Here is a 124,648-nt window from a genome sequence, read left to right on the forward strand (position 1 = left end):
TCTGGTTTAATAGAACATAGCTTGTATATTTGACTACCAAGCCCTTTAAGAGCAATAATAAACAAAAATATATCATGTTTTTCGTCTTTTGCTTTTCAACCACACTAGGTTTAATAAACTTAAAGCTATGGGAGCATTTTCTCTCTCCACTCTTGAAAACTTTCACTTACTTTTTCATTGTTTAGACTAAATACCATATTCTCCAGTATGGACTTGCAAGCTGACTGCCATGGAGTTCAGCATTGACTCCGAAGATGAATGGTTCTCCGACTGATATGGACAGATGCTAAACTCTATGCCTTGACAGCATTTGACATTGTCATAAAGAACAATCATGTTGCTCTCGTCAGCAGTTCCAAGGTAGCATCACGTTGACCTACATCTAACCTGGTGGGAGAGCTTGGAGACTGCTGGAGTAGTGGCATCTCTCACTTTGGAAGGCACAAAAAGCTGATGCTGAAGAAGGACTGGATAATTGTTATCCAGAGGTCTTGGCTCAGTAGGAATTACAGTTCTCTGTTGCCCGTTGTGGGCTGAATGTGATCTTGCAAATGACTTTGGCACAAAAAGCATGGGCAACATTCCTTCGTTCTGCTTTAAGTTATCTTGAAGGGCTCTACACTTGCTTGTTGACCAATGAATATAGCTACTACCTTTGTCCTAATTGCCTAGTATTCACAGAAAAAGTCAGCGTGTCTGCTCACTTCCACATGATACCACTTGTCTCAGTCATGGATGTCTGTTATTTGCTCACCTGTGTTTTCTGCAGATGGTACGGTTACAACCTCTTAGCTGGAACTTTGAGCTTTCCAGTTCAGCCAACCCTGTAGAAACTGTCTCACATAGCTGGGGTTTTGTCTTCCTGCATTTTGCCCTGGTTGACGTGCTCAGTAGGTCTGTAGTGACACAGTTTGTGTTAGGCGATAATGCAACTTTGCTGCTTCAGAGCCAAACTTTCATTAGGGAAGGTAAGGCCTTCCCAGGCCTGCTCACATAGGCCATCACTACCCGGTAACAGGTCCCTCTGGCATTGATGAAACCAACAGAAGGGAGCTGGAACAAGGTCTTTACTAACACTTGGAGTAATTAGCAAGGAGGGCTCACTGTACATCTGATAATTTCTAAAGGTGGTGTTCCTGTCTGGGACTACCCCAAAAAACTGGTTTTGCTTTGTGTACATTTTGATTAAAGAAATGTGGGGTTGGAGGCTTTTAATTGAAGGCAGATAATATTCACATATTTTGGCATCTTGGAGAAGTATGTGCTAAGAAGTCTATGGCCAAAATTGGACAGATCTCACCCAAGTGTTTCATTCAGATGCTGGAGACCAATGCAGATAAAAGTGAAAAATCCATTCCTAGATTTCCTTTGAAAATTGGATGTGGTGGTGTAGCTCACAGCGTCTCCTGGATACACTTTAAGTCACTTGGTGTGAAGTCATCTGCTGCAAGCCAGGAACTACTACACATTCTGATTTATTCCTGGGGAAAGAAGCCCATCCCCATAATGGCAATGCTGAATTTATACATTGGCCAGGTTCTTCACAGCTACTTGTTTCCACAACTCTGAATGTTCTGGTCCATAATGGGCTGCCAGCACTGAGTGAAGCCAGGATTTGAAGCAGGTGGCAGCAGGTGAGAGCTGCAAGGCTCATTGCTGAAGGCAGCAGGGACACCAACAGGTCTGGCCAAATTCTTGCCCTGAGAAAATGGAGCCATTGCCAAGAGTTTTGCAAACCAGAGAGAATCATGTATGTGGGCAGCAAACTGACTCCAATATGAATGTGAAACTTCCCTGTGACAACTTAAAAGGTAACCCTTAAAATACTCATGTGATCAGGGTTGGAATTTGTTTCAAGGGCTTGTTACAGATGGCAACTCTTGTTCTTGCCACACTTCCCCCTATTTATCTTGAAGACTAGCTTGATTGTTTCCGCAATCTCTGCATCAAGGTCCTTGCAGATTGTTGGTTGTGTATTTTTTACCTGCTGTGGTTTTGAGGGAGAACTTTCTGGAAGTCAGTGTTAGAGAGTCCGCACCCCATTTGATGGCCACCAGCAAATGTCATCAAAATATTTCATACTTTGCAATTGGGAAGACAGTGGATTGGCATCTGTAAGACAAACATGTCACGTCTCTTATCCTGTGCCCCTCTGGGTCTATGGAAAGCTGCCTGTATTTCTTAAAATGTTCTACCTGTAGTTACAAGCCAGTCTTGGGACTTTGAAACTGTGAAGAAAGTTAATTTGTGCACTCTCACTGTTCAGAGTACTTGAGTGCAACTGATTGTCATTTCTGAAAAGCTTTACATTAGCAGAAGCAGCATTTTATCTTTTTAAAAGGAAATGTATTTTTAAAATAGACACTTTACCAGAAACCAGACTTTAATGGTTCTATAACCTAAATTGGAAGTATTCTTTAGTATGGGGACTACCACTACCAGTGTGTAGTCATACACATTTTATTTCTTTTTTCATTTTGACCAGTGTGCATTTTCAAGGAAAACACACAGCTTTACCAGTCGCACTAAAACCTAATTTACAGAGGGAGGAAGAGTGGGCACTAGAGGCTAATCAGAAATTAATTACTTTTTCCCCAAGGGGTGAACTGGTTCTAGAGGCCTCCTTTGTTTATGTGCATGTGCATCTGTGCAGAGAGCCAAGCAGCGTCCCCTCGTGTTATTTTGCTTCAGCTTTGCCAGAGCTGTACCTTATGACAAGGGAATGCTGCTGCCTGAATGCCAGGCAGCCACCGTCAGCTGACGTGTCGCTTGCTCCTAAAGATCACCAGCAGTAATGTAGCTTTAATGAAAACCTTCTCTCCGAGAAAACTCGCCCTCCTTAACCTGACTGATTTGTTACAAACCTGTCAAACGTAGCCAAATCTAATGCGTAATAACACTGTACACAGGGTATGCATTTACTGGGCATGTGTATATATTTTTGTACGTTTTTACGATTATTTCCTACACTTGATTTTATGATGTTCAGAAGAGATGCATCTGAATCTGGTTAAAAACAAGAAGCTATTCAGAAAAACCCAAACCTGTCACCTACTGTAGTTTCTACTAAGATCTGTGCCCAAACAAATACGCAGATTTATAGTGCTATGCAAATACTACTTTGTAAGTTGTCTCTTAAATTTTGCTGAAGTAGTTCACGCTGTTTTTACTGGGCTTTCAGAGAAAGATTAATGCAAAAGACTCACCTTGTGAAATAAAATAGCTTTGGCTGTGTGAAAGTGCTGTATATTAGAATCTCATTCACGCTTTCAGTTGCTCATTTTAACTGTATTGGATTTTGTATGTAATATGCTGGCATAGAGGGTTTTTTAATGGTGCCTGAATAAGAAAGGGTGACTGCCCAGCATCTGGGTGTTTTGCACTGTTACCAATTATGTGCTGTAACTGGGAGATCTGCATCCTTTTCCTGTTTGACATTCTGGTCTTTGTAACTAAACATGCACTAAGGGCTGTTGTCTTTTTGCTTTTGTTTCCATTTATGCTTTTTGGTCTGTCCTGCAAACTGATCTGTGTGAGGGGCACATCTGCAGCAATAATCTGGATGGGCTGTTCTGTGGGGGCTGCAAGTAAAGAACAAGCTGAACCCCATGTCCATTCCCAGTCATTGAGCCACTTACTGAGAGCTGCAGAGGGATGGTACGTTGCCATACCGTTTGTAGAAGTTTCACATAGCTCCTCCAAATGACCGTGGATGGTGGGGAGGGATGTTCCTTTCTGGAAGAGTCCTCTGAAGTAAACCCAAAGCTGTATGGTCTGAAATGTTGAGACTCCAGCAGGGTAAGCTGGTTGTATGGGTTATTAAACTGTAGATTAAACCACTTTTCAAAATCTGACATCTTTTAAGCTTCTGTTATTCACTGGAAGATGAACACCTTGCCCCTTCCTCAGCTGTATGCCAACATCATGCACTCCTACCTACTAGAGCAAAACAAGACATACTGGAAGTTCATTTAGCATTTTTGCTCCCTTCCCCATACCTTTATGAGAAGGCTGCCCAGCAGAAGTGGATCTCTACAGTTCCTACCCCTAGTATAACCCTGGCCTGCCTCTGTGCCTGCTTGGTCCCCTAAGACATCAGCTCTGCTTTGGGACGTTTGTGCCTGTAACAAGTGACGGACATGTGATAACACTATGTTCCTGTCATCTTTTTGCTAGAGTGCAAGCACTGAGTTCTTAGTTTCTCCTGTAGGTTTTTCTGTGATCCTTTGCTCCTTTGAATATTCCATGTTGTGCTGAAGCACCTTAAAGACCTTTTTGTGGAGAGGGTGGGCTCCAATTTCAAGAGTATGCACGCAGAAGGTTCCTTTCTGTGACTTTGCACAAACACGGCTTTTCTTCTCCCTATGCCACCGCTGAGACTCCTCAGACTCACTTCATTTTTAAAGGATGAAGATTTTGACCTGGAATTTTTAATGCTTTGTTCCAGGACTACTATTTAAGCTTTAAAGTGAGAAATATGAGTCAAAGTTTTTACTAGTACAGAATATGAAGAATTAATTTTATTAAGATGGTATGATCCTTAGTACATGCATGCAGAAGCCAAGCCATGAAAAGCAAAGCCACAGCTGGTGCTGGAGCAATGTGCTGTCTTGCCATGCACTGCTAAAAAAACATCACTGTTGTCAGTTCTTGTCCCCAGAAGTACCTATTTTCTCTCACTGCCTATCCACTCTGCCCTTCTGCAAGTCCTCTTTCCTGAGCTGCTTTGTCTTGGTGAACCAGCCAGTGATAGACATCACAACCCCACATACTGGAGGAGCAGAAGCGGTCATCAGTAGGAGGTAGAGGCAAGGGTAGGTGAACGGGGCAGCATGTCACCACAGTATTTGATGGCCAGCACTGTGAGGTAGCTGTGGAAATGAAAATGCTTGCCAGCTGGATGAAGGCGCAAGGAATGTTGTTGGGTGGTTGGTTTCTGTACAAAGCAATCCATATAGCTGTGACCTTTAAGTTGTGGGAGCTTCTTATACAACTTCTCTTTAAACTGCAGACACAGTAGGAAGTTCACTGTGGTGGTGGTGGCACTTTGTAGGGGTAGCTCTTCTGGATTCCTTAATCTCACTTAGTCCACCCTTTTGCAATAGAAGTTCCAATACTGCATTAATACATTTGGGAAGACAGCCTGTACATCTAAAACTGTAATCTGTTCCCGAGAGGCTTGTTAGACTGAATGCATCTTTGAAACAAAACTTTATGTAAATATAACAGATTTTTTTTTATAGGTAAATATAAGCTTAATAACACTGTTACGAGTTAATTAAATACCCTTTTGCTACTCTATGGATTCACATCCATGAACATACATATATATATATGTGTGTGTGTGTCTGTCTATGTCAGAGTCCAATACGCTTTGACTGGGTTGTTTTAGATACCCACATGTGGAGGGTGTAATGTTTAATTCCCACTATGGTGGTCTGCCTAACTCTGGAAGATGTTTACACCATGGGTTGATCCACTCAACTGTTGATAGTTCTTCATCTAAAACAAAGGTCACCCTTCAATTCTGTTTCTGTTGAGCTGAAGTCAGCTTGCTTTGCAACAGCTGTGGTCAGTCAGTATTCAATGAGCTCCATAGGCATGCCCCCCTTACCAATCTCCACCCAGCTGCCTTCCCTTCAAAGGGGTTTATTGGTCAGCTACGATAACATCATCTCAATATACGATATATGGTATGATAACAATATATTACATTATCTATATATAAAAATCCCCATAATGCTGAGACAAGGGGAAGCACAAAATTACAAAATGGAATACATAAACCTTTAGAATCAGTTTTAAGTAATGTTAATTTTGATGGCTTTGTAACAGTAGCAATGGAAAATTACTGAGGTGCATAATACACAGAAAAAAAAGTAGAGTACAGCTAGAGAGCATACTGAGAATTCTTGTACAAGATAAACTGTTGTAGTTGACATAGTTTTAAGAAAAACAGTCTAGAAGAACAGGACACAGGGATAAGGAGTTATCTGCAATGGCAGGTGTCCAGGATGGGCTGCAGTTAAACCAGCTCATAAGTAGGAGGACAGGAGGATTATTATGTCTCTGGTGCTAACAAACCAGTTAAGCTAGTATGAGCATCTACTGCGTGCTTCAAAGGCTGCCAGAAGTGATGAAGATTGTTGGAAGAAGTCAATGATCCTCAGAGACCACCATCACAATTCTGTACACATGCGGGGAACCCTCTGGAAAACGATGTAATCCATACGTAGCCTCATGAATATGTATGTATGCCCAGTGGCTATATAAGGGCAGCTTGTGTAGCAATACACAGTATTGCTACTGTTACAAACACGTTAGGAGGAGCTATTCCCCCTGTCTCCCGGCGCTGCATTAAAGAATACCTGCTTGTCAGCTTGAAAACTCTGTTGGCAAGTTTGTTCCTGGAGTTTTCTCCGAATCAATGCCAACATTGTTGTGTTCCTGCTGTGATGAAGGCATGTGCCAAAGGGGCAGGATTGGTGAGCTGGCTTGAGCTGCGCCACCTGAGGCAGCATGGCTGGAGCAGACATTCCTGCTCACTGCCTGAAAGGCAAAGCACGTTGCTCCCCAAGGCATTTGCTAGAAAGCAAACTACCAAGAGGAGATACCAGGTTGTTGTCTGTAGTAAATGCCTCTGCACAGACACTGACGCATAACTGGAAGGATATAATGTGCAGGTTTCCAGGGGACTGACTGCGAAGAACACGGTACAGAGCACATTTGACTCTGATGACAGGTTATTTCTTTTTTTTTCTTCACTGGCACTTACGATGTGAATTGCCTTTATTTTCATCTTGCTGATGTAGGTCAACTTTTGCAAAAGCTGAATTCAGCAGTGGCCTAGTTGTGACATCTCTTTTATTTATTTCTCCAATGAATTTATAAGTGGCTATGAACTAGTGGCTGCTTCATTTATGAGGAAAATCAGTGTAACAAAGTAGGGTTTAAGAACATGTATAAATCTTCCACCTTGGCTGCAATGAATTACAAACTACAGGTGTTTTCAGGAAAATGTTATTTCTTCTGTGCTTCCCAACAGCTCAAAGCTCCTTGTCAAAGGTAAGAGAGTGCTACACGCTCCTTTTTTCCTATCTTTTAAATCACCTGTAGCAATATTGTATGTCAAGATTAGGGCTGGAAGATCATCTTTCAATTGTAGACCTTTACCATGCAAAACCACCCAACTACACTGTTGCAGGCTGCTTCTCTCAGTCCATGAAGGCTCTCATGGCAGTGGTTTGGGCTCTCCCCTGGCATTTGTGTTTCCCCATCACTCTGGGAAGTGTGAGCTCTTTCATGGTGGTTTCTAGAAAGAAGAACAATGCTGCACTTTATTCCATCTGACCAAAGCTCTCCACTTTATAATCGAGCCAGGCACTGCTCATGAAGCAGAATGGAGCCCTGCAGCTTGTTTGTCATCGGACATTTTCATTTATGTGGTGACATTTAAGACAATGAGTTTACTTAAGGAGGAAATTCTTTCCTGTTAGGGTGGTGAGGCACTGGAATGGGTTGCCCAGGGAGGTTGTGAATGCTCCATCCCTGGCAGTGTCCAAGGCCAGGTTGGACAAAGCCTTGGGTGAGATGGTTTAGTGTGAGGTGTCCCTGCCCATGGCAGGGGGGTTGGAACTAGATGGTCTTAAGGTCCTTTCCAACCCCAACTATTCTATGATTCTACTTGACCTTAAGCCTGTTCAGACCATTGCGGTGACTGGGGTGTGTATTTGTGCATTGCTTACTCCCGTTGCTAGCAGGGAGGTTCACAGCAAGACTCACTGAGTGAACATGATCCAAGAGTTTGCCTGGCAAATCCTGTATTTCTTATCTGATTAATTTAATGGTTCACTAAAAGACCTTCTCAAACTGCTAAGAAATGCTTCCTTGAAAGGGCTTTTGAATAACCTGCATCTGTGAGGGGCTGACAAGACATAACCATGTGGTGCAGAATGGAACCCAGTATTTTTGAGGAGGGAAATTTGCTCAGACCAGGGTTAGTTCCTTGTCAGATGGGAATGAACAAGTATCATTCTCACCACTGCCCCCAGCCCAGAACCGCAGCAACCTGAAAACTTGTTACTTCCTGAGCCTATGCACTCTTTTGCTGGCAGCCATACAAGAAAGCAGTTGGCCTATCTAAATTAAGTGCCACGCATAATGGAATATCAATCACTGCTGTTAACTCCAAAGCGATAACGTGGTTAGGGAGAACAAATTGCACTGAGGTAATTTTTTTTTTTTTTTTTTTTTTTTACTCTCAAAGCAATCTCTCAGTGCAGCAACCTCTGGAGCTAATATTAGGTCTGGGAATTTCACAGGCACTAATAGGATTAGGTACAACTTCCTTTTCAGTGTGATGGGAGTCAAGTGTTTAATTCCCTTGGGCTTCTCTGAGATTTCAGCACAGATTCAGAAGTGGCACCCAAACCATCAGTACACCCAGACCTCCTCTTGACTGTCCCCCAGGCAAGGATAGAATTGCTAATCCACCATCAGAAGGGTAAATGGCCTTTCCAAGGAAAAGCACTTGGTGTGCAACCTGTGACAAAACAGTTCATGCTCCAACTCAAAATGTAAAACAAAATACCATAACTTCATATAGTACCTTTTCAGAATATGAAATAATAGAATTGTGCTCTTTCACTCACAAGAGGAAACCTGTTCTTATTTACCAACAACTCATTTGGGGCATGGGATGGGGGATGTCAAGTTAAGTCCTACTCAGCTTCAGTTTGGTGTTTATGGCAAGGTTCATGATGCCTTTCCATCTTCAGGAACAGCTGAGAAATACTAATGGAGTGTTAAAAGTAGTGAAGACCTGCTTGCAGTGCTGCTAGAGGGCTCTGGATGTAAGTAGCATCATCTGTTAGAAATATTTACTGTTAATTATTTGAGGGGCAGTGCTGGTCAGAGCAAGAATTGATGAGAGATCTCATTGTCCCTTCTCTCCTATCTGTCAATGGTATCTTTTGTTTTACAGCTGCCTTAGCTTTATTACTAAGAGGGTCAATGTCTAATAGGATCAAATCCTGAAATAGAAACCTGTGACAGAAGAAGCCTGTGCTGCCTGGATGCCTTTATGATAAAACATACTGTTATGTCGCTGGTTGCTTAGTCCTCCTTCTCTGTGAAATCACATATGCACTGAAAGTAAGAGGTGTCAGTTGCCAGTTTAACCCTCTGTGAGGATCACTGCTATCATGGCATTTAGGGTACAAGGCTTTCAAAAATGAAGGCTAGTGCTAACAGAGCATCTTACCATTTGATGGTGGTGTAAGAAAAAAAGTCTCCTCCTAATGGGACTCACTCTCCACACTCCACCCCTGCTACTATGCATAAAAGCATCTGACATCTTCATAACAACATCCCAGTGCATGCATAAAAGCTGTCCTCTCTATCCAAACTCAAGATGATGAGTTTGGTTATACCTGTCATGTCACTGCAGAATGCAAGAAAAGAAATAGGACTCTAAAGTGGAGGATTCTTATCTGAATATTTACTTCTAGGCTTATGATGGCTTTCTGAGCCTCCTCTTCAGATTTCATTATTCCTGTAGTATTTCCATTTGTCACCCAGGGACAACCTGCGTAAGGTAAGCTTGCAAGGGAATCTCATTTCTAATTAATATGGTATTTTACTTAATAACTAATAGCTTTTGACATGGTAATTTTGAAATGAGCTTTCCCTTGATGAATTCAGAGAAGAGTATTTAAATAATGGTTCCCTCCTCTCCTCTTCCCATCAATTTTTAATTAAACCTTGGATGTGTGAGCTCTTCCCCAGGCTGGTACAATGGACAAGCAGAGATCTTTATTGCCTAAAAAATCAAATTATAAACTTTATGGTCTAGCCCTTACCAATTTCACTCATGCTCTTCAGAAGCTAGTCCTAAGCAGGAGCATAAATGAAGAGAAGGAACAGCCCAGAACTACTCTGTTACAATATGTCTGTAAACCTATGCAAAACCATAATTAGCTGGTTAAGTTTATTTTATTAATGTTTCCCACAATGTGTTTTCTAAAGGGACTTCTAGAAATGACCACGCATGTGTACTTATAAAGTGTATGAAGTGAAAATGAATAGAGTCGTGAATATATGCTGAAGGAAAGGGTTGTCTTTTGCCTGGTCTGTACAGCCTCCAGCTAAGGGTATACAAGTGCATGAACTGCAGTGTGTGGCTGCTAAAGCAACTTAAGTAACAGTGATTTTCCTCCTGAGCTATGAACTCAGTTGGCTGTGATATGGGTTAAATAAATCCTGGTCTATCTATGCACTCATGGCAGGTCAGAACAGGTTGCACATTTCTAGCAATGCAGTCACCTTCCTGGTGGGATGGTATCAATGCCCCTCTACTTGAGTTGATTGTGGAAACATCTCATGATAGTGTCTTACCTCCCCCTTTCCCAGAATACAGGCAGTGTTCAACTTTTCATCTTTCTGTGCTTCTAGCTCCTCTCAGGATAGTATAACCTTCCAGATAAACAAGAAATAAGCCCTTTTCTTCTAAGGTCTTCAGGGTCAAGAAGAAGTTCAAAACTACACTGGACTCTCTCCCACTCAAACTCAGTGTAAATGAGAATGAAACTCCACATACAAGCCTGCTTTCTTTTGAGTTAGGATAAGTGCTTTCAATTTCCATGCAGTAAAAGCTGACTGTCTCGCAGTAGGTACTGTGGCTGCATACTCAGCAGGGCTGGATGCTATGAAAAGGGAGCTGCCAAGGGAGCGGGTTCAGCAGTGGGTGACGCAGAGAAGCAGCATCCATGACCTGCTGGAGAGAGTGCTAGATGCTGTTGGTTTGGATCTTGATGTTGAAGACCAGCTAATCAGACCTAGTGCTTCTCTGCTGGCAGTTGAAGTGGTCCTATTTTACTGTTCTGGTCCACGATTGACATCCTGAGAATACTCCAGAGCTTCAGGAGCTCCAGGAGCCTTCTCTATCTGCTGGAAGTTGTTTGGATTTTTGCAGAGCTGTAAAAGGCTCTAGGATCACTTCATTATTACTAGTTAGTTTCTAAATAGGCTTGAGTGACTCAGGAAATGGATATAAATGACCTGCTAGGGGAGAAGAAAAGGAGGCAAGTACAGTGGTGTTTCAGCTGCAAACATGACGGGGTTGAATTACTCTGGTCTTCAGAACTAGCTTGGAGTTAAGAGCCCTTGTGTCTACTTTTCCCTCTTCCTCCTTGTATTTTGTTCATGTGGCATAGGAGGAGAAAGAAAAGTTGTTTGCACCATTAGATATATAACACTATCATCCTGATAATGATGTTCATACTTTCATACTCAAAGTTCACACTCAAAATTTCATACTTTGAACTTCTTTACCAAGGTGGATAAGAGCACCTGTAACATTCCCATCTGTGAATTCAAATGCCTTTTTCCTCAGGCCTGCAAGGTGAAGCTGCCTCTGATAGCTTAAACAAGCTGCCTTTTGGTAGCATTTTCACTGGATTAGTAGGGGTTTTGAGAGCTGTAATACCATAGCATCATGCTTGACAGTAAAAACTAAGGCAGATGGTTTTGGTTCCCAAGATGGCTGCTGTTCAGAGCCTGGCTAGGCACTGGTCTGCTTGCAGAAGGTGCTAGTTCCTTTGCTTCATTTTTCTTTCTTTCCTTTGCCTATTAAACTGTCTTTATCTCAACCCATGTATTTTCTCACTTTAATTCTTCTTCTTTTCTTCCCCTGCTCCACTGGGAATGGAGGAGTGAGAGAGCAGTTGTACGGCTGCTGGCCAGGGCCAGCCCACTATGTGAAACAGAAAAAAATATTATGATAATGATATGTTTATTATGATAATGATACATTTTTTTAATGAAGAATCTTTGTTTGGAGGTCACCAAATAGGAACAGTGGGATATATGGATTAGAGGTGTGAGTTACATCAGAGCGATTTGTGTCAGCAACTCAGGGGTCCTAGTGATCTTTGCACTTTGCGTGGAGATGGAATCCCTTGTGATCATTGTGCAATGTGCAAAGGGTATGGTAAGTGTCCCTGTCAATACGACAGTGAGGAGGAAGAAGAAACAAGGGAATAATTCCCCTGGGTCAACCGCAATATTGTGCAAAGAAATGTTTTGTTCATTGTTTAAATTGCATGAATGTTCTTAGAAAATGGGGGGGTAGGAAACTTAGAGATACGTCCTGTTACAGAACATTGTGAAATCTGTGCGCTGAACAAATAAACACATAAGGAGTGGAATTTATGGGGGCTAAGATGGCGGTCAGACTTGTGATAGACATAATATTTCTTCACCTGGAGACAAGACCCCAGCAACAGGTGAAGAAGGCCGGGAAAAGAAGGCAACAGGATTGGCTGAAACCCAAGAAGCCTGGGAAACCAAAAAGTGTAAGAGACTATCCCCTGAAGTTCCCCGTGTGCGTCTTGGGTGGAGAGGAAACTCCCAGGCGCACCGAGCGCTGCTTGCTTATTGTCTCTCGATATTAATTATAATAAAAATCAATTAAACAGATTGGCTAGATTTTTATAACGGAAGGCACAAGGAATTTTACATAAATGACTGTTACTGCTAGCAAATCCTGGGATCCTAGGATCTACCGTGATACTCTGGGGCCTCCATTATCTTAAGGGCTACCAGGCAGTCAGGCAAAACTGGACAGAAGGAATCAAATTACACTGGTGACACTGCTAGTTTTATCTTTGTCCTGATCAAAATCTGGCATAGGCATTTTTGTTTTCTTCCAATCACACCCTTGCCTAGTGGGAATCATTTCACTTCCTCAACACTATTATCTTTCTGTCTTCTCTCTCTGCCTCCCCAAAAGAGGATGGATGGTTCATACCGTCTTCAGACTCAGCAGGAAGATTTTCAAACGTCAATGTTTCCATTCCAGCAAAACATAAGGCAATTAGGGATACAGTTTAACTGCTTTCCTTCCTTCTTCCTGCTGCTTAAGTATTTGAAAGAATTTCAACACAGGCTGTCCCAGTAGGGACCTGAAGACTGACAGCGTATTTTAGGATATAGTGTTATAACAATGAGCCAGGGTTTAATTAACCTTCCAGCTCTTTGGGAGACCTGAGAGAGAGGATCCAGTGCCTCCCCAAACCACTGCTGCTTCTCTTGCAGTTACTGAACACTTTAATGTCTCTGATCCTGTACTTAGAACTACAGCTATATTTTATTATGGTCAAGTTAAAGTGATAAATATTTTACAGAGATAATGAAATTCTTTATCCTGCCTTGCAGAGAATATAATTTAAACAAACCAGTAATAGAAGAGCTGGGGGAAAAATAAGGAAATTCAGGAGCAAAGATGGGGTATGCTGACTTCCCCTTTTGCTTGATACCTGTGAAATGTGGGTTTGTGCTTCACAACACATAAAATATGACAGAAGGGGACAATAAGAAATTTAACCTTTTGTTTACATTAACCGATATATGTGTACAATATACACATATGGCAGATCTGAAACCGTTTCTTTCTCTGGAACAATTCCCACCTTTCAAGTCAGACTTCATTCCTGGTCTAGGAGGGGGAGTTCCCAAAACCCACAGAAACTGCCCATGAAATTAGCCTAACCCAAAACAAGCCATGTAACATGATTCCTCCAGAGGAGGCCACAGAGGTGATGAGATGGCTGGAGCATCTGTCCAATGGAGACGGGCTGAGACAGCTGGGCTTGTTCAGCCCTGGAGAAGGCTCAGGGGAGACCACAGAGCAGCTTCCAGTGCCTAAAGTGGGTCTACAAGAAAGCTGGAGAGGGACTTCTTACAAGGTCATGTAGTGATAGGACAAGGGGGAATGGTTTATAAATTTAAGGTGGATTTAGATTACATTTGGGAAAAAAATTCTTTACTATGAGGGTTAAGAGGCACTAGCACAGGCTGCTCAGGTAAGTTGTGGCTGCACCATCTCTGGCAGTGTTCAAGGCCAGGCTAGACAGGGCTTGGAGTAACCTGGTCTAGCAGAAGGTGTCCCTGCCCATAGCAGGGAGATTGTAACTAAATGATCTTTAAGGTCTCTTCCAACCCAAACTGCTCCATGATTCTATGATTCATGTTATCCTGACAGGACTGCATGACGACAATGACTATTGGGTGTATAAATCTCTAAGTCATGAGCAAAAAGAAACATCACAGCAGAACAACTGTAACTGCAAAATTTTGATGGTGAAAATCTTAAATTCTCTATGATATCTTTCAAATCCTGTTGCAGAGAGAAGTGGTGAAATGAGCGCAAGTCCTGTGGCTGCAAGATTAGAGTGCATATACAAAGTAAAAGTTGGTAGACATCAGCTGTTGAAACAGTTAGTAAGGTGCAGTTAAAATTAGCCAGAAGAGTTGAGTCTACATTTTCAAGTGTAACAAGAGAATTTGTGCACGTTGTTTCAGATGAGGGACCATTTTTTCTGAGGTTGCTTTTCCTGCTAGTAGTGTGTTCTCACACACCCAGATCCCTGTTCCTGTACGCATCCACTTAAGGAAGTCAACGGCATGTGCTATGGCCATGTTCAGCCAGCATGCCTCTGATGGCTTTGTGCAGAAGCCAGACTGTGCAGTACTGTTGAAAGATTGTTGTGCACTTCTGTCCACATCAACCTGAAATTCAGAGGAAGCTGAGATGCATGCAGACTCGGAATACTCTTCCTGTCTAATAACATCTATGCAGTCTTTCCATCCAGTCACATAGATGCCTCCTACATTAATCAGTTCCTTCCCTTTACTGCACTTCGAAGTCAAGATCTATCCCAGTGGTGATCTACTTGGGCACTGAGCCTACTGCTGTAATAGAAATGACAATGCTGATACTCAGGAGAAGCATTTGTCCAGGCTCTGTCTGGCTATAAACTACCTCCAGTTCAGCTCCTCCTCTCTCATTGATTCATCATTTAAAGTGCAGGTATAATTCTCCTCTGCTAATGTGATTAGGGAAAAGCTTCAGGCACCTGATACCCAACAAAATGAAATGATGAAGACAATTTGCTAATTGCTTTGCTGAAGAGAATGTTGTATGCATGAATGTGATTTTATCTCACTAAGCATGTTGAAAAACTGGAGAGAATGGTAGCACCAAGGTGGCCTTGTGTCTATGATTGGGTCTTGTGGGTAAAAAAATTAAGACATGTTCACTTAAGACATGTATGATTTCAGTAGAGACAAAGAACATTTTAGACGTTGGTGTAAAGAGGAACATTCTAACTGCAATTCAAGTGATCCCTTTTTCCCTTTCCCACAGTTTCCCCAAATTTCCTCCATTCACTGCAAAATGCAAGGTAAAAGTACGAATTGTCAAAGTCCTGATTTCCAAGTGCTTTATTTTTTTTCTGTATAGTTTGCTACAACAGATCTACTTCTCTGCTTCCATCAGAGACCAGTTAGTTTCAGTTCCCAAATCAAATTCACTTTCAAGTGTTTTTGGCAATTAAACACCTGAGAACACAGGGAAAAGTTGTCCTTAGTATTCTAGATCTTCTTGCCTATGTTAATGCTTTTGTTTTTTTTTTTTTTTGTGGTTGTGGGTAAGATGGTTTTGGAATAAACCCCAAATGCAGATGTATTTGCTTCACTTCCTATAAAAACAGCTAGCAAGGCTAGGACTTTATTTAACAAAAGCAGCTATGCTGCAGAGCTACACTGCAATGCTACAGCTATGCTACAACAGCTAGTGAGAGGTGATTAAAACTTTAATCCCAATGAACTACTGACCTTAGCTCTAATCTTTGAGAAAGGGGACAAGAACTCTATAGTAAAGGAAGATCACTGGAAGAGATTCCTGCTTATTTGACTTGGGTTTGCCTGTTTTCCTTCCTTGTGTTGTTTAGGACTTTGCAGGACAGACGCATGACATGAGTTACCTTGGAGCTTACTGGAAGGAATTTATCATTTTCTGCACATGCACACAACAGTGTTTTCTGTTTCAGTAAATCACATATTTGCCACTCAGTTATTACTTATACTGTAAAATGATGTATAATGGTGTCATTTTTTTTTAAACAAAATTGTGCCATGACACAACTTGATTCATAGCACTAAAAAAAAAAAAAGTAATGAAAAAGTCTTAGTGTCCAGCTGCTCACCTAATCCTGAAAAATCAGATACAACATTTTATTGTGCTGTATAAGATTCCTAGTTTTGGCCTTGTAAGCAATTTTGTATTTGTGCCAAAGAAACAAGACTTATTATAACCAAGGTGAGAGAGAAGTTCTGCGTAAATGCTGAAGAAAATATTCAGAGAATTGGAAACAACCATTAATCCCCAAAGCAAAATAGTAGAGATAAAACAGGAATATTCATCTGCAGCACGGAATGAAACATGTTACAAGGATGCTGTAATTATTTTTGAAACATTTTAAGCCCAGCAAATAAAGGAACCAGGTTTCCCTTACCAGGAAAACCCAGGTTAGGTTTTGCTGAAAGAAAAATCTAAACAAACCGAGTTCTTGAAATACTTGAACGCAACACCCAAACCACCTCAGCACAATGTCACTGTGCAATGAACAGTCATGAATGCACAGATTATTTATAGTCCTATCTTAGACTACATTTGGTTTTACACGTGTATGCAGTGTTGTTTTCTTTTACCCATTGCGGTAGACTACTTTCAGTATACTCTTCTGTATCTTCTTTACTTCTATTTGAGATAGTAAATTTAAATCATCTAAGTTTAGGACTCTTGATTGTAAAGAAACCGCAGATTACCAAAGTAAACAGTAGATTTATTAAAACCAATGGAATAGGATCTCAGTGTACAGCAAAACAAGGGTCAATTTTATGAGAACTGAAGCCTAATGCAACTAGTAAGTGCCAACAGAAATGCAGTATCTTACTATGTCTATGCATTTTAAAACCACACAGTATAAACCCTTGAACTTTAAGGGCCTTATTCACCGATGTACTCAAACTGCTATGCATTGTTCTGGCATGGAAATACACTTACGGTTGTGCCTCTTTTGCATGAGCCAGTTTTGCACTTGCGCCTTATTCACCGCCACTTACCCACTGGCACATGCTGTGTGCTCTTTTCTGTTCCCTATAATCCGCCAGGGTCATGCTCCATACACACAACTCATTGTCCTTTCTTGTTCATGGTTTCCACACTCCAAGAATGTAACTAGTGAATTATAAGGTCAGCCATCTGTTACCTGACTCCCTGTGATCTGTAAAAGACATTTTGAAGATGGCCTGCAACAAAACTGCTTAAAGTATTTGAGGTCAGTGGAAAATATGACCCCTAATGCACTTACTCCCACTGACCCAGCTGAGCTGTAGGCTCTACCAGCCATAGGAATGACCTAGGCTCTGAAGCATGTGCTACAGAGTCATGGAATCATAGAACAGTTTGTTTTGGAAAGGACCTTAAAGAGAATCTAGCTCCAACTCCCTTGCCATGGGGGGTTTCTTTACCTAGGCCGAAAAGAAGAAAATAGCTCTCAGTGCTGCCACAGGGATTATTTAAAGGTGGTAAAGAGAGGCCTAAATCCGCCTGTGAAAACTGGTAATGCATCTGTCGCACAAACCCGTTTCTTCAGGGACCAGAGCAACCACCACAACCTGTCTGTCGTAGAGCATTGGCACTGTCGGTCACGGTACAGCCAGGCCCCCTCCCTGCACTTACAGGCCATGGGCCACTGCCCACCACAACCTCACGGGAGTCCTGTAACAGGTTTAGAGATTCCCGCCGGGTATCAGCGAACCAGGGGGCTCTATCCCGCAGTCTCTTCAGGGCACCGGCAGCCTCCCTCCCAGTCCCCTCGGGTTCCCTCCGGCCACCTGTAGCTTCGCGATCGCCAGCAGGCCCCACAACCCCGCCCGGGAATGGCTGCCCCAAGCTCAAAGCGGGGCGGAACGGGCCGGCGGCGCCTCAACGACCGCCCCTTCCCTATCCCTGTGGAGAAAAGAGCGGGGCTGCACCTCACCCACACCGAGCAGCCACGCCCGGCGCCCCTGGTCCCGCGTTTCCCCTTTATTTCACCCGTTTTTCGGGTTAACCCCGGGCGGCCGCGCCGGACTCCGGCGGCTGCGCTCCCCGGAAGCGGTAATGCTCAGCCGGTGATACAGGAAGCGGATGAGCTCGTCCGCCTTCCCCTCCGGAGCGGAGCGGCGCTGCGGGAACGCGGGGAAGGGGGTGGGGGGAGGCGGGGGGGGGGGGCACCAGCAGGCCGCGAGGCGGAGTGGCCCGTCCCAGCCCCCCCCCAGCACAGGGGGAGCTGCGGCGGCGTTTCCATGGCGCCGGGCGGGCGTGGGAGCCGGGGCTGAGGACCCCGCCTGCTCATGGACCCCGCCGCGGCGGCGGCCGCCGAGGAGGAGGGCAGGGAGAAGCCGCCGGTGATCTACACCATGGAGAACAAGCCCATCGTTACCTGTGAGTGCGCCCCGCACCACTAGACAGGGGTTAACAGTCACAGCCTTGGGGGTGGAGGCAGCAATGGTTCTCCGGAGCAGTGCGGGGTGGCCCTGGCCGGTGCCCCTCTCTGGGCCCGGGTGGAAGGCGGCCCGGGGCGGTGTCCGGCCGCGGGCGGGCCCGCAGGGGCTGTGCAGGTGGCTGGCACGGCGGGGAGGCGGCAGCTGGGCGAGGCTGGGAGCGGCCGTGTTGGAGGGGTGCCGGCACTCGGGGCTGAGGGACACGGAGCCTGCAAGGGACTCTGATGTCCGGTTTTGCCTCTTTACCGATAGTGTACCCCCCACCCCCTTTAATGGCAGTGGAGTGTACCCCCCACCCCCTTTAATGGCAGTGGAGTGTACCCCCCACCCCCTTTAATGGCAGTGGATAAACTTGGTTTTCTGTCACTGTGTTTCGGGGCTATAGTAGAGAGCAAAACGGAATGACATGCTTACAGGTGCTTAAGGGAAGAGATTCAAATGTGACAATAAATCTTAAACCCCAAACTTCTTGCCAGTGAGCTTTTTGTAGTTTTGATCTGGGTTGGAGAAGTCACGAGGAGTAAGATATCCTCTGTGGTGAGGAGAAATTCCCAATGATGAATTCCTACTGACATTATAATTTAATCTTTACTGTGCTTTAGTTTCATTGCTGAGACAGTTTATTTAACAAACCGGATTGTGTGTTTCCAGTGGTGACTTATTTCTTTTAGGTGTCAGAGGCAGGCAGCTGGGATGTGTGCATGCTGGTCCTGGTGTAAAATATGAGCTCCTTACACGTATGGAGAGTTGATTGCACACAAAGTCCACTTAAGCAGGTGAACTAGCCTGGACATGAGGTAGCATTTCTTTACCAAGAGGCTGTTTAGACACTAGAACAGGATTCCTAGAGAGGTGGTCGATGCACCAAGCTTGTCAGTGTTGAAGAGGGATTTGGAGAATGCCGTTAACACCATACTTTAGCTTTCGGACAGCCCTGAATTGGACAGGCAGTTGGATGAGATGATCGCTGTAGGTTCTTTCCAACTGAAATTGTCTGTTCTATTCTAAGTACATCTGTAATGTTCTCAATAAAGAAGTAAGGTGAATGAGATCAGTGTAGAGAATTCTACTTTGTTTTTTAACAAAAAGCATCCCATGACTGCTCATTCTTAGTCAGAAGTATCTCTGTCGATGACATAACAAACTGTATTTGCACTTTATCACTAAAATGCTGGGAATGCTTTATGGGCCTGTGAAATAGAAACTGTTACACAGGTGTGTGTTGTCTTACACTGAAGTCAGCAATTTTTGAGGATTAAGGTCTTAGACTGAGTTGATATTTAGAAAATATATCTAACTAACCTTGTAACTATGTAGTTATGGAACTTGATGTGTTTATGTATTTTCTCCAGGCTATTTTATAAATGTGCTTTTAAAAGTCTTCCTTAGACTTTTTCTTTTTTTTATACAGTTCACAAACTGAAGTCAGTGATATTTGTATTGAATCTTCTGTACTCACCTACTCCAAGACTTTTGAAATCCATTTCACTACAGATTAAAAGTCAGAAAAATATACATATTGGAAACATCTAGAGGATATCGTTGCCTTCCTTGTTGTTATGCTACTGTTCAGGCTGTGGTGGCCTGCTTTTTAGATTTGCTGACTCTATCCTGTGTTCAGAATTGGAGAGTCTCTGTGTGTAGGGTGGTGGTGGTGGTGCATGTCAGTCCTTACTGTTCTGTATGATTTGAATGAGGAGCGTATGTTTCAGTCTGTTGAAGTACATGCAGTTTTACCTCAGGCTTGCTTTTTTCTTGATAAATGCAGAAAACAACTGTGGTATCTTTATGCAAGGAAATTTTGAAAATTGTGAACATTAAATTTCATCAGATTTCAGTCAAGCCCAATTATCTGATACTGAAAATAATATTTCATACAGTGAGTGTAATTCATGGTTGCAAAATGTTTCGGACTTATCACTGTACAATATGGTAGCAGCATATTTACAAATGAGATATGAGATGAACCTTGTGTACTGGTTGTATGCATTGCTCCTGTACTGAAGGAATAATTTCTGGTGCTGTGAACAAGCATAACAGTAGTATATTTACTAGAATGGCTTGATCTGAGATAAACTAATTCAGGAAATAAGGCAAAAGTGCTCAGAGATGACCTCTCTGGTAAATGTAGTAAGGGCAACTTGCTACCATTTTTAAACTGTAACATTTGCTTTAATGGGGAATGCGTTTTGCTTTAGCAGTTTTAGTTTCCTTTTTTTCTGTTCAGAGAAGTGAAGCACTTAAGAAACCCTAGTATTTCGAACAAATGCATTCAACAAAAATCACTTACTTTAAGGAAAGCTCTTCTAAGTATTACATTGCCAGTGATTTATGAGGAGGTGAAGCTTGGTCTTCCAGGGAAAGAATCGTTGGCTTGGTATTGGTCTGCTGGAATACACATTCAAAGTCATGATATTAGAAGCTGTTCAACAAATACAGTTTATCTTTCGTTTAGTGGTTCTGATTTCAGACAGTTGGAGATGTCTGGGATAACTGCCCCACCTAGCAGGTGCACATGAGGGGAAAACAGATCTGCAAGGGGGTGCCTAGTTTTTGATTATATGAAGGAAGAGTGAAGGTTAAGTGACTCTGTGTCTCGGAACATAAGGATTTCCTTTTTGCCGCAAGATTTAGATTAATTTCTGTCAGGTAAATATTTGTGTTGTGAAATACTCCTGTTAACTCTTAGGGTTTATTCTTAATGAGGGAGAACCCAAGAGAGAGTTTTGTTTGGAATAAAACTTACTTTGAACACTGTGCATACCAGAGATGTTTTGTAAACAAATGACTTGAAATAAACTTGACAGTATTCTGAAAGGAATGCTTTTCTGGTAAAGACATTTATGCTTTCAGATTTGTGAGTTAGTCTGTATTGTAGCAGTAGTTATTTTCTATTTTGGTATAACCCTGAATTCAGCACTCTCTATGTAGGTACAGACTTTGGCCTATGGAATAAAAATGGTAGATACTATGTAGCTTGTATATTTGATGCCAATTGCAAATACAGTTTTTGTCACTACTCTTCTCATGTTGGTACTGCAACTTAATTGTCCTCATGATTTTTATGTAGATGCATTAGCCTTGTATTTATGGTATTTGTATTACTGGCAAAGCCATACAGTTTTAACAGAGTTTAGGTTAATAGTTTTCTGAGCTGAATTCTATCTAACCAAAAACTTCTAGAGACATTTTCTCTAGGCAAACAGACAACTGTATGTTGTAAGTGTGGAAAAAATCATGTATTCACAGAAAGATGGTTTTCCTGTATGTTTTTTCCCTTTTCTCAAGGTGGCAGCATCCCATGTAGTATTAAATAATTTTTGTTAATTAGGACTGACCGCCATGATGATTCCTTTCCAAATTAGTTTGAATGGTGTCTTAGGCAGTTGGTCTTACATAGTTATGAGTAGCAGCAGCATATTCTTGTTAGGGTTAAACCTTTATTTTACATATTTAGTAGTGGAGCAGTAAGTAAAGATGTAAAGTTTTAGAAAAAAGATTTTCATCTGCAGGCTACCAGTGAATCAGCTAAGATTTTTATATAGCAATTAAGCTGTCTTGTGTTTTGAACTTAGACCTCTTTTGAACATGAGTCTGGATTGAGGGGGGAAGGAGAAACATTTAAAAGAAACAAATACAATACACCCACCAGCATTCCAAAACTTCAGATAGATCCACGTATAATAGGCTAGGGAATTATGAAAAAGGTTCATAGCAGAAATTTTTACCAGTGCAAACAGAAGCGTGATTAGAAAGGTTAGAAGTTACTGGTGTTTGGGGTCACAAACAAAACAAAACCACACCAAAATGTAGTTTTAGCACTGAGCTTTTTTTAAAGGTATTTGGAGCCTTTTATCTCAGTTGACTGGGTTTGTCATTGGTATCAAAGGAAAATATTTCTCTGCTTTAGTCAGCTGGCCTCAGGAGTTTTCTTTTTCACTGCCTGCCTAGTTAGTGAGTTATAATGCAGTGACAAAGCCTGTAAGTTTTCAGGGAGTTTGGAAACTATTAGAAAAAAAAAAATCAGTTCTTGGGGATTTTAGCATTTTTTAGGCAGGCATCAAACAACAGCAGCAACAAGAAGTCAGTATTTTATGATTCTTTTGTATCAAACAGCTACTGCAAAGAGTACATGTTTCTCTTGGGAGTCTTTGTAAGGTGGTCATTCTGGTTCTCATATCGTTCCTGAATGAATTTTCAAGTGTCCCAGACGGGTAAAGGAGGATGGCTGCATTGACTTGATCTACCAGAATGTCAGGGAGAAAGACAAAGAGGAAGGAAACATAGAATTGTTTGGGTTGGAAGGGATCTTACTAGTTCCAACCCATCTGCCATGGGCAGGGACACCTTCCACTAGACCAGGTTGCTCATAGCCCTGTCCAACCTGGCCTAGAGCACTTGCAGGGATGAAGCAGCCACAGCTTCTCTGGGCAACCTATTCCAGTGTCTCATGACCCTCACAGTGAAGAATTTCTGCCTTAGATCTAATCTAAATCTACCTTCTTTCAGTTTAAAGCCATTATCTCTTGTCCTATCATTACATACCCTTGTAAAAAGTCCCTCTCCAGATATCTTGTAGCCCTGTTTAGGTACTGGAAGGCTGCTATGAGGTCTCCCCAGAGACTTCTCCAGGCTGAACAACCCCAGCTCTTTTAGCCTGTCTTCATAGGTCCATCTGTAAAATCCATGTCTCCACAGTTTAGAGACAAAGATGTTGTGCAGGACAATGTCAAATGCTTTACACAGGTTTGGTTGTGAGGATATCAGTTGCTCTTCCCTTATCCACCAGTGCTGTCATCCTGTTGTAGAAGGCCACCAAATTTGTCAGACACAATTTGCACTTATGAAGCCATGTTGGCTGTCACCAGTCACCTCCTTAGTTTCCATGTGCCTTAGCATAATTTCCAGGAGGATCTGCTCCATGATCTTGCTGGGCACTGAGGTGAGATTGACTGGCCTGTAGTTCCCTGGGTCTTCCTTTTTTCTCTTTTTACAAATGGGGAAGTAGGGGGAAAGGGAAAATGTAGGACCAATAGCATAAATTTTTTAAAATTAGTAGTTTGAACATTTGTGTGGTCTTCTGGAGCCGTACTTTCTAGGATGCACAGTCACCTCTGCATTAATCTACAACTTAAATGAGATATGTTTTGGCATTAGATGCCAGCTTCAGTTCTTGCGTAATGTAGTTTTCAGAATTTCTCCCCAGGTTTAGGTTTAAGCCTATGAGGTGCTCTATAGAAATGCAGCCTGTCCTTGAACAAAAGAGGTGGATAGTTTTTACTTCTTTTACATGGTGGGATTTTACAGCCAGGTTCACAATCAAGACTCATTTGAGTAAGTTTTGTTTCTCTTTCACTTGACCTGGCCATCTTAGTATTTTGGATGTCAATTTGGTAGATATCAAGTCTTTGAAGGTCATAGAATTGTTTTTAACCTGGCCTGTCTGATTTAGGCTTATCATAAAACCCTCTTTAAGGTTCTATTGCATTCCTTGCATTTGATTTCTGAACAGCTACCTGTTTGTCTGAATTTGTTTGCCAAATGTTTCGATAAGTGGCAAAGGTCATACCTTCTGAACTTTATAATGTGGAAAGAAAGGAAATGTGCTCTCTCATTTCTTGCTTTTCTCCAGAAGTCTTTCTTTTTAATGTATATAATTTGAACACTACCGCTTTCTGTTATTTTCTGGAATAGCAGGGTGCTTGAACATTATCATTTTTAGTTCCTCTGTATTCTGGAGTAGCCCTTTTTACTTGAAATGTTGAATTCTGAAACCTTTTTTTTGCATACATTGGAGAAGTGGTGAATGCTTCATCCCTGGCAGTGTTCAAGGCCAGGTTGGACAGAGCCCTGAGTGCCATGGTCTAGGGTGAGGCATCCCTGCCCATTAAGTTGGAAGTTAATGATCTTAAGGTCCTTTACAACCCTAACTATTCTATAATTATATGACTTTTAGGTACAGTACAGAAAGTGCACTTTGCTATGCTCCCAAGGTAAAATACAGGGTTCATTCTTTCAGTCAGGCTCCAAGCTTTATGAGTTACCATTCTATTGTGGTGCTCATGTTGCTAAATCGCTAAGCCATGTTTCACTCTCTATGGACAGTAATGAGTTTCAAATCAATAGACTGTTTTCTGTGGCCTAGCTTATAGAGAGCTTGTTATATCAAGTTATAACGTAACTTGATATAAGACAGCATTAACAGTATGGTTAACACTTGCTGCAATATTCGTTTTAGACTTTGTTTATAGTCTTAATAAGATTTGGCATGCTACACTTAGTTCACACCGCAGGATGAAAGTGAAGAGTCAAGAGCAAACTGCTTTCTGGAGACTTAAGGCTAAAGCACTAATAGTAGACTGGGGTTTTGTTTGTATTTTGTTTTTTAACTATTCTAGAAAATTGTATCATAGAATAGTAGCTATTGTGGTCAGACATCAGAAGAGCCGGTTTTGCTTGTTCTGACAGACTATCAGACTTTTAAGGTTGGTATTTTAATGATGTGGTGGTAGAATTATGCTAGTGGCTAGTAATCAAATAACACATATCGGAAAATTGGGAAAAAGTGAGTGGACTAGAAAAGGGTTTCCAAGATAAACTAAAGCATGCTAAGCTACTGTGGAGGTAATGCCAGGCTGTGTGCCAGGAGATGAGACTGCATGGTGGAAGGGAGACGAAAGGGTGTTAGGTGCTTCTCCAGCCATAGCTCCCTGAAGATCTTTCTGTTCAGGTTGGGCTGTACAATGCCAGATTGTAAACAGAAAACAGGTGGAAAACTGTGAGGAAATAGCAGAATTGTCTATATGCCTCTTAAAGTCTTAAGTGGAAAATGATCCTGGGGAAGGGTGGGGTGGAGGGAGGAGGGGAAAGAGTAGAATCTCCACAGGAGGAAATAAAGGGCTTAGAATTAAATTGCAGTCTTCAATAGAAAGAGAGTACAGCCAGTGAATGATGTGGCAGTAAGGAAGAAGTGCAGGGAAGGGAGCAATAGCTGTAGTATGTCAGGGCAACATGTGGATGAGACATTTAATAAGTGATACCATTAAACTAGTGTGGGCTAGCTCATTCTCCCAGATTTACAGAGTGCACATGACATAACAGATTTTAGAATTATGATCAAATGCAGTGGTAAGTATGTTTTTGACCTTACTCCCTTCTCATTTGGATATGTCTGTTTGCCACATGTCAGATGCCTAGCCTTTGCCAGTACGGTTGACTGGTCCATTTGTGTTCGAGCATGTCTGACAAAGTACCTTACTCCAGAGTTTACTATCTCTTTGCTCAAAGATGCTGGTAACCATCAGAAGCTGGAAGAACTTACTTTTAAGCCTGTGTTTTCCTTGTCCTCTCTGTAGCCAAAGGAAAAGAACAGAATTTAAGAATTAATGTTAATAGGCTACTGATAATACATTTTTCCATATGGCAGACCTTACATTTTGTTCCATTTTGTATACAAGTAGCTACTACAGTGGTGTTGCATTTAATGTAGTTGTTCAAAGCCCAAGTGATGAAAGCTAAACCACAGATGTGTGATTCTGTATGGTGCCAGCTCCAGGAGACCCGCACCATGTTAGCAGACCTGATTTTTCTGAAGGCAGCAAGAACATGGTGGTCAGGGAGCTGCTTCATATTAACAGCAGCCCCATAATGATGGGAAGAGAGGAATCAAACCCAGTAAAGCACAGAACTACGCTAATGCTAATTTTCTCATGGCAGTCCCAGCTACAGAAGGGATGTGAACCACTCTAAATAGTTGTCAGGCTAAATTCTTGAGGGTTTTAATACATGTTGTTTAACCAATGACTCTGGCTAAGGAGTTGCTTGTTTAGTTAGAGTTGGACCAGCTGTTTGAATGATACTCTCTTTGGTATATGGATTATGTATCTGTGTGGAAAATTGTAATATGAAGCTGTAGCAGTCTATGTGGTATGTGCCTTGTCAAAGTGTTGTATTAGATTGTGGGAGCATGAGACTTAAGTCTAGTTCAGCGCTAGACTCCAGTTTCCATATAGCAAAGTTACATCTTTTTATTGAAACAACGAATATTAATAGTATATCTTATTAATCTCTTTTCTATAATTTGCACAGGATGATAGATTCATGTTTCTCGCTTTTAGGTGCTGGAGATCAGAATTTATTTACTTCCTTATATCCTACACTTTCACAGCAGCTTCCTAGAGAACCCATGGAATGGAGGAGGTAAATTTGCATTTTATTCTGTGATGTTATTTCATTGTGTGTTTTTAGACTTGGGTATGTATTCGCTGAGCTCTGAGAAGCTCTTAAAGCAACCGACTAGAGGAAAAGAGAACTTGGGTAAGCAAGGTAAATGTTGTGCACATCAGGATGATCATTTCCACACTTCAGCTATAGGGAACTTCACCTAAAAAAAAAAAGATAGTAATGCTGTGTTTCTCTTTTCGCTTGTGTGTTTTTTGGGTTTGTCTTGGTGTATGCTTTGATGTGCTTTGGCAGCTTTGTTCTGAGAGTGATAAGCTTTCCTCTTAATGATGATATAGGTGGAACTTACCTGAAACTAGATATGCTTTCCTGCAGAAAGTTTGGTATGGCCACTGTTTTCTGATTGGAAAAAAAAATGGTAGATTTTCTTATTTGGAATTTTCTACTTGTAATGGTCCTGGAGATGCAGGAAGTCTTTTAGTGAAAGCTGAAAAGCTTCTAGCTCTTGTTCTTGCAGAAAGGAGCATCTTTCTCATTGCATGTGATACTAAACTTTAGTTAACTAAAACTAAACTGCAATAAGGGTAGTTTGTGCTAAAGTGTTTCAGTTTATTCCTCATTCTCAAAATACATGTTCATTTTTGTCTTCTGCTATGTACGTGTCATCTGTTAATTTCAGTTTTTAAACTTTGTAGGTCTTATGGCCGTGCTCCGAAGATGATTCATCTAGAATCTAACTTTGTTCAGTTTAAAGAGGAGCTACTACCCAAAGAGGGAAATAAGGCTCTTCTGACTTTTCCCTTTCTTCATATTTATTGGACAGAATGTTGTGTGAGTATTAAGAAAACACCATGAAAAACTGAGTACTCAGATTGAAAAATGAAATGGTTTTGATTTTCTGCTTGTGTTCTCTGGTACTTTTCATTTGATTTTTGTGCTTGTTAGAACAATTAAGTCTGCACTGCATAAACATGAATACCCAATAGTATTGGAACCAAAACTTGGTCAGCTTGAGTACTTTTTGCAGCATTTCTTTGCAATGTTCTTTGACACTAAGAGGATAGGCCTTTGAATAACCTGTTTTCAGTACTTTGTCGTGACAAAACCCAGGATCTAACTGTTACTGCAGAAGCACAGCACGCTTGTTTCTTAATACAAAAATGGCCAGGTTATTTTAGTTATGATTTATTCATGAGTTTTAATTGTAAGATAAGTATTTTTTCTTTACTGCATCTTTGATATGTGTCAGTTACTAGTATATATCAGCAGTCTAAACTGGGCAAGATTTGGAATTTCTTAATCCTGTTTATCTACAGTTCACTGATTTTGCTTGGTCTTTTGTTACAAATTAGTTATCCAGTTGACAGAGAAAGGTGACATCTGATCTGTGACCAATCAAAAGGTATCCAAAAAAAGCCTTAAACGTTGTCTGAATTGATCTGTTAAAAACCAACCCAGAAGCCAGAAAAGTACCAAATGATGCTTTTGGGGTTTTTAAAATTTTATTTTTATGAAAAAGCTTTTAAACAGATTAAGATCTGAGCAGTGTTAGAAGGCACAAATATCACACTTCTGTTACTATGTGAGAATAAAACAGTTCAGTTTCGTAGTTAGAAACATGTTTTTGTTGTAAAGTTCAAGAATGTGTAAAATAATAAATTATTATTGAAAGAATGATAGGAGACCAAATGCTAAGATGTATTTACTGTTAAACAAAATACTAGAAATAAATTAAATTCAAAGACCAAACCCTTACTATACTTTCTTATTTGATTTCTTTCAGTAAGTGAACTTAATCGCTATTAATTCTGTTTGATGTGTCTTTTTGTTTGTGCTCTGTTGGAAAAAAAAAGTCGCCTTTTGAAATTGTTGAGAATATCTGTTTGATTTGATGATTCACTATTTCTCATCCCAGGACACGGAAGTGTACAAAACTACAGTCAAGGATGACATCACCAAGTGGCAGAATGTTCTCAAAGCTCACAACTCGTTGGACTGGCTAATTGTAGTAGTTGAGAGTGATGCCAAGAAAAAGAACAAAACAAATATCCTTCCCCGAACCTCTATAGTAGATAAAATAAGAAACGACTTCTGTAACAAACAAAGTGACAGGTAAGCTTTCTTATACTTGCAAATATTTTAACCTTTTGACTGGTGTGATAATTTAAAAACTTTCTATGTAACAGGTTCCTTATTCGTTTAAGGATTTTTCTTTGATGTCCAGCATTCTAACTGCTGGTACTGTAAGACCTGTACTTTGAAGAAGACTGACACAAATGATAAAGGGAGAAGTTTTATTTTCAGTTCTTCCTGGATTTGCAGTGGCTTTGAAAGTGTTTTAAAAAACTTTCAAGTATCTCTTCATGGCTAAGAGAGGTTTAAGAGGAACAGTGTGGTAGTAATGAGGTTTTAGAACTTGAGGGGATTTTGTTTGCTTAGGTGCTTGCAAAAACATTAGCAGAATAACAGGTAACAGGAGTGAGGTGAGCGGGGAATATGAAGCCAATAAAATAATAAGGAAAAATAATAATGAATATATGAAACTGTTTCTGCTTTTAGTAAGGTCAATATAAGACACAAATGCTAATTTGAAACCAACTTTAATATATGCTCTCTTCCTTATTTTGAAACAGTTCACTGAGTCTATTATATACTACATTTTTTTATTTTAGCCTTAAGAGTTAACTTCAAACAGGATAAACATTTGAAATTGAAAAGAGTAGATGGCAGCACTCATGGTGTGAGCTGATGGTGATTGGCAGGTCAGCATGTTAAAAGATCCTGTGCATTGGCAGCACTTTCTTTGTACTTAGTGTTTGATATATTACAGGATTACTTGGGCAAATGCTTGGAACAACTCTGATTCAATTTGGTTTTGGTTTCTAACTGATTGATTGTCTTGGTTTAATCATTTTGCCTCAAGATAAGATGACTTTTCTAAACACAAATGGTGTTTTGTTTGGATGAGAGATTTTCCTGCCTTTAGAGGTACTGGTTGCTTTTTGAATGTTACTAAAAAAATTGTGATAGAAAAAATTGAGGAAAGAAGTTGGTCTAAAAAAGGCTGATTTATTTGTGGATTAATGTGACTTGTTTATTTCTTTTCTGAGAAAAGCAGAATATAGCATATAGGATGTGTAAAACCAAATTGACATACTGTAAGAATATATTATGGAGGATTATGTCAGGTGATTTTAGAAAAACTGACGATACGTGATCTAATGGATCTTGATTTGTATCTTGCATAATCCTTGCCAGGAGTAACTATAATTACTGTTCTGCTGGTTTGTATTGCTAAGCACACTTTTTTCTTGGATAGCTACAGCATTACTTATGTTTAAGTAATCAGAATAATGTATCTGTCATTTGCTTAAAAAAACCAAACAAAAAAGTAAAGCTTGATATATTATTTTGTGGAAAACACATAACAAAATCAAAATCCCAACATACTGCCCCCAAAGAAACAAACATAACCCTCAACTTTGGTGTTTTCCTCAGTGTTGAATGAAAACCTAAATTGTGTTCAGTCTCAATCTGTTAAGTATGCACAATATTCAGCTGTGCATTTATATATGAACCTTGTTTTTATCCATCTCCTTTTCAGATGTGTGGTACTTTCTGACCCTTTGAAAGACTCTTCCCGTTCTCAGGAATCTTGGAATGCCTTCCTGACCAAACTCAGGACGTTGCTTCTCATGTCTTTTACCAAAAATTTAGGCAAGTTTGAAGATGACATGAGAACTTTGAGAGAGAAAAGGACTGAGCCAGGGTGGAGCTTCTGCGAGTATTTCATGGTCCAGGTAAGATTCTCTTTTTATTGAGAAGAGTACTTGAGTCCTAATTATAATAAAGGCTTTGTTGTTGTTGTAGTTGGTTTTCTGGTACTTTGAATGTTCTGCTCATTCTTTGCGGGTTGGGGCAGGAAATATGAAGACTTGTGCAAAAGCAGCATTCTTAGATCTTGTTCGCAGCAGGTTTGTGTTACATTGTCATACAGTGCTATTACAAAAGCAGAATCAAAGTTTTATGGACCTCCACTGAAGCAAAAAAAAATTGCATCTAGAAAGGGTTTTAGTAGTTGCTCTTGAATTTTTTATAATTGTCCCAGTACTGTGCCTGCAGTACCTATACTGATACTGCAATTGATGCATTCACAGTGTAAACAGAGGAGGAAAAAATATTATGGGAGATGAGTCTTCAGTTTCTGGGTTTTGGTTGTTTTGTTGGTTTCTTTTGTTTTTTTTTTGAAACATCAACTTTTTAATTGATGTATGAACAATATCTTGTAGTGGGTCTGGATTCACATCAGAATTTACTGGCAAAGCTGTATGACTTAATCTTCTTTTGTGGACCTCCCTGTGTTAAGAAGAAATGGTACATCTGCTACAATGGCAGGTTTCCCTACATGTATGAATATTGCAAGGGGAAGAATATTTGGAAAAATAATTCCCAGAGCTCTCTATATGGATGGGGGCAGGCTGTAATACCAGACATGACTAATATCAGTAATGTGATCCTTTTATTGCTTGTGTGTCAAAAGGAAGAACTGGCCTTCGTCTTTGAGATGCTGCAGCAATTTGAAGATGCACTAGTACAGTATGATGAACTGGATGCCTTGTTTTCTCAGTATGTTGTCAACTTTGGGGCTGGTGGTAAGTGTCCTCAAGTGTTAATAAATGTTAAATAAGTGTTAATAAATGTTAAGTGTATTAATTGCTTCAATATGCTTCTGCTAAACAACGCAGTGCTTTGGGTACCTTATGTGTACATGGGAGAAAAAGATGGCACATTGTAGTGAAGATGCGCGAAGCAGTTTGTGCTCTTGTTTTATGCTGTATGCAACCTCAAGTGTACATCAGTTATTCTCTCATTAAGTTTTGTTTTTCATCTGACGCGTAGAAGCAATTTTAAATGAAAAGCTGTGTTTTGCTCTTACTAGGTGATAGTTACAAAGGGAGACCTGAAACTCTGTAATTACTTAAGTATTGATCTGACTGAGATACAGTTATTCTTTTCCCAGCTCACTGTTAAATCACTCAATAAAGAGCTTCCAGAAGAAATGTGCTCAGTTTTGCCTGAAATTACATGAGACATTTGCTATTCACTGCAAAACTAAATAGAAGTATGTGTTTAATCTGCACTACAGAAGGTTTAACTTTTTTCCAAGAAAAAATACTGTGCAAAAAGTATCAAATAACTTTAAATTGTTTTAATGAGCTAAAGCACATGATGTTACGTAACAGCTTTAATCAGGTATGTGTTATGAATCTGGTAAAAATACAGTGCAGGAGTAATTGCAGTGACATGTATTTGTCCTGACTGAACCTGATGCTATACCTGAAAGTGGGGTTTCATCTGTTCATGATGGCTGAGTAAGAAATACTTAAGTAGATAAAGCTTATTTGTTTTAAACTTCAGGTAGGCTTAATTGCTATATCACAAACTGATGCCACTAGGCTAATAACAAATATGCAACGCAACATGCTATGGGATTTCAGCCTGCTGAAGTTCAGTTATCTGTTTAACTGTGGAAGTTTTGCTGGTTTTTGTTTTTTTGTTCTGTTTTTGAAGTTAAGACATTAAGTCATTTATCCATATGATAAACTTTAGAAAGAATAAGCCAGTTTACAGCCTCTGGAGGGCAGGAAGAAGAGGCTTTAGTAGAAAGCAGTGGTTGATTCTTGGACATTAACTTTATTTACTTAGATGGTGCAAACTGGCTGACATTTTTTTGCCAGCCAGTGCGGAGCTGGAATGGTTTAATACTGCGAAAACCGATAGACATGGAGAAGAGAGAACTCATTCAGAATCAAGAAGCCACTCTACTGGACTTGCGTAGTTACCTGTTTTCTCGCCAGTGCACGTTATTAATCTTCCTGCAGAGGCCGTGGGAGGTTTCCCAGCGAGCTTTGGAGCTTCTTCACAACTGTGTGCAAGAACTCAAACTATTAGAAGTGAGTCAGTGTAATATATTTCATTATATGAACGATTTTATTCAATGATGATCTAACAAGATTTTTGAAGTTTAGATATTGGCGACCAGAATATAGTAAACACTGTGAGTTATCAAAATGATGCCTTAATAAAAGATTGTAAGACTGCTACCATTGAACGCTTCATCATGAGGATGTCTTTGGAAACAAATTTGGAAACAGTCCTTTGTTTAGTTAAAGTATTCTAGTCTCCACCTGGAAAGTTGATTTCTTAAGCTGGTAGGTAATTTGTCTGCTTTTTCCTGGATTATTACCAGTCTCTTGAACTATAGTTCCCATCATTTAAATCTGAAGCAGTGTTGTACTGAAGAATATAAGGCAGAGTGGTTAGTATGCTGATATACAGGCTAGAAGTCTGTAACAAAAAGCAGTTCTGAATTATAAACAGTACCCGCAGTAGGGCTTCTTACTGCCATATGAATTGGATGCTGCTTTGATCGCCTTTTTTGGTTCTTTGTGATTCTTTTATGTGCCTAGTAATGCTCTTTGGTGTTATGCATGTATCTCTGCCTATCTCATCCAGTGACAGAAGAAAGAGATAGAAACAAGTGATAGCTCTCAAAGGTTTTCATCATGTTGCATGCCTCCATGCTTTGCCCCTCTTCCTTCCATACTTTATTTTCTGCTGGTGTTTTTTAGTCCTCTGAGGAGGCTTTTATCAGGGATGTTGCACACTGATCACCCTCCATGTATGACCACAGATGTCTATGAATTGAAAGACATCTTTAAGAACAGCACAGTGTGCATAAGAATATTTCTGGATTTCACTTTGTGACTCATCCATGTCCTTAATCCTGTGGGTTCTCTGTTAGTTTTATCTCTGCTGTTATAACAGTAGCTCCTAACGTTTGCCTGTCTGGCGCTGTGGTAGTAAGTTCCATCTCTTTATCCATATTTAAAAATGGAGAATCTACTTCAGATGCATTGTTGACACCTTCATGTATTCTAAAACTAACATGTAATTCTCATATATATATATATATATTATGGTTTGTGTGTGTGTTTTGTAGCTGTGGGGGTGGGTGTTTTTAGTTTCCAGACTAAATAGATGCAGCCTTCTAAATCTCTGAAGGTGCTTACTGCAGTTCCCCTTTTTGCTCCACCCCAAGTCTGTCCTGTGCCCCCAGTGCTTGGGGCTCTTTCCTGCACTGTTATTTCTGCTGTTTCTGTCTTCATGTGGTGATCCAGACTGAATGCAGGTGTTCAGGCTGTGAGACAGTGACACTTACTTGTGCACAGCATGTAGTTCTCCCTGCTGTGATCCTTTTTCTTAATACAGGCAAATCTCTTAATGTGGCTTGACACCATTTAGCGGAAATCTAAACTACACTGTTCTCATGACCTTTCTCTTCCTGAAAATTATTTCAGAATCCAGATTTTTATTTTTTGTTTCAAATACATTGGGCTTGTATGTTGAACTTTCACATTAGTCAACTCCCTAGTTCATTATGGGTTTCAAGACTTCCGTAGTCTTTCTAAAAGGAATATTTTTGCTTATGAACGGGATTTTGCGACACCATTATTGTGATTGTATTCCAGATCTTTAGTTATGCTCATCTTTATCTTGATTCGTGATATTTTCTTTATCAAACTCTACTGTCTTTCTTTATCATGTCCTGACTAATAACCCCCTCTTTATATTTTTTTGTGTAGTTGTTTGGTTTTACCTTCATTCTTTAACCTATTGTCCATGACAGATGTCTTATCCTTTCATTAACAAACTTACTCTTGAAACTTAGACTAATTTTTTTTCCCCGTTTTTTTAACCTTCTTAGTGTACTTTAAACTTCAGTCTCAGTTAGATCTGATGTCTTCTTAGGAAAATAGTAGTATATTCACAGAAGTTTTTCCTAACTCTGCTTTCCTTAGGCTTTGTTTCCAAATTTGGGGAATTTTCCCAAGGACTAGTATCTGTTAGTCCTCTTTTCATTCTCTTCCATCTTGGTGAATGTATCAAATCTAGTTAATGTAATAATCACTGTTTAGTTGCTTAGCTGTTCTTGTTTCATGAGCTAATATATATAAAGTATTCAGGAGGTAGTGAGAGTTGGACTGGTGGGGTTTTTTGTGTATTCTTAGAATAAGCTCTTCTAAGAGACTCTGCTATGTTGTATCAATAAAAATATTTTGCTGAAATGTTTTTCTCATCTGACTAATGCTTATTTCCCAGCTAATTCTTTCTGTTCATTTTCAGGTCTCTGTTCCTCCTGGAGCTTTGGACTGTTGGGTATTTTTGAGTTGTTTGGAAGTCTTACAAAGAATAGAAGGCTGCTGTGATAGGGCTCAAATAGATGCAAATGTTTCCCACACAGTTGGCTTATGGAGCTATGCCACTGAGAAGGTAAGCAAATTATGTGTTGTATTTGTGCTATTACAGTTTTGAAGTGGACCGACCATTTGTTTCTGTGGAACAGGTTTTTCACTTTCTATTACAGAATTTGATATGGGGTTCTGTTTCTTGTTCTTCCCATCCTTCTTACGTGTTTCTACGAAAGGTGCGTACCTAAGTTGGAAATGTTCCTCCCATTCATAGTACTTCTTACACAAAGGGTAAAGGACAAAGTTGTAGAATAACAAGTAGCAGTAAGGTGGAACTGAAATTTAGCAGAAAAAAACAAACTTAGCAACTAGTGACGAAATTAAGAAGAATTTAACAACAACAACAAAGTTAATGGCCATCCCCATTTTATGTGGTGTAATGTGACAAGCTGAGACCTTTTTTCTTTTGTGGGCTTACGTTGGTGGTTGACTTATTCTAAGAGAATTAACCAAAAGACCAGCACAACTGAACTTCTTTAAGATAGCATCCTGTGCTGACTCTGGGTATCAAGCATACCCACTGCTGTTTAGAAGCGGTTTTACAGTAGTGTGGTATTGGTTTAGCACTGTTAGAATGATAGAATTGTTTAGGTTGGAAAAGTCCTTTAAGATCTTTGAGTCCAGCTGTTCACCCAGCACTGCCAAGTCCACCTCTAAACCGTGTCCCTAAGCGACACATCTGTATGTCTTTTAAATGCTTCTAAGGATGGTGACTCCACCACTTCAATGGGCAGCCTGTTCCAATGCTTGACAACCCTTTTGCTTAATAAATTTTTTCTAATATCCAGTCTAAACCTCCCCTGCACAACTTGGAGCCATTGCCTCTTGTTCTATCACTTGTTGCTTGGGAGAAGAGACCAGCACCCCTGTGCTACAACCACCTTTCAGGCAGTTGCAGGGAGTGATAAGGTCTCCCCTGAGCCTCCTTTTCTTCAGACTAAACAGCCCCAGTTCCCTCAGCTGCTTCCCATGAAACTTGTTCTCTAGGCCCTTCACCAGCTTGGTTGCCCTTCCTTGGACATGCTCCAGCACCTCAGTGTCTTTCTTGTTGTGAGGGCCCAAAACTGAACACAGTATTCAGTGTGCAGCTTCATCAGTGCTGAGTCCTGCTGGCCACACGATTTCTGATACAAGCCAGGATGCTGTTGGCCTTCCTGGCCACCTGGGCACACTGCTGGCTCATGTTCAGCTGGCCCAGGTCTGTTTCTGAGCAGCTTTCCAACCATTCTTCCCCCAGCCTGCAGCATTACTTATGGTAATCATCTCTTTTCAACACTTTGGGTAAATTTGCAAGCTTGTCTAATTAGTGTACTGGAGGCTGCCTGCATTTCTTGAGCATATCTTTTCCAAAATATAGACACAGTTATTAGAAATTATCTTTGGTTATAATTGTCAAACATCTCGGGCATTGTCCATGTTTGTATGCAAAACCAGAAGGATTTATTCTGATTGTTATGCATGTAGGGACAAATGTGTATGTACCTGCATTCCAATGTTATTTGAGTCAGTAATTATATGCAATTTTATTCATAATAAAATTGATTTCTACTCTGAGAAACAGTTACTTTTGAAAGGTTCTCTACTTTTTTCCCATGCAACCTTAATACAGATTTTATAAGCAGTAGATTTTGACAGCAGTGGAAATGCATTGTAGGAATGATGCAACAGAATAAAAGGAGTTTTATATTGATTTTTGTAGCCTATTTAAAAGAAGCATCTGTTCTTTCTTACAGTTAAAATCCCTGGGTTACCTGTGTGGACTAGTGTCAGAGAAGGGACCAAATTCAGAAGACCTTAACAGAACTGTCGATCTGTTAGCTGGATTGGGAGCAGAACGCCCTGAAACAGGTATTACCAGGAATGTATTCATTCTTTCTAATAGCTGACATTTGTCTTAAATATCTAGTATGTAAAATACATTAATAATAATAATTTCCAAATATCCATATATATGAACATTGATAGAGCTGTTATTTCTTATGAGATCTTTTCATGTGTGTCTAGTACTTTATCAATGCATCTCGTTACTGTTGCAAGTATAGGCTTTTCTATTAATGCTCCATTTATCAGCATTTAGGTAAATAGCTTTGAACAGTACTGGTTTTGAATAAAGTTTTTCATACTTGCAGACAAGTATTAGAAATAAAATTATTTGAAAAAGAAATGAAGTATCCTCGATCTGATGCAAATAGATAACCTGCAGCTGGAGCTACAAAGTGGTATTATTTGAGTTGAACTGCTATTATTTGTGTGTCTGAACAATCAAATTTATTTACTCCTTGTGGATTTTACCACAAGGATATTTCTGAAGGTATTTCTGAAAGAAGAAGCTTTGAGAAGTTAAATATGCTAGAACAGTTATTGTCTTTGAAGCACTAGCTGATAGGCTGATGTTTCACTTGTTCTTGCAGGTATGCCGATAATTCTTAATTCAATGCTATGGTGCCTGTTGTATTCATTTAAATGAAACTAAATGAGGGTTTTTTTTCCTTCAAGAAATACTGACATGTATTTGGTCTGGCAAAGATTTATAAATTGAGCAAACTACTTCAGAAAAAAACTTGGTCTTGCTAACCATTTTCTTCTGAATTACATTGTTTAAAGTAGTAAAATGTTTTTAAATTACAGTACACTCCTGTCATGCTGATTTATAAATCCAGCAGTGGGGAGTTGTGAGAATATCAGTCTTGGCACAACATGGTATTTAAATACAATTGTGTGTGTTTCTAAGTTGAATAAATGTTAAGAAGTTAGTACAGTATAACTGCTGCTTGCCTTTACCCTGCTACTCTGAACATCGTTCACATGTGCATGCACATACACAGAGTTGTGAAACAGCCTTTCTTGATCTTATTTTGGAGCCTGGGGAAGAAACTCATGATCTGTCTCTAAGTGGTAGTGATGTTTACCACATAAATTAGTCTCAAGTTTTCCCTCTGCTTTCTATTGAAGGAAAAAGCAGGCTGGGGGGGGGTGTGTGTGTGTTATTAAAATAGGAGTGTATTTGTAAGTGACACCTCTTGTTCTGCTTTTTCCTAAAGCCAATGCATCCCAGAGCCCTTATAAGAAACTTAAAGAGGCCTTATCATCTGTAGAAGCTTTTGAAAAACACTACTTGGTAAGTAGGGCTTGTTTGCTTATATTAGTTTTGTGTGTTTACATTATAGGTTGAAGAGGGACAAAATTTTCAAACCTGAGAAGGTAACACTGAGAACTTAAATCTATATTTCTATGTTTTGATATCAATATTGCTTACATACTGAACACAAGAGGGTTGATTTGTTTTACAGTTGGAACCTTGTATGCTCCCCAAGTTTCAAATATTTGAATAATTTTAATGTTTACAGTTGAAACAAGGGGGCACAAAATCAGAAAATGGAATATAGAAACCTTTAGAATTAGATTTAAGTAATGTTAATTTTGATGGCTTTGTAACAGTAGCAATGGAAAATTACTGAGGTGCATGACACATAGAAAAAAAATAGAGTACAGCGAGAGAACATACTGAGAATTCTCACAAGATAAATCGTTATAGTTGTGACATAGTTTAAGAAAAACAGTCTAGAAGAACAGGACACAGGGATAAGGAGTATCTGGGAACCGCAGGTGTCCAGGATGGGCTACAGTTAAACTAACTGGTAAGTAGGAGGACAGGAGGATTATTATGTCTCTGGTGCTAACAAACCAATTAAACTGGTATGAGCATCTACTGTGCATGCTTCAAAGGCTGCCAGAAGTGATGAAGATTGTTGGAAGAAGTCAACGACCCTCAGAGACCACCACCACAATTCTGTACGCATGCGGGGAACTTTCTGGAAAATGATGTAATCCATACGTAGCCTCATGAATATGTATGTATGCCCAGTAGCTATAGAAGGACGGCTTGTGTGGCAGTGGGGAGACACACGTTAGGAGGAGCTATCCCCTGTGTCTCCCAGTGCTGCAATAAAGAATACCTGCTTGTCAGCTTGAAAACTTTGTTGGCAAGTTTGTTCCTGGAGTTTTCTCCGTATCACAGTTGAGTTGAAGGTTATTATCTGTAAGTATGTACACTTAGTTATTAAAATAGCCAATGCCATGGCTATTGTATTCTGCCATCTCAGGTGCAGAATTGAGTCTTCCCCAGAAAAATATTGAGGTGTGAGATCAGCTTCCTCTTGAATGATTTAGACTCGCATCATGCAAGAGTGTAACATGGTTTATGTTATACTGTTGATTTATTTTATTTTTATATGTACATATATATATATACACACACTGTGGGATGTCTCTGGATAACAGTGTTGGAGCTGGCATAGACTGAAACAATGAGAATTCTTACTGTGCTTTAATTTGCATGTTTTATTCCCTGACAGCTCCCTTATTGAGTGAGTAGCTATGTAATGATGATCTGTTGGTTTTGTTTGTTTGTTTGGTTGGTTGGTTGTTTTTTTTAATGAAAGATTGTTAAATAAAAAAACCACTGTCACAAGAGTGTGGGGGGTTTTGGGGTATTTTGTTTGGTTGGTTTTTGTTTTCCTTAGATAATCTTCCTCTGAAACTTCTTATATTTGATTACTGCTGTTGGGGAAAAGTTGGAGGAAAGCTGAGCTGTTTTTTTTAATCTGAGAACTAGGTAGTACTTAGAGTTACAAAGTTTTATTGGATGAAAAAGTCTGAAAAGATTTTGTCTGAAGATACCAGGTTTCATTTTAATGCTTCATTTCTTTGTAAGACTGGTTGGATAGCTGGATCAAAGCTAAAATCTTCAGATTTTTTTAGGTGCTCTTACATCTTCAGTTCTAACTTGCACCAAAATATCTCTGCTAAATTCTGCAGTATCTGCCTAAATTTAAGAAACTAAGTGGGATCTGCAGACTTTGCCAAAGAAATAATTTCCATTCCTGTTTGTATTTCTCTGACTGTGCTTTTATGCAACAGAAATTCAGATATCACTATAAATGATTGTTTTCTATGTAGCTGTCACATTAATATATATGATTTATATATATCCGTATTTTATCCATATATTTGGTGCAGAAGAGCATAGAATTAGTTAAAACTTTCAGATACAGCGAAGATCATTTACTTGCATTTCAATTTTTAATTAGTCTGGAATGTAAAATGCAGCTTTTCAGACACGTTAAAAGCAGGAAGTGATGAGCTTTTATTACCAAAAAAAACCACTTTGTTCTCATTCTGTGGCTAGTCTCATGCAACAACTTCAGAATCTTTTGTGAGACTGTCAGGTCTTCTATAAGCATGTTGGCATGCCCCTTAATTTGGGGGGAATATGGCTTTTTGTTTGTAGGTGTAGCTGGTCTCTAAGACCCCTCTGGATCTGTTAAGGAGTGATTGAGTGATCACTTAGTTTATTGTAGGATACTGTTGAGAGTTCTTAAAGAAAGAAGTAATTTTTCTAGGGTCTCCATAAGAAACATCGAAAATGGCCTAAGAAAGGTTTTGGGAGCTCATTTTAGGTCATTTTCCTGCTCCACAGGAATAGATGCTTTCTGACATACTCTGCAAAATATTTAGGCAATTGGAAGTGTTTTGAAGTGTAGTTCTTAGTACACAAAGTGAGGGAGAATGAGCTTCTGTGGAAGATTGCTGACAGTCAGAAGAGGCTGCGGGTTTTTAAGATGTGAAATGGTTTTATGTTGGTGGCCAAAGATTGAGAACTTGAGGAGAAACGTTTGGTGGTGGTATATAGTGTGTGTTGTAACTGCTGATGTTGTGAGAAAGATTTGTTGCTGTTACTACAGGTGTAATAAAGGGCAAAGCAAGGAAGTGTGGCTGCATTGGAAACCATCTTAAAGATGGCTGAGGAACTTCAGTGTGGGATTGCATAGCTTCCCGCGAAATTCATTTAAGGCACTCTTGCGAAAATACTCCGATTGTAACTTAGCGTTTTGTGTTTAATTGTATGTTTACATACTGCAGACTTTCACTAAAGCTGCATGTAATGCCATTAAGTGCATGAAAGAATCCTGTACCATTTTCTGTGTGTAGTTGATTTGGTTTTGAAGTACTAGTTGTGAGTCTCTGGGGCAAGCTCTAATATTGTTTTAAATATGTTACACTATGGTATGTCCTGTAATGATATACTATGCGATCCCGCAATGATAATCTAATGGTATATAGTCACTGAGAAATAGGTGTTTTCAAAAAAAGACAGGAGAATTTAAGTGTAAAAAAGTGCTTGAAACTGCATCTGATCTATTATTTTGGTGGGTTTGGGTTGCCTTATTTAATTGTTAATAGACTTTTTCTTCTGCCGTTTGTAACGCAGATATGGGATAATGACCAACTGCTGAAAAAGTAAAAATGACCTGTTACAAACTGCTCTGTATTGTGTGCTGGGGCCAGGGGAAATCTGAAAAGTGATTCATTCTGGTCATTTTGTTGTAGTAACTTAGTTACTGGCTATGAGTTTGTGTGAAATACTGTGTAATTACTAAAAATACATAAAACTCATAATAGTTTGTTGTTTTCTTTTAAACAGGATCTGTCCCATGCCACCATTGAAATGTACACAAATATTGGAAGAATTCGCTCAGCTAAGCTTGTGGGAAAGGACTTGGCAGAGTTTTATATGTAAATGAATGTTTAAAATGTCTCAGATGCATTAGCTTTGGAAATTCTGAATATAATCCTTGAGGAAAATATGTTGTATTTAAACCAGGAATTTTAAAAAAAAATTTGAAATGTAGATATACCCAAAGTTTCAGGCTGTGTTTCAGAAAAAAGAAAAATTAAAAAGAAGGCTGGCAATCTCTTCATATCAAACCCTAATTCTTTAATAACCAAACATGAGTACTCATGTTTTAGTACTCTTGCCTTCAACTGTCTTGTGTTCTTTAACTTGGTCATTTCTTCTCCTTGGGGAAAAAAAGGGCAGTGGGGTAGGGGGAGAAAAAGACATATCTTTGCATTTACTGTAGCCTGCTTTGTAACAACTTGTTTCAAAGCTTATCTTATCTACATATGTGTCTATATATACCTAAGAAAAGCCAGAAAACATGGTATTTGGAGAGTAATGTTTCATATGGAAAGCTGTTTCCCCACTGTGAAACTCAACAGTGATTTTATTTCTAACTTCCAGATATAGAATCATAGAATAGTTTGGGTTGGAAAGGACCTTAAGATCATCTAGTTCCAACCCCCCTGCCATGGCCAGGGACACCTCACACTAAACCATGTTATCCAAGGATCTGTCCAATTTAGCCTTGAACACCACCAGGGATGGAGCATTCACAGCTTCCCTGGGCAGCCCATTCCAGTGCCTCACCACCCTTACAGTAAAGAACTTCCTCCTTATATCCAGTCTAAACTTCCCCTGTTTTAAGTTTGAACCTGTTACCCCTTGTCCTGTCACTACAATCTCTAATGAATAGTCCCTCCTGAGCATCCCTATACGCCCCAAATATATTTTTTTGTGTTTATCCCTGCTGTTAAATTCCACTAAGGGAACTTTGTGCATTGCTTTTCTATTTCATTTCATTTTTCTTGGAAGAAATCTGGAGTCTCAAGTGGTTTATTTGGGAAAACATGTTTGGGCATGTTTCTCACCTGTGTTTGCTAAAGCAGTCTTCTAGCCGCAACACAGTCTCCTAAATTAACTTATTCACCTGAGGGATTAATGTTAGGTTTAAAGACTACCATTGAACTACTACTGTGTAGAGATAAAATGGTTTACAGCATCTTGTTCTGCATTTATATGCAGTGTTCCTCTCCCATCACCCCTCTTTGAAAATGTGTAGAGTTTTCATGGCTGCAGAGGTTCTTATATCACTCTGTACTCATCTCTTTATTTTTTTTTAAAGGAGGAAGAAAGGTCCACAGAAGGCAGAAGTCTATCTGCAAGGAGCACTGAAAATTTACCTTGCTGAGGGCTGGGCATTGCTCGTCACACATACAAGAAAACAGTTAGCTGAATGTCAGAAACAGCTTGGGCAAATAGAAAAGTATCCTTTAAAAGGCAGAGGCAAAAAAATCAAGATTGGAGAAAATGATACTTCTGATTTATTTTTCTGACATATCTCTAACTTTTACTTAACAGTTGACATTGTCAGACATCAGCTGAGTTACTTCTTGTTTCCATTGTTGCTGTTCAGTTGGAGAGGGTTGGGTTAGTTATTTTTTCATTTCTATTTTGTCATGGTTTAAGCCCAGCTGGTAACTCAGAACCACACAGCCGCTCGCTCACTCCTCCCCCTTCCTCCCCCTGCTCCCAGAGGGATGGGGAGGAGAATAGAAAGAATGTAACTCCCGTGGGTTGAGATAAAAACAGTCCACTACCTAAGGTATAACACAAAACCAATACTGCTACCACCAATGATAATAAGGGAAATAACAAGAGAAGAGAATACAACCACTCACCACCCACCAACCGATACCCGGCCCAACCCGTGCAGTGATCTCGCTCTTCCGGGTAACTGCCCTGAGTTTATATATACTGGGCATGACATGCTGTGGTATGGAATACCTCTTTGGCTAGTTTGGGTCAAGTGTCCTGTCTCTACTTCCTCCCAGCTTCCCCTCCTCCCTGGCAGAGCATGAGACTCAGAAAGTCTATGGTCAGACTAAACATTACTTAGCAACAACTAAAAACATTGGTGTTACCAGTGCTGTTCCCAGGCTGAAAGTCCAAAACACAGCACTGTACCAGCTACTAAGAAGGAGAAAAATGACTGCTACTGCTGAACCCAGGACATACTTTTTTCATTTTTATTTTTTTAACATCTGGTTCACTTAAAACTTCTTGTGTATGGTTTCTGCTGTTTTAAATATGTGTCGGCTCTAGAGAGTGGTGCAATGTAAATAGTGTGAAGTTTGTCATTAGTTCAGCAGATACCATAGAGGTTTTTTATGATTCTGTTTGTATTTCATTATTATGGAAGTTTTTGTGTGGTACTGGTTTTTCATTTGGTAAATATGGCAGTATAGTGACTTCTTATAATAAGGAGCTTAATTTCTGGGCTTGCTTTCTGTACTGCTGCTACCTTTATCCTGTATCTGACCTGGCAAAGACTCTTCTGGTATTTGTAATGGTGACTTTTTCTACAAGTTACACAGAGGCTTGGAAGATGAAAATCTTGTGACTTTGGTTGCTGTTCTAATGTTTTGGGGTTTGGGTTTTTTTTGTTATTTATTTTTTATTTCTGTCTCTGCTTCAGAAGCGGAGTGGGAGTTGTTTGCTTTTACCTTGAGTAAAAGCTCAGTCTACAGTGTGTGAATGAAATCTCTAAACGCTGCATGAATGCAAAGTAATACTTTGAGAGAATGATTTGGCTCAATCCTAATGTTTGACAGGCTTCAAATTCTTCACTGATACTCTCTGCATTATTTTCATGCACCAACTCTATGAGCTACAGTTGTATTTGTGATGCTGTACTCTTGCTACTTTCAAGATAAGACATGTCGGGAGGGAGCAAAGTCTGCTGACTGGCCTTGGGTGTTTTGTTGTATTCTTTTTGGCATCAGAAACAGCACAATTACATATTATAGCAAAATTGCAGATTTTCATTGTTTTTTGGTGGTTTTGGGGAAGGGTACTGCTTTCGTTGGTGCTAGAGTTATAAATAGAATTCCTGTAGGTTTTCCAAACTGGCATGGTCACAGAGTTTTCTAGCTTTTTGTAAAGTTGTTGGGTTTTGTTGTTGTCAGTTGTTTTTCCATGTCCAAGAAGCTCGTATTTTAGTCTCTAAGTGACAGAAATACTAGAAATCTACTAGAAATCTAGAAATACAGAAATTCTAGAAAATAACTACAAATCTTACTATAGCTGAAAATCACTTTTTAGCTGAAAATCAACTAAGTTTGTAGTATATTTTGGGGTTTGTTGTTCTTTGCTGCTTTTTGTTTCACTAGGTTTTTCTAGAACTAGACTTGGAGACTGTGAATGTCTGCCGCCTTTGAAAATTCTTACATCACTTTTAAACACTCTAAAATTTTTCTGCTTCAGTGCAAATGCTTTTAAAGAATCTGAGCCAGTAGTATTGCATTCGTAGCTAAATACTTAAGCAAGCATTTGTATCCCCAGCACCCAAAAGTATAAAGAATATCTTATGACTTAATGTAAGTGATGCTGTAACAACTAGCAGATTCTCAGCCAAGTAAACTGTAATATAATCAAATACTCAAGTTACTTAGTTCTAAATGTTGGGCAGTGTAATGCAACACCCTAGGTCTTTAACTTGCATGCTGCATTTATCTATTGTCAAATGAATTTTCTATGCTCACAACTCTTTTTAGATGGAGGAAGATTGCACAGATTAATAATATGGATCATATCTTAGTAGGTCTGCAAAAAATAGAGATTCTGCAATATTCTCAGATGGTAATAAATCTTCCGTTGTTTCTTTTCTAATGGAAGAGTATGGCGATGATAAAAGCAGGTCTTGTATTTAAAGATCAGAAAAGCAAGTACTTGAACTGTATTGTTCTCAGTCAAATTTCTGAATATTGTAGGTTTCTACCTCATGTTTCCTTAACTTTGTTAGTTATCTTCAAACAAGCAGTCTTTTAGCTGGTGATAATCACTTAACAGAAAATGAACGCAAAAGCTTTTGCCAAGAAATACTAGATTTTGCCAATCAGCAAGAAGAGAACCAAGGTAAGTCTTGTGCTTAAATACTTAATATGCTCTAATCTGATCTTTCCCTAGAAGTGGATTGGAAAGTTTTTTCCGATTGGTTTAATTACCTTGTGTATAACTTCAGAACCAACATGGTTCTTTTCTTGTTGTCTCCAGAATTTTTAAAAAACTTCTGCAATAATTAAGAACAGTCAAAGATAAGAGAGTAATTAACATTTATATTGAATACTGGAAAGGCTTTGTTTTCCTTCACTTTGTTTTTCTGCTTTGACAGCTCATGATTTATCTTGTGTTAGTTTTATTCCAGTTCCTAACTTCCCTTTGTCTCTGCATTACTGGCACACAGATGGCAGCTCTGTGATGATACTCCTTTGGTTTTGATGTTAGATTCTGTACCCATCCACTTGCAGCTTATTATTTTAACCATTTTACGTCTTCTCTTTATTCTTCCTGCTGCTTCAGTAATACCTTGCTCTCAGATATTAATCATTGTTTAAATCCATATAGAATACTTCCTGTAAATCTGAAGACTTCATTTTTATGCAGAAGTTTTTCCTAATGAATGGATGTAGCATAAGTAATACATTATTTTAGACTTGCCTCTTAATTCAGTTTTGGTACTGCCTCACTGTTGGTTTTTGGAATCTAAAAGGAGAATGAAAACACTTTGTTTGGTAAAGCTTATGCCTCAAGGTACCAGTCCAGTCATTAGTTCCTTACACTTGTACTTGCTCTTGATTTATGTGCTCTGGGAAGTTTGGCACTTTATGCTACTGTGTTCATCTAGGACACTTTATGTAGTAGTGAAACGAGAAACTTCGCCTTAGATGTGCTTAGTTTAGTCATCTTTAATAGCCTGAGTACTAAAATTGCAGTAGATGTAAGAAAACAAATCTCAGCATCTTTAAGCCTCAATTCTACTCAAGATAAAATATGAAAGTATTGATTTATTGTGAAAGGATTCATTGTGAAAAGTTGTTGATCAGTTTATTACTAGGTGTTAAATTTTTAAGAGAAAAGATTTGCTTATCTTCAGCAGCACTGGACAAGAATAAAATCCCTGTTTTTATCTTTCCAGGTCAGAAGGTTGTATTGCCTATGCAGTGCTTTGCGCAGTTGAAAACCCTGCATTTTGACCCTCCAAATGCTGTTGTCCATGTGGGTGGAAAGTTGTTGATTGAGTTGACTTTGCTGAGCCAAATGCCCATCCCTGTCCAAGTGGATCAGATTGCTATCCATGTTCACTTCAACATTGAAAAAAATAGTTACAGAAAAACAGCTGAGTGGCTCACTAAACACAAAACTTCCAATGGTGTTATCAGCTTTCCAAATGAAATTACAGGCATTCCTTTGTCAAGAAACAACTTGCCAGCACTGGAGCTGTACGAAATGTATGAACGGAGTCCCTCAGATAACTCTTTGAACACAGCAGGAATAATCTGCAAAAATGTGCACATGCTACTACGAAGGCAAGAGAGCAGCAGTTCACTGGATATGCCCTCAGGGGTGACTTTAGAAGATGGGGCTCATGTGTTGAAATGCAGCAACTTAATACTGGAACCAGGGGTCAATAAAATCACATTCAATACTCAGGTATGTTTTTATAGTTGAACAAATGTAAGAACAACTAAAGCACTGGCTGAGGAAGAACCTAGTGCTGGCAAGTGGCACCTGTATTGCTTCCTCTTGAAGCTTGAGTGATGCCATTACCCTTTTGGCTTTCATTTTGCTGTTCTAGACTTTAATTTCCCTTGAAAGAGGGCTGTTGTGTTTGTGCCAAAATGTACAGGTGAGTCCTATTTGCAAAGATTTGAGTTGGCCTTCCAAACCTTAAACATTGATTATTGCTGCCAAAAATGAAACTGATAAATTCACATACAAGATAATATAGCACTCATGAAGTCTGCCTTTGCTGTTGAGCTCATTCAGAATAATGTTGAAAATATTGATGGGAGTGCATTTTCTAGCACTTAGCAAGTAATTATGTGGTTAGACTTGTTTGATAGCCTGTTCTTCACTGTGGAGGGTAGTAGAATAATTTTTCACTTGGTGGATGTAGTAAACCTACCTGTAAGAAGTATGACAAAGCTCATCGTTTTAGATGTCAGAATTAAAATTGCCCCCATTATTCATCTTAATCATATAAGGAATGAGAAGACAACATAAGGATTGTGTGCTACAGGAATACTAAATATGCATGAGCAAACACCCATGAAGATAAGTTTCGCCATCTAAATGCCATCCTCAGAAAATGGCGTTAGAGCCATTACAGCCCTGCTTCTGCCATATAGTAGTGTATATGAAATTCTCTCAATTCCTGGCTTACGCATTCACTCTAAGTCAGCTTAATAATTGGAGTAATATTTTTTTCCTTCCATTCTTCCACCACCAAGCAAAGTACTCACAGTAATTGCTGAAATATTTAAGGACTGAAGTGCTTATGACTTCCGTTTATATTGCGTTACCACTAGATGCATAGTAACTAGAAATCAGCAGGCCTTGAGTACCAGACCTGTTGGTTGTGGTGTTGGTTTGTTTTAACTGCTACTCATTCTGTGGTCTTGTACTTTGCTGGTCTGTGGTTTGTTCACTTAGTTTAATGAAATGAGGAAAGGTATTTACCTGATGACAGTCCTAGGAATTGAAATGTCAGACATTTTCAAAAACAAGACTTCGCCATCTGTCTAGCGTTCCAGGAGTAGGAGCTTCTGGCCTCAATTATCATGCTGTTCTGTTCTTTGGGTTTCTTTAAATAGTTTCTATATATGTCCTCACCTCTGTAACCCTTCATAGGGAAGTATTTATCAGAGTTCAATGCTACAGTAATGAACATAAGTATAGGGAAAATTTAAGTGAGAAAATGCTGAGAAATTCAGTGTAACAGCAGAATGATTAATAAGGGATAAGGTAGCATTATGAGGACTGCAACAAATACTTCATAGCTGCTTCATTTTAGGAGCATTATCCACCCTCTCTATTGGAAAGGGTATGGTGACCAGCAGGTGGAAGGAGGTGATCCTGCCCCTCTACTCTGCTCTTCTGAGACCTCACTTGGAGTATTGTGTACAGTTCTGGTGCACTCAACATAAAAAGGACATGGAACTGTTGGAACAAGTCCAGAGAAGGGCCACGAGGATGATCAGGGGACTGGAGCACCTCCCGTATGAAGATAGGCTGAGAAAGTTGGGGCTGTTCAGCCTGGAGAAGAGAAGGCTGCGTGGAGACCTCATAGCAGCCTTCCAGTATCTGAAGGGGGACTACAGGAATGCTGGGGATGGACTATTCATTAGGGACTGTAGTGACAGTTCAAAGGGTAACGGGTTAAAACTTAAACAGGGGAAGTTTAGATGGGATATAAGGAAGAAGTTCTTTACTGTAAGGGTGGTGCACTGGAATGGGTTGCCCAAGGAAGTTGTGAATGCTCCATCCCTGGCATAACATGCTGAAAGCTTCAGTAGATTTGAGTTCCAGTATTTACAGAATCGATTATCACTGTAGTAGTACACTGTGTCACTTCTACTGGGTTGCATAGCCAGCCAGAGGAGAGAAACTGCTGACAACTTGTTTTCTAATTTTTCTTACAGTAATGCTTAATTGCACTACTTCTGTAGTGAGAGCAGTGACTGCTTCTAAGATGCAGAGGGAGTTTGGTTCTCTCTGGGGATCTTAGGCTGATTATTTATGCTGATAGCAATCTTCCAATGTACTTTTTAAAGCTTTAATAGAGATCAGAAAGCATTCTCTAAATTCTTCAGACTGATTCCTATCCCATGTTGAGGTTTGAAGTATGTGTATATACAAAAGAGTTGCTTTTCTGTTTATAATGTATTCAAGGGTTCAGATTCAGTATTTAATGTAAAAATGCATAATACTGAATTTCAGTCAGGATTTGCTTTGTAAATAACTGTGAGATTTGAACGCTAAGTTGTTAGAGCTTTTCTCCACAACTTATCTTATTCTTTACATGTAGTTATATCCAGCATCAGTATGATTACACTTGGTAAAATGGCACATGGAAAAATAAAACATTTCCTATTCCCCAGCAGTAGTAGCTAAGAGCAAATAGAATCAAGAATAAATATACTAGCAGATGTTACAGATTTGCTTTTTATGTTATCAAAAACCATCCAGAATCCTGTTATTCAGGGTAAGGTAAGAATTTGAAATTCAATATGTATGTATAACTTCTCTGTAAGCATTCAGTGTGTGGGCTGGGGAGTGTGTGAAATTGTTAGCTTGAATTAAAAGCTGTGCTTCATAGAACATAGGATTTTATGAATGTTAGCCAAATGAGTACTTCTGTGCTTGCTAAATACCATTTCAGTATTTAATAAATATAATAATATTTTAATGTATATGGCATTTGGAGGGGGAGGGAAGCAATCAACAAACAAGATGAAAAGCACCCCAAAATAACAATTTGACAGCATAACTGCTCTAGGAGTTACGCTGGCTATTGGTACTTGTTACTTATTGTTTTTTTTCTTGAATTAGCCAGCACTCTAGAGCTTCTCTTTTGATGGGGTGAAAGGGGATCCTTTGTGAAAATCTTTTCACTTATTCAGAAAAGTAGTCTGTCATTTTAATTTACGAATGCAAAGCATCTGATAAAAATGAGCTGGAAACATGCTGTTGTTTAGTAGAGGGTTTGTTTCAGAGCCTTTTCCTAAATTAAAAAACCTATTCAAATTTTTTTTTTCAAAGGCCAAAGAACCTGGGACGTACACACTCAGGCAACTGTGCATTTCAGTGGGAAAAGTACAGTTTGTCCTTCTTCATATTTACCCAATTGCGCAGTATGATGTATATTCTCAGGAGCCCCAGCTAAAAGTGGAACCTATGACTGGTAGGTACAGTTGCTAAGCTGAAGTTGTTTTGATGATTTCTGTTGTATTCTCATGGGACTAAAGTGTTTTCTGTCTTGAAAATTACTCAGAATTTTTCTGCCTTACTTTTAATTTTGAGTCTTAAATTCTCACTTTTCAAATTATCCATCAAGTATGCCCTGTCAGTGATGGCTAGTTTTCAATAATTCCAGGGGTTGGTGCTGGAACATCTAGTGTCACATTTGAATATGAATTTGAACATGTATTGTCACTTAAATATCAAGTATAGTTTGAGCTGCCATACTGGTTAGAAGTGACTACTTAAATTTGCAAATGACGGAGCTTCTTATTGTTTAATTCTGCAATGCTGCAGTCTCTTTGGTATTTACAGGAAACTGGGATTGTGTATGAGAGGTGACAATACTAATTTATTAAAATTTAATACTGAATACGTGCATTGATTTCACAGAGAGGTGAGCATTACTTAGATTCATAGAATAGTTAGGGTTGGAAAGGACCTTAAGATCATCTAGTTCCAACCCCCGCTGCCATGGGCAGCGACACCTCACACTAAACCATGTCACTCAAGGCTCTGTCCAACCTGGCCTTGAACAGCACCAGGGATGGAGCATTCACAGCTTCCTTCGGCAACCCATTCTAGTGCCTCGCCACCTTCACAGTAAAGAATTTCCTCCTTATATCCAATCTAAACTTCCCCTGTTTAAGTTTTAACCCATTAACCCTTGTCCTATCACTACAGTCCCTCAACAAAAATTCAGATCATTGTGCTTCATGGATAGCATCTGCACAGTAATGACATCAAATTGTTACAGAGTTTATTAAAGTTTATAAGTAGAAGTGAGCAGTGATTTTGTTTTCAGGCTATTAACTGAAGCAGTTGAGTTAATATGCATTTTGTACTATCATTCTAGTTACAGTGGTTGCAGCATGTGGTGAAGGAAGGACAGGCATATTGGGCATTAATCAGATTAGCTACCCCTATGAAGTTGATGGTTGTGATTCAGATATTTGAGAGTCTGTGTACATACCGGCATTCTGTTGATTATATAAATACAGCATGTGGATATGACTGGCATTGTAGGTGCAAAAATATAAAGCTGTCTACAACCTGAAGAGCTTAACAAAAAGAATAGTAAGATTTGGGATTACTGTATTTGACTGGGTTCTGTGTTGCTAAAGCTACACAGGATGTGAGCCAGCTAATCCAAGCCATCCAAGGAACAGGGGGTTTGTTCACTAAATTTGAAACAACTGGTTTCTTCACACCGTTGTATCTGAGCTAGGTTTAATGTGTTGCATAGCACCAAACCCCCACACTTTCAAGTTACCCAAACATATGTGACAAATTGTCTGGGAATATTGCTAACAAGCCTTAGCAGTGCATGGTAACCATCTGCTGGTGAGTACTGGAACCTGTTAACAATATTTTCTTTCTTCTTCAGATAGCCTTTTGGCTGGCATTCCCCAGAAGGTGAAATTCACAGTGACTACTGGTCACTACACCATGAAGAATGGGGACACTTTGCAGCTCAGTAATGCAGATGCCATGCCTATTCTGTACCATCCAGAGAGCAAGGCAGTGATCTATTCCAACACCAGGGGTAAGCAAGAAAGTAAAAATTAATAATCTTTAAATGGCTGAAAATTCAGTAATCTTGAAGTAAACCTGTACTTATATTAAGGTTAAGAACACTGATGCTGTCTTTTGCAATAGTTGTTATTAAGAGCAATTCTGGTGACTTGCAGCTGAATACTTCAGTGCAGGAAAGGTCTTAAACTTTGACCCTCAAAGTAGTAGTGTGAACTTTGCAGCAAACATAACTGGACAGCTTTTACTTTCATTGGGGTAATTTGGTAGGCATGGTGAAACTGCTGCCAAGGTATCTGTCATGATTTCCAAGAGAATCATGGCTATCTTTTATTACTATGTGGGCTCTATCTTAACTAGACCATTTTAATTGTTAAGTAGTTGTAAGTAGGTTTCTTAGGTTGTGCCTTATGTAAATAAATAGAGCATTTCCTTTGGCCAGTGTTTCATTTAAACAGATGACATCCCAGTTCCCTTTTTTCTGAGCCTAAGTACTCTATAGTCTCCTTAGTTGCTCAAACGTGAGCAACTTTTACATAAATGGGAAGAACTGTCTTAAAAGAAATGAAGATTAAAATAGACTATGCAGAGGCACCCCATGTATAATACTTTAAAGATAGATGATTAATGATGTGTATGTGTGTATTTTTGGTCATGCACATGTGTGTTCAATAAGTTGTAAGTTTTTTTTTCATTATTTTTTTAACATTATGAGACTAAGGAGGTGCATGATGAAAAAACTTCAGTAGATGTCATGATGGACTAATGTAGCTCTTCAGCCTGTTTGAAGTTTGTTATCAAATTGTCCTCTTAGTTCCTTCTTGAACAATGGAAGGGTCTTCCATTACATGGAAGGGTCTTCCATTACATGGAATGTGGTGGTAACCTTCCTGTGGCTTACAAGGACAGAGTGCTGCTGTTGGGAAGTTGTGAACAGTGGTATTTAAGATGCATATATTATAGCTCATTTGAAGAGATTACTGTGGAGTTATATAACATGGTTTCTTGTTGCTGGTTTTGCAAACATGGAGGTCCTGCTAGGAAATGCTTATGGCACTGCATATTTTTCTATAAATTTTTAGACTAATTTCATTGTGTAGGTACATATTAAAATGAAAATTGGGAAGGGATGAATGGGTTTTAAATCTTACTTTTCCCCATTCTACACAACTATAGAGAAGATCTCAGAATCACCATTAAGGATTCAGTCTTCTGAAAAGATCACAAGCATCAGTTTGCCAGTGGCTCCTGCATACCATGTAATTGAATTTGAGCTAGAAGTCATGTACTTACCATCAGCTACACAACCTGTAGTGGAGAAAGAAAATACTGCCAATAAAGAAGTTCACAGAAAAAGGAAAGAGAAGCAGAAACAGGACAACTGCATGGCTGCTGTTGACCAAAAAGTAAGATGTAATTTAACGGTTTTATTATGAAACGTATTTGATCACAAGGGCATACTCTTCATAAAATGGAAGTGGTGGTGATGGAGCAGGGGAGAGCTTGCACTGAACCAATTTCCCTTACAAGATGTACATGCAGAAACTGTAGCAAATGTTATAAATGTAGAGGAAAATATAAACATAAGCAGAAATATATCCTGTTTACTGCCAGCTGTTCCACTGGCCAACAATCTGAGATTTAATGTTCTAATGCTCAGAGTTTACATAGGATGAAGGACACTCATGTCTTTGTAAAAGGTGCTATAGGTGTTCTTCAAATTCTCCCTTCTAAGTCATGGGGAAGGTTATTTCTTCCACTTGCAAAGAAGCTGTATGCTGTGTTGAGGTGCTTAACACTGTAGTGCTTCAAGCTGTCACATAATTTAGTTGGAGGTAACATTTTCTCTTCATTATAATTATGATGGGTGAATAAAATAAGCAGTATGTAAAGAAGCTCTTCAGCTGGCAACAAAATGATCTTAACAAGGAGTAGCAACTTTCACAGTGTTACTCCTTGTTAAAACTGACCAAGCGTGCTGCCACGTATCCTTGTGTGTGAAGAGTCAGGTAAACAGGAATAGCTATAGATCAACATTGCTAAAATGTGATGTGACAAAAAATGTTTTGGGTTGTTTTTTTTTATTGTTCTGCATATAGAAATACGTTGTTAAATGCATATGCTTTACAGTTGAAAGAATGGCAGCATTTACTTCAGGAGGAATTCTTCAGTTAAGCGTGTTGCTTTAAGTTAAATAAATATTAAATACAATTTTCAAGTATTTGGAGCTTTTATTTAATATATACAAGTATTATCAAGACATTTCAGTAATGGATCTAATAGCAATGTCTTTGATACTGACCTTTTATCAGATCATTGTATTAAAATGCTAAGTGTTTTTAGCATCCTTTTTTCTATTCCTCTTCCTTTATTTCTAGTCTTCAGAACTGGGTATGCCAGTTTCCACGGGAAAAGTTTCATGGAGATTTTAAAATCTGCACAGAGGAAAACAAAACCCTAATATTTTGTGACATTATTTTTTGACATACTGATTTTTATTTTTTTTTCCCCTTCTTACCCTTCTGGATGCATTAGTTGTAGATACTTGCTGAGAAATGTTCTGCTTAGAAATGAGAAGCAAAATCAGTATGCCAAAGACCATTACAAATAAGAACTTTGTTCTCTCTTTCCTTTAGGTAACCATTGATTGTCCTTGGTCGATTTACTCCACTATTATTGCATTAACATTCTGCATACCTTTTAATGCCAAGCATTCCTTATTGTCAGCTGGCAAACGGTAATGTACTCATTAAGTATTTATTTAATTTTTTTTTTACTGGGCTTTTGTTATCTTGTACAGCTTCCCATTGGAAGCTTGTGTTATTTCCGCTAGTGTCCTTTCATAACAGTAAAACCAATTTGTGGTTTCAGCTTTTCCGGAAATAAGACCACAAGATAAATCAAGCTAGCCTCTTTCTGTGTAGTTCTTCATAGAATCATAGAATGGTTTGGGTTGGAAAGGACCTTAAGATTGTCTGGTTCCAACTCCCTTGCCATTGGCAGGAACACCTCGCCCTAGACCATGTCACCCAAGGCCTGTCCAAACTGTCCTTGGACACTGCCAGGGATGTAGGATTCACCACTTCTCTGGGCAGCCTGTGCCAGTGCCTCACCACTCTCACAGTAAAGAACTTCTTCCTTATATGTAACCTGAACTTCCCCTATTTATATCCATTACCCGTTGTCCTATCACTACAGTCCCTAATGAAGAGTCCTGCTCCGGCATCCTTGTGGGCTCCCTTCAGATAGTGGAAGGCTGCTATGAAGTCTCTACACAGCCATTTCCTCTCCAGGCTGAAGAACCCCAACTTTCTTAGCCTGTCTTCATACAGGCGGTGCTCTAGCCCCCTCATCATCCTTGTGGCACTCCTCTGTTCTTTGCTTTACAGCCTTGTTTCTATAGACTCAGAAGCATTGAGGAACAGATTGAAAGAAACAAATAAACCTCCCATTCTGTTCTTCCTTGAGCTGTGTACTTTGAAAACTTTATGAAAAATTTACGGACATGTACTCTTTTAGTATAACTGTCCAACTTTTGTTAAACAAACTGCATCATGTTTTTCAGGAAATACGTGCAAGTCTGTGTACAGAATTTGTCAGACCTCTCTTTCCAGCTTTCAGACAACAGACTGAAAAATTCTGCTGACTGTACAGATTTGCAGCTGATACCTCTGAACCCTGGATCTCAACAGGTAAAAGATTCACTTGGTGGTTTATGAGCTTATTGGCAGAACAGGTAGATGAAAGTTCTTGTTACAACTTACATGCATAGATTTTGTAGTAAGAAAGGCTGGATAGCTGACGTTAGCTCAGACCTTTGTACTCCTCCGATTCTTAAAGATGCTTTAGAAGGCATTTACACCTGTAGATCTTGGATTAAGTTCTAAAAGTTGCAAAGATTATTAGGTAAATTTTCAAACTTGGTCATTTCCCTCATGCAAAGTACTACATACTTGTTTGAACAACAGCTATACAAATGTAATATCACTGTTACCACTGTTAACATTTAATATGTTCATTTTACAGCTACAGTTTGTCATGAGGTTTTAGGAAAAAAAAAATAAGGTAGAGACTGTTTTCCAATTAAATACAGCTGTAAACTAGTTAAGTTGCAAAACAGTCCCCGTGATGTTTCTTTTAGCTTTTCAGTCTGAACATGATATTAAATTGGTTGTTCTTGGTGCCTAGGAAAACTATACATAAACATTATTAATCTTTTATTAAATTGGGCTTTTGAATAAAACATTTTTAACGCATACATGATTTGTGAACTAGTCCCTTTTGAAACATTCATTCTGACAGTGAAATGTATCCCTTTTAATTAGGCATGCCTTGTTAAAAAACAACAAACCATTATTTTGGTTGTATATTTTCCTTAATGATTTATTTAACACTAAACAGGTAATTTGTTTTTGTAAATGATATCAATGGCAGAACAGACAAACTTACGCATGTGCATTTCCACTCCTTTCTCAGAGGAAGGAAGGAGCTAATACTATAAACATTCTCTTTCAGGTCATATACAGTAAGCAATCGATATTCTTTGTATGGGAATTGAGGTGGACAAAAGAGCTTCCTCTCTCCTTGCAGTGCCTGTTTTCAGTCAGCTTTTGTCCAGCTACCTCTGAAGAACAGTCTATTACCCTGAAGCCGTTCACTTATGAATTCCAAGTGGAAAATTTTTTTGTAAGTACTCTCTTCTAAGTATAGCATATGTTAAGTGAATATGGTTTCTTAATATGTGGAAAGGGAAATTCAAGAGATACATTAAAACCACTTCTGTTTACCTAATGACATTGCTACTGACACTGAATCACTGCAAAGCCAATTTGTTGAACAGCAGAACTGAAGCTTGATACGCTATGGTAGAATTATATAGTTGCCACTGGACTGTGGGGAGGAAGCACAAGTACTTGTACAAGTGTACTTAATGTTGTCTCATTTTTTATTGTGTTTTTACCTTCCTGGGCTTGTGCCATGGAGACTGTCCATAGATTACTGAGCTGCTTTTCCCCTACAGGTTTAAGACTGTGCTCTCCAAAGCAAATTGCAATTTCCAAAAAATCTTTGCTATTAAAAGCATTTTAGTTGGTTTTTCAGTGCTTGAGATGAGCTCCCCTAATGAAATATTTAGTGTTCTCTAAGCCATTATCTTAAATGTTTCTTCTTTCCCTTTATGGACAAACTTATTCCTTTCATCAGCTAGGAAGATTATAGACTAGATAGAATCTCTTTAATACAAAATTATATCAACATTATTTAATCTCATCTCTTAATTCAGTCTTGTGCTACCCTTTGTGATGCTTGGGTAGAAAGTAGCAACATGATAAGATTCTCATTTGGTCAAATCCTTTTGTCTGTTTGCCTATTACAAGCTGGCATTGAGCAGTATTTTAGGTTGGTTGTGGTTTTTTTTTTACCTGCTGGCACATAAGTAGCATGTGGTGGCACCTGTATCAGCATCTTTGTGGAGTTTTTAAAGAGAACTAACTGTGCTAAACAGTGTGGGGTTCGTAGAAATTTAATTTTCATAGTAATTAAAAATTAGCTCTTTGATAACATGGGCACCATTATTCTGGAGACAGTGATGGTAGGAGTGATGAAGCAGTTCTGTATTAATCAGAATTTGAGTATGTGTCTGGGAAGTGAGGAGCCAAGAAACATTTTTAATACTATGTTGTTTAAATAGTAATATTATTGTCCATTTAGGAGCATTGAAAGGCTGAGTTAAAGCACAGAACTGGAGGGGAAAATTATGTGCTTGCTGCTGGTATCAGAAATAGATTGACTCAAATTCGGCTTGATCATTTTCTCAAACCAACGAAGATAATGAAGTGAGCATTACTTACGACTGAATTTGGCACTAAAAATATTTAATAGGATGTGGATGTTTAAGTTTGTCCTGTATCAATTGTCCAGTTCAGTTTAAACACAAATAAAACACCTCTTTTTTCTTGATAACAGCACTGTTTTCTTCCTGACAGACACTGTATCATGTGAAAACTGAAATTTTCCCACCATTGGAGGCAGAGTATTGTAAAACAGGCTCACTCTGCTCTTTAGAGGTGTCAATCACCCGACTTGTTGACCTCTCAGAAATTGACAGAGATGAAGCATTAACGGAATCAGATGGATATTGCACAACAAAACTGATGTATGAGGGTAAGAATATTTTTCTTTAGTATATTGACAAAATTCCCCAGTAGTCTCCTCTTGATAATGATATCTGCCAAGCTTTCTATGGCATATATTCTTGTATTGTGAATATGGCTGCTCAGCAATATTCATTTTGCTAGACTGAGAATGTTTTATTTTTCATCATTAATCTGTCTTCAAGTCAAATATTCATCCAGTCTGAACTGCTAGAGGCCCAACTATGCTACCTTTTGGGTAGGGCTGTTTTTAATTACCTTGCACAGCTTTGCACACATAAAAGCAGATGAGCTTTTAGATATTACTAAAATACTAATTTTAAAAGTGCTCTAAAACTGTACTGAGTCTTCTTCATTTTTCAGAAAAGATCTCTATAGTGTTTGCTCTTTATTCTTGCAGTTGTTGACAACAGTAGTAACTGGGCAGTCTGTGGAAAAAGTTCTGGTGTGATATCGATGCCTGTAGCAGCTCAAGCAACTCACAAAGTCTACATGGAAGTGATGCCCCTGTTTGCTGGACACCTACCTTTTCCTGATGTCAGATTATTTAAATACCTCCCTCATCATTCTGCTCACTCCACACAACTTGATGCTGGTAAAGCTGTCTTAACTACATGGCTACTTACAGAAATGATTCTGCTTCTCTTATGTTCTGTGTAAAGAGAGAAGCAAGGCTAGGAAGTATGTTGACCAACTGCTCATAGGAGTCTTTGCTGTTTTAACTTATGCACAGTTCTAATTTGAAACTTACAAAATGTTGCTCTAACGGGAACTTTGAATTTGGGTTGCAGCCTTATTCCTCTGTGAGGAGGAATAATAATGTGTTTTCTTATAGTTTCTTAAAATATTACGATGCAGATTAGTTGCCAGTAGATTTATATTCAAGTGAAAAATATTTTATACCCCTCTAATCCTGTGGTTTTGTTGTCTGTAAACTGCACATCTACTGTGTCTTCATTAGTTTTTTAGAATTAGAATTTTTTTCCCAGTTTTTGAAAGGATTAAATGTGCAAGGCCAGGTTGGACAGAGCTTTGAGCAACCTGGTCTAGCAAGAGGGGTCCCTCCTTATGGCAGGGGGGTTGGAACTAGATGATCTTTAAGGTCCCTTCCAACCCAAACCATTCTATGGTTCTGTGAAATAGAAGACCTGTTGAAAAATTGTGGCATATAAACTATATTGGATGAAGAGGTTAAATTGCCACAGCCACCTAGTTTATTTTATCTATACTGCTGAGTAGTCCCAGAGCTGTAGTTGAGAATTCACTCCTACAAACAGCTTAGCATTTGTCAGCAGAGCTCCAGGAACTCTGTGCACCCTTCTAGCCTGTGACAAATGTGAGGTAATGCTACTTACATTCTCCTTAGAAACCAATATAATTCACTCTGTTACCTCCATTGCTGGCCAAAAATGTGCACAGACTATTAACATCAGCAGAAATTGCTAGTAACTGCTAACATGTGGCAAGCTGACTGTGCATGTGAGCTCTGATTAAAGTTGTTTAACCACTCCATGGAATAAAACTGCAGGTTTTTGTTTTAAACAGATAGCTGGATTGAAAATGATAACCTCTCTGTGGACAAGAATGTGGATGATCAAGCTGACAGCAGCAGCATCAGGAGCAGAGGTAGCTTGCATTCTGCAGCTAGTGGGGAACACAAAGGTTTGCCAATGCCCCGTCTGCAATCCTTCTCATCTGGTCAGGTATTCAACTGCAGCATGGGTATGCAAATACTTGTCATTCCCAGCAAGGACGACCATGTTCTGGAAGTCAGTGTCACGTGACAACTCTCTATGAAAACACGGAAAGCAAAACCCATTAGAAACTGGATATGAAAGCACTTTAAAGGATTATGACCCCGATTAGTCTTTGTTGTAACGCTCTTAGCTATAAGGACATCTGTGGCACTCAACATGTACTGGCCATGGAAGCACCAGACAATTGTATCAATTTAAATGTACAGTGAAGCTTGTGTCAGCTAGTTTATATTGCCACTTTAGTAGGTTTTGTGTGAGCTATTGGGTTTTCTCCCTTCAGTCACATCCTGCTTCACAACACAGGGCAACAAAAGCAAAAAATCCAAATACTTGGACCACTTCTTTATTTTTTTGACTGGCAACTGAGAGATTCGTTTCACGCTTCCTACATATTTTAGAATTTAGAGTTGGACGATGTAGTTATCCTAATCTTGGATTTTTATTTTAGTAATTTACAAGCCTTTCCACATGTGCCAGAAACACAACAAAGCGTACAACAGCACATTCCCTGGTGTAGTAATTGTTTTTCTGTTTGTTTTTTGTTTGTTTGTTTTATCACTATTAATTCCTGCCATTGCAATTTTTTATTAAACTTCCATCACTTGCATACTTAGATGCATGGAAGAGCTACTGCTATAAACAATCTTAACTGAACAAAATTCCTTCATTTTTTGAGGCTTTCTCCTTCACAGAGTAGACACTGTGATGTCACATATGATGTTTTTGGGGTGGGTCATCCTCTTGCATAGTTCTTACCAAAGAAAGATACTGATAGAATTTAATAATAAAATATTTGGCTTATTGAGTTCCCGGATTAATTCCTTTTATTACCATTTCTAAGTGGCTTGGTTTGCTGCCTCAATTTTTAAATTGGGGCAAAAATTTCAGTATGATGTGAAACTTGAACAGTCAACCTTTCATCATAAAGGGGTAGTGTAATTATTACTGATTAGAAGCCAGACTTCTGCATTTGTGATGGAAGAAAGAGGTTGGTTTGATATAGGAAAGCTTGCAGATGTAGAATAATTGTGAAGCAAAGTTAAAACATGTAACTTAAAGAATTTCATTATTTATATCTGAAATGTAAATACAAAAAAATGTAAAAATAAAAAAAGGTGTAATTTTTGTGAATGTTGCAAATCCACCTGTGACTGGAAAAATTACAACTCCTGATGTCCTGCTTCTGATATTGAAACTTGTGCATTTAATGTGAGAATGACCTCTTCTACTTGCAGATCTATAATGGTGCGTTGTCAACGGACTCCACAGAGGAAAACTGTCCCATATCAAATACTTGGTAGTAAAACTAAAGTGAGGAACTGCTCATTAGAAAAGTTAATTGTCAGTGGTTTTGGGTTTGGTTTTGTTTTTTTTCCTCTAAACTCAGGTTTTGCTAAATTATAAAGGGAAAGAAAAAACTAAACGATCTTTCCCAAAAGAATAGCAATTAAGTTGAAAAATGAATAGACACCCTGCACTGGTCTAAACTTTTTTTTTAATTATTATTAATTTTTGTTTTTAAAAAAGTATGTCTAAATAGATGTATAAAGTAGACCTACTAGCTAAAACTGTCATGCATCTTCTTTCTGTGAAGGAATGCCCTATCTCTGTGGAAATCATACCATTTTATTCTGGATAAAACCCAAAGCATCATTTAGTGTGAATGACTGCTGGGATTCTTTGACTGGAAAAGGTAACAAGTTAGTGACTTTGACACTGCAGGTATTATAATTAATTCCATTTTCATGGTTTGCTATTAAATCATTTTTCACACTGTTCTGTAATATACTGTTAGATCAAACATATTGTACTAAGATTGTTTAATGAAATTGTAAGCGTTACAGTTCTAAATATACATGTTTTAAAAAGAAATCAACTTCTCTGCTGCTGTGACTTCTGTTGAACTTCTAAGGAGTGATTGCTTCGTCTGTTTTAGCCAAAGCTACTTTAACAGGAGAATGTTTTCTAAGCTTAACTGAGGGGCTGTATTTAGAACAGCACTTTAAAGCATGGACTCCAGCTGTCTGACAGGGGTTGCCACTCTGAGAAGGAGCTGCCCAGCATGCACAGGGCCGCCTTCAGCGCTGCCCCTTTAAGAAATCATGGAATTGATGAGGTTGGAAAAGACTTTTAAGATGCTAATTTCACTACTAACCCAGGTCACTAAGGGCCTCACCTGTATGGCTTCTGAACACTTCAGGGATGGTGATTCCACCACTTCCCTTGGCAGCCTGTGCCAATACCTGATTACCGTCTCAGTGAAGAAATTTTCCCCAATTTAAGCCCCCCCCCCTTCGGCACAGCTTGAGGCCATTTCCTCTTGTCCTATCACTTGTTACCTGGGAGAAGATACCTACCCCCACCTCACTACAGCCTCCTTTCAGATAGCTGCAGAGTGATAAAGTCCCCCACCGAGCCTTCTCTGGAGTAACTAACCCCAGCTCCCTCAGCCGTTGCCTATCACACTTGTGCTCCAGGACCTTCACCTAGAAAGGCCGTCACTTTTACGTCCCGGGCAGCCCCGCTGCCACTGGGGAGCCTCAAACACACACACACACACACACACACACACACACACACACACGCACGCACAAACGCACAAACCGCCGCTCTCCGTTCGGACTCCCGCTCCGCCGCCCCTGGATTCCTTCCCGGTCGGGAGCCCCGGGCCCAACAGCTGTATCCTGAAAGAAACCGAGAGCGACTGACCTGAAACGCGACCCTGGCGGCGGAGGCCGGGTAATGGCATGGGCTGTGTCGATGCGAAGTGGGGAGACCGAGCGCTACGGAACGGGGCGAACCACGGACCCTTTGTTTCGAGCAACAGTTTCCCTCCCCTCTGCATCGGAAGGCCGGCGGGGAGCCACCGCCTCCTCCCCGTACGCATGCGTGGGACTGCCCGCGCGGCGCTGCCGTATTTCCGTGCTGGCTGTGGCGCCACGAGTTTCTGCCGCGCGGCCGCCGCTGCTATGAAGTTCGCGTACCGGGTGAGTGCTGCCCGCGCGCGACCCTGCCGCCTGCTCGCTGCCTTCTTAACGCCGTTCCCCTCTCCTTCTCCTGTCCCTTCTCCCTTCGCAGTTCTCCGGCCTGCTGGGCACCGTGTACCGCCGCGGGAACCTCAGCTTCACCCGCGATGGCAACTCCCTCATCAGCCCCGTGGGGAACAGGATCTCCGTCTTTGACCTGAAGAAGTAAGCGATGCCCAGTGTCTGTCTCTTCCCTCCATGCCTCCCGGGCTTCTCTCAGGTCGTTGGCCTAGCTCTCCGCCAGTCCCTACCCAGACCGCCCTTGGGCGGCAGGGCACGGCGGCAGGCAAGTCCGTGTTGTCCATGGGAGGTGGGCACAGTGCTCCCTGAGCCGCCTCTGCGGCTGCTGCGGGCTGGGGCTCTCCAGGATGGTTTGCTGCGTAAAGCATCTTGAATTACTGTGGCTTAGCATTGAAAGGTAGAATCCTGCCTAGCAGAGTAACCGTCGAGATGTTTCACGGTGTTGGTTTCTGTAGAGCTCCGTAAGGAGCGTAGGATAAGAAGTATGTAAAAGCGTGTGTTAGAAACAAAAAAGAAGGAAAGATGATTTGTGTTGGATTCGGTTGTATGGTTTCTTTATGTGTTTCTGTGAGGCTACTGCTACAGGTTGCCCAGAGAAGTTGTGGCTGCGCCATCCCTGGAAGTGTTCAAGGCCAGGTTGGATGGGGCCTTGAGCAACCTGGTCTAGTGGAAGGTGTCCCTGCCCATGGCAAGGGGGAGTGGAACTAAGATGACCTTAAAGGTCCCTTCCAACCCAGACCGTTCTATGTTTCCTTGTATATGTCAAGGTCTAGGCTGTCATCTGCCCTTTCCTATAGGCCAGAGTTATGACTGATGCTCATTATGCTGGTATTCTGGTCAGGAGCTCATCTCTTACATAGTTGGTGTTTATGGGATTGTGAAAGCTAAAGAAAATCACGGGGGTTTTACATCTAGGTGTATTCTATGGCTTTAAGGTATCGAACCATATTTCATTGTCACCAAAGATGACTGTTATTTCTATGTCCTCGTACCAAATTTACTGTTTTATCTTTTCTTGCAGCAATAAGTGTGAGACACTCCCATTGGCTACACGGCTTAATATTGTGTGTGTGGGACTCTCTCCAGATGGAAGTCTTGCCATTTTGATTGATGAAGGTACTTTTATAAAGGAGGCATTTATTTTGTAAAAGAATATCATAAAAATACAGCCTTAAGAGGGGAAGGTGAATACCTAGTGTATTGCTAGATATTCAGCCTTATTACAAATCAGAAGTGCTCTGCTTTAAAAATTATGTTAGAATTTCTGCAGAAGATATCTTCATTTAGAGAACTTAAAAATAACTTATTTACAGAATTTAGGTAGTGAATTGTAATTTTGATTATATTTTTCTTGTTAATAATATGAAGCACACTGTCATGAAACATTTCTGAGGAGGTACATCCCCCCAGCTTAAGGAAAGAAACTAAAGCTTGCTAAGGTTATGGTTTCTATGGGAATTTGATTATTTCCACAGTCCTTCTTTTTCTGTGCTTACAGAGGGAGCTGCCTTGCTTGTCAGTTTGATTGGGAAATGTGTGATACATCGCTTTTACTTTCACAAGCCAGTTCACAGTGTGAGCTTTTCCCCTGATGGCAAGTGAGTAAAATTGTGTGTGCTTTAGAACAAAACAACAGAAAGTACCCCATAAACTAGTTGTGATTTTGAAGACATTCTGACCAGTCTGGGATGATCCTTACTGATTAGTGTAGGGGGCATTTTATGTGTAAAGTTGAGAGGGGAAGAAAAGCAAAGCCTTGGAAACAGATACTGTCAGGAAAGTTGCCTCTAACATGTGTTGTTTGTGGTGGGACTCTTTGAAATGTAGAAGGTTTGCTGTGAGTTTTAACTGCTCTTATGTGTGGCATAAAGTGAAAGAGCCCACAGGGAGATAGTGCTGCGGGGTTGCACCATGGCACTTGTGTCAGTGCAGTTTCACTACTGACTTGGGTCAGTGTTTGGGTTAGTCTAAGACAACTGTGCTACTGAAAGAGGCAGTTCTTTGAATCCAGTGCTTCTGTTTATATCCCTTATATTTTAACTGCATGGTCACAGGTCTGAAGTGTGGGTGAAGTGTGAAGTCTGAAGTGTGGTGTTCCAAGTGTCAGAAGGGTGAGAGGAAAAACTGCAAAGCTCCCCTCTTGGTAGCATTTCTCAGTTGGATTGACTTAAAGTGATCCTGAATTAGGTTTTTGAGTTAAAGTTGTAATCACAGTTCTATGTTGGGAAATTATACTGGCAGCAGGACCAGATTAAAAGATATGTGTAACAGGGGTGCAGATGTTTTGTGTTGCTGAAAGTGACTGATATGTGGAGCTGAAGAGAGGTTGAAATAGAATATCCTGGTTTGAATGTTTGAACCTTTTTTTCCTTTGTGAGAACTGGAGAGCAAGTATTTCATTATTCAACTGAAGTGATTTTTACTGAAGGTTTTCTGTCTTACACCATGTAAATTGGGGGGTAATAACAATCTGAAAATTTTTTGTTTTTCATTCAAAATATTTATCATTTCAATAACACAGTAACTATTTTTATCATTGTTTTGTTCCATTGTATTGCAGTCTGTACTGAACAGTTGTTTGCTTTAACAGCTTTGTGTGCAATTTTTCCCCACACATGACAGGAAATTTGTGATTACAAAAGACAATGTTGCTCTTATGTACCATGCTCCTGGGAAGAAAAGAGAATTTAATGCATTTGTTCTGGACAAAACTTACTACGGTCCATATGATGAAACAACTTGTATTGACTGGACTGATGATTCCAAGTGAGTTGTTAAACTGATGCTCTGTCTCCCTGCTCATGTTGTTAATACTTGCATGCATGTTGCAGTCCTTTTTCTTTGCTTAGTATTGTACTAGCTTTAAAAACCCTTTCTGGCTCTTCTGATTCTCATTCTCTGTTGAATTAAGAAAAATGTGTTAGGCAGACTAGAAAGTATAAAATGTGCAAGGATCAGCAATGGATTTTTGCTTGAAAATGCCTAGTTATGTATAAAAGGAACATATCTTAGGAATGTGAGCAGTCCATCTATCTTTGCTAGAGTTGCCAAGCTCAGTTTAAAGCTCTGTTGTGTGTAAAATTACTTATAAATTGGTGACTGGTGTCTTCTTGCTCATGATGTTCTCCACCCCATGAAAAGTTTTGCAAACCAGTATTCTAATTCAGATTGCCTTTTCCTTTATAGATGTTTCGCAGTAGGGAGCAAGGACATGTCTACATGGGTGTTTGGAGCAGAACGATGGGCAAACTTGATCTACTACTCACTTGGAGGGCACAAGGATGTAATAGTGGCCTGCTTTTTTGAAGAGAACAGTCTAGATGTATGTATAATCACACAACATTCTTAAGATTATGCTTCAACTATTTTAATAATAAAATTTGCCTATAGATAAGGATGATGACTGTTTTGATAATATCTCAACATTTAGAAAATCTGTAAGTAATAGGTCTCAACTCCTCAGCTGTGATGGGGACCATGAGTGTTTGAAGAAGTAAAATTTAGGAGGGAGAGTAAACTACTTAAAATAGCTCCCTCCAAAAATAACAGTTTTAATACGAAAAAATAATTGGCTGTAATGGTAACTGGTAATCGGATTGCCATTGGTCTTTTCAAAAATTACCTGAGGGCAGGTAAAGTAAATCGCCACTTCTCAGGGCAAGTGATTTTTTCTGAAAGCACCTTGAGTTCTAGAGGACTAAGTAATGTATTATAATGATAGAGTGCAGATTTGCTAACTCTTCTGCTTGTCTGTATTTGTAACAGGACAGCAGAATACAAAACACAGGTATTGTACAATAATTCTGTTTGTGTTCTAGCTGTACACAATTAGCCAGGATGCAGCTCTCTGTGTGTGGCAGTGTGATACAGAGCTTGATGGCTTGAAGCCCATGCCCCCTAAAAATGCAGCTAGAGAAAAGGATGCAGAAGAAGATGATGAAGAGTTTCTTGAAGAGCCAAAGGGTGAAGAAATTCATGGAAAAGCCAATCCAAGTGAACAAGAGACTAGAGAAAAGGTTAAATATTCACGTGTTGCAAAGTAAGTGATTCAAGTCTAGAGACTTTGAGTTCTTGCAAGAAGAGATTGGTTAACTTCAAGAGGTGACAGCAGTGTTTGATAAAGGTAGTTTATCAGCCTTTTTGGAGATGCTTTCCGGGAGGATCTCCATGTCTGTCAATATCAAAGGAGGTGTGGCTTACAAAGAGAATTGTAAGATAGTCAGAGCATTTACCTTTGATTGAAGAAGGGTAATGTTCATAGGCAGTCTCTTGTCAGTGGAGTTGAAGGAGATAGAGGATGCATGTAGGGGCCATCTGGGAGCACCTGACATCAGGCTTCTGTTCTCAGTCTCTCTGACTGTCAAGGAGATATAAAGTAAGTACCCTACCCCAACCCATGGTGGCATTAGCCTTGGTGAACATCACTTCCAGACTGAAGGAATTCAGAGTATACAGCTGTTGGATAATGTTCAGATACTCTTTATTTGACTATCATGTGGTGCTTGTCTGTTTAATTCCAGTAAGGGATATAGCTACGAACTGAGAAGACCTTCTCTACGCAATAGTATTTATGACTGTTGCTTCAATTCCGTGGCTTCAATTCCATGACTTCAATTCCTCTGTAAGAGGACTTGCATATAGAAGAATAAGTAGTGAATGCATGGAGCTATCCACATTAGGGCATTAGATAATGGGAAAACACAGTGCAGTCCCTTTCACTGTGTGTGATCAGGTGTCCCTTCTTATAATCAGATTACTGTAGCAGCTGTAAACATTGAGGAAAAGAAGAGAATTGGCTTTCCCTAGCTATGTAAAGTACATACATTTAGCAATTTCTGGAACTACTGCTTTTTAGTTTTATTGTAGAATACCTTAATCAGAATTATTTGACCTGTATTGAAATGCATCTGTAATTGCATGTTTTTCTTTCACATTCAGTTTGCTTCTTTTTTGATGCCAGGTATTTTTTCAATAAGGAAGGAGATTTTAATAACCTGACATGTGCAGCCTATCACAAGAAAACACACCTTTTAGTCACTGGTTTTGCCTCTGGAATCTTTCATCTCCATGAGCTTCCAGATTTCAATCTGATCCACTCGTTGAGGTGAGGTTTCAGGTTGTTGGGTTTTGGGTTTGTTTGGTTTTGTGTCGGTGATATGTTTTTAGGGAGGTTTCTTATTTGAGAAATAACCATGTTTAATACTGAAGGGTGAATAATCGGAGCACAAAAATCTTAAAACAAGAGTGTCTGTTTAGTATTGTGATTTCTGGAAAGGCAGAATCAGAGTAAGGCATACCTAATAAATACCATACAGCTGCATTCCATAGCTTGTTATGGAAGAGTTTGAGGAACTCCTGCATATTAGTTGTTGGCTATAGGTTTCTTTAATATTGTGAACTTTGTTCTCAGCTTCTTTGTAGAAAATAAAGACAATACTGGAGGAAAGGGGGAAGTTCTGCATATGTAATATCTGTAAATTGTCTCTAAGTTAAAAAAAAAATGTTTTCCATTGCTCTGTGATGCTAAAGAATGCATAATGTCCCTGCTTAAAAAATATTTTTTGTCTTTTTCTTGAATGTGGGGAGTTTGTGCTGGCAAGTACATCTTTGTTTGGCGTGTGGATATTCTGTCTTCATTCCGAATAAGGCAGTATTGCCTGTTTGATGTTTTTGAATATAACAAGGCAAGAATTTGTATGAGGTTTTTGATGTTACAGTAATACAGAGTATTACAGTAATACAGTACAGTAGTACAGTAATACAGTTCAGTAATCAAAGAACTTGCTTGAACACAGGTAATAAACCCCACATTTGAAGCTTTATCACACAAGGCATGAAAGCACAAATTTGTTTATTGAGTGATTCTCTCTTCAGTATTTCAGACCAAAGGATAGCTTCTGTTTCTATCAACTGTACTGGTGACTGGATTGCCTTTGGATGTTCAGGTTTGTCAATTTTTTTGGTCTGTATTCATGGAAAAATGAGGAATGTTGTGGGCATGCAAGCCCTAATTCCTCTTACTCATCTTACCCCCAATGTTAGTTTTCTTAATAATTTATAGTCTCATCTCTGTAGTGTCTAGATATAGTAAAGCAAGTATCCCTAATCAGTTTCTCCTTACAGAATTCTTGTGATTCAGGAAAGTGTTGTGTTGTCAAAGGCAAAAAAAACCCAAACCAAAACAAAATGTGTCATGTATGAAAACTCTAGCAGAATCATGATAAAGCCCATAGCCTTTGTAATTTATAATATGCTTTTGTTCTGCACACAGTCTCTCTTCCTTTGCTACTTGTTGCACACGTCATTCTTCAAAGCTTCCTGTATGTTCCAGCATTCCTACCCAGTCCATAATGGTTTGCATGGTAATCAAGATTATACCTGTATGTGCAGCCCTACTTTTCTTTCCATCTAATTTATCATTTAGTTGATGGCATTGCTGTTGTAGAATTGAGAATGTTAATGCAAGTAACAGCTCCTGCTTTTTGAGGAAAGTTGCCTTGAACTTATGAAAGGAAAAGGGCTTTTGTTAGTATTGATAGATGCATAATGCAGCCTGTCTGTATCTAAACATTATGCTTGCATTTGCAGGGTCATTGTATTTGTAATTCTGGTTAATCCTTCTCCTGCATTTACAGGTTTGGGTCAGCTCCTGGTGTGGGAATGGCAAAGCGAGTCCTATGTGCTGAAGCAGCAGGGACATTTCAACAGCATGGTTTCATTAGCATATTCTCCAGATGGACAATACATTGTAACTGGAGGGGAGGATGGGAAAGTAAGTGAGGCAGTAGTAATGAGATACCAACTTGAATCTTAATAACATAGTAAAGACCTTGAATTTCCAATTTATCTGAAGAGCTCCTTTACTGTAAATTAATACGTGGTTTTTCTTAATATAAAGTCAAATTTTTTTCTCCTCAAGTGTTCTGATTTTTCTCTTGAACATATATATATTTTGATTTATTATTACTGGTATCCTCTACAGATTGCATCACTTACGCTATTTAGCTAATGATTTTTTAATCATTATAGATGGCAATCGCCATAAACACAAAAAGATCTAATTCATTAACTGTTAACTTATGTATGCTCATAGTGATTCCATGAGATTTTGGAATGAATGAACTTCACCCAAATTCATGTCCTTTTAATAATTGGTTTTGATGTGAAATCAATTAGAATTATTTATAAAATTGCAATCCCTAAAGAGATTTTTCTGAAATGTACCATTGCAGAAGCTTGGGGTTCTTTAAAGAAAAATTAGCTTCTTATGAATGACTTGTACTGCAATGACAGATACCTTTATTGGTTTTCTAAAGGTGTTTTGTAGTGTAATCCCACAGTCTCTTGGCAGGTAACTGGGACAAAGATAGTATCTTATTTTCTATCAAAACTTGTGAATGTCAGAAAAAGACCTGCCACTTCATGGTTTCTGCCATTTGGATACTAAATTGGCCAAATCCCAGAAGTCTCAAACTGCATGTAGTTAAAAGCGTAACATCTTTCTTCAAGGGAAAAAAAAAAAAGCTAATATCAATTGTAACTTCTGGAATGGCTTTGCAGTTGGTTTTGAATTTGACACTTGATTAGACAGTATGAAGCTTGGGAGCTGAAAGTGCTCAATAAGTGCTACAGCTTTCCAAGAAAACTAACCTTGTTTCAAAATTTTTTTTTGTGTATCTCCACTTAAATTTTTATGTTGTGTGTGTATCTTCAGGGGTTTAATGATAAGATGTGGCCTGTTTGTCTCACTTGTACAGAATTCCTTACCAATGGTTTTGAAAATCCTTTATGCTATTGCAGAGTTCTAAGATTGACTTCTTTATTCTTCTGCTACCTTACCTTTACGTTCTGTCTGAACTGGTTATGGAAATTCTGATAAAGCTTTTCTTTCGTGCAGGTGAAAGTGTGGAACACTTCAAGTAGCTTCTGTTTTGTCACGTTCACAGAACATACCAGTGGTGTGACTGCTGTAACTTTTACTTCCAATGGTTATGTCATTTTGAGTGCTTCCCTAGATGGAACAGTGCGTGCTTTTGATCTACACAGGTAATTCTTCATAAAACCTTTTGTGTGTCATGTAGCCTTTAGTTGTTGCTAAGTGGTGTTTAGCCTGACCAAGGACTTTCTGAGTCTCATGCTCTGCCAGGAAGGAGGGGAAGCCAGGAGGAAGCAAAGACACAACACCTGACCCAAACTAGCCAAAGAGATATTCTATGCCACAGCACGTCATGCCCAGGATGTGGAACTGGGGGCAGTTACCTGGAAGGGAGATCACTTCTGGGGTTGGGGTGGATATCGGTTGGTGGGTGGTGAGCGGTTGTATTCTCTTCCCTTGTTATTTCCCTTATCATTATTGTTATTAGTGGTAGCAGTAGTGGTTTGTGTTATACCTTAGTTACTGGACTGCTCTTATCTCAACCTGTGGGAGTTAAGCTCTTTAGATTCTCCTCCCCATCCTTCTGGGAGTGGGGTGGGGGAAAGGGTGGGAGGGGAAGGGGGAGAGTGAGAGAGAGAGACTGTGTGGTCTGATTTACAGCTGGGCTTAAACCATGACAACGCTCTTGCTTCATATTTAGTAATTAGGAATTTTATCATTCCTACTACTCAAAGAGGGAGAAGACAGCCAGAATAACAGAATGCTTGCTATCATTTTAGTGATGAAGCTGTTTTAATATAACTGTATACAGAACTAGATGTGTAAATGAGCCTGTGCTTCCTAAAGAATGGACGTATGTTGTGTAGTAGAAGAAAGCTCTTCTGTTTGCGTATTTCTGGCTGCTATTTCTGCAAAGTTGTTAATACCTTTTTTGAATCATAGAATTGTGCTGAGGCATTGCATCTAATTTTATACAAATAATATTTTTTCCATAGATAGCTTAAAAGACTTTACAAGTAAAAGGAAATACTTTTTCAAGGAAGTTTGTAAATCACATGTTTAAATCTACCTGAAACATTTTCATAATTTTCACATTTACCACAGATACCGCAATTTCCGTACCTTTACATCTCCACGACCAAGTCAGTTCTCTTGTTTAGCCGTGGACTCCAGTGGCGAGATTGTGTCAGCTGGTTCCCAGGATTCCTTTGAAATATTCATCTGGTCAATGCAGAGTGGGAGGCTGCTAGATGTAAGGACCTACAGTGTTGGAGGGCTTGAATTTAACACGTAATATACATTGTGATGATCCTAAGTAACTTTGGGATTCATTGGAGGTTTTTAATACAACATTGTTTTGTTATATTTGAGAACTGGAGCTGCATTATGTTACTGTCGGCAATTTTTGATTGTTGCATGGAGGCTATACTGGATTTTTGTGGGGAAAATGTTTTTAGAATTTTGGAGTAATGAGCTCTTTCTAGCTGATGAAGTAACACCGGTATTGCTGAGCTAACACATGGACATGAGATCCTCCAGTAGCTCTTCAGAGATACTATTTTCTACATGTTTTTGGTTTGGTTTTTTTTTGTTTGTTTGTTGTTTTTTTTTTTTCCAAGTAATGAAAAAATTTTAGCTGCTGTCCTAAGACTTTGATACAGATTTCATGGACAGTTTTGCTGGAGCAAAACAGGGCACAATTTCTTGTGTAGAAGATTTTTCTTGTGTAGGGTGAGAAATAACCCACTGTCTTGCTGCTAGTTTGAAAAGCATTGTGTTCAGAGTAGATATAATAAAGCAAGGGCATGGTACTTCTGAGCAAATCAAACTCACTTGCTGTTTTTAATTCTTAAGCATTATTGTACATCTTGTACAAGTAGATGAACTAAGCAATTTAGGTATTTAATTTGGCATAGCTATTGAATACTGATCACTGTAGCACCTCAGCATATACTTGAGTGCATCTCCAGAGCTTTTAGTTTCTTTCCTTGATTTCTTTTGAGAGGAGCAGGAGCTCCATGCTATAAAAATCTGTATTACTCTTATTCACAGTTTTTACTAGCGTTTTTTTTTAATATTTTCAGATGCAAGACACAATGAATTATCAGAGCAATGACTTGCTTTTTCACAGCTGATCTGACTGTTCTGACGTGGGGGTGGGAGAAGCCCACTGTATTCCTAAGTCTTGGTCTCTAAAGAGCCTATGTGCATGCATAAGAATGGTTGCAGAGGTCTATGCAATGGTTGTACTTCAGTGATTTTAAAAAATCCAAAAACTTGTGAAAATTAAAAGTTGGGAATCACTGGTATGCATCATGACACATGTGCAAAAGCGAACTCAAGCATGTGTGGACAAGTCAGGCATGGTTTCATTGCTATATTTAGAGTTTACGGAATGGCTACGTTAATTTGTTTCTTTCACCTAATTCCATGTTATCATTTTTCTTTTATTAGGTCTTATCAGGTCATGAGGGCCCCATCAGCAGTTTGTCCTTTAACCCAATGAAGTGTGTTCTAGCTAGTGCCTCTTGGGATAAAACTGTCAAGTTATGGGATATGTTAGAAAGCTGGAGAACTAAGGAGACATTTATATTGAACTCAGATGGTAACCTTTACTTCATCTTTTATCAAATATAAAAATACTATTTAAAATATTTCAAGAATGAACAAGGCAAATATAGACACTTATTCTTGGTAATGAAAACCAAAAGTTGAGATAGTTCTCTGTAGTATTTAGTTAACAGTGCAAGAAATATTTTTGATTTAATACTGGATTTAGCTTTATAACTAGCTAAACATTTGCATGTTGTCCAGAGAAAAAGTAGTCATGCTTGTTACTCTGAATCTTTTTCTAGTAGTTAAGATCCTAGAAAAATATAGTGTATTTTATTTCAAAAATATCTGACAGCATTTTGAACTATTGATCGAATTCTTTGCAGTTCTTGTTGTTGCTTTCCGTCCTGATGGCAAGGAGCTTGCAGTTGCTGCTTTGAATGGACAGATAACATTTTGGGATCATGAAAGTGCAGTGCAAACTGGCTCAATTGAGGGAAGGCATGACCTCCAGATGGGAAGGAAGGAGCTTGACAAAATAACTGCCAAACAATCAGCCAAGGGAAAGTAAGTAAATGAGACTGCAGTGAAAAGAGGTGCCTTTTGAGTTGTTTGAACATTTGAAGTACATCTGCTGTCCAAATATTTTTATTCTGATGTTGGATTTTAAACAACTGCCTGACTTGACATCTGGATGGATCCTTCTTGTCTTCTGCTTTGTCCACCTACTGAGCAGATCTGTCAGTTATAAACGTGGGTTGCCAGCATAATACTGAGCTTCTCATTCCGAGTTGTTCCCTTGCTAAATGTGGTAGGTTTTTAAGTGTGTATCTTGCTATGTAGGCACTAATATGTAATTAGTGTCTAGAAGCTGTTATTTTTTTTTTAAAAAGTCCTATATGCTGTGGGATTTATTACACATGCTACTATGCATGTGAAGTAATGTTGAAAGGCAAGTTGTGTATTCTCAAAAAGTCTAATATAGAAGTCATGTTTCATTCTTTTTCCCTTGAACCTTTTCTTTTTTTTCTCCCTGTATTGCTCCCACTCAAAACAAAATGGAAACAATGACTTTTTTCCTGTTCTTTTTTTTTTAATGAGCTCTCAACCCTCTCTTTAAAACATATCATTTGTTTTTTCTCTAGCTTTTCTGACTGTTCATAGTATAGGGTGTAGTTGAGAGCTCATTCATTGAGCTGACACTCCGAATCAGAAGTATGGAAGTACTTCAGAAAGCTGTTGAAGTTCTGAATTATTTGCAATTCTTAGTAAAGCACCAAGTACTTGTTTGTGGTAAATGATTTTGTATGTCAAGTACATGTTGTGTGAGTGAAGATCTTCACTTTTCCTATGAAATGGTTATTCTTTTGTGTCTTCCAGCTCAAATGTGGCAGTGAAATTAACTACTTTCTCTTTTTCTACTAGATCTTTTACTACTCTGTGTTACTCAGCAGATGGTCAATCTATTCTGGCAGGTGGATTGTCAAAATTTGTCTGTATATATAATGTCAAGGAGCAGATTCTCATGAAAAAATTTGAAATTTCATGCAACTTTTCTTTAGATGCAATGGAGGTATGTGACCGCAGGAGTCAGGTTTTTTCACTCCCCCACCCCTTTGGTTTTGGTGTTAACATCTCACTGTGTGGGATTCATGAATGTTTTGATAAGCAGAGGTCTATTTTCTTAGTTTTGTGCAGGAGAGTAGTAAGGAAATATTATACAGAAAACAAAATTAAAATTAATTCCTGACATTCAGCTAACTACTAAAGTCTTGTCATATTGCAGTGTTTGTACTGAATGAGCAGAACTCTTAAGCAAGTTAAGTCAGTTGGCACTTAACTTAAAATTGAAGAGAAAATTTAAATTATCAATATTTTGTAACTTTCCCTGGGTGTCAGTTGCTTGTATTAGCAAAGAAATGAAGGATTTTATTTTGGACACAGAACAGCATCACTGAGCTTTACAAACTGGGTTTCTGAATATTGCCAAAAGCAAAATTTAAGTTCCTTTAAAGTGAGTGATGAAAAGCATCAGAAAGAACAAAATTCTGGTAACCCTTTTTGACATCCCCTTGTCTGGAAGAATGAGGGTTATTCCAGTGTTCATGTCAGGCTGTATTTGACTGTGGTTCCAAGTATATATTTTTTTTTTTTAACAAGAGTGGAGCAGCGTTTGTTGCTCTGCTGCCCTCTTTTGTGGTAGTGTATCTCAACATGTGGCTTAAAAGGATATCGGAAATCAGACCGCTAGAAAAGAGTCCTGGAGGGAATGGATGTTTTAAAACGGAGAGCAGGGAGGTCCCTAACACATTTGCATAGCTGTCAGCCTTTCCATTAGCATGATGCAGTTATGGAACCTGAAGGGGAAGAAGAATAGGGCTGCATCTGAGGAAATACTGTATCTCTTAAGTAGAACAACATTATAATAATGTGAAACCACAGTCCAAACTGAGTTGTGCTGTTCTGAGGCCTTACGAGCAAAGCAGCCTGATTCTCATCTGTGGTTGGATGCTGTTGCCTGGTGGTGTGAGATAGGGCAGTTTCTCCATGAATTTGGAAGAAAGTGCAGCAAAATAATTACTAGATGACTCTTAAATGTTAGGAAGAATTTTCAGTTAATATAGGTGTTTGAGAGGAGTTTCAGTGCAGTGGATGTGGAACTTACATATTTTTCTAGGAATACTTAGATCGGAGAAAAATGACTGAATTTGGCAGCATGGCTCTGATTGATGGAGGAGCTGGAGATGAAGATGGTGTTGCCATTCCCCTTCCTGGAGTAAAAAGAGGTATGGTTTTTGGTTTTGCTGTCTTCTTACTAGTTTTTTGTGGATCAAAACCTTTGACATAGGCTTGATACCAGATAAGAATGGTTTAAATTGTTCAGCTCAGTTTTAAAGTTAAAATTACCTGAATGTTCTGTAGCTGCAGGAATCTGTTACACGAGTGTTCAGGTGATGGATGGGTGGTTCCTTTTGCATAGTAACAGCAGCAGGAAACAGGAGGTCCCCTGGGTATGGAACCTGGCAGTGTTGATTTAATTTTCAAAGAGCAGAATTCAGTCCCACCGATTCAGCTATAGGATCTCTTGGATGTGGACTTTCACTTACCTTGTCTTTAACTCTGCCAAGTTTTGGCATGTTCTGCATTATTTATCAGCATAATGATAACAGTTAGAGTTGATAGCTAGACTGGGAACTTCGGTGAATATCTTAAATCACTTTTAAACTTCTCTTTTAGGTGACATGAGTTATCGACATTTTAAACCGGAAATAAGAGTGACTTGCCTACGATTCTCTCCTACAGGTGAGTATTAACAATAAATATAAGCTTATTCTTTTCATTTGATATTAGCAAAAAAAAATAGAGTATTGGATGAGTAATAATGAAGTACAAATGGCTTGGAGATGGTGTCTAGATGTTACACAGTGCTGCTAGGTTTGTAGGCTAGTTTCCCACATAGTGGATAATTGGGAAACGGAAGCCTACATCACTTTCAGCATCATCATCAATGTACATCATTTTTTACAAGTATTGTCATTGCTGACAGGTCCATCAATGATGCATGGCTTTCAGTCTTACCCCCACTTCTTGTAAATAATGAAGAGTCACCTGTTTATCATTACTCTTTTGTTTCTTTCCTAGGAAACTCAGCTTTGTTCTTAAATATTGTTGACTTCTCTTCTAGGACGAAGTTGGGCAGCCACCACCACAGAGGGTCTCCTTGTCTATTCACTGGACTCTGGGCTAATTTTTGATCCTTTTGAGCTAGATATTGATGTCACACCCAGCAATATACGAAAAACACTGCATCAAAAGGAATACACTAAGGCTATTGTCATGGCCTTCAAGCTGAATGAAAAAAAACTAATTCAGGAGGTCATAGAGGCTGTACCTAGTGATGAAGGTGAGTAGATCTTCCGTTAAATTAAAATCTCTGTAAGCAGAGATGTGTAAGCTAAATAAGTTGAGCTGTAAAGGGCAAAGTTTAGCTCTTGGGGAGCTGGAGGGGAGAAGTATAATATTTTATTAAAAAAAAAAAAGGGCAAAAACCAACCAACCAAAAAAACCCCAGAAGAAACACCACAACTTTTTAGTGCAGTGTTTTAATTTAATTTTACCAATTTACAGCATGCTTATGTATTAGCATGTAACTGTGTAAATTTTACCAGTTTGTGTAAATTTACCAATTTTACCAATACTGTGCAAATTTTTACCAATTTGCAGCATGCTCATGTATTAGCATATAACTGTGCTGACAGATAACCAGATACTGGGCTGTAGCTCAAGGATGTAGTCAACAGTTGGAGGGAAGCGATTAGTCTTCTCTGTTGAGCATTTGTGAGGCCACATCAGGAGCCCTGTGCTTTGGACTTGACCGTACAAGAAAGACGTTGATACTCTGGAGCATCTGGTGGGGGGGCTTGGAAAATTATTAGAGGGCCAGAGTGCATGACAGGTGAGGAGAGGCTTAAGAGAGTTGAGTTTGTCCAGTCTTCAAAAGAAAAGGGCAATATTTTTACTGCCTTCAAGTGCCTAACAGGTGTTAGAAGACAGAAACAGAATTGAAGTTCCAGAATCATAGAATCACAGAAGGGTTAGGGTTGGAGAGATCCTTCAGTAGTTACCTAGTCCAACCCCCCTTTACTGACATACTCAGTAAAGTGTAGTTACACTGAAAGAGGAGGAGAGGGTAAAAGTTCTAAAGGAGAGCTGATGCGGGAAGAGTATTCTGTTAAGAGGAAGAACTTGGAGGCGAGGAAGGGCAGGGTGTTACATTCTTGCTTTTAAATACAGTAGTGATTGGAAAGCTCAAAGACAGGTACCTTGAAATGCAATCAAGACGGACTTTTTCTTTCCTTTGTTTTTGTTCGTTTTTGTTTGTTTCTTTGTTGGGGGGGGTGGTGTTTTGTTTGGTTTTTTCCCTTCCTCATGCTTTACTGTGGTCTCTTTCACGTTATTCAACTTTGGCTATGGGCTTTTTTCCTTTTTGCGCAGTTGATGTTGTCTGCTCATCACTCCCAGACCTATACGTGGAGAAGGTATTGGAGTTCCTGGCCTCTGCATTTGAGATATCTTGTCATTTAGAGTTCTATCTTATTTGGGCTCATAAGTTGCTCATGCTGCATGGACAGAAACTGAAAACAAGGTGAGATCTTGTGGAAGTTAAAACACAAGCATTTTAAAATTGGTTTACCTGTCAGCTTAGTATTTGTACTTAATGTTTGCTGACATTCTAGACAATGCATAGACAATAATTAAAACTACTTAATTTTTACAACTTCTTTACTAATGGTAAAAGTTACAGTTTGAACTTGATGATCTTAAAGGTCTTTTCCAACCTGAATGATTCTATGATTCTAACAAGTGTGTATAATAGAATTAGAATGCATAATAGGAATTTTGAGGATAAATTGCAAAAAGTGTTTTGCAGCTATTACAGGTAAAATTTAGCATAACTTGCTTAGCCTAAAAGCACATAAAGATTTCAAGAGTGATGGTAGGATTTTAGAAATTGCATTTTTAAACAATTATGCATATTAATTGTAATGAAAAGATAATGTGCAGGTATGGACTGCATTTTTATAGGCTTATGATTATAGCATGCACTCTTAGCTTGTTAGTACTCTGCTTTTCTACATAGTTTTTTATAATTATATGGGCCTTGTCTGTGAATTACATTCAGCCAACCCAAAATATAGAGTTTATAGACTTTCAGGAACAAAAAGTAGGCAAATTTACAAATTTAAAATAACTGAGAAGTAATACGAGAAGGAGTCTTGCAGGTTAAAAGAAACAGTGCATTGTTTAACGCTTTCCTTGCTTCAACATGGGTATTCATGTTTTAGTTACTTAAATGACTGGAACATCTATTCTCCTTTTGTTACTCTTGAAGTAGAAGAGGACGACAATTTAAAACAAACTGTTCCTTGTTAAGAAAGTATTGTAGTAACTGGAAGGAACTGTTATCACTACATTGAGCAGAAAGAGTTCTTCAAGCTGCAGTTTTACATTACGAAAAAAGTGGTTTCTGGCAATATTTTGTGTTGAGTATAATTATTGAAGGCTGAGTCAAAAGCAAAGAGCTTTTGTTTATTTAGTGTTGTCTTAAAATGTTCATGCTGAAAAGTTAATGTATGCTTGTTAAAGTTTTGTGAGTATAGAAAAGTTCTAGACTTCCATGTGTACATATAAATTGCACTGCAAATTGCATGTTTTCTGCATTGAAGGTCAGTGAAGCTGCTCCCTATGATCCAGTTCCTTCAGAAAAGCATCCAGCATCATTTTGAAGATGTTTCAAAACTGTATGTATTGTTAAATTTAAAAGTTTATATCAAAACCCTGCACAAAACTGTAGAGTAATTGGGGTATATTAGTCTGGTGTTAGAACTTTTGATATAATCTTCTTTTAGAGGTGTTTTTATTTTAAGAGGAAAATGGAATCTTATTTCTAACTTGTTCCTATTTATTTTTACAGGTGTGAATGGAATATCTACAATATTAAATATGCATTGGCCATGTCACAACAGCGGGGTATGAAACGTCTGGCAGAAGAACCATCAGAAGATGAAGAAAACTTGGATTCTGATAGCGATTATCTTATGCAAGAAGTTCATAAAGACAATTCAAGTTCCTAGTTATTCTGTGAGAAGGAGAAGACTCAAGACAATAATTTTATGCAGTGGTATTCACTGAGAATGAGTGGTCCTCATAGTGGCACAATTTAGCTGCTCCAGTGTGGATGGAGTTACATGTGAGTTAGTTGGAGAAATGCAGGATAGACGAAGTGCCATCCATGGCGTATTTGGTGTGCCCTTTGGCCATAACAACTCGACAGCATTGATTTCTTAATTGTTTTTTATATATATATTATTATTCCTGATTTCAATAAGAAAAAATGTTCTTCTATAGGTGAAGTTAGAAGCCTGACTGGAAAAAATGCATTCTTTATTAAAAATGCATTGTATGTAGGTGAAGTATTGTGAGTTTTGTAATGCACTCTTGTCATACTTTGGACTTTTATTTTTTTTAATCCTGTTTTAAAATCATTCTTTACTGGAGGTCTACAGACTGCTCTCAACTTAAATGTTTTACTTGGTTTTAATACCTATGTGTTACTGGAATACTGTTTTCCTAGTTCTGTAACATCCAAATCTGCTGAAGTTTCAACAATGAGGATAAAAGATATATCCATAGCAATGTATATGGGAGAAAATTTACTGGACTGTACAACTTTTGCAGAGGTTTAATTACCATGAGATACTGTAGCAAAAATTTGTTTGGAAAATACAAACTTAATGTAACTTAAACTTTAAGAGAACATGGTACAAATATTTCTTTTTCTGATTAAAGCCCTTGTTTTGTTTTTTAAAGTTTTTTTAATATATTAAAAGCTGAAGCAGTTGATTTCCTGGGGTTTTGTGAATTTGTGTGAAATTGGCAAGTAATGACAGTGAGGTCGTGAATACAAGGAACAATACCCATGCTTGTAATACTTTCAGGCCACATGTTGAAAGGGCTCTGTTTAATGAGGATACTGCAAATACTATTTTTTCTTTTTTTATCTCCAGTGTATTCTGTTCTTCTGGATTTGTTTTCTAGTCACTTTCCTCTCCTGGAATAGAGGAGAGGTATGAATAATAAAAACTGCTGAAGAAAGACATATATAGTCAGTTTCTAGAATTTCAGTATGTAAAACAAAATTACACTTGCTACTTAAATAAAACATAACAAACATAAAAACATGCTTTGGGGTTACAGTCTTCATGCTCAAAACGTTTATCAAGGCTTCTCAAAATATATTTTAGAACGTACAAGAGCCGTGAGAGGGGTAGTGTAGCACCAGTTATATATGACATAAGGGTATGTTCTAGTTGCATTAGTCATTTGGCTTAAGCTGTGTTATAAATTAGGACCACAACGGATCATAATCCAATTGAAATTTTATTAATTATAGCAAGTAGAATATGAGCAAAGACAGCGCTGGACGACAGGGGAGTCTGCGCTCCGACAACTGCCGTACTGAACAGTTCTAACAGTCCCTTTTTATCAGTCCTCCAGTTCCGCATTCGTATCTTCAACGGAGTACTCTGCGCATGCCCCAGTTGCTTGAGGCTGAAGGCTTGAAGTCCTCCTCGGTTACCTTTAGATATCCTTTTCCATATATGGTCTTCAACTTGCTGTGCAATAATTTTTAGAATTATTTTGCAAAAGCCCTTAGTAAGCGTCTTGCGGTTTGTAAGTAATTTTGGTGTCAATTTATGCAAGTAAAGCACTTAAGCAAAGCAATAGTTGCCCCCACCCATATGTCTGCCAGTTTTTTTAGAACATCTTGCAGATATTTCCTCAAAACTTGCAGATATTTCCTCAAAACTTGCAGATGTTTCCTCAAAACTTGCGCAAGCGGTGTCTGGTTTAATCTGCACAAGCGACCACGGTTATCTTTTCTTTTTGTTGTCTAATCTTTACATCAGGCTTAGCATAAATCTTAATAAACAATACCATAGTCCCTAGTTTTTCACAGCTGTTACAAGCTTCTAGGTAATCAGAACATTTTATGATGCACATGAAAGTCAGTCCAACTTTCCAGTGTGCCCTACCATCTTCATAGAAAGAGTAATGATATACCAGGGTTTAAGCCTGGTCCAAAGTTTGGCTTGATCCTTGTGCTTGCTGGCGTAATTTCCGAGTCAGACAATGGCTCAGGGGGGCTGGGGTTTGGTTTTGAACCAGTGCTTGATTTGAGCTGATCATACATAGATCATAGAATGCTTTGGGTTGGAAAGGACTTTAAGATCATCTACTTCTAGCCCCCAGCCATGGTCAGGGCCAAGGTGCTCAAGGCTCTGTCCAGCCTGGCCTTGAATACTGCCAGGGATGGAGCTTTTGTACCACTCTCACAGTAAAGAACTTCCTTATATTTCACCTAAATCTCCCCTGTTTAAGTTTTAACCCATTACCCCTTGTCCTATCACTACAGTCCCTAATGAATAGTCCCTCTTCAGCATCCTTGTAGCTCCCTTCAGATACTGGAAGGCTGCTATGAGGTCTCCACGCAGCCTCCTCTTCTCCAGGCTGAACAGCCCCAACTTCCTCAGCCTGTCTTCATACAGGAAGTGCTCCAGTCCCCTGATCATCCTCGTGGCCCTCCTCTGGACTTATCCCAACAGTTCCATGTCCTTTTTATGTTGAGGACACCAGAACTGTACACAGTACTCCACGTGGGGTCTCATGGGAGCAGAGTAGAGATGTCTACACGTATTTCAACCGGACTGTCTTATATGTAGGTTTGTTTCCTTAATAAAGGAGAAGAGGGGCAAAAAATTAGAGCAGCTTTCACTTTTCACAAATAAATTTATCAGTGATGAACCTTAGCACTGTTTAGCATTTCATCTTTCTCTCTAGTCTTTAAAAGCAAAACACTATTGCACAAGATCCTAGAAAGAAAGAATCTCTCCCTGTATGTTGGTTTATTTATCCTGTTTCTGTTCGCAGTTGTAGCCTCAGCAGCCCCTTGTTGCCCTTGGCCTGGTGTGCTCCCCCTGGGGCAGGCTGCACGCACCTTTTGGCTACCCCCTCTCACTTGCAAAAGGGAGCAGGTGGTGCTAGGCTTGTGTTAAATACACGTGCCAAGGATTTTTTGTGTGTGTGTGCATTTTTAGTTTTTACTCTTTTTGGTTTGTCGCTACGTTATTACTACTAAATGAGGTTAGGGGAAGGACCAGGGGCCTGCAGGCCTCAGCGCGGCGCCCTCCCCGCCTGCAGGGGGCGCGGCCAAGGGCGCAGCGGCCTGCCGTTGCTCCGTGGGCAGGCGCGGCCCTACCCTGGCGGCGTCCCGGTTTCCCGCCCGCCACCCTCATCCTGCCTGCGGCCATGCTGGTCTCTCGCGGGCTGCCTCTGGGCACCGCGCTGCGGTGGGCAGCGCCCGGCCTCCGCGCCTCCTTCCACTCCTCCGCTCCGCGCCTCCGCCCCGCCCGCGTCGCTGTGGTGAGTAGGAGGAGGAGGAGGCCCCGGCGGCCTTGGCCTGGGGGAGGGGGGTGAAGCGGGGCGGCACAGCAGCTCCGAGCAGAAAGGGTTCGTTTTGGTTTTGTTTTCCTGACTGTCACCATGCGCCCTCGGCCCCGTGCCGTCGGGAGGGCCGTTCTGCCGCTGGGCTCGCTGCGGAGGTGGGATTGGTGCGGCTGGGAGGGTATGGCGGGGCGTCGGGCCGAGGAACGACTCGTCTGGTGGCAGCGACTGCTTGGAAAGCCTTGGGAGAAGCTGAAATGCTATCACAGAATGCAAGGTTGGAAAGGGATCTCAAGGATCACCTGATCCAACCTTTCTAGACAAAGCATGACCTAGACTAGATGTCCCAGTGCCCTGTCCAGCCGAATCTTAAAAGTGTCCGGTGTTGGGGAATCCACCACTTCCCTGGGAAAATTATTCCAGTGGCTGATGGCTCTCGTGAAAAATTTTCCTCTGTGCCCAGCTGGAATCTCCCAGGAGTAACCTGTGCCCATTACCCCTCCTGTTTTCCATGTGACTCCTTGTAAAAAGGGAGTAGCCACCCTTTAAGCACTGGAACATGGTGATAAGGTCTCCCCTGAGCCACCTTTTCTCAAGGCTGAGCAAACCCATAGGAGGGGATGGTGCAGCCACAGGCTGCCAAAGGAAAATTTAGGCTATAGGTAACATCCCAAGTGGAAACACAGTTTTTGAGCTCCTTGAAGCTCGAGCTTTTCATAGTCTTGACAGCATAAAATGTAAAGAAATAAGTAGGCATCACCTGCCTGAAGAAGTCTGGGACAGAGTTAGCTCGGGAATGGGCAGAAAGCCAGCCCAGATGTCTGAAAGGTAATTTACTAGGAATGCTGTCATTTTAGCAAATGACAGGATTTTAAAACAAATGTTCCTGTTGACACTAGTGACTTAAATTTCTGACTGTGGTAGAAGACAGATTTGTCACAAGCGGGTATTGAAATAACAGAGGATAGTGGTTTAGTGCTTTGGCTGCAGTGAGTTTCAAAAACATTTAAAAGGTATTGCTTACAGGAGATAACTTTAGAATAATTGCTTGTGTTTATTCAGTCTGAATTAAATGAAAGACAAAAAGTTAGAAAGTAGAAGGTGGCTCTTAAGTATTGGAGCAGTGAAATTGTAATTGGGATTAATGCAGACAGAAGAACATTAATGCATCTTACTCATTTGGCAAAGTGGTAGTAGGTGTCATGCCTGCAAGAGCACTGGGTGCTGTGATCTGAAACCCCTTTCATGTCCAGTGTTTCTAAGTCAGTTTCAGTTGCAAGTTTCTGTGCATGTGTCTGTTATTAAAAAATTTAAAGCTCTTGAAAACTTGAGATAAAACCAGGAGGGAAGAGAGTAAAGTTAATAAATGGACTCTTCTGAACTGGATTTTTTTCCTTTCAAAACAACCAACCAAACAAAAACCCTACAAGTGTTTATACTTTCAGGGACTAGATAATTCTTTGGTGTTTTTTTGTTTTGGTTTTGTTTTGTTCTTATAATTGCCTTTTTCCCATTTTTTTTAATGTTTCTTTTTCTCCTTCCTTCTACTTTGTGATAGACTCTCCACCAACACAAGGATAGCTCAATGCTTTGTGCTTTTTTATTCTCCATTATGTATAAACAATGTTACCATGGTAGTAAGGAAAAGTATGGCTAATATAGAATAATTGATTAAAAGGGATTTAGCTATTGATCTCTGATGTGAATCCTCAGGCAAAATACAGCAGCAGGTGAAATATTCTATGCCAAGTGCACTTTTATTCCATTTTTGTATGAATACCTAGGTGATAACTTATCTCACACAGATAATGGACACTTCATAAATAGATGTGCGACACTCAGAGTAGCCTGCTGTGTGCACAATAAAAACATACCTAAGGATATCATGTCAATTTATTAACTCTGAGGAATAAATGCACAAGCCAGTAAATAAATCTTAGTTATTTCTGAGACTTGTCTGTGATGAGGAGCTATAAATAGGAAATGTCAATTCTTCAGTGTGTCAAACGGTGATGCTGGTGCTAATAGCATCATGTTGACTGGCTTATTTAAGGAGCTCATTGCTAAGTAGTTTTTTGCAGGGGTTGGAGGAGGTTTGTTGTTGGGATTTTTTAGGTTGTGGCTTTTTTTTTGTTTGTTTGTAATCTCACAAAGCTTGTGAAAGATCCTATAGGAAGTTTTGTATCACCTGAATTTCTTGATTTTCTTACTGCAGGTCCTGTCTGGTTGTGGTGTCTACGATGGCACAGAAATTCATGAAGCTTCAGCGTAAGTTACTTTATAAAACTGTAGGGTCCAAAAACGTCTCCTTCGCATTACAGAAGTCTGTTGAATTTAGTTTTGCCCTCTCTGGCAATGAAAATTGCCCTGAAAGATGTATGATGAAGCTTCATGGTTTTCTCACAGCATAATTGGGACCTTAGGCCATCTTCTTGCAGTATTTGGTGATTGTCCAAAAGTGAAGCACAGCATGTGCAGTGCCAGAGGAATGAGTTTGAGAGAGACTGTCTTTCCTTCAGAAACAGAAATTCAAAGTTCCAGAATCTCTCTTAAGAGAGTTAAGTAAAGACTTCATTTCACAATCACTTCGAGTTTCTGTTCCTGCGGCTAAATCTAACACTAGAATTGTTCATGCTTAAATTGTATTATTAACTCTTAGTGTTAATTGCTAAGAGATATTTCACCTAGACCTAGATTAAGTGTACGCATAGGTATGTTAATTGTGGGACTCTTCCATAATACCTGGGGACTTGCAATGAGAAAGGAAGTTTTTATTGTTCTGGTTGCATTTTTATTATTCTGCCTCCATAAGAGCACTGAACAAAGAAACTTGTCTCTAGCTTACCTGACCCTGCCTCCAAACTGACTTTATGTTCTACTTTGCACTTTGGTGTTACATACAAGGATTTTGCTGCTGTGTGCTTAGTGTGCTTTGATAAGACGTGGTTTTCCTCTTCTTTCAAAATCATATTTGTAGTAAGATCAGGGGCCAAGTAAAGCCTTCCCTACTAGGTTTACAGCATGTTTTATCTCTGTTTTTATAGCATACTGGTACACCTTAGTCGTGGGGGAGCTAAGGTTCAGATGTATGCTCCAGATGTTCCTCAGATGCATGTCATTGACCATAGTAAAGGGCAACCTGCTGAAGCTGAGTCAAGGTAAAGTCAGTGTTTAATGTGTTTTCCGTGACTGCTATGCCCAGTGCAGTGACAGCTGCACATTCTTCAGACATAGTAGCCTGTAACTGCGCTTGTAGCACTTTGCTGACAGGCTTTAGTAGCTTCATGCTATCTGGTATTTTGACTGGAGAGAAAATACTAAATGAGCTTTCTGGGCTTGATTATATACAGTCTCCTAATGCCTGTGTTTCCCAGTAGAAGTATTTCAGAAGCATCAGTTAGCTTCAGTTACTGATTACCACTGTTCTTAGTTCCTCCCTTTCTTCTTCCTCTGTCAAAACATTCTTTATGCTCTCTTGTGCACAAATGCTTAATTCATCTCATTGATTTATTTCTTTTTCTTCAAGGAATGTTTTAGTGGAATCTGCAAGGATTGCTCGTGGTAAAATTGCAAGTCTGGCTAAACTTACTACAGCAGACCATGATGCTGTGATATTCCCTGGTGGATTTGGAGCTGCTAAAAACTTGTGCGTGCCAACTAAGCATCAGACTCCTTAACTAACTCTTCAAGATCAAGTATGACTCATACAATAAAACCAGGAAGCAATAAATATCCTTATTTACTACATACAAAACCTCTACATAATAAGGAAAACTCCTTTCAAAGTGTTGGGAGTTGTGTTGTTCACGATTGTTTCCAGTTGTAAATCTTACTGGCATTGTCACTTTTTAAATTTTCCAAACAATGTTGGTGAGAATTGGTGAGAGTGTAGGTAATGCAGAAGAAATCCTTTTCCCTGTACTCTTGTGATGATTCTTTTTTGGGCCTGACTGAGGGAAGTGAAGGGAAAACTTCAGTAGTTTCAGGTGTTCTTATTGCTATTATGCTCTTTCTTCATGTCTGACTACCAAGAAGTCCCCTCTTGCATTACTGATGATAAAGCAACAGCTAGCTCAAAAAGAGAAAAAAAGAAGTGTTAGCTGTGGGGAATACTGATTATCTGGTTATTGACCTGCTGTTTTGTTGGCTTTGAGAAACCTGAATGTTATTCCCCTTTGTATGTATTTTTTTCTGTGAAAACATTATTGTTCAACTTCTCAGTAATCCTAGAAGGCTGATTTGATAATTCTTATTCCTAGATGCTTATATCAAGTAAGGAACTTCCTGACATACCAAAGCCTTAGAAGTGGGTCATTTTGGCTAAAGCATTGATGATCAAGTGCAGGCTTTTTCAGCCACCTTTTAGAAGCTATTAAACTTGTGATGACCCTTGAGAGCCAGTCTAGGGGCAGATGGGCAGACATCACTAGTTGTAGATTTACATTGAGGTACGTATGAAGTTTCTTCTTGTGGCAGATCTACCTTTGCTGTTGATGGGAAAGATTGCAAGGTGAACAGAGAAGTTGAACGTGTCTTGAAAGACTTCCACAAAGCAGGCAAACCTATTGGGTATGTATATTAGTCGGAGGGGCATTTATTTGATAATGTGAGCATGGAGACAACATCTGTTTTGTTGAAATGTGCAGCCGTTACTGTTGGAACTAGAAAAAGCATCTTCCTTTTTGTATCAGATGTAGCTTATTTTTTTTTTAAATGTGTTTTTCAAGATGCATGTGTGAGTAGGTGTTTGTCAAAGAAGCTAGAAAATGCTGAGTGAAAATTGCCTTGTGATGTCATTCAGATTTGTGAGACCATGTCCATTTGAATATTTTCAATTATGACTGAGTTTTGAAAGAGAGTCATTGTAGAATCACTCCTATAATTCCTTTTGTTGCAGTCTTTGCTGCATTTCCCCAGTGTTGGCAGCAAAGGTTCTCTCTGGTGCTGAAGTAACTGTGGGCCATGAAGAAGAGGAAGGTGGCAAATGGCCTTATGCTGGGACTGCAGGAGCTATTAAAGAACTGGGAGGAAAGCATTATGTGAAAGAAGTAACTATATCCTTTCCTGTTAATTGCCATGTTGAGAGACAGTTTAGTAATGTGTCATTACAGTAATGGATGCATGCAGGATCTATGTGTTTCCGCTTAGAGTTTAGTGGGAATATACAGTGTATAGCAGATAGCATGCAATATAGCACGATTAGAAACATTGTCTTCTGTACACAACTGTATTGTTAGGAGTTGTTCTCAGTCATTGCCATAGAACTCCTTGAACATGAAGTAAATGCTGAGTGAATTTGCACATGAAATTGGCATGAGCTACAGCTGATCAGTTCTCTTTGAGATTTTCTTTCTTTTCCTGTAATCTAATGCTATAATCAAACTGTACTCAGAGACATTTTATTACAGTCAGTAAATTTTGTAGGTTTTCTTGTGTTTCTGAGCGTTCTCACAAGTGCTCATGCAGTGTTTGTATTTCTGGCAAAAATAGCTTCTAGTATCTTGGACTACAGGTTGCAGCTGTCTTTACAGCTGGACAGTATGATGTATTTGTACATGATTTTTTTATAGGATAGTGGAGTTGCGAGATTTTTTGTCAGTGATGGTTTATTTTGCAGACAGCTTCTGCAAGTGAGACATAGGCTGTGTTTTCCTTAACCCCCTTTTACGAAGCTCATGTGGATATGAAAAACAAGGTAGTGACTACCCCAGCATTTATGTGTGAAACAGAATTACATCATATCTTTGATGGCATTGGGGCCATGGTCAAGAATGTGCTAAAATTAACTGGCAAATAAAAAGAAAAAATTCAGAAATGTTTAAATTTAGGGTATAGTATCAAATATAATATGGACCAATGGAAACATTTTCACGTGCTTGTCCTTTTCACAGTCCAGTGAATCCTGATACAAAGCTGATTGATTCCCAGCTGCAGGGCTTTCCCTGCCATTCTGTGAGAGGAGCCTACAGAATGGCTTATGAAGTACAAGCAGTCTGGCCTGAGACCTGGAGCATTTTTCGAGTTTTTCCAGCTGAAGAGAGTTGTGCAGATGTATTCTGAAACCAGTCCTCCCAGTGCACCAGTGCCAAATCATCTCTTTGGGGACAAAAAGAGACTAAAGGCCCTTTCAGAAGCCAAGGGCAGATGTGTTATAGGGCTATAGCAAGTACAGTGTCAGTGTATCTGGTGGAAGAAGAATGGGAGTAGAGAGGAATTAGTGCATGGTTCAAGATCTGTGAGCTCAGGGCTGTATCTGTGAGCATAAAGCCTGGATCAGCTGTCAAATGAATAGACATCTCCCACATCTTAATTTAGCATGGTATTAATTAAAAGATTAATGTTTCATTTTTCCATTTCAAATAATCCTGTTTCCACAAAGGAGCCATTCTGAATATCAGTCAGCAGCAGGCTACATCTTAACTGCCACAACACTGGCACTTCGAAAAACTCATCCATTGGCCCATTGTCACTAAAAAAGTCTTGAAAGGAGGGAGAAAATATCCGCTGATGTGACGCACAATTTTTAAGGATAATAACCGTGTAAAAGTAGTTGTATGATTAGTAGTGGATGGAAAAAACAGTCTCAAGTTATCCCCGCTTTCCCTGCCTTAGGGTAATAAAGCTTTCTCCAAAGAAACATTACTGAATGTATGGAATAATGATGTATAAATAAATTAACTTCTGCATTTATTTCATCCTTGTCCCTTCACTTTTGTTTGACAGCAGTCTTTGATAACACTGGTTGATACATTCTAGCAGGTTTTCTGCTTTTTGGGTCTCTTCAGGTCTTTGGGCCACTTTTCCCATACAGAATTCAGCAGTCTGTTTCCCCTTTTCCAAGATACTTGTCACCTTTTGATTCAGCAGGAAGTAACATTTCTCAAATTAAAACAAGGAAGGAAAATGACACCCCTTACCTTGTATTAAAGTTCCTCTTGCATGACAGACATGCCAAAGCGAACCCATATTTTTAAGACAGAATTGTATGCTACATAAATGAGATCTACAAGCCTTAGGTTAGTTTGGGGTATGGTGAATACCGTATGTGGCTGAAGACTTGCTACGGACATGGAACAATGTTTTTTACTGGGGGGAGCGAAGAGGAAGAGTAAGGTTGGAGTATGGCTGATGGGCATGTTCTGCTTGCTCTGTGTTCTCAGAATCAGCGTTTTTGCTGCTGGAGCCTCTTGGTGTGATTAAAAAAATCTAACAAAAGCATTCTGAATTTGTACTTCAAAGATGACACCATTTTCTTGCAGATTTCACAGAAATTTCTTGTGCAGATTGGCAACTCCAGCGTACTCACACAGAAATACGCAGAAACCAAGTCATGGTAGCAGGTTCGTAAAGTGGATTTTGGACATATTCTGAAACTTTTGCTTGTGCATCAAATTTTTCATGGAATTTTTATTATCAAGTTGGTAAGAAACAGAATTTAAACATTGCCACTGTAATTCAGTGCAAATCTTTCCTCCATAAGCTTTACTTTTATGTAAGTGAATGTTTTTGATACCGGTTTTATACACAGAGGCTTAGCAGTGTATGGGAGGTCATTGTTCATATAAAATACAATGGCACTTCAAAATGTGTCATTCCAACATCTGCAGGAGTTTTAAAAGAAATTTGGTAACATAAGAAAGCATCACAGAACTGAGATGGTATTGAAATCCCTAGAGTAGGTGGAGAACAGCTCCTCCAGAGTGCCTGAAACACTTTTCAAGGTAGATAGAAAAAGAAAGCTATCCCTAAGGTGTTTGTTGTCAGTATCAGAACCTTGGGTGTTTAGTGGGGACAGGACAAACGTGCACTGGGGAAATAAAGTTTATTTTCTGAAATAATCACATTTTAGTGCATCTTTTTACTCTCCTGTTTTTCCATCATTCAGGGATAATGTTTCTTAAGGGAGAAAGAATCATGCACTGGTATTGCTTTTCATTTTGTTTTATTCTCTAATTTCACAATAATGTGCTGAGTACTGACCTTTGATACATGCATTTTATTTTTTTAAGTAACAGAAGATTGTTTAGCTTTGATGGAAGATGTAAGATTGTCATCTTGGCTTCCAGCCACTGTAAATTTGGAGGGAAATTCCATGTACTCTTAGCAATTAATAGAGACATTTGTCTGCCAAGCTGGGTTTTTCCTTTCCTTCCATAGGGCTCTTTGGAGCTGCTGAGGGGTTTGCTAGTTTCAGCCACATGGATAGAAGTTTATGATTAATTTGTTTTGTTAAACACTATTACGGAAATAAGAAGTGAAAGAATGTGTATTCCCCAAGCCTCCACAAGGAGGCATGCAGTATCTTGTTTATGGATCCTGCCAGTTTTTATCTTCAGAAAGCATGTAACAACTTTGTCCTACTAAAAGGGAGTGGTAAGAATTGCCCCTCCTGCTTGTGTTGCTTTTCTAGTGCTGTGATAGGGTTAACTTCTCGGATAAATTGTTACCTGTCAGTTGTGTTTCTGCCTCCCCATTTTGCCCTCTTTAATGCGCACGCACAAAAATCATGTTCCAAAATGTTTCTCTGCCAGTTGTTGCAGTGTTCACAAAGGTGACAGCGGTACTTTTTTCTTCTACAAACAGAAATGAGAGTTAGGATTGAGATGCACTTTTCATTCTCACCCTTCAGTTTGTGGCCACAATGGAGTTTGGGTAAGATGCGAGCATAGGACACTTCCATGAACGATGCTCTGGGCACGTTTTCACTTAACCCAGGCACAGTATTCCAGCTGTTTTCTGTATCCAGGCACAATACTCCAGCTGTTGTTTTCTGTGCAACATTGTGATGTCAACATGTAGATGCGTAGAGGAAATCAAACAAATACTGCTTCTTACTCTTTCAACAAAAAATCACTAGGAAATCCAGTTCCATCACAATGAATGCATTTGTCTCACTGTCTTGTTAAGACTTCTTTAAGACAGTGACTTTTTATTTATCCCCCTGAAAGTATACTATCAAATATACTTGCATTAAGCTCTAAAGCCTTCCTGTGATATAATTATCACTGAAAAATGAGGAAAAGTGTAGTATAAAGTAATAAAATTACACAATGTGGTTGGGGAAAGATGTGCAGGTTTTGGGTTTTTTTGTTGTTTTGTTTTTTTTTTTTTTTTGGGGGGGGGGTGTTTGCTTGTTTGTTTGTTTTAAATAATAATGCTATTACAGCCAAGGTGACCTAAACCCAAGGTTTGCAGGGAGGGACTTTTATCAGGCCAAGAAATACTTCTGTAAGGAAACACACTGTTTCTTGCAGGGTCTATGTGTCTGCAAGATAGCAGTATCTAATGTGTGTGTGAATACATATATATTTTTTTATATTTCAGAGTGGAAGTTTAGATAATCCTCCATCTGCAAATAACTGAGTAGCCTGCATTCCAGGGCTTGAGTCTTTTGTTTGAGCTGGTTTTATTTTTTCTTCCCATGGCTTGAAGTAGCTGAAGGAAGCTTGCCTGTTGTGTGGGTCAACCTTAACCCTCAGAAGAAGACTTAAGGAACTGCTATCTGGCTATCTTTTCCAAGCTGATTTCAGCGTTGGTCAGCATCTCTGCAGAAGGAGATAGAGAGGGAAAGAGAAGGGTCTAAAATTGGACAATCCCAGGAGCTGAAACAGAAATTGCAATGAGGATTGCATTACAAATAGCAACATGATTTTGTGCCACAAAAATAATCACCTTCCATGCTTATTTTCAACATGTTTCAGTAGCCTTTGTTTAACTGCTGAACATCATGCTTTGTGAATGACTTCCCTCGGGCTTAGCTGAAACAGCAGTGAAAATTCTGCATCAAAGGTATTACATTCATTTCTTGCTGATGACCTTTTTGGGCCGTTTTTCCTACGTTATATGGAACTGAAAGGAGCTCAGTGGAAAGCATTAACCAGTTAAAATGGCCTCACTTTAAGCATAGATAAAGTACAGGATAAATTCATTTTTGTCTCAGCAGTGTTACTGTCAAACATGAAAAAAATGAATTTGCTTTCACAGTCATTCTTTTGCAAGAATAATGTACAAGGATCTCTTACTAATTTCTTTAATGTAGCAGATTATCAGCCTATGCACTTGACATATGAAGTACGTAGTTGTGGGCTACCAAGATACTACAAGTGAGAGAAGTGGAGATCTCTCCTTTTTAAATGTGTGAATCGTTACTGCTCTCCTTAGTTTTCAAAATTATCCCTCCCATTCACGATGAAATTCTGGAAAACACAAGAAATATGTGCTGCTCATGTTCTGTGCATGGGGTGAACACAACAGACGTTTGTTTTGTCACCCAGGCAAGGAAGGACAAATCAAGGTCTACTAGTCATTCAAACCTTTCCTTGCTGTCCCCAAGGAAATCAGAATGGCAGTTAACTATAGCTTTGGGGAAATATAAAAACAGAGGTGTTTAAGCATCCCAAGTGCTGCTGCAAATCGGAGTAGTAAAAAAGTAGTGTTGTAAACAGCATTTAGAGGTCATTCAGTTTTCTTCCCCCACCCTTCATTCCTCCTATCTTCATCTGCTCATGTGCTTATTGTGATTCATGCCAGTTTGAACAGGCAAGGAGAATCACTTCTAAGGGTGAAAGAAGCAGATGACTGAGGGAATTGGGCATTCCTCATAACACCAGTCAGCACAGTGCCTGCTCTTAAAACATATTACTGAGCTGTATGTAAACATATGGCTCCCTCTCTGCAGTACTGAGGCTGTGTCCTAGAGCTGCATGCCTGCATGAAGATATTTAATTATTCATTACCTTGCCCAATAAATGCAGCTTTATAGTCACACAGCTTGTACTTGTGAGCGGAGGTGCTCATGTTGTTCATGTGCCTCAACACCTTTTGAAAAGTGGAGGGCTGCTTAAATGGCTGTTAGATTTTAGGACTCATGGGCCTTGAGATGAAGGCAAGCAGTTCAGAGTTTTGGGACTAACAGGCCTGTACAGATACCACCTTTTGGACTTTCTGATTGCATGGGGAGCCTAGCTAACTGTAGGAACAACTGGAATACGAATTAAGAACTCTTACAGACCAAGCGATTGCTCTCCTCAGGGTTTTGTTTGTTTAAGCTTTAATTTTAAATCAACTTTTGTTTTGAAAAATACATGGAATCTGAGACAAACATTTGGAAGGTAGGATGCAAAAAGACAATCACAGTATGTACAATTCATATATTAAAATCTTTATATGAAATGGGACGCCGACTGTTACACTAAGCTTCCGTGTATGCAGAGTAGCCTAAGTGCCAGCTGAGCATCACTGCAGCAGCAGCTCCGGCTGTGCATGGGATTCCATCCCTCTTCCCCACTGTGAGGAAAGAGCACTTTGTTAAGAAAGTCAGAGGTAACCATTTCCTTTACCTCAAAGGATACCACTTAAAGCTCTATTCTGCTCCCTTTCTTACAAAATAATCCTGTCTTTCTGTTGGAAAGAGGGTAGAATTGTTCCAAATCGACTTTATGTGCGTCCTTATGAGTCAGCCACTTCCCCTGGCTTGAGGGCCCAGCCAGAAGGAGCGCCTTGCAGTCACCCCTGTTCACCAGCCTGGGTGAATAGTTCTCTGGATGCTTCTCAGTTCTGCAATAGGGTGGGTGCAGCAACTGTGGCCTGAAACAGAACTTCTGGACTTTCTTGATACTGCTGGTATTCAGGATCCTTTCAATCTTAGGTTTACACAGGACATCTGTGCTACCTGAATCAAACATTTCCAGAAGTAAATCCATTTAATTTGCATAGGTATCAGTTACAATTATTCTGACCAGTTTTCCTTCAAAGGTGCTGCTTTTAAAGATATAACATTATCGCAGTACCAATTTCTTTTGGCACAGTTCTACCTTAAGAATCCATCTTTTGCACAATAATCACATTTACCTTGCTGTGTTTCATGACAGAAAGAGGAAATACTGAATTAAATCTTTTTTGCTTTTGGCTTATTTAGAAGTGGATTTTGTAATAACATATCGCTTCCTCTATGTTGATGTTTTATGAATTTCCATCATCATTCTCAGCCAGCTTCACCCTTCCGCTAAAGAAATACTACATTTCTTGTGGAAGAAAAAGTTGTTACTGATAGCCCATGATGCTTAGGAGTAAAAATAGAAGCTAAAGTTTCACATGCTCAAGTTGCACAAGCTTTGTGTCCTTACATGTCAGAAAACAAGAGCAGCTTCCTACTTCCAGTTTTTATCTGACACAGAGGGTGATTACCTTTCTCCTCCCTACAATTCTCTTGAAGGACAACAGATAAGATCTTAGGCAAAAGATCTCACTAGGGTCAATTATGATGTGACTTTGTAGTTTTATGAGTCTTTTATGCTGTCATTAAAGCAAAACCACAAAATCCGTATGTTCATACTGCCAGTACTAAAACCGGGCTCCAAGAAACAAATGAAAACCAGACTTGCCACCTCAAGAGTCTTGCTGCCTTTGATTTTGTGGAACTTCAAAATTCAGGATATAAACACCTAGTGCTAGGTCTGTTTTCAGCTAAGGTGTTTCTTTCACGTGGCTCTGGAACAGTTGTCACACCGTTCTGTCTACACAGCTGTTCTGCCCAATGAGGTCCTCTGGTGAAGAGAACTTCCCAAAGAGAAGGTTGGCTTCCCCAGTTACAAGTGCCAAACTCCCAGTGAGACCAGGAGGTAGAAAGAGAGGGGAAGCATTGCCAGACATGGTGCATCATTGGGGCTTCTGGAGGAAATCTGCCTGCGTCCTGAAAAATTAAAAAAGAGAAAGTCCACATATAACTGGTGATTTGACAAGAAATATATTTGAAGATATAGTTCGCATTAATGCATTGATGGAAGATTGTTGTAAAACCATATGGATTTTGGCTCTTTCAGAATTCTCCTTTTCAAGTCTTCAAATGTATGCCATCCAGAAAAAAGGCGAAGACACTCAGCAACATTGAACACAACTTCCTTTTCTGGATGACCAAGAACACTTGTTTAAAATCCTGACAGAACAACAGCTAAAGAGTATAAAATACATTGTCATTCTACCTACTCAGGGCCTGAGATAGGTGTTGTGATTAAGAGTCTATAAATAATGGTAATAAGTAGTAAAAAGTCTAGGCCACAGATGCTTAGGTGATACCAGCACTGTGTACCACTATTAGTATGTAAGCCACAATGTGGACACAGGGCGCAGACTGGCTTTGGCACAGATGGTACTTGCAACCTGTGCTGAATGTGGTACACAGGTAAAGAAAGATTTTGAACCCCCAACTTAAGCAGTGGAAAAATTTCTCCTCTAAGAGTTTAGGTCCAAGTGCTCTGGGAAGATCAGGCTGCATATTGTTTTCTACACCAATTCTTAGGCTGTTCCTATAGCTGTGGTATCAGCTTTCAGTATGTTCCTGCAGTTAATTTATGGCTAGTAGGGGTGCTTCCTTCCCCTCTTCCTAGAAGGAGTATGCTGTATTAACGTGTAAAGAGCAAGTAAACATTGGGTAGTCTTCAGTAATGCTTTGAAACAAATGTAGGATTATAGCAAGTCTCTTGGCTTCTTGTGACCTTCTCCAGGCTCAGGCCCTTCCATTAAAACAAGTTTTGATTGATCCAGAAAGAGTCTCACAAGAAACTAAGAGTGACAGTAAAATTAAGCTTTTAAAAATAATTAGGAAAAACAATTCAGCAAATAAACATAAATGAAGCAGAAGTGAAACAGATCAAACCTGTTTCTGTTTTATATAAAAATAATAAATACCTCCTGATCTGGTTACGATGACTGCAAAGTGTAAGAGTTATTTCTGCATACAGTGCCTTTGTTCTCAGCAAGTCATTTAGCTTTTCTAAGTCCCTTCCAAAATAACAACTAATACAAAACAGATTCTCTTCCTTTCTTAAGAAATTGCTGAAAGTAAAAAAAAAAGGGAGCTGTGGCTGATGATTTTCTTTAAAAGAAGTTGTCAACAGGAAACATTTTTTCCTTTTTGCAAAAAGTTGCATTTCAAAAGTTAGGCTTTTATTCTTTCCTCCATCCCCAAGCCCCTCAAAATCCAGCAGTACAGGAAACTTCAGGTGTCTTATGAATGTGGTTCAGTTTGTTCTCCTGTAGCAAAGGTGAAACACTCCCTTATCCCAAACACTTTTTTTTTTCTTTTTTTTTTTTGTGAAAATACCTTTTCATGATAAGAAATAGTTTCTATTGTGGAAAAGTTGTCAGAAAGTTTTTGGCTGAGTCAAACATATATACAACTATCTCCTTTAAATACAACCTACTTCTCTTCATTTTGAGAAGTTTCCACTGCTACTGCATTAACTATAAATAATTTATTTCTTGTGGAAGGTAACAGCTAGAGATATTCTAGCTCCTGTTCTATTTGCTTTTGTAATGTTGTAATATGGTGCTGTGCCACTGAAGGCACATTATATCAGCTTAAATTTAACTTTGTGGTTTTTAAAGACCTTTAAGCCAGCTAGGGGAGCTACTGCAAGTCTAAAAAGGATATTCCCTGTGATTTTTCAAGTTGTTTATTGCTCATCATGTACAGAGATGGTTTTTTTTTCTGTGTAATAAAACACTGGAACATTTCTCTTCCTTGGTTTTTATTTGTATTTATTGCCTTTTAATCTGGCTGTAATGTCATATTGTGGCTGAACTTATTACATTAACTGTAATATAATTATTGTTATGGAGTGGATTATCTCTTTCAGCTACATTGAGTAAAACACAAATTACAGCTATTGATTTTTATGTGCAAAATTTTGCAGGTTTGATACCAATTTAAAGTTTTGTAGAGCTAACAGGAAAAAATTGCTTACAAGCAAGATTTTTATGGGAGAATTTACTGACAATGGCATGTCAGAGCTGGACAGACCTTCTGCACTGCATTCCCTCAGGAAGTGTTACAAATGACCGAATGTACTTAAATCTCTGTAATGATTAAACTGAGACGGTGTCATCTGCACTATACCTCAGAATTGCCTTTGGTGAGATCTACTTTTATTTTCCCAGAAGAGCTTGTGTGGAGTCATAAATCATTTATTTTTAGAATATTTATTATCTTATTTACCCCAAAGGATAACCCCCCCCCAATCTCTTGATCTAGTCGTTTATTCATACCAAAGTAATTTACAAAGGCCTTAATTCATAGAACTGAATGGCTTCCATGTTGTTTTTTTACTGATTTTTATGATGCCTATAATGGTGAGTAGCTTTATAGACTGGTGACTGATGGCGCTTCAGTATTCTTCTTTCTGCAGTCTAGGTCTGTCTTAGTAGTGGAAATTCTTTTGCCTGAGACAGCTGTATTTTGCTAGGCTTAGTAAGAGAGAGCAAGCATCATAAGTCAATTAGACTTTCTCTATTTTCAGCACATTTTACCAATGTGACAAATTCAAATTAAAGCACTGGATAATCATTTAAGACAGTTAGCAGGTTAAGGAGTATTGCCTTACCAGAGGGGGAAGGAGCCTCCTCAGTGATAGAAGGAGCTGGAAAAAAAAACCACAAAAATCAAAGTTATGTGTTTTGAGGCTGGAACAGGAAAAGGGGGCTGATAATTGATCTAAGGGTTAGTAATTTTTTTTTCTGAGAAAGAATATATTTGTCAAACTTACTGAATGTTTAAATATGATCACATAATTAAATCAGAGTAAAAGACACCGTACTGTTGCCAAAAATCAGACGATAAAAAAGATTTTGATTCTCCATTTTCAAAACACTTTTTTCATTTTGAAAACTGCAAAATGTTTCACTTTGAAATTTTCTGAACAAAAGTATTTTACTTCACATTTTAGAAACATTTTTCTCTTGAGAACGACGTGCATTAAAACAAAGATACTGAAGGGTTTCTGTTACTTGAAATATCTTTTTCTATTTTAAGTGGAATTAAATGTTTGTAGTTGACCAAAATTGAAGTTTTCTGCTGATTTGTACAACCAAGACACCTTAAAAAACTATGATTAGTTTGATGTGCATCCCCTTTTTAAAATTTGCTTTTTCAATCTGTCAACTGGTCAAACCTAAAGCCCCATCATTCTGCTGGCCATGCTTGTGGGTAGTTCAACCATCTTAGCTCTGTTGTTTGGCACTATCTGAGCATGTGTTACAGTCTCACTCATTTTCTTAAGGAAGAAAAATGATTCTTGTTGCATGTGTCCAGTGTTGCCACCAGATCCAGATCTTCCAGGCACAAGGGAAAAGGTGAACAGCAACTGTCTGTCTGATGTCAGAAAGGGTGTATGGGCTGGACTTCGGATTTCATTACCAGAGACAAAACTAATATGGCTTCACAGACCCAAGTGCAAACAATGAAATAATCTCCTGTTCCTCTGGGACAAGGTGGATCCATGACAGTACAAAGCCATAAATAACCAAATGCTTAGAAGTTGGGGAGACCTCATTATTCATTAATGTCTCCTGTGAAGGGAGGAGGAAGAGGCAGGTGGCTTGCCTTCAGGAGTCCTGCTGCTTCCATCAATATGCTGTGCTGAAGCTTAACAAAGATGCATTTATTTTCTTCCCAGTTATTCTTCCAACAAAAGCAAGGAACAGAATGAAACAGTGAAGATCTGCTTTAAAAATTGAAGTCATCCCACCTAACGGCCATACAGAGATTGTCAACAAGAAATGCTGCCCCCGAGCCCCTCCCACGGAACTATAAGAAAAATCTTACCTGATACAATGAGTTTAACATTAGATTTCTGTGTTTTGTCGGCATGATCCCCCGTCTGTTTGTAGATGCAACTATATACAGCTGTGTCCAGTAATTTAACATTGGAGAGCTTTAAGGAAAAGTTGCCATGCTTCATCTGGTCAAAAAAAAGGCTAGTTCTGCCATGGTAATTGTCATTCTGGAACTGCGGCAAATCCTGCCCATTGAGAACAAAGTGCACTACAATGGTGTGCTGAGGATCGTCAGCCTCTATCTGCCAGAACAGCATTGAATTGGAGAGGGTCAGCTTTCCAGGAGAAGTGGTGATGCAAGGCAAAACAACAGTTTCTCCAACAAATGCATGGCATGTTGTGTCTGGTCGACCTGGAATAAAAACCACACAACTTTCTCAGTGTGCAGCAGAGCTAGGGACACCAGGTTTTCTAGAATTTGGCTTCATCACACCATTATTGCCTCTCTTCCTCCCTCTTCTATGTGTGTCCTCCTGCTCCCAGCCAGGCAGAGGGCAGTAAGTGCCATGCCAGGATTGAGGGCCATGCATGCTCAATGCTCAGCGAGCTCTGCAGCAGGACAGATGTTGCTGCATGCAGTTGCTTTCACTTCATCCATGTGGGTGCTGCTTGAACTTGTCTCTTTAGCTGATGATTTTTCTCCCAGTTTCTGAGGAGATTAGTTTTGAGATCAGGTGTCTGATTTGATTCTAATTAACCAGTCAGTTCACAAGAGGAAAAGGGGATGCAGAAAAGTGAAGATGCACACACATAAATAAGCAAGTATTGCTTTTGTAGGAGGGAAGTCTGAAAAAAGAAGCATGAAAAGGGTGTTACATCAGCACGAGAAAGATCCTGGATGAATCTGGTCTCCCCCAACTCCTGTTGCTTGCCTGTCAGATCATGGCTTCCAATTTGTCAGTAATGCACTAGAGGCTCCTGCCTCCTTCCCCTGTGACACCTTGCAGAGGGTCTGGCAGAACAGGGCTTTTATCTGCAGCTCTGGCTTGCTGCACTCTTGCTAAGCCTGCCCTCTCATACTCTTTGGTATAGCTATTGTCCCAGTATGCCAGAAAGAAGGTAAATGACTTTTCCAAGGGAGACAGATACTTTGTACGGGTGGTGGGTGGCCTGGACAGATCTTACCAACCAGTTCCAGCAGAAGCAAGAACCAGGGTTCGGGTAGCCTGCTGGTGAACAAAGGTAGGCAGGCAGGGCAGGAAGACAAATGCGTCTCACTTATACACACTGTTCATTTAATAACTCTGGTACTAATTATTTTTATAAATTATTCCAAGTTAGTTGAAAGTATACTAGAACTACAAATGGGGGAATCTGACACTGTCATGTAGGACAACTTTTACTAGGTTGTGGTGTTATATTTTCTGGGGGAAGACTGCATTATGGAAGAAGGAGGGTTCTGTGCGTTTATAAAGCATAGACAAATAGGTGTTTTCAGCACAGAATGTGGGCTTAAATTAACACTTTAACCAAACCTGTTTCATAAAAATATTTTATAAATTAAAATGCAGATGTATTAATTTGGATAGAAAACTCATTCGCAGCAGGGAGCAGAACAAAAGCAGCATGAGTCTGTGACTGTGCCAAGGAGCAAAACTAAAATTCACTTTGAAACAACTCAATCCCTTTTCATGGCCAAAGTTCTGTGAAGCATAAGGCGTAAGTAATCAGACTACAGTATCACAAAATCATTAAGGTTGAAAGGGACCTCTGGAGATCATCTGGTCCAACTCCTGCCAATGCAGGGCCACCTACAGCAGGTGACACAGGAACGTGTCCAGGCGGGCCCTGAATGTCTCCAGAGAGGGAGACTCCATGACTGCTGTGGGCACCTGTCCCAGTACTCTGCCACCCTCAACATAGAGAAGCTCTTCCTCGTGTTGAGGTGAAACTTCCTGTGTTTTAGTTTATGGCCATTGCTCCTTGTCTTTGTGATAAACACATAAACGCATTGGCTTTTGCAAATCATAGGTGTGGTTATGTGTATATAACTGTATGAGTTTACAATAATGGAAACAAAGCTCGTTAAAGACACAGGATTAGACAAGTTAAAGAAGGGCCGGAACTCTTGAGCAAAATGGAGTCACATAGCAGAAGAATTTGTAAAGGTAAAAGAAAGAAGGGGGGGACTTGATACCAGAAAAGCTAGTGCCTGGAAAACATAAAGTACTTTTTAACTTAACTTAGGCTGTAGAAAGAGAACAATGTTTACGTTGTAAGTCTGTGGAATTTAGTGGCCCCACTAAACATGAGCTAATTGTTTCACACTATTCTTCTAAAGTATCTTTAGCTTTAAAGAACAATGTTTGTGTTATAAGTCTGTGGTGAGATAACAGGATTTAGTTGCCCCACTAAATATGAATGAGTTATTTCACACCATCCTTCTACTTGTCAGTTAGTTTAGAGACAGAGCCTCCCAAACATCTGCTAGCTTGAGATACTCCTTGTCTGCCCATCCTGCAATAAATATTGCAGGAAGGTCACACTGTTTTAAATCTTTTAAATCCTCAAGACCCCTGCCCACAATGACCGGAGAGCAGTGCACAGACGCCAAGAAGAGGAGACTTATGATAATAAGTTCCTGGAGCTAGTTATAATATTCCCCGCCTATACACAGGAACTATGAACATGTATGTGACTACTGCAATAGTGAAAGTATATAAACCTGTACCAATACTAATCACTTGCACCTCCGGCTACAGTCATGCACCCAGTGCTGTTGCTTTTGCTTTATTGACTTTGTCCCTCAATAAAACCTTGTTATCTTGTTTAGAAGAGCGAGCTCATATTTCACATCTTGTTGCTGGGCACCACTGAAACGAGTCTGGCACCATTCTCGTGGCACCCACCTTTGGGATATTTATATGCACTAACGAGATTCTCCTCTTAGTCTGTTCTTCTCTAGACTAAACAGGCCAGGCTCCCACAGTCTCTCCTCCCAAGAGAGATGCTCCAGACCCCTGATCATCCTTGTGGCCTCCGCTGGACCCTCCCTCTCCAGTAGCTCCAGCAGTAGGACTGAGGAGCCCAGCACTGAACACAGCTCTCCAGATGTGGCCTCACCAGGGTCACGTAAAGGGAGAGGATCACCTCCCTCGCCCTGCTGGCAACACTCCTACCGATGCACCCAAGGATACTATTGTCCCTCCTGGCTGCAGGGGCACACTGCCGGCTCATAGTCAACTTGTCACCCACCAATACTGCCAGGTCCTTCTCACCTGAGCTGACCATTAGGTCAGCCTCCAACCTATACTGGTACTTGGGGTTCTTCCTCCCCAGGTGCAGTACCTTACACTTGGGTGAGAAAAACAAATGTTCTCAGTCACAGCATAGTAATTCCTGTGTTCCAGGCCTGTGCATATGTTGGGCTAAAGATCAAAGAGAGTCTCAGTTCCCTTTTGCAGCCACTGACACCAGCCAGGGCTCAGCTTGTTACATACCAGGATCTCTGTTTCTATATTAATCAGTGTCTGTTTTGAGGCTTGTCTGGTGTCACATTGTGTCCATCCAGACAGACATAAAAGCAGAAGGAAAAGTATAATTCAGAAAGCTAAATTGTGGACCCAAATGTCTTCAATTATATCACCAAACATCTGCTTTCCTTTGGTTTTCAGATTTTTCAGCTGAAAATCACCATCTGCTTTTGCCTAACAATATAAACTTTCAGCTGAAAAATCACATCCCCATGGTGATGTATTGAAAATAGTAAACCAATTGTCCATCAGAATCAGAGAACCAAGTATTTCTGGTGGTTGGTAGAAGATTTCTCTTACTGTGTAGAGAGCTCAACTGTTTTCAGACTGTATCAGTTGCTGACCAGGTTTTGCTTCTCAAGAGGAGCCTGAATTACAACAATATCCAAACAGGGGTCTTATTTTATTTATAGTAAAGCTTGGCCTCCACTGTACTGTACCCTCACTGCCACAGCACGTATGACTGTGCTCCCCAAGGAGACTCTTCAGCCCTCCAATTAGTAGCATACCCAGGCTGTTAGCTGTAACTGGCACACCTAAAAGGGCCACCACCACCACCTGAAGGAGAGCAGGGAGCAGCCCGAGAGCCATCCCTGAGCTGTTTGGGCCTGGGGAGCTGAGGAAGGCTGAGCTCAGCAGAGTCCTTCTGAAACAATGCCATGTCTGAAAGCAGATTGCAGTTATGTCTGGCCATGGTTAGCTAGCCACAGCAGGGAGGTGAGGGAGCCTGAGGCTGCTGCAAGTGTTTTGAAAGCTCTGGAAGAAGTGATCCTCCCAAAGAGCTTTCTAGTGGGAAGAGTCCTGTTCACAGGATGCCCTCAGGAGAGAAAGTGCTTGCACTGTGTGGAGTTGCATGTGGGTGAAGAAAAGATCATCCTGAAATCCACAAAACTTGTGGCTTTATTTAGAAAAATGGACAATAAGCATTTGCCTAATGACCAAAAGAGAGAGTTTATCCTATCTCCTGATCACAGTAATTTCTAAATTTAATACTGCGTTTAGAAGTGTATCTATTTGCTTTTTGACTCTTTATTCTTTTTGCAAAGATGGAGAAGAGTGGTGCCCAACATAACCCTTCCCTTCCTGTATGATACTGTGTACAAATGTTGTAACACTTATGATGACTATTAATACCCCTGAGGTTAAACCTACACTGCCTTCAGCTGGTAAAACCAGGGCATCAGGAGGCACAAAAGGGAGCACAGCTGAAGTTGCCTGGGGCAAGAACAGGTGACTGGAATCTGGCTGTAATGAGTTATTTAACAGAGCCTACAGCTGAATGAGGTTTTTTGTTGATGGGAAGAACAGACTTCTGGGTACAAGTCAAGTAAATGTCCTTATGGAAGCCAGTTCTGGGAAGAAGTATGAAGTAACGCTGAAGGTTGCTGATGTTGTGTTAAGCTTCTTGCTGTGGCTATTGATGTGTCAGGGAGGTATGGTAGCAGAGAGTTGCTTGGCCAGGCGGCAGAAGCAGTTATACAGCAAGGATGGTGGCAGTTGCTGCTGGGGTGTATGAAGCAGGATGAGTAGTGCTCATCTGATCTACCTGGTAAGCTTTGCATGTGGAAGGTGCAGTGTTTTACCTTGGAAAAAACGTGTGTTGGCCCATGGCTTTTATTGTGGTTGTAAAAATGAAATGTGAGATGAGTTTATTTTCTGGTTTTATTTTTTTTATTATGCACTTTAAATATTGTCCAAATGTTTAAGGCTCTCAAGGTGAAGTTGAGTGTGCCAACTTAATCAGCCTGTAAGATTCCTATAACAAGGAAATACTGCTGTTTGGTGTCTAAAGCGTGGTGCAAGGGAACTTGGAATGACTGGGCTTTTTTGTTTTTCCCTCCTTTCCCCCCAAGATGATCTAGGGCAATCATGTTTATTTATTAATTATATGTTGCTGGTACCAGAGGAATCTGGGATGCCAGTAGGTGATCTAGGGTTTATGCCTTGTGGAAAAAGGCCTGGAAGTGGAAAGCTCTTGGGTATGTGTCTGTAGATCACTCTGGTGATTCCAGTGCAGTTCTGACATTAGTAAAGTAATTTAGTAGTGGAAGTAATGGGTTAAGCAGGAAAATGTTCTGATGTTAGAAACAAGGTAACAGGTAATTTCTTGTATCTCTGAGTACTTAGGAGTTTAAACTGGAATATATTTACCTGACAAGGTAGTGTTCTGTGGCTTCTCGCCACCTTATGTCTCACCCACATGCAAAAGTATTTTAGGGAGGGTAGGGGGCTGTTTGCAATCCCAGTTACTTGCTCAGAAACACTGAACTTGAGCTCCCCTATTTTAGGGAGAGGGAGAAAAGGAGTCAAAGGGTAGTCACTTAAATGCTTGCAGTTGCACTTAGCTACCAAAAGGGCATGTCTTGAGTGGCAAGAGACTTGTCACACTGATTTGTGGAGACACATGAATTTTTTCCCTAAAAATGTCAGTTGTGCTCCCGGAAGAGAGAGAGAGAGACTAGTTCCAGAGGAAGTGTAACCTCCTGAACCACTGCAGCGCTTGGTAAACCTGAGATGTTTATGAGCAATGAGTGTTTTAACCACACACAGAAGACTTAATATTGCTGAATGTAAGCCTGAGATAAGGAAATTACAGGGAGTTGCTCTGAGGCTTGTAGAAACTCCCTCATCTGTACATACTAGTGTACCTTTTTCTACATAATGTCAGAAACCCAGTGCAGCTAGAACTTCGTGGAGCATGTGCAAAGATTCAGGCAGAGAGGTTGCTGCTGGGATCCGGTCCTTTCACTTACCTGGTTATGCCTATAGCAAACCCAGTACTTTAACAGCTAACTGCCTTGTATCATTATAAATGATGAGATTCCAAGTCTTTCTTAACATTGTGGAAATGCTAGGGTATTTTTAAAAATGTGGGCAGGATAAACTTCATAGGTTAAGATTTGTGGACCTGGAACACCTTAACCTTGAAACCACCTCTTTCAGGTAGAGGTTTATCTGAAGGTTATTACCTGTAAGCAAACCTTGGACTGTGATGAAATATGTTCAAAACAAAGCATGCATTTGTTCAACATTCTCAGTTTGTGTATTCACATATAAACACCTTCTAGATGTGTTGTTATAGTATATTTACCTCTTGGTAGAGATGCAAACAGTAAGCAGGCAACCGTCCACAGAGCAGTCTCCCTAATGAAGTGAGAGAGGGAGAAATTCCAAATGCTTTGTTAGAATGCCAAAGCAGAAACCAAAGACCTTTTCTCTGGCATAATTTATGTCCTGCTTCACAGCTCCCTCATCTGTGAAGGGAACTTGGATATGAAACTGGGATGGGTTAGAAACCCTGTCTTATTTTGTTATCTAGTCTTGGTGTGGATTGTATCTCTTGGCTGTAGATCTGAGGTTTCTCAATGGTCGTAATGAGATGGTGCTTCAGTCACAAATGCCCATACTTCCTGCTTGTGTTCTCATGTGGACAAAACTAATTGTGTATACGTAGTCATAGTTTGCTTTCAAGATTATTTTCTATTGTAATTAAATGAAATTTCCTCTGCCTCCAAACTTCAGCTGCTTTGCGGGACAAGAAAAGCACAGCTTACCATTTCATTTTCATGCCTTCCCAGCCCTTAGGAAACCCTTCTTGTCATAAGCTTCACCAGGTGCTCCAGTTGCTCTTCTGTCTCTGCAAAAGAGTGAAAGGCTCTTAATTTTTGTTGCCACAGGCATTTCTCCAGAAGGGAACAGGGTATTTACTAGTACTTTGCTGTGATTCAGTCTGTTTTCTTTCACTCTGTGTGTATAATACAAGTAATGTTATACACAGTGTATATAATATTGAGTATATACAGCAGGGTGTATATACTGTGTATTGTAAGAATGTATTCAGAGCATATTTATTTTCATGTGTAGGATGGATGTGTGTCAGAAGCTGTGTACTGACTAGCCCTGAGCTTTCAGCATAGTGAAGGGATTCTTCTCCAGAGGCAGCTGAGATCAATGAAGGTGCTGAAACCTAATGGGTATTGTATTTGTCAGGAGGTGTGGATGCCATTCCTCAGACTATCAAATACCATCCAAGCTGCACATCTACTAGCAAAATGCAGACTAATGGCTAATAAGCCTATAGGGAAAATGCTACTTAAAAGTAGAACTGCTTCTTTGAGGAGACTGTTTAATCTTGGCAAAGTCCCATTTTCTGCTGTGGTAGCTCTGCCTGGGGAAGGCGCTGGTGCTGTTCTCCTGCCTACTGCTGCTGGTGCAATGGAATCAGATCTGAAATGCCAAACTGCATCTGAATTGCATGTGAATGTTGAGCTCTCTTGTCAGCCACGTGCTTTTGTTATTTTGCTACTGAAGTTTAAGCTTGTGCATAAAAAAGGAGCAAGGTAGGTCTTGTTTTAGGAAGTAGTATCTAACTGCAGCAGTGTTTCAGATCTGTCTAGCTGGGGCATGTGACCTTTCATTTAGCTTACTCCAGTGCTGTTTAGTTGAAATAACTTTTTTTTTCCTCTGGATTGAGAGGATTCTGCTTGAACAGAAATGTTTACACTGAGCCTCTGGAAGGATTGTTCTTGGTACACTAAATTGGAGATCTGTTCCCATCTGTGCAATTCAGATGGAGTAAAATGTTTCAGTCACCACATGGATCAGCATTTAAAATATCTATTTGATATTTGACATCACTTTTTTTCCTTTTTTTTTTTAGGTTCTGGTTTAAATAAAATGTAAGTTTAGGAAGCTAACAAATTTTTTCTTTGAACTTTTTCAAATGTAAAAATTGATCTGCCTACTGGCCATTATAATCTGACAAAGGAATTATTTAAGACTTGCTTTTCAGAGATTTAACCAATTAACTGAATAAGGCTTTGCTATGAAGAATCGCTTCCTGAAGAACTGAAATACTAATAACTCTTTAACACACTAACCTACCTGAAATAATGAAGGCTTGTGATGTAATTAAACTCCCTGATAAAATGCCAAAACTCTGAACTTCTTGGCAATGTCTCTGTCATTCAGCTTTTGTCATGCATGAGCTTATTTTCTAAGCAAGTTAGCTCAGCCTGCGATGCAAGTTAATCAAGTAGGCAAGTAACCAAATGTTCCCAGTGCCTGTAGAATAGCAGGACTTTGTGTCCCAAAGTAAATTGACTCAAGTTATTTTTTTCCAGTGCACAAGGGGCGGGGATGAGAGGGCCTAAATACTACTCTTGAAGGCTTTGTGCTCTTAGAGCACTAAAATTCTCCCTTTAAAGTGAGTTAAAAAAGTAGTATTTTTTGCAAATGCTATGTTAACCCTGGAAATAGTCTTGCTATGGTATATTAAAGATATTCCCCTGTGAACAGCTCTCCTGGTTAGGACAGCTGGGGTGGCAGGAGGGGAAAATCCTGTGGGTAGAGGTTCTTTGCATGAGCCGGGGGCCTGTGTTGTGTGCAGGTGTTTCCTTGGTGTGTTTGTGGTTTTGTGGCTTTTTTTGTTTGTTTTGTTTTTTTTTTGTTCTTGCCATAAACCTTGCTCTGAATTCTGTGGACAGCTATTTGATCATCAGGAATGGTGCAGCTGGAGGATGATCAGGGCAGCAGTTCTGGTGGCAGAGCAGCCATGTAATAGTACTAGAAAACCCAGCTGGTTTCAGTGATCAGTTCAGCAATGGCTTGTAACCACAGTACCCCTGTATACTTTCATAGAATCCTAGAATAGTTAGGGTTGGAAAGGACCTTAAGATCATCTAGTTCCAGCCCCCCTGCAAAAGTCTGGGATTTAGGACAGAAAAGACCTGGGAACTGATTATCTAGAGAAGGATTGTGAGATGTTGTTAATGGGACGATGGGTTGAAGTAGGGTGCTAGCTGAGGCATGGAGGGAGATGCTGAGCTGGAACCTTTTGACACGAAGAAGTACTTCTGTGTGGTGGCCACAAAGTGTGGCGTTGATTTAAGTTGTGAACCAAGTGGATGTGGCAATCTGGATGTTATGCTGAAGTGATTGATAGGCTTGGCAACTCTTCTGCTTCATTTGCCAACCTCCAGCACTGGCTGAATAACATAGGTAATGTAGCCTGGTACTGACTGAACAGTGATACAAGCTGGAACAGACACAAGTTGCAGAAAATGCCAGTAATTCTGAGAGGATTAGCCAAAATCACTTAGCAGATGAATAAGGGCCACTGCCAAGAAGGAAAGTGCTTGTTTAACACCTGGCAAAGCTTTGTATCTTAGTAACTGATGTAATTTTTCCAAGTGTTGTTCCATCCTTACCTGTGCCATGCCTTTGGCTTCTGAGAACAGATGTATGAGAGCTGACTTGTTACTGGTGCTCCTAGGAGGATAGGGGAATATTTCTCCCTGACTCTGGGAAATCCTGAAAGCAGCCAAGGAGAGAAATGTTGCCTGTAACCGCACAGTCCTTTTACCTTTAGGCAAAAGCTAATTGCAAGCTAATGGGTGATCTCATAAATGGAAATTATGGTCTGGTTTCTTAGCGAAAGTTCTTATGATGCAACAGTCTGTACTGGAATTGGGTGATTGCTTCTGGTCTTCTCTGAAAGCAACCTGTAAGCAAAATGAGGGATTATTGAGAAACAAATCCTATAATTAGTTCAAGGAAAGATATTTAAGAGATCTTGGTGAGGGACATGCTGGCTTGTATCAAAAAATTACAGGGGCTTTCTCTTTTAGTGTTTTAGATTTTGAAATTAATTACCCTGATTAGAAAGCAATTTTCTGGGCATTTGCAGTTAATAGCTGTGTGATTTATCCCCTCAGCTCAAGGCCATGGACAGAAGTGCCCTTTGCCTCCTGGGGGACTGTCTGGAGCTTTAGACTGCAAAATGTGCTGTGGTGGTAGCTGAATCTTGGATTGGGATCCCATCTTTAGGTGCACTGTAGCAAACCTCATGTAGTTGTGAACATGCCTGGTCTGCTTTTCATGGTTGTTTTGGCAGAGTTTATAGCTATTTAAAACATTCTGAAGGTGTTATTTGCTGTGCACTGGGGTGTTCTGTACTCTGTCCATGTTTCCCTTTCCCCTCCCTGTGCTCCAGCCACACCACCTATGCTGTGGAGGTGGAATGGCGGGTGGGTGGAGCGCTGTTTGAGCTTGCTTGTTTCCCTATGCTGCTGTAACTTCCTGTATTTAAGGTTTATCATGGGACGCACTCATGCTCTGCGGACTGAAAGATTGTTATCAAATGCACATCTAATATGAAAAGTTATTCCTTCTCAAAGGATGAATGAGTGATGGTGTGTGACTTCTTCTCAGTAGGAGGCTGTACCTCATACATAGTACTGCAGTGGGAACTTGCACACCTTCCCTGGCTTTGAATAAATAGCTTTTGGTGAGGGAGTGTTTATCTACACATACAGAAATGAAACATGTTGGGGAAATGGAAGTTACAATTTATATTTGATCAGAGTTCCCAGGATTAAAACACTAATATCTTCCCAGTGGTTTGGAGGAAAACAGCAAAAATCTGGATGTGTGGCCAAAAAGAGAGTGGATATGAGCGAGAAAGTTTGATAAACTGGAATGCTCAGGAAACTAAGGTTTATTCTTGATTTCAGAATAACCTTTCTAAATACTTCTGTCTAAACTGAAGTTGTGGCTTTGTGAAATGGGAAGGTTTGCATGGCTCAGGGGACTGATGTTAAATGTGGTATGTTTCATTTCAAGTTTCAGAAGGAAACACACTCTTGATATGCAAGTGAGGATTCAGCAATGATCAAATGATGCTATAGTCTTCTGGTTATTTAGTATTTTCATGTTATGTTTCATCTGGCTGAATTATCAGGCAGTCAAAATCCATTCCTGTTGTATTTCCAGCTGTTGGAGGAATTTCATCTCTTCCATCTGCTTGAATCCCTTTTGTGAAGGTCAGTCTAGGGACTAGAGGGATATCCGTAGGCAGATCCCAGAAGGATGTTGTATCGCTGCTCCCTGTGGGGTCTGTGTTACGCAGTTTTGCATGGCAACTGTGTATAATTTTAGTAGTGGGCTCTCATCCTATTATTTTAAAACATGCTTTTACCTCTGCAACAAGACTTTTGTATTAGATTAAGTACTTAGGCTTTCAAGAGAACACTGCTGCTGGCAGGGCAGTGCCTTTGTGTTCTTTTTGTTGGGAATTTTTCCGATTTGGGGAGCAGTTTCTGACCTTTAAATCCTTAGCAAATGTTCTCAGCCCCACCTATCCCTGTCTTGCAGATTATGAATCCTCCTGAGTTTCTGAGCACTGCACGTTTGACACTGTCTGGTGGAAGCTCAGACAGCACAGGCTAAGCAGCATATGGTGTATCCCACCCTTTGCCTGCCTCTGTGCTTACTGGCGAGACTTCACTCACTGTGGCTAGTGGTGTGTGGTGGTCTTACGCCGTTTGCAACTTCTGAAGAGAAACCAAAAGGCCACCGTTCCTTTTTGTAATGGCTTTCTGGCAGCTCCCCTAAAAGTTCCTTATTCTCAATTCCTTTTTTGCTTTCCTGAGAGTTTCCACTATTCTTCATCTGCCAGTTCTAGCAATGTTTTTTTCTCTTTTCATAAATAAATTCTTGAATAGAGAGTTGCTCTCAAGAGATTGCAGTTACTTGAACAAGGCATAGATGTGTGGGGTTGTTTTTTTTTTGTTTGTTTTTTAGAAAGCTTAACATAGTGGCTCACAAGTGACAGTGCAGAAAGAAACAGGTGTTCCTTCAGCTGACTCAATATTGTGTAATTTTTTTTTTTCCTGACTTTGAAGGCAGCTCCTGTCAGACTATCTGCTTCTAGTGCTCTCTGGATGATGTTTTGTTTTGTTGTTGCTTTACTTCACATTACCTTTGTCTTCAGAACTTAAATGTTAACACTGAAATAAGGACTTTAACTTTTCATTCTTCACTCTAGGTTTTGTTTTCCTCTGGCATGTGCTCAATCTGACCCTTATATTAAGGATATTACCTGATTCTGGATCACTCTATTCAACAACAAAACAGTTAAGCTGATGCTTGGATTCACTGATGTGAGGAATCCTGGAGACATTGAGTTAACTGATGTCAGTAAAAATGCTTGTTGGATTAATATAGTGTTGATAAATACTAAATTCTGAAGTGAATAGTCTGAAGGTAGTTGTGAAAATGAGACCTGTTTTTTAAGAGAGAGAATCCTATTTGGGTTACTAGTACCACTTTGGAGTAGAGAGCTCAACTTTTTATGAAAGTGACTCTAGGTGTGTGCCTAGTTATTGCCATAAACTCTAATAGGCTTAGTTATCCCTCTTTCTGCCTTTGAGTGTGTGTTAGGTCCTTGCTTGGCCATAAGCTGAGGAGAAACTTTTGTAGGCCCTATTGGGATAGGAAAGAAGATGGGTGAAATAAAGTTATCTCGCTGTCCTTCCTCTGGCCCTTTCAAGTGCCTGAATGGAAGCCACAACTTGTTTAACCAATATGTCAGGTGATAGGAATCCCTTTATACAACTCCATATAAACCAGATACTTGCAAGAGGAACCAAAATAGATTGAAATACATTAGAAGGTCTTGCATATAATGGGTGTGGCTGGCAGGTATTTCTGCTTGCCTTTCTGTGGCCCTTGTGGCCTTTCTCTCCCACTGTAGTCGGTTTGCTTTAAAGGGCTTTGTGCTGTCTGGATTAGTCATTTACTATGTGAAATGAATCCTTCTCATTGAAGGACTGGATAATCTAATGCTGTTAACTGTTACTTGCAGAAACATCCCTACACTGAAATGACTCCACCTGGAATTTTGTTTTTTTGCATCTCCATCATTCAGAGGGCTAAGCTCCTCAATTTGCATCTGCACTGGAAATCTCATGAGTATTTGAACTCTTCCCTTGCTACTAAGCTGCAGAGGGACAAGAGCTCCCTGGTACATGTACAGCTGCAAATATACAGGGCTGGTTCAGGCTTCCTGGAAAAGCAGGCTAAGGAGAATATTGCCTGCTATAAATCATGGAAAGGACGGAGCAGGGCTAGTGGTGAGCAAAGGGAGAGGTGATGTGGGGCACATCCTCCTGCTATGGAGCCATGGACACTGCAGGAACAGCAGCTGCCTTGTGCTTCCTAGCTCCAGCCATCCCCTAGCCATCTGATTCAGGAGGCCGCACAGCAATTTAAGCAAGAGTGTGTTTTGCCTGTTCTGTGCTGCAAATGCTGAAGTAGGTGTGTGGTCTGACCTCTGCTCTTTGCCTAGCACCAAGGTTATCTCAGCAGTCTTTGATTTCTTCCCCTGCTAACTGCTGATAAGGCTCAAAAAGCTCATGAGCGTGATTTGTTTGATCTCCATCCCATCTGTACAGTGTTTTGGCAGAGTGCAGCCAAAGGGCCTTAAAACTCGGGGAGGATATAACTCAAGACTAACCGAGTTACTTAACACCAAGTTCTTAGAGTATTGAGCTATTTATATTGTAAAGCTTCAGTGCAGAAAGAGATCTTGTTTAAACTGACAGGCTGTCAGCATTTAATATAATAACTGCATAAATGTTTGTAGTGATGGCTTTGTATGTGTCTTGCTCAATATATTATCTATTCTACAAATGTGGGGTGGTTTTTTTTGTTTTTTTTTCTCTTTAGTCAGCAGTTATTTTTCTCACTGAGCCAGAATTATAAAACCCCCTCAGTAAATGTCATCAGTCCAAAGAAGGAAAGGGGAAAACTCCTTCCCTTTGAACTTTCAAATTTATATAGTGGATAAAGCCTGGTAACAAGAGAGGGAGAAAGGGAAATTCTGGGGTCTTTCCTAGGAAGCAGAAGGGAAACTATTTCAGCCTCAAGAGATTACTTTGAGCTGATGAGATAATATATAAAGTGTCTTTATTACCTTTGTCCAATGCCTTGCCTAGGAAGAAGTCTAATATACTAATACCAGAGAATTCCCATTCTCCAAAATTACTTTCCAGTTCAGTACTGAGAGAGCAGGGAAAATCCTAGCCTGCAGATGCTTATTCTTGCTGGAAAGAGTTGGCAGCAACAGGTTCAAGGACTTTCTGGATCGTGAGTCCTCTCTCATCTTAGCTATTTTTCATTTGTGGATTTTAGAAACCACCGTTCTTCAAGACAAGATGATGTTGTTATTGATGCATATGCACAGTTCCACTAACACGCAGTAGTCAATTTGTTTTTTCTTATTAAACCTGTTACTAGACATCTAATCCCTGACTTCTAACCCTACAGTCAGTTGGATCTGTATTTCTTAGTAGGTGAGAAAACCAAGAAAGCTGGATGAAAGGTGAAGTTCAGAAAAGACTTATTATTGTCCTCTAGGAAGGTGTTATGTATTCATTAACAAAGTGGTGAACTTCACAGGTGGGGCTAATCAGTAGTCAATGCTGTTGTGGTTGCTCTATGGGAAATAGAAACACTGGGAATGTGTGTCTGAGAATAAAAGCTCAGGCTGCCAGGGTGAGAGGAGAAAAAGAAAGGGGGTTAACTGAAGCTGTTGTAACTTGTCTTGGCTCTTCCCCAGAGAATGATGTTAACCTGTGACTGAAATTACTGAGCCGCATGCTGGGTGCCTTGCTGAGGATTTGTACACCCAGAAGACAAGCTGTATGGCAGTGTCTCCTCTGAGTAAGAGGAATGACCTGAATTGCATCCTGGTTTGGGTTGCTTTGTTTTGTTTTTCCCCTACTAGCTGCAAAATGCACTTTGTTTGAACATGATTACAAGTAACTGCTCATCCTAAAGTCTTTACAATCCTGGAACAAACCTTGGGGCTGATTAATAGTATTAATTAATTCATGTTGGAGCTACCAAACTGAAAGGAGCTAGTCTGTGTCTGAGCTGGTTAGTCTAGGAGCATTGTTCTCTTAAAGTAAATGTGAAAGCATCTGGGTTTTATTTATGTGTTGTTGTTTGAGGGTTGTGTTTGGTTTTTTCTTTAATTGCTGTGAACAAACTGCAGTTTGTGAGAGCTTTTTGAAGTGAGAGGAATTGTTTATAGTGAACTTTCCCCCAAGAGTGATTCACAGCATATACCCATTGCCACCTGTGTCCTAACAAAGCATTTCTGGTATTCCTGCAAGTTCTGGTGGCACCTTTTCTTATGCAAGAAAAAACAGGTAAATGCAACAAATGTAAGTAACTAAGGAAAGGAAGAGCTATTATCTTTTCCAGGAGCCCATGTATGAAGACAGGCTGAGGAAGTTGGAGCTGTTCATCCTGGAGAAGAGAAGGCTGTGTGGAGACCTCATAGCAGCCTTCCAGTATCTGAAGGGGGCCTATAGGGGTGCTGGGGAGGGACTCTTCATTAGAGACTGTAGTGACAGGACAAGGGGTAATGGGTTAAAACTTAAGCAGGGGAAGTTTAGCTTATATAATAAGGAGGAAATTCTTTCCTGTTAGGGTGGTGAGGCACTGGAATAGGTTGCCCAGGGAGGTTGTGAATGCTCCATCCCTGGCAGTGTTCAAGGCCAGGTTGGATGAGGCCTTGGGTGATATGATTTAGCATAAGGTGTCCCTGCCCATGGCAGGGAGTTGGAACTAGATGATCTTAAGGTCCTTTCCAACCCTAACGATTCTATGATTCTATGTTGGCCTTTTTTCCATAGTTATCCAGTGAAAAGCACAAAGTACTCATGGAATGCTTTATACTAGTAAAAATATTAAGTCCTAGTAGTTCAAGGACTCTTGAACCTGTAGCAAAAATAAGGCTGACAGTTGCCAAATACTGCAGGCTTAAAGCCACACCTTTCCTCCCAATGGGATTGCTTTCCTACCCTCTGCTTTTTGAAAATATTTGCAAAGCTGAAGCTTACAGTCTTCTAAGCCTAGCTGTTCTAGTATTGGAGCAGAAAGTTTCTAGTTGTCTGAGAATGCTAATGCCCAATTAGCTTCTGTGCATCATAAATACAAACAGAATCCTAAACGGGCTCCTTAAAGTATCTGTAAGCACTTCATGCTTTTTTTTTTTTTTTGCTAAGCTATAATTGTTCCAAGTGGAGAACAGTCATCCATAGAGTTAGTGGGATGTACATACAATATACAACACGCAGTAGTGCTGAGATGCTAGAGTTATTTTGCCCATATGTTGGAGGACTCTAGAATCTTGGCTTGATAACTGAGGTAGATATATGTATTGTCTGAAGAAAGTGTCTTGAACACTCAGTTTGTGTAAGGAAAAAAAGTGGGGATTTGTAAGTACTTCCTGAAGGCCCTATATACTCTGGAATGTTCCTCTAGCTTCTTAAAGCTTTCAGATTTTGTTGTTACTGTTTGGTTGAGACCTAGTTCAACCAAATGACTTTATAATCTGAAGTGCCCGTCTCTCAAACATTGCAAGTGTGACCAGGTCTTGTCTCCATATAGTCCCACCAACAGAAATGCTTTTTGTTATGGGTGCAATTGCATTGCATTTCCTATTTTTTCTTTTTTTTTTTTTTTAACTTCAGTCTGTAGTCATGACCACACAAGGAGGTGATGGCTTCTTTACAAAGTAGCAAGCTCAGGGTTTGGAAGCAAAGGAAGCAACTCCTTTCTTTCAAAGCACTCTGAAAGCTCACTTGTGCCTTCTTCCTATAGATGTATTTCTATTCAGAACTGTGGCACAAGAAAGAGGTGGCATCTTCCCCCTTATCCTTTTTGGACAATGGTACTCTATTCTTATAGCTCTGTGTGTAGATAATTTTCATACACTGCCTGTGCTCACCTTTAGATCTATGTGGGGAAGGTACTGCAAGATGTTTCATTATAGTTAACTGTGCACGTGTCTTGTAGGGAGGTAAGAGGATGTGTGTTCCTTTTTCTGTGGTGGCTCAGAGTCTTGACTTTTCTGACTCCTGGAAACTGTAGGACTTGACGGAGTTTGTGTGGAAGGTTTTTAGGTGAGAGCTGTTCATGGCTGAAGTGCTGCTCTTCCAGAACTGAAAGATGGCTCTCAGCTCTTATTTTTTTTCTTTTAATCCAAACCTGTTTCCTCCCATTCCTTCTCTTCCCTGTTTCTCCAGTGGACTTCTTTACAGTAGAAGGAACTCTTCCCCCAAAAGAAAGCAGGGGAATGGGGTAAGATCAAGACAATTTCTTATGCTTGTCAATGGGCTACAAAGGGTGCTGGGGAGAAGAGGGAGGAAATAGGCAGGTGCTTTCCTTGATCACATAAGCCTTTTCTGAGAAAAATGGGTTGTGAACTGTTAATTGCATCTTCATACAATTCAGTGATACAGAAAAAGTAAGCCAGTCTTCAGACTTGGCTAAAATAAAGATGACAACCCAATATGCAAACGGATTATAACTTCCCAGAGCTACATGGAGAATACAAGTCTTAAAAGTTGCTGATTTTCAGGTGGTCTTTAATTTGCTTTTCTAAGGTGATACAGTTCAGTGATAATAGGTTGCCCAGGGAGGCTGTGAATGCTCCATCCCTGGCAGTACTCAAGACCAGGTTGGATGATGCCTTGGGTGATATGGTTTAGTGGAAGGTGTCCCTGCCCATGGCAGGGGGGTTGGAACTTGATGATCTTAAGGTCCTTTCCAACCCTAACTATTCTATGATTCTATGATAATGAAGCTCTAGCAGTGAGTTGTCTCATTTCCTCAAAGTGGGCTAACTTCAGTTGTAGCCACTGGTTACTGTGTTTAACAATTTTTACTTTAAAAGTAGGATGTAGCTGAAAGTAAACTGAACTATAATCTGAAAGCAACCAGATGGTGTTGAGCTTACAGAAGCTACCCAGATATCTTGCGTTGTAATAGCATCTGATGGTGCTTGGTAGTGGACAATAGGGTCATTTTGAGGGCTGTTGAGGTATGGCCCTGTGCCCAAACGATGTAGCTTAAAAATGGGTCACTGGATCAACTTTGTACCACTCTGCTACAAAGGCAAATTGCTGGCTAGGTAGGCAGGCTACATCTACACTGGGAAAGCAGTGCATGGGTAGCTGCTGTCATCTCTTTTGTAATCAGGAGGCCACCAAACTTAACCTTTTTCAATGTCAGGGATACTGAACAGAGCTCTTATGCGTCTGTGCTGTTTTAAGTGTATTGGTAAGTAATGACTTGAAAAGAAAGAGGAGCAGCTTGTGCAAAACCACAAGCTTTCACACTGTGAAAGATCAACCTGATCTCTCTGCGGTTTTACACTTTCAAAATAGGAAATCCCCTGTGAAAGTTTAGGTAAACTTAGTTTTACAGTACAGTTTCAACTAGCTTCAAAACTGGAAGTTGAGGGTGTGAAAGGTACATCCCAAATAAGGCTTGCAAAGTCAACATTGCATTGCACTGCCCTACAGTTTTGTTTCTAGGTTTCACCTTTCCCCACTGAGGAGGTAAGCTTTGTGTATGGGTGAGGTTAACAGCCTTAAGAATGATAGATGCAGTCAGTCTAAAGCAAAATCATCTGAAATTTGTAGGGATGACAGGGCTCTTCACTGAGCCCCTGCTTCTGCAAATAGAAATCTCCTTCAGGCACAGGATGCAGCTGCCTATGGCACTAGTCTGCAAGGAGCAGCTGTAGTCTAAGGAAGCAGCAGCCACCAAGGTGGAAGGATTGGCAGCTGCTGTTAAGGAAGAAAGTGGTAGAAGATAGGAACAGCTTGTCGTGGTTTAAACCCAGTCAGGTAACTTGTTCACTCACTCCCAGTGAGTGGTGCCGAGCTGACAACAGTCAAGGTCCGTGTCCGTCTTCCCCCCCCCCCCTGCACCGGGGCTCTCCCCTTCCCCGCTCCCGGAGGAACGGGGAGGAGGATCGAGAGAGTGCAACTCCTACGGGTTGAGACAAGAACAGTCCAGCAACAAATCACCACCGCTACTATCAGCTAAAACAATGACAAGGGAAAATAACAAGGGAAGAGAATACGATACTACCGGCCAAGAAAGCGAGTTCCACCCGGAAGCCCCTGTCCTTCCGGGTAACTCCCAGTTACCCCCCACCCTGGGCATGACGTGCTGTGGTATGGAATACCTCCCCGGCTAGCCCGGGTCAGGCGCCCTGTCTCTGCTTCCTCACAGCCTCCCCTCCTCCCTGGCAGAGCATGAGCCTCACAGAGTCCTTGGTCAGGGTAAACATCACTTAGCAACAACCGACAACATCGGCTTCACCAACACTGTTCTCAAACTAGAAGTCAAAACACAGCACTGCACCAGTTAACACAAAGGAAAAAACATGACTGCTACTGCTGAACCCAGGACACAGCTTCTCTGAAATCTTACTTTACCCCTTCCCATCTCTTTGTCCTCTGCTTTGCTCTGTAGTGGCAGGGGTGACTGAGCTCTTTCCAAAACGGCAACATTCAGCTTCACTAGGTTTGTTAAGAAGTCTTGACAGCACTCTATTTGAAGCACACGTTATGTGATGTCTCCCTACTTCCACCATGTACACTTGTCTCCCTTGAATGCCTGCTTTTCCCCTTCAATTGACTAACACCCTATGAAATACTTTCTGGTGGTGTGTTGTATCAGGGTTTTCTCCCTAGGATGATCCTGGCCCAGCAGCTTCTTCTGCAAGGGCTGAACAGGCTGCAGCTCCACTAGTTGTGGTCTAGTAGGAGCTGGTCTCTACAGTGCTATAAAAAATGAACAAGCTTTTCTGTACAGTAGCAGGTGCCAATGGCACATCTGTTTTGACCCCCTTCAAGCTCCTGGAGTTGTGCACAAGCAATGAGGCTTTGCATCACTTGGGTAATAACTGTTCTTTGGAAATCCAGCAATATGTGGGTTGGAGCATTAGTGATTAGGTCTGTGTACATACGTAACAGCATGTGCTGTGCCTTGGAGTATAAAGCGCACAAAGAGGCACTATTTTGTCCCAGCAATATCAAAAAGCAAGGTGTGTGTGAATGGAAATATCTGATAATATCACCTCAGATCCTTGGGTATCTTCTCCAAGAGTACTAGAGAGCCAATATAATTTGGGAGCCACCCATAACTGAGTAGATGATTACAACTATGTAGTTGCAGGGCCAGTTTCCTCAAATATTTCTCTGCTCACATATCCTAGAAGCATGACATAAACTTTGGGCATCTTAGTTGTGATAATTCCTACAAAATGTTTACTCTCAAGCTCTTCTGATGATCTCTGCTTTATTGATCTTTTTGGGTGTATATTTACCCAAATAAGAGGCAGAGGTGAGATCTTAGCTTTCTGTGACGTCATACACATTGAGAACTGTAAACGCCAGTGAATAGACCTAGTTTCTGTAGGTAAGAAAGAAGTATAAAATAGCAACTGAAGGATTTGTGTTTTTGTATACGTGAGATCATTGTTTATCTTTGGGTTTATCTAACTAAAAGCTGCTGTTACACTTCTTTAAGAAAAGACTATTTTCCTTTACTCAGTTATTGTGGAACATCCATTTAAAATCATAGACCGAATACTTTAAAGTACTATATCTGCATGCAGAAGACAGAGGCAGGACTGTATCTGTTCAGGTTCTCTGGCACCTTCTAGTATGCTGTGGATACTTTAGAATTGAAGGTTGAATTGAAGGGTTATCTGGTCTCGTGCATCTCAAAGTACTTATGAGAGTTTTCTAACAAAGTCAAACCCTCCTTAAGCACAATATTATCCAATACACAGCTGTTACTGCTAATGATTGAATTTCTGCTTTGCCATTAGATTCTAGGGATGTAGACACTCCTAGGGAGATATCTAACAAATTTGTAGCCAGGAAGATTTTTTTGTCATGGTAATATACCTCTTTGTTTTGTCTTGACAGAGATAGAAACTGAATAAGTCTCCCTACTACTGCTGCTGGGAAGATATGTACTGCCTGTGTTGCCCCTGTTTCCCACAGCTGGGTTGCCTGAATCCACATTCTCTTTTGCATTAACCTTTCATGAAAGGAGGTGGTCAAAGCCTGATTTCTGAGTCCTTCTGATAATGTATGACAAGACTTGGGGCCTTGGAATCGCTAAGCTTGGTGTCAAAGTTGTACAGAAACCTTGATTTGGAAAGACAGTCTTCCTTCTCCCATTAGTATTTGCTTACTAGTAAAAAGAGCTGATGCATTCAATGAGAACTTCAATTGATTGGTCTTTGATAATGAGAATGTGGAGATTACCTATCTGCTTACCCAAGCTGCATCTTGTAATTTTAATTGGAGAAGTGGGGAGAAGCATTTAAGAGGACTTGCTGTGTAACCTACTACATACCCAGGTCTTACAGGAAAAGGAATGTGATGTCCTGGGATAGGAAAGTGCAAAGTCCTAATGGATTAGATATGGCATTGTACTTAGTTTACTGGCAGCTGCCAAACATCTTGAGGACTCGTTATAATGCAGACAAACAGAATATTTTATTTGGATCTTTAGAGCATTATGAATTGGCATTAAATATTACTGCTGCCCATTCTATAGACACAAATGTCTGTGAGAATATGCAATGGAACATGCCCCCCCCCCCCCCCCCGATATATTTGTGGACTGTTAACTTATAATTACTAGATGTGATTGGTGCTGTGCCTTAACTAGTAACTGTTAAAGTAGAAGAGTATGGGTTGAACACAAGGAAGAAGTCACTTGTAGAAAGTAACTGTTAAAGTAGAAGAGTATGGGTTGAACACAAGGAAGAAGTCACTTGTAGAAAGCACTCCAACTATGTAAACTTTAAATGGCCTAGTTTTGAAGCACGTCCTCTGAGTACTCATGGGAATCTTCTCTGGATGTTTACATGCTTATCTTATGCCAGGAGTTCAAAGCCCTTACATCCCTGCCCTACTACCAGATGGGGTTTGAAGAGCCTCATTAGTTGCATATCTTACAGTGCCTCACATTTTGAGGACTTCAAAGCTGACCTTGGCACTTCTAGGACTGTTTATTTAGAGGATTGAAATAGGAGTGCTACATGTTGGTCTTTCACAATCTTTCATTCCAGCTCTAAACAGTCATTTGGGAGATGAGGTGGCAGCTGGGGAAGCCCAGTGAACTCCTTAGAGCAGCTCTGAAGCACAACACAGAGGTTTTAAGAACTGAAGCAACCATATTTTTGAGCAGTTCAGGGAGCCAAAATATCTGAGGATTAGCCTTGCAGCCCCCCATGCTCTGAAGCCACTCAACATGAACTACTTCCCTGGCCTAAATAGGGTAAGTAAAGGGATACTGTTGCTGATCTGCACTTTGCTGGTAGCAGGCTGATGGTGATCTTAGCCATGACTTGTGGTACCTCAGCTGTGCCCTATTTCTTACAGCTGCTCCCCCCCCCCCCCAAATCTCCTATACCATGGGCTGCAAATGCAAGGAAGGTTGGAGCTGAAGTAACATTTATACACTGCCTGGAGATGACCCTTGACACAAGGAATATTTCTGGTTAGGAAGTTGTTTATGCCTGCCTCAACATGGAAGTAACGGAAAATGGGAACCAAGGCAATAAAACTTGAATCTTAATCAAGGCTATCCTAACTCAGATCCTTCTTTCCCTTCTGAGGTGTGGAACAGATCTGTAGTTGGGTAATGACATACTGCCAACCGTGTCAAGCCAGGAGAGCTGCACTGACTTGGATCAGCCTGTGTGTGTCGCTTGGTGTCTGAAGGAAGATGTTCAACTTGGAACTGTGAAAGCAGTATTCAGGAGACACCTGTAAATCAACACAGTGGTCTCATACCATGACCACCATGAAACTTGCAGCTGTGGTGAGGTACTCAAAGGGTCAAATTGTGTAGCAGATGATATTTGAGGACAGGAGTTTCCCATGAGGAAATTCAAAGATCCTCCAGCCAGATCTGCCATACAGCCCTGCTAGGTCTTCAAGTATTTTGCTTTAGGTTTGAGAAAATTAACGTTTCATCCAGACTGAAGTGCAGCCGCATCCTTGGTGCCATAAAAGGAGTCAGAGCTCAGCTAGGTGCTGTTGCTCTCCTTTGCATTAATGGACCCTAACTGCGGGCCCTAAACCTGTTTATGGAGTTAAATTTCCCCAGAGTAAACTTGCTGGGTGGATGACAATGCTCTAGCACAAATGAGCACACTCTGTTCTGCTTCATTCCTCTGTGAGGAGGAGGTAGTAGAATGAGTGTTGTAGTGGAGGAACACACGAGTTTTAGTCGCAGGTGAAATGCTGGCTATTTCCCTTTTTTCAATTTTTCCTAAATAAAAGCTGCAGCACAACACAGGCACAGCTCTCATCTCTCATTCCCATCCTTTCAACTGTATGTTGTTGCAATTGTTCTTGTCAGGAAACATTCCTTTCTCATATCAAACAGAAAAAATCTAGAAAAAAATACAAGTTTTGCTGTAGGAGACAGTAGAAGCTCTAGTAGCTTCTACTCTATAGATCCTAGCACACGGGGGCTTCAAATTCCTACTGGGTTATGCTTTGCTTTCAGGAATCTCATGGAGAAGTAACTCCAGTGCAGTTGCAGATGTTGGAGCCAGTTTTTAAGCCACCACTGTGCAGTTTGCTGCCAGCTGAGCAATGTGTGGCGGTGCAGGGAATTGGAATAGGCAGCAGTTAAAGTGTGGTTAGCCTATGTCAAACACCGTGCTGCCTGAGGCACTGCTAACTATCTGTAACTGCCAGCTGCAAGGAAACTTAGCTTGCAGCCAGAGTAGTCTGAGCCATTGCTGTGTGTGATTGAGGAGTGCATGGGAGTGAATTAACCATGGAATGGCCCTTGCTGGGTAGGTGGTGGAGCTGGAAAAGTGGTGACACTCCCTGTCATCCTCTCTTCTTATTTCTTGGGTTTCACAAGTCATATAATCGGCAAGGTTGGGAATGACCTTTGAGGTCATCAAGTCCAACCTTTACTAAGGACTGCCAAGTCCATCACTAAGGGCCTCATCTCCATGGTTTTTGAACATGTCTAGGGATGGTAATACCACTTCCTTGGGCAGCCTGTTCCAATACCTGATCACCTTTTTGGTGAAGAATTTTTTTTCTAATACCCAAATGCTTCTAGGAATCTTTTATTTTATATTTTATTGTATTTCCCCTCCTTTGGAAGTCCTAAATGTGTACTTCTGGGGGGTAGAGTGGAAGAATGTGACTATTAGGCAGATTCCTTCATCACAGGTATTTAAGAGGTATGCACTTCTCTGCATGATGAATTTGAGCAAAAGAAAATTATCTTTCAGGAAGCAAGAGTTCATGGTAACTACAAGAAATACTAACTGCAAGATAAGTGTTTTTGTGCAGTTCAGTGGTTTTTGTACTGTTCACACTAATAGGGAAGAAAGAGGCAATGCCAGCTCCTCTAAAGCTGGGCAGCTGTAACATGCAGAGTTTGCAGATGTACACAGTCAGTTTGCATGTATACAGAATGGCAGAAAGCAAAGTACAGCAACTCCCTATAGCCTTGTAAATTTACATTTTTAAAAAGAACACCCAAGTTTTAAGCTGGGCTGCCTCAGCAAGGGAAATATAGGGAGTTCTGGATGCTCTTCCTTTTCCTGATGTCAGGATAAAGTAGTCCT

At 39.9% G+C, this 124,648-nt stretch overlaps 4 protein-coding genes across 6 annotated transcripts; 3 read left to right on the forward strand and 1 right to left on the reverse strand.

Annotated features, from left to right (window-relative positions):
* The first annotated feature begins 18,081 nt into the window (after nucleotides 1–18,081).
* TRAPPC10 (trafficking protein particle complex subunit 10) lies at nucleotides 18,082–61,682 on the forward strand. Its single transcript, XM_057405044.1, has 23 exons — nucleotides 18,082–18,331; nucleotides 26,508–26,589; nucleotides 27,267–27,402; nucleotides 28,487–28,683; nucleotides 30,176–30,371; nucleotides 31,112–31,223; nucleotides 32,278–32,525; nucleotides 34,759–34,905; nucleotides 36,617–36,731; nucleotides 37,925–38,001; nucleotides 41,368–41,459; nucleotides 42,689–42,829; nucleotides 45,368–45,480; nucleotides 46,541–47,055; nucleotides 50,167–50,308; nucleotides 51,752–51,910; nucleotides 53,074–53,303; nucleotides 54,534–54,634; nucleotides 55,463–55,589; nucleotides 56,413–56,583; nucleotides 57,882–58,059; nucleotides 58,450–58,644; nucleotides 59,595–61,682. The coding sequence occupies exons 1-23, from the start codon at nucleotides 18,241–18,243 to the stop codon at nucleotides 59,831–59,833; spliced, it is 3,804 nt and encodes a 1,267-aa protein (XP_057261027.1). The 5' UTR covers nucleotides 18,082–18,240; the 3' UTR covers nucleotides 59,834–61,682.
* Nucleotides 61,683–62,755: 1,073 nt separating this feature from the next.
* On the forward strand, nucleotides 62,756–80,652 carry PWP2 (PWP2 small subunit processome component). 2 transcript variants are annotated; one of them, XM_057405046.1, is made up of 21 exons: nucleotides 62,756–62,793; nucleotides 62,885–62,997; nucleotides 63,875–63,969; nucleotides 64,352–64,451; nucleotides 65,476–65,619; nucleotides 66,040–66,175; nucleotides 66,672–66,892; nucleotides 67,814–67,957; nucleotides 68,728–68,798; nucleotides 69,489–69,625; nucleotides 70,751–70,899; nucleotides 71,834–71,981; nucleotides 73,184–73,334; nucleotides 73,669–73,849; nucleotides 74,708–74,855; nucleotides 75,960–76,068; nucleotides 76,520–76,585; nucleotides 76,968–77,186; nucleotides 78,278–78,428; nucleotides 79,510–79,584; nucleotides 79,758–80,652. In XM_057405046.1, the coding sequence occupies exons 1-21, from the start codon at nucleotides 62,776–62,778 to the stop codon at nucleotides 79,915–79,917; spliced, it is 2,736 nt and encodes a 911-aa protein (XP_057261029.1). In that variant the 5' UTR covers nucleotides 62,756–62,775; the 3' UTR covers nucleotides 79,918–80,652. The 2 variants fall into 2 exon arrangements, with proteins under 2 accessions (XP_057261029.1, XP_057261030.1); XM_057405047.1 differs by lacking the exon at nucleotides 68,728–68,798 and having other exon boundaries at nucleotides 70,800–70,899.
* Nucleotides 80,653–83,121: 2,469 nt separating this feature from the next.
* Nucleotides 83,122–89,977, forward strand: GATD3 (glutamine amidotransferase class 1 domain containing 3). Its single transcript, XM_057405048.1, has 7 exons — nucleotides 83,122–83,266; nucleotides 85,503–85,555; nucleotides 86,332–86,445; nucleotides 86,814–86,933; nucleotides 87,764–87,856; nucleotides 88,185–88,341; nucleotides 88,956–89,977. Exons 1-7 carry the CDS (start codon nucleotides 83,153–83,155, stop codon nucleotides 89,082–89,084), a joined length of 780 nt encoding a protein of 259 aa, XP_057261031.1. The 5' UTR covers nucleotides 83,122–83,152; the 3' UTR covers nucleotides 89,085–89,977.
* Nucleotides 89,978–94,177: 4,200 nt separating this feature from the next.
* On the reverse strand, nucleotides 94,178–106,991 carry LOC130596949 (ICOS ligand-like). 2 transcript variants are annotated; one of them, XM_057405049.1, is made up of 5 exons: nucleotides 106,926–106,991; nucleotides 106,463–106,515; nucleotides 99,888–100,250; nucleotides 98,668–98,703; nucleotides 94,178–95,978 (listed from the first exon to the last, which is right to left on the reverse strand). In XM_057405049.1, exons 1-5 carry the CDS (start codon nucleotides 106,937–106,939, stop codon nucleotides 95,875–95,877), a joined length of 570 nt encoding a protein of 189 aa, XP_057261032.1. In that variant the 5' UTR covers nucleotides 106,940–106,991; the 3' UTR covers nucleotides 94,178–95,874. The 2 variants fall into 2 exon arrangements, with proteins under 2 accessions (XP_057261032.1, XP_057261033.1); XM_057405050.1 differs by lacking the exon at nucleotides 94,178–95,978 and adding an exon at nucleotides 98,324–98,530 and having other exon boundaries at nucleotides 106,926–106,984.
* Between the last annotated feature and the right edge of the window lie 17,657 nt (nucleotides 106,992–124,648).

Source organism: Pezoporus wallicus, unplaced genomic scaffold, assembly GCF_028554395.1.
Source record: "Pezoporus wallicus isolate ANWC-B61680 ecotype Strahan unplaced genomic scaffold, APGP_CSIRO_Pwel_v1 contig_1739, whole genome shotgun sequence".
In the NCBI taxonomy this organism is placed as follows: domain Eukaryota; kingdom Metazoa; phylum Chordata; class Aves; order Psittaciformes; family Psittacidae; genus Pezoporus; species Pezoporus wallicus.

Coding starts and splice junctions, on each gene's coding strand:
- TRAPPC10 (XM_057405044.1), top strand. CDS start 18,241: ATGGACCCCGCCGCGGCGGCGGCCGCCGAGGAGGAGGGCAGGGAGAAG. Junction 50,309..51,751: donor AAAAGTGGAACCTATGACTG/GTAGGTACAGTT, acceptor TTTCTTCTTCAG/ATAGCCTTTTGGCTGGCATT. Junction 54,635..55,462: donor TTATTGTCAGCTGGCAAACG/GTAATGTACTCA, acceptor CATGTTTTTCAG/GAAATACGTGCAAGTCTGTG.
- PWP2 (XM_057405046.1), top strand. Junction 67,958..68,727: donor AATCTGATCCACTCGTTGAG/GTGAGGTTTCAG, acceptor TTCTCTCTTCAG/TATTTCAGACCAAAGGATAG. Junction 76,069..76,519: donor CCTTCCTGGAGTAAAAAGAG/GTATGGTTTTTG, acceptor CTTCTCTTTTAG/GTGACATGAGTTATCGACAT.
- GATD3 (XM_057405048.1), top strand. CDS start 83,153: ATGCTGGTCTCTCGCGGGCTGCCTCTGGGCACCGCGCTGCGGTGGGCA. Junction 83,267..85,502: donor GCCCCGCCCGCGTCGCTGTG/GTGAGTAGGAGG, acceptor TTCTTACTGCAG/GTCCTGTCTGGTTGTGGTGT. Junction 86,446..86,813: donor CCTGCTGAAGCTGAGTCAAG/GTAAAGTCAGTG, acceptor TTTTTCTTCAAG/GAATGTTTTAGTGGAATCTG.
- LOC130596949 (XM_057405049.1), bottom strand. Junction 100,251..106,462: donor GTTTGCATCTCTACCAAGAG/GTAAATATACTA, acceptor TTTTTATTCCAG/GTCGACCAGACACAACATGC. Junction 95,979..98,667: donor GGAGGCTCCTTCCCCCTCTG/GTAAGGCAATAC, acceptor TTAATTTTTCAG/GACGCAGGCAGATTTCCTCC.